At 42.6% G+C, this 144,179-nt stretch overlaps 1 protein-coding gene and 1 long non-coding RNA gene across 2 annotated transcripts; one reads left to right on the top strand and one right to left on the bottom strand.

Annotated features, from left to right (window-relative positions):
• Positions 1-30,198: 30,198 nt before the first annotated feature.
• On the top strand, positions 30,199-142,953 carry CAPN6 (calpain 6). The gene is made up of 13 exons (XM_075835827.1): positions 30,199-30,342; positions 53,606-53,780; positions 101,488-101,619; positions 101,865-102,073; positions 102,363-102,555; positions 114,794-114,987; positions 116,319-116,396; positions 116,872-117,067; positions 123,053-123,175; positions 125,511-125,713; positions 127,582-127,703; positions 136,531-136,667; positions 138,859-142,953. Exons 2-13 carry the CDS (start codon positions 53,616-53,618, stop codon positions 139,039-139,041), a joined length of 1,935 nt encoding a protein of 644 aa, XP_075691942.1. The 5' UTR covers positions 30,199-30,342; positions 53,606-53,615; the 3' UTR covers positions 139,042-142,953.
• Positions 101,554-117,824, bottom strand: LOC142659567 (uncharacterized). Its single transcript, XR_012850344.1, has 3 exons — positions 117,658-117,824; positions 113,924-114,046; positions 101,554-101,607 (listed from the first exon to the last, which is right to left on the bottom strand). It is a non-coding gene; the product is annotated as an uncharacterized LOC142659567 (long non-coding RNA).
• Positions 142,954-144,179: the final 1,226 nt, after the last annotated feature.

Raw genomic sequence — 144,179 nt, 5'->3', positions numbered from 1 at the left:
AAACGTGGTTTTATTTAGTAAAAATTTAAAAAACAAACAAACACCTACACAGCTGGGTGAACTGCGTAAAAAAAAAGACAAAATTCCTTTCCCCCCCATTCCCATTATAAAAAATAACATAAAAGTTAATCAATAAGTCCCATGTACCCCAATGAAAACGAAACCTTGTCCCGCAAAAAACCCACATATGGCTACATCGACGGAAAAATAAAGAAGTTGCGATGCAAAAACAAGTAATTATTATTATTTTTATTTTTTTAAAAAGGGCTTTTATTTTGTATACATAGGAAAAGATAAAACCTTTTATATACTTGGTATCCCCGTAATCGTGCCGACCCATAGAATAAAGGTAACATGTTATTTATGCCGCATCGTAAACGGTGTAAATTTATGACGTGAAAATCTATGCTGGAATAGGTGCTTAGTTTAAATTATTTTCTAAAATAAAGTTAATCAATATAGTATATGCACCCAAAAATGGTGCAATTGAAAAATAAAACTCGTCCCACAAAAAACAAGCCCTTATACGGCTATGTCGATGGAATAAAAAAAAACGTTACGACTCTTGGAATGCGACAGTGACAAAGCAAAAATCCTTGGCTATTAACGCGCAAAACGGCGTGGTCATTATTAAGGCGTTAAAGGAACACTGCAGGCAAAACTAATATACTGTTATGTCTTGTGCGTGGTCGGAGGGGGAGATCCATGATACACAAATCCCTATGTTATGTACTAACTCTTCAGGCCATGCACTTGAAGAAAATGAGTTTGGTTTAAAGTGCGCCTTTAACTCTATTTCTGTGTGAAGGAAAGCAGAGGATTTGGAGCTCTTTAATTAAAAAAAGGAGGTCCGACCGCTATAAAGCTATTAACTAATTCTTATACTTTCAATTTATTTTTTATTTTTAAATCTTTCTCCAGGAGACCTCTTATTTGTCATTTCGCAATCCCATGCACTGTTGCCCAGGTTTACACAATATCCTATATTGGGTAGGACTATGTAAGTATTTATCCATATCTTCTGGTTTATGCAGAAATTAAATGTTAGTGTCTATTCACTCTACCTTTTGTAGTGTACGTTGAAGGTATAGGTATACAGTAGCATCCGTTCCCCAAAGGCTCCCCTGTTTTATTAATCATATACTACACGTCATACTTTTCTTGCGGGATGCCTCTAGAGTAGCACAGCAAACTGGGCTATTCCATACAGTTGATAAACTCTTTTGGCCTCCATCAGGTGAATGGGGGCTTATGGATACATTTAGGTGCCAGAAGATATCGCCGGTGCATACGCCAAGTGGATACTGTGAATTCAGACTTATGTAATAATGTTTATAAATGTAATATTATGCATCTAGATCAATGTATTGGCATGGTTGTATATACATAGAATGGAATATAGCTTGATCAGGGGACTGTAGAGTGCGTACACTCCTACCGGGGGCATGTGACTTCATCCCAGGGCCGCCATCAGGAATTTCAGGGCCCCCTACAGCTAAATTTTCTGGGCCCCCCTACCGTGGCGCCGCCTGTTAACGGTACTCCGTCCAGCACCATATCATGGTACCCAGGGCCGCCATCAGGGGGGGGTATTATGGGTACTGATGTGAGAGGCCCGGCCAAACCTAATTGAAAGGGGGGCCCGGCAACTGCCGCGACTTGCCTTTGGTAGAAAAAAAAAACAGGCCCCTGCAATGGGGCTTGTTTTTTTCACCAAAAGAATGTCGTGAGCTGCGGGCCCCCCTTTCAATTAGGTTTGGCCGGGCCTCTCACATCAGTACCCATAATACCCCCCCTGATGGCGGCCCTGGGTAGCATGGGGGTCGTCATGGGGGCCGTCAAACACTGCCGCCCGTGCAACCGATCGCGCGCACCCGCAAACTCCCGCGCATGCGCACCCGCGAACTGCGCACCGAATTTTGAGGCAGATTTTGACCTGCCCAAACTATCTTGCCGCGTTTTTTGCCCGCGGCGATTGAGGACAGCAGACAAAAAACGCAGGGAAAAATGCATTTTCTGCCTCCCATTGATTTCGATGGCAGGTCAGAGGCGGAACCGCGGCAAGAAAGGACGTGCTGCTTTTTCTTTTTTCCGCGACTGGCTCCCATTGATTTCAGATTAAATCAATGGGAGGCGGTTTTGGAAGTTCTTTGGTGCTGATTCTGACGCAGCGTCCGAGTCAATATCAAGGCCCAAAAACTCTGTGAACTTGGCCTTATTGTTAGGGCTTATTCAGACGAACGTGTAATACATCCGTGCAACGTGCGTGATTTTCACGCGCCTCGCACGGACCTATGTTACTCTATGGGGCCGTGCCGACTGTCAGTGATTTTCATGCAGCGTGTGTCCGTGTGTCCGCTGCGTAAAACTCACGACATGTCCTATATTTGTGCATTGTTCACGAATCACGCACCCATTGAAGTCAATGGGTGCGTGAAAATCACGCCCAGCACTTCCGCAGCCGTATAAACTATGAATGAAAACAGAAAAGCACCGCGTGCTACAAACATACAGAGTGTCATAATGATGGCGGCTGCGCGAAAATCACGCAGCCGCGCATCATACGCTGCTGACACACGGAGCTGTTATGGACCTTTTGCATGCGCAAAACGCCACGTTTTTGCGCACGCAAAAAGCACACGCTCGTGTAAATCCGGCCTTAGGGTAGGAACACACTAGGCATGAACACTGCGGATTTTATGCAACACATTTTATTGTGGAAAATCCGCAGCGTATTACAGTCGCAGCAGAGTGAAAATCACTGACAGTCTGCACGGCCCCATAGAGTAACATATCACGCGCGTTGCACGGATGTATTACACGTTCGTCTGAATAAGCCCTAACAATAAGGCCCAGTTCACAGAGTTTTTGGGCCTTGATATTGACTCGGACACTGCGTCAGAATCAGCACCAAAAAACTTCCAAAACCGCCTCCCATTGATTTAATCTGAAATCAATGGGAGCCAGTCGCGGAAAAAAGGAAAAGCAGCACGTCCTTTCTTGCCGCGGTTCCGCCTCTGACCTCCCATCGAAATCAATGGGAGGCAGAAAATGCATTTTTCGCTGCGTTTTTTGTCTGCTGTCCTCAATCGCAGCGGGCAAAAAACGCGGCAAGATAGTGTGGGCAGGTCAAAATCTGCCTCAAAATTCTTTAAGGAATTTTGAGGCAGATTTTTTCGGCCTGCAAAATACTCTGCGTGAACAGGGCCATACATAAACAGCACTTTGAGACACTTTACTCACCGTGTCAGAAGAGCTGCTCCCACTCCAGTCCTCTTCAGGCGATGTCTTCGGTCCAGATGTCGTCCTTGACCTCCAGGCTCCAGAAAATGGCGGGGATCGTAGAACTCCTGCCGCCGCGCAACAACTAGACTCCCCCCCCCCTCTCCTTACGCAGCTACGCTCTGGAGAAGGAGGACGAGGCGGAGTCGGACGAGGAGGCGGAGTCGGGCCAGCAGGTAAGTAAACTGTGCGCCGCTGTCCCTGTGTGGCTGTCCTTCCCCGTAGATCGGACTTGTGTTGCGGGCGCACCGCCTCCCTCTCGGCGGCGCGCCTGGTCGTTCGCGCATGGGCACGGTCATGCGAGCGCGTGCGCGAGCTTGCGGTCGTTCGCGCGCGCAAGCGGTGTTTCGCGGCGGTGATGAGAGGGGTGCCCGCAGCTCACGGCGGTGTTTGACGAGAGGGGGGCCCGCAGCTCACGACATTGTTTTGGTGAAAAGAACAGGCCCCATTGCAGGGGCCTGTTTTTTTCTACCAAAGGCAAGTCGCGGCAGTTGCCGGGCCCCCCTTTCAATTAAGTTTGGCCGTGCCCCCTACACTAGTACCCCTAATACCCCCCTGATGACGGCCCTGTGTAGCGGGAATCACGCGCGTCACCCGAAAGTGCTTCCGTGTGCCGTGCACGATTTGCACGCACCCAATGACTTCAATGGGTGTGTGCTGCGTGAAACACGGGCAAGTATAGGACATGTCGTGAGTTTTACACAGCGCACACACGCTGCGTGAAATTCACTGACAGTCTGAACGGCCCCATTCACTAACATAAGTCAGTGCGACGTAATAAGTATCACGGACGTATAACCCGTTCGTGTGAATAAGGCCTTATATTGTCATTTGTAGTGAATTTTCAGTGCACAATCCGCACCAAAAATAGGAGGCAAGTAAGTGGCTTATTCAGATGTCCATGTTCGGTCTGTGATATAAGGAGCGTGTATCGGCTATATTTCCCGGACCGACCACAGTTCAGGGAGCCGGGTTTCTAGCATCACAGTTATCTATGATCATAGTCCCTCCCTTCCCGTGGGAATACTGTCCCCGGTCCCGTACTGAAAGCATCATTACAGTATGGGACAGTATTCCCGCAGAGAGGCAGGGACTCCTAGCAACACTGATAACTATGATGCTAGGAGTCCGGCTCCATGAATTGTGGTCAGCCTGTGAGATACAGCCGATACACGCTCCGTATGTCACGGACCGAATGCGGCCGTCTGAATAAGGCCTTAGTCTAGTTACACAGTGCGGTGAAATCCCATTTTTTTGCCACAATTTTTGCAAAAAAACGTGACTTGACCGCACTGTGAGAATATAGCCTAACAGCACTTTTCATGTTTTGTATCTTTTTTTTTATGCAATTTTCGTAATTGCGGCACAAATCACGCGGTTTTGCCGCGATTTTTATATAATTTTATAAAAAGCGCTAGGAAAACGAAAAAATACCAAAAAACTTTTTAACCAACTTTATACAATCTACAAATGGGGTCAGGGGGATGGGAATCAGAATGGATAGGGGAAGATACTCACCAGCCTGCAGGTCCGGTCGGCAGTGTAGAGGAGCTGGGGGGCGGGATCTCCACACACAGCTTCAGCACATGCTGCATCTTCCCCCTCCAGTGAAGCTACAACAGGTATGCAGGGGCTGCCGCGAGTGTCGCTAGGGGAGTGTCGCTAGGGGGGTGTCGCTAGGGGGGTGCCACGGGCGTTGCGAGGGGGGCCCGTGAGCGTTGCGAGGGGGGGCCCGTGAGCGTTGCGAGGGGGGGGGCAACAGTCTGAGGGGGGGGGGCGACGGCAGCTCGGCGGGCCCCTTTTACTTCATCCATGTGGCCGGGCCCCTGACGGGAGTACCAGTAATACCCCCCTGATGGCGGCCCTGCTTCACCCACTCCCCTTCCCCATTATTGGCCATACCCTTTACCAAACCCCCGTCCCTATAATAAAACTCGGACACTTGGGTTGGATAAATTTCGCCACAGCAGCCATTTTATTTACAAACAAACATAATGAACAACAATTTACAAATAATAATAACAATGGAAGGGGAGTGCTTGGAGCTACAAAAGTCTGTCACCAAACAGCCCACCTGCATCATATTTTACTCCCAGCCGTCACCCTACTGGCTCAGGGGCACCGTTATACCTGCAGTTGGCTGACCTAAACCGCAACCACTCCCCGGGACACCACCCAGCAGGAGTCCAAATTGACCAGACTACCAACCATAATAAATTGGGGAGGCACCATACCCCCGATGAATCCCCCCCCCCCCCACAGTAATTTACCACCAACTCCAAGGACCCCCAATCCGCCATACAACTGCTGCGACATTGCAAAACTGTTCCACAGCATCCTCCGGCACCTGCGGAAAAACAAAAACAACGAGCAACAAAGCGAAATACCAAAATTGCCAACACAGACGAACAAAACATTTAGGGAGGGAGGGCGGGACAAGCTTTCCTGTGCTGCTAGGTGTAATGGCGGCGTCCTTCCTCTCTGCCACACTTAAGTATCCTAGCCTCGCCCCACTAACCTCCACCCCCTAACCACCCCTCCTAACTCCTTAACTCCTTCCCTGCCTACATCCCTGATCATGGTGGCCTCCCCCTAGGGCATTCTACCGGGTCCAGCCTGTACTAGATAAGGATGGCTATAGACATGAGATAGGTTAAAGTTTATCAGGCAACTATCTCCCCCGATCCCATATAAGCGTATGTTCACACGACCTATTTTCAGACGTAATTCGAACGTTTTACGCCTCGAATTACGCCTGAAAAGACGTCTCCATTACGCCTGCAAACATCAGCCTATTGCTTTCAATGGGTTTTACGATGCTCTGTTCAGACGAGGTGTAATTTTACGCGTCGCTGTCAAAAGACGGCACGTAAAAAGACGCCCGCGTCAAAGAAGTGCATGTCACTTCTTTGGACGTTTTTGGAGCCGTTTTTCATTGACTCCATTGAAAAACAGTCCAATTACGTCCGTAATGGACGCCGTGAAAAACGTGAGTACTTACAAAAACGTCTGAAAATCAGGAGCTGTTTTTGCGTTTGCGTGTGAACATACCCTAAATGTCAAAGGTCGGCCATTAAAATTATTCAGCTGTCCTTGGAGGGGGGTCAGGAAGGAAAACTCTTTTCCCTGCCTGAAAGTCAGTATTGTCACCAGGCACCAAGAAGGTTTTGTCATGTTTGATATAGCTAGTACTTAGAGCGGGGGAATGTGATAGATGGTTGAATTTTAGCAATCTACAGCATGTAACAATATTCTAACAAGAAAGCTAAAAATGACAGCACGCGTTTTAATCCAATTTCTATCAATGCTATAATGGCTACCATACAGTGTTGCCGCCAACTATCTGTTACGTGTAGTGACATAAAAGGAATACAAGACCACCATGTCTTAGTAAAATCTTGTAGAGAAGAGGGGGTTTGAGGGGAGTTAATGCCGACAACCCTCTATCCTAGACCAAATCTTCTCTTAAACTGGTTCAACCCCGTATACCTCCTCCTTACGTTTCTTATCATTTGTAGGATTGAATGGGATGGGTGATCCTTGAGTTCGTTTCTTCATCCTTTGCTAACAATGAGGCTTACACTACTTATGGGCCCAAGACGTAGCTATAAGGAGTGCAGAGGTAGCAATCAGACCTGTCACTGGTGCTTCAGGGGGCCCAAAGGCCCCTCCGCTACGTAAGAAGACACTAGTATTATAAATAGCCCATTAAAGGTAAGCGGGAATTTTACAGACATTGCATTGGGGCAAAGGAGGTTCAATTTACCAGGAATAGAATGTTGAAACAGACAGAAGGATTTCTATATGTGGGCTTCATATTGAATACTAGTAATGGTCCTACACATTGAGGATTTAGATTGGTCACTAGCAGTGGGGGATTTATTGCGCCTTTCAGAGCTGCGAGAATGAACTGATGAGAATCAATACAACAATTATCTAAGCTAACAGCATTTTCACTGTTTCTGTGCTGTGGGCGTCTGATGATTTGAAGCATGGTAAGGGCACAAGACACATTTCCTTCCACTTAGTCTCATCATAGAGTTAAGGGCATCCTCTTACCAGGTGATATTACGTTGAGTGTGACGTTTATTATAACTCTGCTGCAGAACAAGACCCTTAAGTGTATACAGATCATGAACGATGATTATGGAAATTCTCATGTGTAGTCATTAAAATGCATTTAAAAATAGATTCCTCATCTAATACAGTAAAACAATACATTTCAATAGAAAATCTTACATCCTCTTCATATTTTATAGTAAAATGGCTGGCACAAACCCATCCTATAAAATCCCTACTCCTATCCTGATATTTCATAGTCTGCTCGCATGCTCTGATAGAATATATCCAGTCCTCTAAGGGCACATTCACACGTGGTGGAATTGCTGTGGAATTCTGCAGCGGACGTTTTTTTCATTTCTTTCTATACATTTTTAGGAAACTTAGTTCAGATGTTGCAGAAAATAACTATGCGGAAATCAGGCTGCGGTGCAGAATATTCCCTCCGCAGCATGCTCATTACATTGCGGAGAAGAAGCAGAATTTCACTGCGGATTTCAGCATTTGCAATGCAAAAACTGAAATCTGTGGCAAGTCCGCTGTGATATCTGCAACGTTTGAATTACCTATGAAATATGCAAATGTGGTGCATATTCATTGCGTAATTGCCCAGAATCAGCACCAACATTTGCAGCGGAAAAATTCCGCCATGTCTGAACATGGCCTAAAGGTATGATCACACGCAGTGCTTTCAGACGTTTTTCAGGCCATAAACGTCCCGAAAAACGGCTGAAAAATCGGAAGGAGAACGCCTCCAAACATCTGCCCATTGATTTCTATGGGAAAAACGGCGTTCTGTTCTGATGGGCTGATTTTTTTTCGCAACCGTTTTTCAAAACAGCCACGTAAAAAAACGGCAGTGAAAAAGAAGTGCATGTCACTTCTTCAGCCGTTTTTGGAGCCGTTTTTCATAGATTCTATAGAAAAACAGCTCCAAAAATGGCCACGAAAAACGCGAGTGGCTTTAAAAACTTCTGAAAATCAGGAGCTGTTTTCCCTTGAAAACAGGTCCATATTTTCAGACGTTTTTGATTTTCTGTGTGCACATACCCTAAAAATCAAAAGCTCGTAGCCCAGAATTACAGAGTGGGCACTGATTTTATTGCCGCAGTTGATATAACCTACTGGCAGATTTGTTTTGTCACACATATTACATCACCGTCAAGTTGCAATTTAAGTGGGGTGTCCCATTATATCAACCCCTTTTTTATTCGGCAGCTCCACCAACTGAGCACATCGACAGGAGTCTGGCTACCTGTTCTTGCCATGGAAAGCGATGTATATGCCTTCAGAAACGTGGTGTTACATCGTGCCCCAGGAATATTTCGTTGTAATGAGTCCTCTAATGCAAGAGGGTTTTTCCAATGGCTCCCCGTTCTAGCTACTAGAGAAGGGACCAAAGTGGAAAACTCCCCTCTATGAGGTACATATGCACAAATCGGCATATGGACAAGGATTGTTCGGAGAGGACAACCTTTTTAAATGTACCTTTGCCACATCAGTGGGTCATAGTCACATTAAGCCGCACACATTGTGCAATCCCATGAAGGCAACTGCTCGACCTGTGTGTATATCCTACATTATCATAGATCCCTTGAAGTTTTAGGGCTCGTCCACACGTAGCGGAATTGCTGCGTATTTTCGGTCAGGAATTGCAGACGGAAAATACGCAGTGAAATACAGTAGCAGCAAAGTGGGTGAGATTTAACAAATTTCATCCACATGCTGCAGAAAATTTCCGACCAGAAATTGACCTACGGTGCGTATTTTTCTTACCGCAGCAGGTTAATTCCTGCTGCGGAAAGTGGACTGAATTGCTGCGTTTTACAGAGGCATCTCCCAGCATTGAGGAAAACGCAGCAAAATCCGCACCATTTTCTGCAGTAAAAAACGCAGAATTCTGTTATGTGTGCACAAGCCCTTAAAAGTGATGGTGGAAGACGTAGCCAGGAGGTCAGGTGGTCCTTTCTGCAAAAAGGCTAAATAAATGTGTACAAATAAAAAATTAAAGAGATAAATTAAATAAATAACACACTAAATATAATACATGACCTCACTCTTATCATTATTATTATTTACTAAAGGGTCCATCCTTTCCACACAACACAGTGGAAATCAAAGTGGACAATGCTGCCATCTACTGGTTAAATCTAAAATTACGCAATTATTTTGTACTAACAAAGCCGCAAACTTTAGCTGTTTATCAAATTCCTATACAAATCGTTTTATCAACTGCACAAATCTGTATAGGGGTAGGTTCACACGTAGGGTAAACACTGCAGATTTTCCGCAACGGATTTCATTGCGGAAAGTCTGCAGGGTATTACAGTAGCAGCAGAGTGGATGAGAGTTGAAGAAATCTCATCCACATGCTGCAGAAAAAGTCCACCGAAAAAACGCTCAGAAATTGACCCGGGAAACCTGCCACAGATTCAGTTATTATGGTAAAGATGACTTGTCGCCTCTGGAGATTGAACTTTTTTTTTTTATTCAGACGGAGTGTGTGCCCTGTGTTTTTTAAGGTGATTTTATATTTTTGGGCCATTTATATATTTATATAAGTCAATCATGTCCCCCCTTAGTCGTCCCTTTTCTCTTTATTTATCTACATTAAGCCTCAATTGCCAAGTGGATGCCCAATCAGTGTGTCCAAATGGGCTTGTAATTTATGATCTTCCATAGACTGAACAATACTACATAGCTTGGTGTCATCTGCAAAAATAGATATAATTCTATTAATCCCATCCTCTATATCATTAATGAATAACTTGGATAATCATATTTGCTTTTGCAGCTAATAAACTTTCTGCAATAAAGCTCATTTTATGTCCAGAAACATTGCTTACTCTCATTGACACGGACTGTAGTAGCACAGACTCCATAAACCTTAAAGGGCATGTAAATCTTTGAAAGGCAATTATTTATTTTTTAATAAAAAGGTGTATAAGTGTGTTTGGTGCAACTTTATAAAGACTTTTTTTCTTTCTTTTTTTTAAATTTACTTTTTGAGATACAGCTGCTCTGTATTCTCTATACAGAGCAGCTGTATCTAGCGCTATTCACTGAATTAGGCCGGATTTACACGAGTGTGTGCGTTTTGCGTGCGCAAAAGGCACTTAACAGCGCCATGTGTCATCACATAGGATGTGCGGCTGCGTGATTTTCGCGCAGCCGCCATCATTATGACACTCCGTTTGGATGTTTGTAAACAGAAAAGCACGTGGCGCTTTGCTGTTTCCAAACATACTTTTGACTGCTGTTGCGCGAATAACGCGCATCCCACGGAAGTGCTTCCGTGTGCTGCGCGTGATCTTCACGCACCCATTGACTTCAATGGGTGCGTGATGCGCGAAAAACTCACAAATATAGGACATGTCGTGACTTTTTCGCAGCGGACTCACGCTGCGCAAAAATCACGGACTGTCTACACGGCCCCATAGACTAACATAGGTCCGTACGACACGCGTGAAAATCACGCGCGTTGCACGGATGTATATCACGTTCGTGTAAATCCGCCCTTAGTCAGTCCGGCGGACCTGACGGGTTCAGTGACAGCGGGTCCTGCGTGTTATGAACTTAGATGTGATAGTTTATAGGTGGATCCTGCGTGTCAGAGACACACAGGACCTGCCGACACTGGACCCGTCAGGTCCGCCGGACTGACGGATTCAGTGAATAGCGCTAGATGCAGCTGCTCTTTATAAAGCATACAGAACGGCAGTATCTAAAAAAAGTTAAACTAATTTTTAATAAAAAGTATTTATAAAATGGCACTAAACACACTAATACACCTTTTTATTAAAAAATAATAATAATTGCCTTTCAAAGGTTTACATAGCCTTTAACATCCCCACGCTGCCCAGATAATGATTTAGCTGTGTTATTACGCCACCCATCTGTCTTTTATATGCGATACTCTCTGGAGGTCTTGTCAAAGCCGATGGGATTTTATCTAAAGACTTGAATTTCTCTGAGGCAGAATAAAAACCCTGGACAGGATATGAGGTTATTACAAATGATTATGGGATTTATTATTGTATAATAGGGAACTTTCTCCTTTGATGAAATGCACGCAGGATTTCTCAGTCACTCTACTGTCAGCCAGTATCTGATTTACATCTCAGGAGCCTGTGAAAACAAAATGCTCTTTAGTTACATTCTGATCAGGCAGTGAAAGGCCAGGTTCCCACGTAGCGTAAACGCTGCAGAATTTCTGCAACGTAATTCTGTGCGGAAATTCCGCAACATTTACAGTAGCAGAAAAGTCAATGAGCTTTTGAAAATCTCATACCCACGCTTTTCAACATTGAATTAAATGGGGATGTAAAATCTGCAACAAATAGCCAAGTGTTGCGACTTTTGCAAAGGAAACGCTGCGATTCTGCTGCAAAAAATGCAAAATTTTTTGGTTTCAAATGAATAAAAGAAAGCTTATACTTACCACCCAGGCGCTGTCATACCGAAACTTTCTTCTGTTCTTCTTCCAAGCCGGCCTCCTGGGATGACGTTTCATCCCATGTGACTGCTGCAGCCAATCACAGTCTACAGTGGTCACATGGTCTTCAGTGTCATCCCAGAAGGCCGGACTTCAACATACAAAGGAGGGACGCATTGCCATGACTACGCTCCAGGGTAAGTATAAAAGTTTTGTTTTTTTTCAAGTGCTGCTTTCCACAGCGGAAATTCTGCCTGAGAAACTGCACCGCAATGTGGTGCATTTTTTTTCTTCGGCCAGGATATGCTGCAGGTTCTAGGTCGGAAACACTGTGTAGTTTTATGCAGCTTATCCGACCCGTGGGAACCTGGCCTAAATGTAATGGCAACAGGATATACCCATGGATAAGGATGAGTGCTGTACCACTAAATGCTCTTCTATCACCACCTACAGAGACTTTTATGGTGGGGCACTATAGCTGGGACTTTTAGGGATTCACTCTTGCTGGGATTTATATGGGAACACTGTGGCTGAGATATAGGAGCTTTTTGTCTGGGTCTTTAAAGGGGCACTCTGGCTGGGCCATTTTATGGGGGCAATCGGGCTGGGATTTTTATCAGAGCACTCTGGATTGGACTTTTATAGGTGCATTGTGGCTGGGACTTTTAAAGGAACTCTCTGGCTTTTTTATAGGGGCATTTAAAAAATCGTATTCACTACAATATAAGATCATGTCACTGCAGCGTGTATGTAATAGCCGGCAGAGTATGAACAGGACCTATGATCATTATATTTCCCCCTGTCAGTTATTATGTTTATAGGTTTTTTATCGTAAAGTGAACTTTGTCTGAACTTCTGTGTAATGTCAGGTGAATGAATTGCCCTTCATGTTAATAGTCGAAATCTACAGTAGCTTTGTATAAATCTTTGTAAGAGAAGCCATTATAATGGGAGCAGTTAATGTGCTGTGACAGCATCCCCATCCCTGCCTGGGAACTTGTTATATTGAAACAGGAGTATTTGCACACAAGGTGAAAGAATAAAATTGTCACGCAGAATTAGCTTTACTAGAAAGGATACAACTTGAAATAAATCATAAACGTTGCAGCAGAGCAAGCTGTGAAAGGCTGGAGGACGGGAGAACTGGCTTTCCTATTGTCTGCTGTTACTGAGTAGCGGTGATGTGCAGGCATACACGCTAACTTTGGACATGACATAGGTCATGCGTGGTCAAGCACCAATGTTCAATAAAGCAAAGCATCTTCTGGTAGAAAAAAGTATCTGCAAATGATCCTCAACTGTTGTGTGGTTATTGATCCTGCTCCCCAGATCCACAGGGGTAGCTACACAGAGAGTAAATTCCTACAGGGAAATAAAATGTTTTTGAATATACCAAGTGAATACACAAGTACTAAAACTCAAGGCTCAAGGTGCTGGGTTTCCGTGGATGTCTTTTCTGACAGAGAATTAGTGACTTTTTAGCAGAGATCTATGAGAGATCTATGCAGGGCCAGACTGGCCGTCTGGCAGTTCTGGCAAATGTCAGATGGGCCGGAGAAAAGTGGGCCACCCAAACAATCAGTGTCGGACAGTCAGGGAAGCACCGTCCATGAGGCGAGATGAGCTTCCCCCTCCTGCACTAATTGTACCTGCGTCCATATATGCCCGACCACTTAGTGCCTTACAATGACGCTGATTGGCAGGACAGAACTTGCCCCACCAATCAGCACCTTTTAACGATGCGAGCGGCACGATGATGTCATCGCGCCGCTTCCGTTGCTGAAAGGCGCCGATTGGCGGGGTAAGTCATTCTGCCCCACCAATCAGCGCCATCGTTCAGCCCCAGTAGACCTGATCAGAAGTGAGCAGGCCTGCATTGACACAGCACGGCGTGGGAATAGGATCATGGTGAGTATGTAAATTTATTTTTTTTCTACCTAAAAGTGTGAGTGGCATTCTCTACAGGGGGGGAGCTATATGTGGGACACTATCTACAGGGGAGGCTATATGTGGGACACTATATACAGGGGCGCTATATGTGTGGCACAATCTTTAGGGGAGTCTATATGTGGGTCACTATCTACAGGAGGGCTATATGTGAGACACCATATACAGGGGGCGCTAAATGTGGTGATCTTTCTACAGGGGGGCTATATATGGGGCACCATCTACAGGGAGCTCAATAGGGGCACTATCTATAGGGAGCACTGTGCATGTGTGGAACAAAATCTATGGTGCTATTATAATCAGGGACACAGTGTATGGTGCTATTATAATCGTGGACACAGTGTATAGCTCTATTGTAATTAGAGGTGCACTGTATGGAACGATTATATTTAGGGGCATAGTGTGTGGCACCATGAGAATTTTATCTTCGTTTATAGGTGCAGAAATGTTTGAATAGTAAGTAGCTGAAGACATCTGAGTGGCATACTGCAGAAATGGGCTGTGGCCAGGAGAAGTCGTCATAGAGGCCTGGACCGAATGGAGAAGAAGAGAGAAAAAGAACAACTAGAATCTGAGATAGTCACCGGTGAGCCACTTAATATTAATGTTTATTCTGCCTCTAATCAGTACTGTAGTCACTGTATGATCGGCAGAGAGATGATGGGTGGTATGATTTTTTTTTGTGAAACAGCAACTCCCAGCATATCCTTACCATGCTGGGAGCTGTAGTTTTACACAGTACAAACCTATACGACAGGGGTTGCACAAAATTGAGCTGTATGTGTGCTGGTGCTGTATTTATGTATTGAGCTTGGCTCTGGTGTTGTATATATGTGCTGAGCTTGGTTCTGGAGCTGTATATATTGATTGAGCTTTGTTCTGGTGCTGTATATATGTACTGAGCTTGGTTCTGGTGTTGTATTTATGTGCTCAGCTTGCTTCTAGGTGTGAGTGGTGTGCGTGCACATGTGCCCCATGTGTGAGTGGTGTGCGTGCTCATGTGTCCTTGGTGTGAGTGGCACGAATGCAGCATGTGTCCAGCTTGTGGGTTGCATCTGTGCGTCTCGTGTCCAGCATGTGAGTGTGTGTGTGTATATAGCTGAATATAAAATTGAAATCATACTATTTAGTTACAGTATGGTCATATTTTAGCATTGTATAATGGTATAATTTGCAATCTTTATACGTCAGTATTAGGCCATGATCACGCAATCAGGATTTGTTTAGGACTAAGTCCCTGATTCCACACCTAAATCCCTTTCAAATCCACTAACATTTTGCATCCATTACACGTGAATGGGCTATTTTATACCCTATTCACATGCAGCGGAAATAAATCTGCTTGAATTTTTTTCCGCTCCGCAAAAAAAAAATCCTCTAGAATAATGAGTATGTTCATTATTCTCGTGGAAAAGCAGGGGATTCGTTGGAGTTGGAGCTATCAGGAACTATTCCTCTTTTCATTTACACCTGTTTAAATAAATCTCCCCATGTCTTGTGTAGCTGAATGGTGGTCCCATGTACTCCAGCCCAACACTGGCGGCTGTGTAAATGGCCTGCAGTGGGCCTGTGTGCTTAAAAATGCCAGGGCTGATTTTAAGTCCCAGTCCGGCCCTGGCACTATGCATACAATAGGTAAATTGTTTTGCATGACCTTTGGATACAAAATGGTCCCCCGAACTCAAGCAATCCAGCCACATAACTTCACATGAATAAGACAATTGTAATTGGTGTCATGATCTAGGCTAGTATTCATTGAGCTACAATACTAGACTTGCCTGATCAACAGTGACTGGTTAGACAGAAACAAGACTATTAACTCCTTCCCACACCACAAATGTACAGCACAGGCAAAAAGCACTTCCTATAAAGTGTCGTACATGTACAGCACAGTGATGGTAGAGGCCATGATCCACAGGAGTAAGGCCTCATGCACACTACCGTAGCCAAGGGCATGGTCTGTGATTAAAGCACGGACGGCCCAAGGAGTCTCATCCACAGGCCGTCCGCAATCATGAACCGTGCACACACAAGATGTGCATTGACTTTTAAGAATCCCAGACCGCAAATGCGGCCCGTAAAATGACTTGTCCTATTTTATTGCAGTCCTGGCTCCCGGACAATGCACAGACTATGTAAACCACGGTTGTGTGCGTTGGCCCATAGAATAGAACGTGTCCTATACTATCCGCAGTCGCGAATAGTATGCGGCTAAAAAAACTACAGTCGTGTGCATGAGGCCTAAGCTGTAACTGACATCCGACATCTCATGGTAACTTCGATCACAGCCTTTTTTTCCGATTAGATGCCACATCTTATAGCAACTGCAGTTTGTGGGAGTGCAGACAATGGGCTCTGTTTATTACTCAATTGGTGCCGATGGATTGCTATGGAACAAAGCTAATGCACATGGCCGTATTATGACTTTTTACAAATTATTTTTACTTTTTGAGATACAGCTGCTCTGTATCCTGTATACAGAGCAGCAGTATCATGTGCTAAGACCTGAATCCGTCAGTCCCGCAGACCTGACGGGTTCAGTGGCAGCAGGACCTGCGTGTCTCCACCTGTAATAAATCACATCTAAGTTATGAACTTAGATGTGATCGGTAACAGCTTGATCTCTGACACGCAGGACGCTCTGCCACTGACACAAAAATGCACCAAAAGGCATGATAATAAAAAAGCATTGTTTGTAGTGCATTTTTATATTTCATTCTAGACATTCAGTTAACATCTGACGTAGAGTTTTAGGCCAGAAAAAAATGCAGGAAAAAACACCTGGACAAACGTAACAAAAAACGTGGTGAAACCACCCATGTGGGGATAACAGGCTGAAAACGAATGTATCAAGGCTGCTTTAGGACATTGCTCCATGCCAACAAATGCCAGCGTAGTTCTATTGCTGTTCAAATGATGATATGTCTGTGCTATTAGCAGCTTTGCCAAAATAATCTTACTGCAATTCTTGAAAGCTGATTATTTTGAATATATTAGCAATGCATCCATTTTTGTAATAGAACTAAATTGTGAATCAGCTTTATATCCCCCCCAAAAAATTCATATACTGTATACACACTTTTGTAGTCCACAATATCGACACTAAGCAGAACACATGGGGAGTTGACCGTCTCTTAAAAGGGTTTTCCCATACCCAACATTTATCACCTATCCGCCATTCACTGTCAATCGGACTGATGGAGATAGTCGAGTGCTGTAATCGGCTATCTCTGTCAATTCCATAGACAGTGAAAGGTCACACATGCAAACTACCGCTCCATTCACACAGGGGTCTCAGGGACCTTCGTTCAGGGTCCCAGCGGTCGTACACCAGTGATCAGACATTTATCATATCTCCAGTTGACAGGTGATAAATGGGGTTTATGGAAAAAACACTTAAAAGTAAATCAAAGCCTCAAATGTAAAGTGTATCTGGTTAGCCTGGTATCTTCAGGAATATATTGGCTAGTCTAGCAAAAATTTTAAAGGATTTCATATTAAAATTGTCTTTTAAGCGTTTTTTTCCAGGCAAATTGTTCTATTTTCAGTCATTTGAATGCAAAATTTCTAACTTTATATCTTCATAAATTAATAAGTATGGGGATTGAATTGCAGTGGACTGGGGTAAAGTTATCTTCTCTGATGAAACCACTTTTAGACTGTTTGGGATATCTGGAAGGATGATTATATGGAGAAGAAAAGGTGAGCGCTACCTGTGTCCTGTCTCATGCCAACAGTAAAGCATCCTGAAATATTCACGTGTGGGGTTGCTTTTTATCCAAGAGAGTGGGTTCACTCATAATTTTGCCTAAGAACACTTCCATGAATAAAAAATGGTATGTCAACATCCTCCAAGAGCAACTTCTCCCAACAATCCAGGAGCAATTTAGTGTTGAACAATGCTTTTCCCAACATGATGGAGCACCATCTCACAAGGCAAAAGTGATAACTAAGGCCCCATTCACACGACAGTATTTTTCATCAGTAATTACGGACAGTAATTACTGACAGTAATTACTAACCCATTCATTTCCATTGGACACCATTCAGTATTTTTACTAATGGGTGTCTGTGCTGAAAAAATTATAGAACCTGTCCTATTCTTGTCAGTAATTACAGCAAGGACTCTCCCATAGAAGTCTATGGGAGCTTCCGTAAATACAGACGGCTACTGATGTGCATCCGTAAACCGTCTTTTACGGAAGCATTGCTAGGCAACATGTTAATGACATCATGTGCAACCTTCCTCTTTTTGTACGGGTCCGTATATACGGATGGAATACAGATGCAATACGGACCGTATTTACAGACACCCCTCCGTATATATAGATGAAATACGGATGCCTACTGAACCGGTCAGTATTTCGGGATAGATGAAAATACTGTCGTGTGCATGAGGCCTAAGTGGCTCGGTGAACAAAACATTGAAATATTAGGTCCATGGCCAGGACACTCCCCAAATCTGAATTCCATTGTGAACCTGTAGTCAATCGTCAAAAAGTGGAAATTGTGATAAACTCCAAGCACTGATTAGGTAAGAATGGGTTGCCGTCAGTCAGGATTTGGCCCAGAAGCTGATATCCAGCATGCCAGGGCGAATTGCAGGTCTTGAAAAAGAAGGGTGTACACTGTAAATATTCAGTCTTTGCATAAACTTGATGTATTTATAGATAAAAGTTAAAAAACTTATGAAATGCTTATAATTGTCCGTCAGTAACCATAGACGCATCTGACTAAAATATATAAAAACACTAAAGCAGCAAAGTCTCAAAACTTTTTAGCCAGGACTGCATATATAAACCTCAGTATTTCAAATGTACGCCCTGAAAGTTTATGGTGCTTTAGGTATAAAAATAATAACTTCTTTCACTAATATCACCTAGTCATGTGACCTAAATTTACAATAGCTGCCTCCATTCATATCTCAATTACTTTCATGACCACTCAATTCATTTTCACTACAATGCTTTTGTTCTATTTCCACATATTCAACATACCCAAACTATGTGACCAACTTCGCTATGTGCATTAAAAAATCTGCTGTAATCAATGTAGTCAATAGCCACAATGGCCAGAGAGACGTCTTTCCTCTCTCACCATCAGGGACTGCAAAAAATTAGATTCTCTACTGTTGCTGATTTCTATATTTTATTTCATGTAACATTATTTGCTGTATCTGCATACTGAAATAAAAAACTTGAAGGGGGAGTTTGGGAACATCTATATGCCAGTATAATGGCAATAAAAATTAGCATATTTTGGCACAATCATTTACGACTTTTTGCCATTTTTCTCTACATTTGCCACTTTTTAAAAACTAGGCGGGGCTTAGCGTTAGGGGCTGTCTGACAAATTTCCTGAAACGGACATAAATGATAGCGGAAATCTGATTCCCTTTCTGGCGCACACACATCAGAAAATGCAACAAATTTATTAAGACCCATGCACTTCTTAATAAATTAGTTGTATCTTTTACTTCTGCGGGCTTCAAACTAAAACTGGCGTATAAAAACACCAATCTTAGTAAATCTGCCCCTAAGAATTTGCCTTTGAGTTCTAATTATTGCAAAGCTTTACTTAGAGCAGGGGTCAGCAACCTATGGCACTGGTGCCACAGCCGACACGTGGGGCATGGTTTGCTGGCACACTTACCTCTCCCAGTGTCCAGTTCTGATGTGTGCTTGGCGGCGCTGAACACAGGAAGAGAGATCGGCGCTTCATTATGTGCTTGGCGACACTGGTCACCAGGAAAGAGAGCAGTGCTTCATTGTCTTTGTCGTATCTGAACACTTGGCAAGCACACAAATGTAGCACTGCTCTCGCTCTCACTCGCTCTCTCTCTCCTAGTGATCAGCACCACAAGGAGTTCAGTAACCACTCTGAGGGCGGGTTCACACATAGCGGAATTTCACTTAAATTCCGCTGCGGACACTCCGCAGCGTTAATCCGCAGCGGAGCCGTTTCTCCTTTGACTTTCACTTTAAATTAGCAGTGTTCGTTTACACGATGCGTACAATTCCGCTGCGGAGCATAGGCTGCGGAGCGGAATTTGGTGTCCGCAGCATGCTCTGTCTGTTGCGGAGCAGTGGCGGACTCATGGCGGAATTTCTCCATTGACTTCAATGGAGATTCAAAGTTCCGCAATGAAGTCCGCAGCTGTCATGCACATGTCATGTGTGCTGCGGATACGTCTTGCTTTTTTAACTTGACATTTCTTCATTCTGGCTGGACCTATGTATTTCTAGGTCTACAGCCAGACTGAGGAAGTCAATGGGGCTCCCGTAATGACGGGAGCGTTGCTAGGAGACGTCTGTAAATAGTCACTGTCCAGGGTGCTGAAAGAGTTAAGCGATCGGCAGTAACTGTTTCTGCACCCGGGACAGTGACTACCGATCCCAATATACATGTATCTGTAAAAAAACATATAAGTTCATACTTACCGAGAACTCCCTGCGTCTGTCTCCAGTCCGGCCTCCCAGGATGACGTTTCAGTGTAAGTGACGGCTGCAGCCAATCACAGGCAAAGCACAGGCTGCAGCGGTCACATGGACTGGCGCGTCATCCAGGGAGGTCGGGCTGGATGCCGAAAGAGGGACGCGTCACCAAGACAACGGCCGGTAAGTATGAAAATCGTTTCCTTTCACTAAGGAAAGTGCTGCCCCTTCTCTCTATCCTGCACTGATAGGGAGAAGGGAAGCACTTTTCCCGCAGTCTGCAGCAGCTAGTCCGCATCAATGTACTGCACATTTTGTGCAGATCCGCTGCAGAATCTGCAACGCAGATTCTGTGCGGCATCGATGCGGACAGTTGCGGAGGAATTCCGCCATGTGTGGTCATGCCCTGAAAAAGAAGAGTTAGCAAAAGTTGGCAGCTTTTTCTCCTGCGTGCATCCCCCAAGCTAGTGTTCATTAGCCGTGGTCTCTCCTATGTTCACCACCCCCCCCCAAGCTGGTGATCAGTAGCCATGGTTTCTCCTATGTGCCCCCCCCCCCCCAAGCTGGTGTTCAGTAGTTGCTCTTTCTCCTGTGTGCAGGACCACCAGCTGGTGTTTAGTAGCCGTTGTCTCTCCTACATACACCCCCCCAAAGGTGGTGTTCAGTAGCCTTGTATGCGCCACGGATGAATCATCTTTGCAAAGAAAGTCATGGAAAAGGGTCACACTGATATGTAAGTTTAATTAATTAACTGAATAATTGATTTATGTCTCATACGTGGTAACAGTTTGTCTTATATGAATTTCATGTTTGCATGGCACACGGAGTACTTCATCTTAGATTTATTATTTTTTATCGGCATGCCATACAAAAAATGTTGCCTACCCTTGGCGTAGAGTATAAGTATTGCTTTATAGTACTAACCTTTAATAGCTACAGGGTGGCAAAATAGTGAATAACCCCTCCTAATTACCCCCACATCACATGCGGTAGGTGCGTGCGGGACTTCACTGGCGCCAACTAATATAATACTGTTCCCTATTGGTCATAATGCAGGTCTGAAAAGGTAGGGAAGTTTTTCGATCTGACTGAAGAAGCCGTTTAATTCAGAAATTCTTAGGCCCTGTTCACACAGAGTTTTGTTCAGATTTTGATCTGGCTGCAAATTCTTGACGCGTTTTTCTAGCCATTTTTCACCAGCGGCCATTTATTTCAATAGGAGGTCAGAGGAGGAACTGTGGCAAGAAAGAGCATGCCGCTTTTTTTCTACGGCGAGCCATTGATTTCAATGAGAGGCAGTTTCGGGTGTTTTTTGCCGCTTATTCCGATGCGGTTTCCACATCATAATCAGCGTAAAAAAACTCTGTGTGAACTGGGCCTTACTGTTTCTTTTTTAGCTGCACACAAATGCTGGACTTTGTTCTCAAAATACATTATTTGTATAAGCTGTTGCCATGTCAGCTTCATTTTTCATTGAGTTTTCATGACTAGTTTCATCAAATGTTTTTTGCAGTTTACAGTAAACACTGTGAAATTGTTAAATAATACAAAGAAATTCTGCGTAAAAGCAGCCCCTGGAGAGTGCCAAGAGAAATGTTCCAAAATGTTTCTCTCTTCTCACCGTAATTAATAACATGCAAATAGTGCCTGTCGCCCTCTCAGTGGGTACAAAGTGCTTTTGTGTATACTGCAGAGGACTCTACGTTTTGCGGTATATTATTCATGCATTATACCATAATAACCAATTGTCACAACGGCCTCTGATTTTAATGATTTGTCCTAGGAAAAGGAATGTCTCAGGTTTTCATTGCATTGACAGTGTCCATATTAAGATGCCCTCATATGGACATTGTACATACTGGCACAAGGTTTTGACAAACTGGATCATCTATAATACTGTCTGTATTTTAAAATTTGGGACAACCATTGAATTATGTTTGACTCCTAAATTCTCTATGCACAGATACAACAATGTAGGTTTCCTTCATGCCACCAAAGCAGCTCTGACCCGTCGAAGCAAGATCTCCACAAGACCTCTGAAGGTGTCCTGTGGTATCTGGCACCAAGGTGTTTAACTTGTAAGTTGCGAGGTGGGGTCATCATGCTTGGACTTGATTTTCTAGCACATCCCACATATTCTTGATTGGATTTAGATATGAGGAATAAGGAGGCCAAGTCAACACCTTGAACTCCTTGTCATGTTCATCATTAAGCTGCGATGTAGTGTGTGTTCACCTTTCTATCATAGCCAGCAGCAATTGTGAGAAATATGTGCTAGAGTAGCTCTTCTGTGGGATCGGACCTGACATGCTGGTCTTTGCTCCCCATGCGCATCAATGAGCCATGGACACCTATGATCCTGTATTCCCGGTTAACTGGTTGTCCTTCCTTGAATCACATTTGGTAGGTACTAACCACAAGATCTGCCATTTTGGAGATGCTCTGACCCAGTCATCTAGCCATCACAATTTGGCCCTTGTCAAAGTTGCTACGATTCTTACATTTGCCCATTTTTCCTGCTTCCAACACATCAACTTCAAGAACTGACTGTTCACTTCCTGTCTAATATATCCCACCCCTTGACAGGTGTCATTGTAACTAGATAATCAATGATATACACTTCACCTTTCAATAGTTTTAACCCATTAGGCCTATTTTGGCATAAAGGCCTGCAGGAACTTTTTAGTTTTTGCATCGGTAAATTTTATTTTTCTATCGCCCAACCCATGTGAGGGCTTGTTTCTTGTATGTGAGGGCTCGTGGGGGAAGAGGCCACCGAGCAAGGTACAGGACTCGGCGGTGGGGATCACTGGCAGAAGGGGGACCCGCCGCCGGCATTACAGACATACTTACAAACTGACATGATGTATGGAATTTTCTATATCCTCATGAACAATGTTCTCCGAATGTGTTTGAATTTCAGTTATTATAATGAGACACAAGACACAATGGAGCAGATTTTTATTACTGTCATAGAAATCATTAATTGGAGTGATGTCTGCAAAATATTATTTTTAAAATAGCATGGCACATGATAAATGTCTACAACTAAGGCCTCATGTCCACTTCAGTTATTTTCTTCAGGGTGCTATCCGTTTTTTTTAACTGATTGCACCCAGACACATTCATTTCAATGGGGCCATGCACACTTCCGTTGTTTTAACGGAACCGTACAGCCGTTCTGTCAAAAATAGGACAGGTCCTACTCCTGCCCATTTTTGATGGAACAGTCTTGGACTTTTCATTGATTTGGTCCGTGAAACAACGGACTGCACACGGAAGCCATTAGTGTGTGGTCCGTGTTTCACAGATCCGTCATTAGAGGCCGTACAACGGCCGACGGATGTGTGCATGCAGCCCAGGGCCTCCTTACATACAGATTTTTTTCTGACAATATAAATTGCATCAAAAAAAGACTTCTAAAAATGCCTGTGTGATTAAAATGTAACGTGTTTTTTTATGGCATTTTTAGTGCCGTTTTCCATTAGTGTCATATTGTACGTGATTTTTTTCTGGTGTTTTTGAAGTCCTATAGAGAAACCTATGGGAAAAACGCCTGAAAAAACACCATACCTAGAGCATGCTGCGTTTGGAGAAAAAAAACACCGACCACAAAATTGGCCCAAAAACGGCATAAACCAAAAAGCAGTTGTATGTACTACATTTTTGAATGATTTGAATGTTTTTTGTTGTTTTTAGTGCAAAAGTGTGTTAATGTGAAAAAATATCTGCAACGTTTCAGTACATCAGCTTCTCTCTTATGACACATTGAAAAATCAAACCCAATATATTAACCACCTATAAGGCCAGAGTTGGCCAGTGGCGGTCATGAAGAGAGGGTGTCTGGTAGAGGAAATTTAGTATGTGAAAAAACAACTGAAAATTGTTCATTTATTATGTAAATAAGGTGTTTTCTTATGTTAAATAAGTTCTGACAAGGGGCAGGTAGTAACAACCCAGGTAGTGGCAAGGGGAATACTGCAAATGCTGCTGGATGATACTTAGACAAAAGTAGGCATGGACCTGGCATATTACAGTAGCTGCATCATATTCTGCAATAGTCATACACCTTATTGTGGAGCACATGGAAATCATGTAGATAGCTCACAATAAAAATGAAAGACAATGAATTATACATTGAAAATGTCATGTGACAACCTTGGCCATGGACACTGCGTATAATATTGAATGTGAGTCAATCTGATTATTGTATGATTTATTTAGGACTACACCTTGGCTTTTTATCGCTCACTACATAAATTCACTCTCCTAAAAATTGCTCCAGTCAACAGTGATTTTAGAAAGTAGTAGCTACTTTTTTTTCCCTACATAGAGTAATATCAAAATAGCTTAGAAATCTCTTGAAAATCGCTGCTTAAGATTTTGATTACTCTATATAAGGAAACTGCCGTATAACTCCTTTCAAGTAAATGAGGCTGGACTGCAGTTCCCTGTACAGTCAGGGGCGGACATACCATTGGTGCAACATGTGCAGCGGCAAAGGGGCCCAGTAGGTAAAAGGGCCCACTGTCACCTTAAAGTGGCCACCTTCTGTCTGTTAGATTGCATGTAAATGGCCGATGTAATGCATTTTATGACTAACAACTACTGATGTATTGTTAGAGCGACATAAGGTGGTGATCTATTATAAGACATTGGAAAACAAGGGGCCCATATACTGTTCTTGCACAGGGGCAAAGAGCTATCTGTGTCCGCTACTGTGCACCGTGGGTGGTCGCAAGTGTAGCTGTTGAGGGAAAAACTGTGAAGGGGCAGCAACGCTAATCCTCTGCATTTTGAGGATTGGTGGGCAATTCAAACCCCACCAATAATTCAGCTGTGTTGGGTATTGTTGCTCAACCCCATTCACTTGAATGAGTCTGAGCTGCAGTTCCAAAGACAACCGTACAGACATGGACCTTGCTGTGTCAGTTACTATAGTCAGGGTGACTTTACATGCAGCGTTTATAGAAAAAATGTCACGATTTTATGTAATTTTTTTGTTGCGTTTTTTTTTGCAGCACCTGTTAGCCAGAAGTCAATGGGGAAATAAAGAACGCACTACAATCATTGCAATTTTTAGGTAGTGTTTTTCTCTTTTGTCTTGCGTTTTTTGGCTCAGTGGCGTTTGTTCAAAAAGGCAGCCTGACTTTGGCGTTTTTTCAAGAACTTTTTCTCTCATAGACCTCCATAGGTTTTTTTTTTAGCCTCCTCGAGAAAACGCACGTGTCAATGTGTGTTGTTATTTTAATGGCGTTTTTGGTACAGTTTTTCAGAATTTATCATGTGTTGCAATGATCTTTGATTCACATGATTAACAATGTTAAAAATTCCACCTTAAAAAGACGCAGGTAGTAAAACACACTATTAACAAAAATCGCCATAAAAGACATTTGTACCATTTTTCGTACTAAAAAAACCCTGAGTTTTTACTTATGCGTTGCCCTAGATCCCGTTCATGCTGCTCCCGTTCATAGTCGGGTTATCAGAGGTTGGACTCCCACCATATACAGTATGTCTGTGCAATTTTTCCCTATTAATGTAAAAATCTCAAGGGGTTGGCATGCTTGAGTTTTGGAAAACTACCATTTTAAAGGGCCATTATAGTATTCTATTATTGTTAACAAATCAGAGGCCTAAAAACAACACTGTCAGGTCTTTTAGTAAAAATAATTCAGGCGCTATCACTAACAGATCCATGGAAATAAAAATAAAAAACTGTGTAATCCTACCCAGGAAAAGAGTATACTAAGGGCGGGTTCACACATGGCGGAATTTCACTTAAATTCCGCTGCGGACACTCCGCAGCGTTAATCCGCAGCAGAGCCGTTTCTCCATTGACTTTCACTTTAATTTAGCAGTGTTCGTTTACACGATGCGTACAATTCCGCTGCGGAGCATAGGCTGCGGAGCGGAATTTGGTGTCCGCAGCATGCTCTGTCTGTTGCGGAGCAGTGGCGGACTCATGGCGGAATTTCTCCATTGACTTCAATGGAGAATCAAAGTTCCGCAATGAAGTCCGCAGCTGTCATGCACATGTCATGTGTGCTGCGGATGCGTCTTGCTTTTTTAACTTGACATTTCTTCGTTCTGGCTGGACCTATGTATTTCTAGGTCTACAGCCAGACTGAGGAAGTCAATGGGGCTCCCGTAATGACGGGAGCGTTGCTAGGAGACGTCTGTAAATAGTCACTGTCCAGGGTGCTGAAAGAGTTAAGCGATCGGCAGTAACTGTTTCTGCACCCGGGACAGTGACTACCGATCCCAATATACATGTATCTGTAAAAAAAAATGAAGTTCGTACTTACCGAGAACTCCCTGTTTCTGTCTCCAGTCCGGCCTCCCAGGATGACGTTTCAGTGTAAGTGACGGCTGCAGCCAATCACAGGCCAAGCACAGGCTGCAGCGGTCACATGGACTGGCGCGTCATCCAGGGAGGTCGGGCTGGATGCCGAAGGAGGGACGCGTCATAAAGACAACGGGCGGTAAGTATGAATTTCTTTTACTTTCACTAGGGAAAGTGCTGTCCCTTCTCTCTATCCTGCACTGATAGGGAGAAGGGAAGCACTTTTCCCGCAGTCCGCAGCAGCTAGTCCGCATCAATTTTCTGCACATTTTGTGCACATCCGCAGCCGTAATCCGCAACCCGGATTAGGTGCGGCATTGATGCGGACAGTTGCGGAGGAATTCCGCCATGTGTGGTCATGCCCTAAGAAATACAGTAACAAGTATCTACAATCTCCATATCCTAATAAACTAAAGTTAAAATGCGCATTTACTTTATAATCATAAATATACAAAGAGTTTGAGCAAACAGTGTAAGTACAAAGGAACTTAGATAAATGGAATGTGCGTTCACCTATTGCAAAAGCTTTGCTATTGTGTAAGCATAAGATAAATGAATCTGCTAGGAAAGAATTTAAAGCATTCTCAGCCACAGCACATTACGTAGTTCTCGGAGTGACGGATTTTCAGCTTTCACCAAGAGAGAGGGTACAGCGGAAAACCTTTCAGATTCATCTTAAGGGACATACAATGTCTTTGCTGCCGAAATTATTTAGCAGGCCAGTGGTGGAGGAAGGATGGGAAGGGTTAAGCATATTAATGATTAAATAAGAAGAGGGCTCATCAATCAATGTAATGGGATCCCTTCGCGTTACACTGCGGATGAACAAAAATATGGCCTTGTGAATAAAATCAGTTGTTATCGCTGGGGGCAGCTCAGGCAGGTTGTGCAGGGAAAATGTAGTATTAAATGCCCCACAGTTCAGAAATGAATGAGACCGCCACTGCCGTCAAGCTTTAGCTTCAAGACACCTGGGACTTATATCAGCGGTGCTCTACAGATTAGCCAAGTCCAGTTCAGTACATGTGATATAGGCTCGTCTGATTGAGGCCTTAGGCCACGGCTACACCTAGACCTTTTTGTAGCGCTACTGATTGATTTGAACTCTTAAGTGACAGCTGCAGTCCACAAGATTGCATGCAACTCAATGTATTAATTTGGACTGCAGCTGTAGCTCAATAGTGAAAATCAATCAGTAACGCTACAAAATGTCTAGGTGTATCCCTGGCCTAAGAAGAAACAAACTGCGGCAATCGCCGATATCTTCAAGTCCTTTTGTTGACCCATCTGATAAAATCAGAATGGGTCGGGGGATATGAAGATAGCTAGTATAACGGTTCTCACCGGTTTGTCCGTGGATCCTCGGTGTCGCCCGGAGATGGTGCTTGGAACCCAGGCAACGCTTGGCACAGCGGGTAGAGGCGGTCGGATGGAAAGGCAGAAGTCAGGACAGGCAGCAGACGTCGTAACGGGTATGGAAGCAATAGGTCAAGGCAGGCGGCTGGCGTCATAACGGGTATGGACAGCAATGGGTCAAGGCAGGCGGCAGGCAAGGATAGTCAAGTTCAGGCAGAGGTCAGCAACGGGAAATCCAGACAAAGGCAGAAGGGAAGGAAACAGAGAACCAGGGCACAGGGAAACTCACGGGGAACTTGGTGGAACAAGCATGGATGAATGGAAGGAGGGACCTTAAATAGGAAGTCTTTAGAATTAAGGCGCGTGCTGGCCCTTTAAGACAGAACGAGTCAGCGCACCCTCTAGTGACTGCAGCCGCACATCGAGGATGACGGCCGCGGACGGAGGTAAGGGATGCACTTACCTGATGCCGCCCAGGGCCAGGAACCGGAGCAGAGGCCGTGGGAAAGGCGGGGAACGGCGAGGCAGCCGTTACAGATAGAAGGCAACAGTCATTTCATGTTCACTCTTCATCTTAGCCTTTCCTACGTGGTGACATATTAACATTTTTATATACTCACAGACCTACTCTACGTCATATACAGTAGACACATTGCATCTTCATGACATAAATTCATAAAAACAATGACAACATTTGTAACAGTTTATAAAGATGATTGAAATAGAGTGACAGATTTATAGAAAAGAGCTTAGAGGGAATCTTTTATGTTGAAGATTGTGTCCTATCTGCAGGCAGCATGTTATAGAGCAGGGGGAGCTCAGCAGATTGATATATAGTTTTGTAGAAAAGATTCAGGATAAATTGTAATCTATTTATTTAAAACCATTCTCCCTGTGGGCTAAAGAGTCCAGTAGGTGGTATCAGCCATTGATGGACATCCTCCCCTGTATGAGTGTGAATACAGAAATAGCTGGCAATCACTGTGTAGGACCGCCCATTGGACTCTTAAACCTAGAGTTAGCAAGGATTTGAATGAATAAATTACAGGTTATCTTGTATCTTTCCACACATCACTATATATTAAATTGCTCAGCTCCCCCTGTTGTTTAACATGCTGCCTGAAGATCGGACTGTATGTTAGACATGACAGGTTCCCTTTAAGTCATTATTGTCATTTAGACCAAAGGGCCCCAATGCCTCGAATTTTAATATCCACTCTGCCTCACGTTTTAAAAGTATGTTATGTCTGTCACCTCCTGATTTCAGCACATTTGTATCACTTAGATGTTTATTTCTCGAAGGATCTATAAGATGGGGACAACCTTCCCAAGTGCTTATTGATTTTATGTGTTCTCTGAACCTCTTAAACATTGGGCTTATTGTTTTCCAGATACAAAAAAAGCCAGAAGGGCAGAATACCATGTACATTACATAAGTGGTCCTGTAGGTGATTACGTTTTTGACTTTATTTGTTATGCAGGTAATATTAAATGGCCGATCATGTAATACATGGGTGGGCCGGGTCCTCCAAAACAGGATCTGCTCTTACGTAGCGTCTCTCTGCTCTGGCTCATAATGATGTCCATATGTCGTAACAGGGCATATGGACAGAGGTTAAGTCTTTTATTAAAAGCAAAGCTCTTCACTCATGAATATATTGAACTCCACTGTCCACAAACTCCACTTCACAAGATCAGCTCGTGCAAAAATAATTCATTTGAAGCTCTCTAAAGAACAATTACAATGATAAAGCTTCCCTCTAAGAGTATGTTCACACACGGCAGATTTATTGCAGAATTTCTGTGATTAAAAATCAATTCTATACATCTAAATAGGTCTGTTTCTGCAGCATGTATGTACATGGAATTCTTCAGGCCCCATTCTGATGAATAGGTCAGTCCCAGAAATTTCTGCGTCAACTCTGCAGCGTGTGCATGTACCCTTGGACTGCCATTTAATTAATTTCTAAAGTGTAAAAGGTAATGAGAAATCATCTGTACATCTGTAAGTAAATATAGTATTAACATTTCTACAGTGAAGATACAAATTTTCTATTACACCATACGGTATAGTAAATGAGTATAGGTATTAAGATTCGCATCGCCTGTGAACTTGGCTGCAGATATTCAGTAAAGGTCATTGGAACTCATCTTACTCCTATGACACGCTCCACACCCCTCCTTCCCATAATAGATCCAGAGTGTAGCTTCAAAATACACCCCCCCCCCCCCCCCATGTCCTCTATAACACATAAGAAATCCAGCCCTCTACCATGACTCACTGCCCTATAAAACAAAGCATGAATATAGTTTGAAAACTTTCTTCAGGACGCAGGACTCCCCTCTAATGTTTGCCACCTTGGTACGGCCAGTATCCGTTCACAGATTTGGCAGCTGGAATGTATAAATGGTATTGATTTTTGGGATTGCGTTTTATCAACCTGACAGCCACAGTAAATACTGTAGGACGCAGTACAGCAAAGGTAAGATAGTTCATAAACAAGTATTCAATTATTGATAAAAGAATATACAGATGTAGCAGAGCTGAGTGTCTAAGATGTAGCGGAACAGTCAGGTTGCACAACTTATTATGATATATCACAATGTGTTATTTTACATGGAACTGTAGCAAAGTCCACAAGCAAAGCAGCCCCTAAAAGTCAAATGAAGCTCTGCTACATCTGTATACAATGTATTTATATTTACACCAGATTTTAATTGTAAGTAAGCAGTTAGCCTAAACATTATTATTTGCAAAAACAATGCAATTGATTCAATGTGAGAAAAATAGAGTGCCAATGCTGCATTGATTCTGACCGTCATCATTGATTCAGACCGTCGATCGCTGACTAGAAAGCGGGGGAGCTCAATCAGTACTAAAGCTTAATCTGTAGTACTGACTCTCTGGTTTACCGGTTACCAGGGAGCCGGAAGTACTGATGCTGCCACAAAGAAACTTGGGAAGTGGGTGGTCTCCTCGGCTCTATCATCAGTGCGCCAGAAAATTAGTGCATATGACCCGGCTCCATAGAATCTATGAAAAGTCAGTGGGTAGGTGGGATGTGAGGCTGCGGTGTGGGAGGACCTCCAAATATCAATTTAAGAGACAGCTGTGGCGCCAAAATACTGTTGGCCGTTAGAGCAATTTGTGAGAAGGGGTCAGCAACTTATGGCACCGGTGGGTCAGCAACTTATGGCACCGGTGCCTCAGCCGGCACGTGGGGCATGGTTTGCTGGCACACTTCTCTCTTTTGTTATCCAGCACCGTTGTGTGCTTGGCGGTGCTAAACACAGGGAGAAAGAGTGGCGCTTTATTATGCGCTTGGTGGCGCTGATCACAGGTGAGAGCAGTGCTTCATTGTGTTTGTCACTGCTGAACACTTGGCAAGCACACAATGCAGCACTGCTCTCTCCTGGTGATCAGCAAGGATGGAGTTCAGTAACCACTCTGTAAATAAATAAGTTAGCAGAAGTTGGCAGCTCTCTCTCCTATGTGCACCCCCCAAGCTGGTGTTCAGTAGCATGATCTATCCTATGTGCACCCCTACACAAGCTGGAGTTCAGTATCTTTGGTCTCTCCTATGTGCACCCCCCAAATCTGGTGTCCAGTAGACCTGGTTTTTCCTATGCGCACTCCCCAAGCTGGCATTCATTAGTCGCTCTCTTTTCTGTGTGCAGCACCCCCAAGCCCGTGTTTAGTAGCCTCAGTCTTTCCTTCATGCAGTTCCCCCTAGCTGGTGTTCAGTAGCAACGGTCTCTTCTATGTGCACCACCCCACCCAGCTGTTGTTCAGTGGCCACGGTCTATCCTGTGTTTACCCTCCTCCCTCAGGCTGGTGTTGAGTAGCCGCGCTCTCTCCTATACACCATAGATGGATCATCTTTGCAAAGAAAGTCAGGGACAAGAGTTACACTGAAATGTAAAATGAATTAACTGATTCATTGGTTTATGTCACGTATCTTATATGATTTTCATGACTTTCATGTTTGTGTGGCATAACTTCATAATTTTTTTATTTTTTATCAGCACGCTTTAAAAAAAAAAAGTGCCTACCCCTCTACTACAGTGTAAGGAATTTTAAAGTAAAAAAATGTAAAGTCAATTTAAATTTAAGTTATAAGCTGGAATAGCAGTTATATGGAGTGGAGAGGTGCTTCTACTATGAGGCTAGATTCACACGAAAGAGTGCAAACTCAGGCGTGAAAAGCTGCCATTTTTCACGTACAAGTTTGCACCCATGCGGGTCCCGTCTTAACGGATCCCCACAGACTTGAGTCTATCGAGAGATCCATGAAAGCGGAAGAAAATAGGACATGTTCTATTCTTCAACGGACCCTTCACACGGTCCGTTGAAACAACCCCATTGAAATACACACGTCCATGCGACGGCCGTTGTTTTATGTATTGTATTCTATGTTCGTGTGAATAAGCCCTTACAGTAGTGTTTTTTTTCAGTGCTCTACTTTCTGGTTATGTTGATTTTTTTTCTTTTATTCCAAGCTTTTTCACTTTTCAATAAATCCATATTTTTGGCTGGCATAGTCATTATATTATAAAACGTTTTTCATCAACATTCCAAAAAAAGATCCAAAAGCTGTCGCTTTGTTTTATATAAAAGGTTCCTTAAAAAACTGCTCAATTAAAAAATGTGTTACCTGTTAGTGAGCACATTTCAATAAAACACGTTTGAGATCATTAGTCGTCGTCCCCCCCCCCCCCCCCCCCATGGTCCCGTTGCATCCTGGCACTTAGTAACTTTTTAACACCCTACTAAGTTACAACAGTAGATCTCCACCTCACTAAAGTTGCCTACCAGTACTTTAAACACCAGTAGCTGTCACATTTTTGGCAAGCATAAACGAATAGGATGTATTGATTTACATCCCCCAAAGCTGCTGGAAATCATGTTTTTATTTTATTGAAATCACTGTTTATTGAGGTTCCGCCAGTACTAATACGAGGAGGGATTTGTGCACCAAAATAAAAAAAAAGTTAAAAATGACAACAGAAATTATTTACTGCTATCACATAAACCACAAGTCTTACTCTCCAGCAAATTGTGACTGTTAATACATAAGAGGGGCACTTTCCATTGAATCAGGGCATATCGGCAGATCAAACTTGTCTCTTTTTATTCATAAGGAATAAATGGTGCATTCTTTCATAGCTGTTAATTTATATTCTAAAATAAAATTTCTATCTAATATGCAGAAAATGAATGGTGCTGTATATATAGCATACAATAATAGTTAACCAATAGCAGTCACACAGTACGGTTATAGAAAATTATTCTGAAAGAAGAATTGAGTTTAATAAACTTTTATTAACTCAGAACACAGATGCAGGCAAACTATATGACCCAATATGGTGTAAAACAATCTATACAAAGTGGATGGGTTGCAGGTAATATGCAGAGAATTATATTTTACATTGACTATCTACAGATTAATTCTGCATAAAATAACGAGACTAGGGCATCTTTTCTTAGATCTCTGTGTTCTACCGTTCCTCTGCTATTCCTCCTACAAATTTATACATAAATGGACGACTGGGTGTTACTAGCTGGGGGTGTGTCACAAACTGACAATGTCCAATCTGTGGTGACAATCTCATACTGTGTAGGGAGACCCCCCTTTGACAAGCGGAATGGTATTGTTATATTATAGGGAATATTTACTAAAACAGACATGTCAGGAAAGTTGACAGATTCCTTTTAAGTACAACATTCTGTGTTGATTAATTCCTTATTATAAATCTATATAATGATCCATTTTTTTTAATACAAAGGAGCTTACTGTATATTGTTTTATTATCAATTTCAATGTAGACATTGTGCGCATTAAGCTCCCTCTAGTGGTGGGTGCAGTAACAAAGAATTTAACACTGTGTCTATGCAAAGATTTATATTTTTATAAGAAGAATTGGAGATCCAACTGCTATACAGATATTTTATGAAAATTACTCAGCACAGAACTTTGGACCTATTTAAAATAGTGGACATTCATTTTAAGGAAAAAGGGAATTATATGAGTCCTTCATGGGTGTCCTTCAAATGTCACCTCTAGAACCTCTTAAAAATAGATTTTATTCACTTTTGTACATTATGGCTTACTTCATTTATCTTCTCTTTTGGAAGATATAAAGATGCCTTTCTATCTCTAAATTGAAGCATCTAGATTTATAAATGAGTAAGATGAAGATAAAATAATCAATTTTGGTGTGAAAATAAATCATCGCCTCAAATCCAACTAGTTAGAGACTGTGTCCAATTTTATGCACATTAAGATGCCTGTGATGTGGATTAGTTACAGAGCACTTGTGTTTATCACAGCAGTATCTTTTACAGCAGGATGAAGGTAAAGTAGTCCTCCGGGTGATGCTGCTTTATGAATGAACACAATCTTGTTTTATTTGTAATGATTATGGAATTGTAACGCTTTATTATTATGAATTGAGTTGGGATTAAATTTTATATCTCAAGTTGCAATTCTCATAGGATGAACAATAAGCATAAATAGCTTTAATGTAATCACTATATCCCTGTAGGAACAGAGGAGGATCGTTGTGAATGAAAATCTTCTCTGGAGGGATATTTGCAGTGAAAGAAATACATTTACAAGAAAAACCAGAGATACTATTTATGATAACATTTCTGGCTTTAAAGGAATCAGATGGGTTCTAGATTATTGGGTGGTCATAGAAAGTATATAAAACGCTCCTCTATCCATGATACCTATGATAAATTCCATAAAATTTAGGAATGTCAACAGAATACGGACTATCTGGACTTTCTGTGAGATTCAATCCAATGAGCGATACATACTGTGCCTATCACACTGGACTCGCTCCCCCCTGAAGTATCACGCCCTTCAGTTCCTTAACCTATCTCCACCCCTCCCCACACATTTTCTTCTTGTCCCTCATTAGTTCTTTATGCTTCTTCATCCATCGTTTCTACCTCTTCTGTTTTCAATTATAATAGTACTTTGGAGGCGACCAAAGCCCCACCTCACATATGCAACACTTCTGCATGCTTTTGTTGTTGGTACATTTGTTCCTTCTCATTGTATGTTCTGTTACCCTGCTCATTACAGGGGCTAGACCCATTCTATAGAATTTATAAGTAAGAAAGTATATAAAATTCACTTGTGAAGGTAAAAAATAAATCACAAAATAAGAGGATAACACAATCTGCTACTTACATAATGGGGCAGATTTACTAAGATATCTAATATTTAGACAGTATAAACTTAGACCAGGCAGTCAAATTTTATCACAGTGGCGCACGCTGTATGATAAACTTCTTGCTAGACATCTTAGACACTCTTCCTTATGGCACCTCTTGGTTGGCTTAGTATATGCCAGTTTTTTGTACCAAAATATGGGTGCAATTTTGGCGCACAGTGGCGCATTCAAGCCATGCCCTCTTCCGCTAGTTAACATCACCTTTTCATCTAAGCCACTTGTCAAAGAAGGTGCAAAAAGTGTCTAAAGGAGTTAATAAATGTTGAGCACGGCAAGCACGCCGGCGTTCTGGCTCAAATTGTATTAAATCTGCAGCATTGTGTTTCAATCAGAGGAATTTCCAGATCCGTTCTCTTTGAATAGTTTTACTCTCTTGGTCTTGTGAAATTCCAGATTAGGCCACGTTCAGACATGGCAAAATTGCCGTGTATTTTCGGTGCACATTCTGCACTGTAAAGCCGCAACAATTTTGCAGTACCATGGGCGTAACTAGGAAAGATTGGGCCCCATAGCAAACGTTTGACTGGGGCCACCACTTCCCTGGGTATTACACAACCCTGCCTTGTAAATAGTGCCTCCCTATAGATTCTGCCACACAGCGCCCCACCTATAGATAGCACCATACACAGCCTCCTGTAGATAATGTCTTACAGCCCCTCCCTGTAGATAACACCATACAGCCACCCTGTAGATAACGCCATACAGCCCCCCTGTAGATAACGCCATACAGCCTCCCTGTAGATAACGCCATACAGGCCCCCTGTAGATAACGCCATACAGCCCCCCTGTAGATAACGCCATACAGCCCCCCTGTAGATAACGCCATACAGCCCCCCTGTAGATAACGCCATACAGCCCCCCTGTAGATAACGCCATACAGCCCCCCTGTAGATAACGCCATACAGCCTCCCTGTAGATAACGCCATACAGGCCCCCTGTAGATAACGCCATACAGCCCCCCTGTAGATAACGCCATACAGCCCCCCTGTAGATAACGCCATACAGCCCCCCTGTAGATAACGCCATACAGCCCCCCTGTAGATAACGCCATACAGCCCCCCTGTAGATAACGCCATACAGCCCCCAAAACCACCCCAAAAAAACGGCCTATATTTTGTCCTACAAAAGAGATGTATCCCTTATCCACAGGATAGGGGATACATGTGTGATCGCTGGCAGTGATAAGGAGAAAGGGGGACGGAAAGTTCCCCCGAAGTTCTCCATGAGAAACCTCAGACTTCCGGGGTCTGCGCAGTTCAATAAAAATGAAAGGAGCGCTGGTCACACATGCGCACAAGCGCGACCAGTGCACAATTCATTTCTATGTAGCTGCCGACAGACCCAGGAAGTCAGAGGATTGTCATGTAGAACTTCAGGGGACCGTTCTCCTTATCACTGGGCATCCCAGCGATCCCACATGTATCCCCTATCATGTGGATAGGGGATGCATGTCTTTTGTAGGAACAACCCCTTCAGTGGAGCCTCGGGTCATGAGGGGGGCCCAAAGCAGGCGCTACGGCTGCTACAGCGGTAGTTACGCCACTGTGCAGTACAATACATGTGGATAGGGTTGTGTGGGAGGGAGTTTTATTATACTGTATTTTTCGTATATGTGTTCCCAGGAAAATCAATTTAATCATGGATTGGGCAGATACTTCGGCGGTTTTTGGTACTCAGATTGGCAAATACAGAAAGTAGTTCTCATTGTTAAAGGGGAAATGCACTTTTGATATCAATGCTCATGGTACATTGTGTTTACAGTGTAATTATAGTTATTCAGCTATTTTCTATTACATAACAAACTGACGACAAGGTGCTTTATTATGTAATAAAAAATAGCTGAATAACTATATGTACACTGTACCTGATTACTCAAGTAGCCATTACTTCTCATTCATTTTAATACATCAGTTATTAATACCATATTAGGATCATTTCCCTTTAGACATTTTGTTTAAATAATAATAATAATAATAGTAAGTAATAATTACTTACAACAGGCTCCCAAACCATAACATGATCAGCACCTTCATGGGTGGAATCATACTCTGCTTGGTAGAAAACAAGTAACCCCTCTGAAGCAACAGCTCCAGGCACAAAACTGAATTTTATTCTTTTTTTACTTAATTCTTTTAAAATTCTATATTTTAAAACATTTCACAAAAAAATATATACTTTCACTCTACTCAAATCTGAATTAAAAAATACCCCCAAAAAAACACAGCCAAAAAGATTACTTCTCTGAGACGTTTTGTTCCTGTGTACACTGCTTGCCACTGTTTTCCTGGTATTGTGGGCATACAGTGTGTCTGCATAATACAAAAGGCATGGCAAGGAGCACTGTGTTCAGACATTGCAGAATTGATTATTTCTGACAGGTATGTCAGACGCCCCCAAGGCCCCTTGCTACAGCGTAGCAATGATAACCACTGAGTTTCTAACCAGTAAATCTATTCCGTGTTCTCCTTCCTCCATATTGGATATTATGATCAGGGTCTTAAATCTACCTGGAAACACCAAGAAACGTGAGTGTGAGTACAGCAGGGAAGTGTCGATCAAAGATTGCACAACTGGTTTGAGTCTGGCAGTGCGGCAGGCATGCTGTGCTAATGAATACAGTCACATTTGGTCATACTGTCTGCAGTGTTCTGGAAGCACTTACTAAACTACAGAAGACATTGCACAGTCTTAGCGCAGTAACATAAAACAGACAGTGGGAATGTGTGCATTGAAGGACTTTAAATAAAAACAACATCATTGTAATGTACTTGCTGTATCAATTTCAACACTGAGCAGAGATCTCTGGGACAGACATTATATTTGCATGGTGAGTTTGTTTAGATTTGTATGTAATACTTCTGTATTACAGTGAATTATTTACTGACAGTGTTACACTGATAGGTATCCTATTAAGCCCTGCTTTTTTTAGGCTCCCGGCTGCAATCACGTCAAGAGGGCGTCAAGGGGCTTACAGAGGTAGCCTCCTACTTCAGTAAAACGATTTAGGTGCAACAGTCGCTATTGACTGCATTTTTCCTCAATACTGGCTGTTGCAGGTTACAGCTAACAACCACTTCTAAACGCAAGCTCAGTTCTTGAGCCAGTGTCACGGTAGGTGTGTGGACCCACTGGGCCGTACCGCCATATCGGAATAGCAGCTGGCCAACAGGATACCAAGTCAATGTCTATAGTTCGAATAAGGGTACCTGTGGTAACTCAGACAGTAGCGATGATTAGGCTGGGATGGGACCTTGGCAGCAGGCAGACACCGGGTGCGATGTAACACAGCAGGTGTAGTATACGGCACAACACCACTCCAACTCTCTATGACACAGGAACAAGGTAGCACAGGATACAGGTAGCAGGTACGGGAACACTGGGAACTAAAAAACACTAAGGGACCATTTGCAAAGACTAACACAGGTAAACACAACAATGTTCAGGCAATAAAGGAAGGGACAGGGCCCTTCTTAAAGTCCAGGGTGATCATAGGCTAATTTGATTTACTTTTCAGGTGCACGCACTGGCCCTACGGGACACAGCAGATTGAAGCGGAAGTGTGCGCTGGCATCTCCTGAGGATGAGATGCGGGCCAGTGCTCACAGATCCATGGCTGCGGCCTGTCACGAAGGGTCTGTGAGCGGTAAGGCAGCTGGCCAACAGGGCGCAGGTGAATTTCTATAGTTCGTATAGGTACCTGTGGAAGCTCAGACAGCAGCAAGGCAGGCTTGGCTAGGACTAGGCAGCAGGTAGACGTCAGTCGAGGTGAAGCAGGTGAGACGTGGATACAGCACAACACGACTTTGGCACAGCACAATGCTCGACCACGATGGTATGGAATACTAGGGACAGGAACAGGAACAGGTACAGGTACAGGAACTGGAACATGTACAGGAACAGGTAACACACTAGGAGGCCATCACATAGATTAACTAGGAAACAACAACAACGCTCAGGCATCGAAGCAGGGGGCTGGACCCCTCTTACAGTCCAGGGAACTCACGTGTCAAAGTTCGGCTCCGGCTGAGGTGAGTGGACGCGAGCGCTGGCGTCTCCTGAGGAGGAGGCTGGGGACAGTGGTTGCCGACTCGTGACTGCGGCTGTCAGGAGGGGACCGGAGCTGACAGCCCGCAGCCACGGACATTACACGGCCATCGGGAGGTGAGTAATCCTGACGGTCCGTGGCCATGGGCATTACAGCCAGTACCATCGGCACACTGTACATTTATGTCTATGTGCGGGAAGTACATCCAGCTAGGGGCGTAAATGTACAGCACGCTGCGGGAAGGGCCAGGGGTTAAAAAACCGTGCAATGGAAACATAAACTCAAGGCCCGGATTATAGGGAGAGCACATGGCGCACTTTCCCTGGAGCATACACCACCTTGGTAACCTAGGGGTTAATCCTATCACGCAGGGCCGGTTTTAGACAAAGTGTGGCCCTTGGCAAAGTTAAAAGTGGGGCCCCAACTGCTGAATTATTGTATCAATAATGCAGTGAATTCAGAAGGCGGTGTGTAGAGAACTGCATCACTTATTTCTAGCGCATCTAAAAGTTTTGCAAGCCCCAAAGCCTATGTCCCCGCTAACACCAAAAAAATATCTGTGTACATATACAGTTATTAAATCATATTACTATACCAGATTAAATATTACCTGCATACTGTTACTGAACACAACTCACTATTATATGACCGATATTACCAATAATAACATTATATAAGTTCCAAATAATACCGCCACATCATAACCCAATAGTGACTAAATAATACCACCATACTGTTACTGAATAACACCTCGACACCATAACGACTGCATAATACCCCCATTCTGTTACTGAGTAATCCCGCCACACCATAACCACATAGTGTCTGGATAAACCACTGTACAAAGACCAATATTACCACCATATAGTGACCATATAGTGGTAAATGCCAGTTATACTCAGTAGCTCCGTAGACAATATAAGTAATTACAACACATTTATATCTAGTGACTCACAGGTGATGTCTTCTCTGACTTTCCATTTTTTTTCTCCATCCGACAACGACCACTTTGACGACTTATTCCAGATACGACTTGTGTCTGCAGAAATTGACACACAGACATGTTGGTTTCTCGTTTTTCCAGCATCCTCCCCAACTATACACCATCCCTTAAACAAACTCGTAATCTACAGTGCCCCAGATGGTAATAATGATCCCTTAGTTACATAGTTACATAGTTACATAGTTAGTACGGCTGAAAAAAGACACATGTCCATCAAGTTCAACCAAGGGAAGGGAAAAGGGAAGGAAAAATTTCTACACATAGGAGCTAATATTTTTTTGTTCTAGGAAATTATCTAACCCTTTTTTAAAGCCATCTACTGTCCCTGCTGTGACCAGCTCCTGCGGTAGACTATTCCATAAATTCACAGTTCTCACTGTAAAGAAGCCTTGTCGCCTCTGCAGCTTGAACCTTTTTTTCTCCAGACGGAGGGAGTGCCCCCTTGTTTTTTGAGGGGGTTTTACAAGGAACAGGATTTCACCATATTTTTTGTATGTGCCATTAATATATTTATATAAGTTAATCATGTCCCCCCTTAGTCTTCTTTTTTCAAGGCTAAATAGGTTTAATTCTTTCAATCTTTCCTCATAACTTAAATTCTCCATGCCCCTTATTAGCTTCGTTGCTCTTCTTTGTATTTTTTCCAACTCCAGGGCATCCTTTCTATGAACTGGAGCCCAGAACTGAACTGCATATTCTAGATGAGGCCTCACTAATGCTTTGTAAAGTGGCATTATTACATCCCTGTCCCGCGAGTCCATGCCTCTTTTAATACACGACAATATCCTGCTGGCCTTTGAAGCAGCTGATTGACACTGCATGCTGTTATTGAGTTTATGATTTACAAGAACACCCAGATCCTTCTCAACAAGTGAATCCGCCAGTGTAGCTCCCCCTAGGACATATGATGCATGCAGGTTGTTGGTACCAAGATGCATAACTTTACATTTATCTACATTAAACTTCATTTGCCAAGTGGACGCCCAAACACTTAGTTTGTTTAAATCTGCCTGTAATTCATGAACATCTTCCATAGTCTGAACTATATTACATAGCTTGGTGTCATCTGCAAAAATAGAAATAGTGCTATTAATCCCTTCCTCTATATCATTAATAAATAAGTTGAATAATAGTGGTCCCAGCACTGAACCCTGGGGTACACCACTTATAACCGGGGACCATTCAGAGAAGGAATCATTGACCACAACCCTCTGGATACGGTCCTTGAGCCAATTCTCAATCCAATTACAAACTATATTTTCTAAACCTATAGTCCTTAATTTACCCATTAGGCGTCTATGGGGGACAGTGTCAAATGCCTTTGCAAAGTCCAAAAACACTAAATCCACAGCGGCCCCTCTGTCTAGACTTCTGCTCACCTCTTCATAAAAACAGATTAGGTTAGTTTGACAACTTCTGTCCTTAGTAAAACCGTGCTGGCTGTCACTTATAATGCTATTTATTGTCACATAATCCTGTATATAGTCCCTCAATAGCCCCTCAAACATTTTCCCCACGATGGATGTTAAGCTTACTGGTCTATAATTACCCGGGGAAGACCTAGAGCCCTTTTTGAAAATAGGCACCACATTTGCCCTGCGCCAGTCCCTTGGCACTATACCAGTCACTAGAGATTCTCTGAATATTATGAAAAGGGGGACAGAAATAACTGAACTAAGCTCTTTAAGAACTCTAGGGTGTAACCCATCTGGTCCCGGAGCCTTGTGCACATTTATTTTATTTAATTTAGCTTGGACCATCTCTACATTCATCCAATTCAGTATATCAACTGATATATTAACAGCACCGGCACCGGCTACATCAGCTGCTCTTTCTTCTGTTGTATACACAGAGCTAAAGAACCCATTTAGTAACTCTGCCTTCTCTTGATCCCCTGTGATCAACTCCCCATTACCATTATTTAGGGGTCCTACATGTTCAGACCTTGGCTTTTTTGCATTTATATGCTTGAAGAATTTTTTAGGATTTGTTTTACTATCCTTGGCCACCTGCCTTTCATTTTGTATTTTTGCTAATTTTATTACATTTTTACAGATTTTATTAAGCTCTTTATATTTTACAAAGGCTACAGCTGTACCCTCAGATTTGTATTTTTTAAATGCCCTTTTTTTGTCATGTATTGCCCCTTTCACAGAAGGTGTAAGCCATGTGGGGTTTAATTTGAGTTGTTTATACTTATTACCTGTAGGAATAAATTTTGCACTATAATAACTCAAAGTAGATTTGAAAATCTCCCATTTATCATTTGTTCCATTATTTGACATTAGTTCTTCCCAGTCTATATCCTGAATTGCAGCCCTCATCCTGGGGAAATTGGCTTTCTTAAAATTAAATGTTTTTGCCCTCCCAGCCTGCGTTTGTTTTTTACAGTATAGGTAAAATGTAACTATATTGTGATCACTGTTACCGAGGTTTTCACGAACATTGACATTCCCAACAAGATCTGCATTATTAGAAATGACCAGATCCAACAGAGCTTCACCTCTAGTCGGGTCTTCCACAAACTGGCCCATAAAATTTTCCTGCAACAGGTTGAGGAAATGTCTCCCCTTTGCAGTTGAAGCCGAACCATGACACCAATTAATATCCCGGAAATTAAAATCTCCCATTATCACTACAGTACCCGCCTGTGCAGCCCGGTCCATCTGTTTATATATCTGACCTTCCATCTCCTCAGTTATATTGGGGGGTCTATAGATTAGACCAAAAGTAATTTTTTCAGTGTTTACCTCCCTTTCTAGTTCCACCCACAAGGTTTCAACCTCCTCACAGTCTTCACCCACTATTGTCTCTTTCACACTCGCCTTCATATCACTTCTCACATACAGACATACACCACCACCTTTCCTATTTGTCCTGTCTTTACGAAAAAGTGTAAAACCCTGTAGATTTACAGCCCAGTCATGTGAAGAGTCCAGCCATGTTTCAGCAACACCAACTATATCTATATCTTCTTCCAGTATTAAGGCCTCCAGCTCCCCCATTTTGCTTGCTAGACTTCTGGCATTTGTGAACATACACTTTAACTTGCCTGTCAGTTTTTCACTTTTATTATCAGAAATGTGATTTGACATTAATCGGTCCTTTTTATTTACACTGATGTTTTGTAACGAAAGGATCTCCTTATCTTGTTGTCTAGTCCTCTCCCCACATTCTGTTTCTCCCCCCACCAATATAGTCTGACCCCTCTCTAACCTGGCTACCCCTTTTTTTTCTACATTGACCTCCCTCCTCAGCCCTAGTTTAAATACTCCGCCACCCCAGCTAGAATTCTCTCCCCCAGCACAGCGGACCCCCTTCCATTTAGGTGCAAATCATCTGCAGAATACAGTTTGTACCCCAATGAAAAGTCAGCCCAGTGCTCTAGGATCCCAAAGCATTCTCTACACCAGGACTTAAGCCATGCATTTAACTCCATAAGCTCCAGCTGTCTTTCCTGTGATGCGCATGGCACAGGCAGTATTCCTGAGAATACAACCTTGGAGGTCCTTCCCTTCAGCTTGTAGCCTAGTTCTTTAAAATTATTCTTAAGGCTCCTCCACCTACCATTTATTCTGTCGTTGGTACCGACATGGACCACGACAGCTGGATCATCACCAGCCCCTCCCAGCAATTTGTCCACCCGTTCCACCACATGCCGAACCCTGGCACCAGGGAGACAGCAAACCATTCGGTTGAGGCGGTCATGGCGACAAATTATTCTATCCGTCTTCCTGATTATAGAATCCCCAACAACTATCAATTGTCTTGGCTTGCCTGCATTACCATCCCACCGACTACTAGCTGGGCTGTTCTCCCGGCTGTTAGGGAGATCAGTATCCACTAGGGCTGCCTTTTCTGAGACTGACACCCTTGCATCATCACCCAACCTGGCAATTTTGCTTGGAATGCCAGAAACCGGATCGGCCTTCCTTGTCTTTGACCCCTTTCTACTGCCCCTAACTACATTAACCCAGCTACTTACCTGATCCTGCTCACCCATGTCTTCACCCTCCAGTTCTAACCCACTAACTGCATGCTCCGTGAGCAGCAAGCTCAGCTCAAGATTGTCTATCCTCCTCAGTGTTGCATTCTGCTCCTCCAGATCTCTAATACGAGCTTCCAGGTGAACAACATGCTCACATCTGCCACAGAGATATTCACCCTGGAACTCCGGCTCCAGTCGTGTATACATATGACAAACTGTGCACTGAAGAAAACCTCCAATCTTGCTATCCATTATCCAAGTTACACCAAAACAGCGAACAATTGTCAAAGAAAAAGAAGAGTACTTACTGGGGCTTCAACTCCTCTTTTCAACTCCGGTTTTAGAACTCCACTTAGTTCACAAGCCACTTAAACCACCAAGCTCAGAAAGAGCAAGCTCAAAATGAGGTCTGCTGACTAATTTATACCACCTGTGTCCAGTTAACCCCTTCCCCCTCGTCAGCTGTTCAGCTGGAACGAATCTGCAAGGGAAAAAAAAAAAAAATTTACAAATTTTTTTTTTTTTAAATTGTGTGAGTTTCTGCTATCTTCTATTTGCTAGCAATCAAAACAGATTCACAAACACAGAAATACAGCAACACAATACAGAAGTACAGCAACACAATCCGGTTTTAGAACTCCACTTAGTTCACAAGCCACTTAAACCACCAAGCTCAGAAAGAGCAAGCTCAAAATGAGGTCTGCTGACTAATTTATACCACCTGTGTCCAGTTAACCCCTTCCCCCTCGTCAGCTGTTCAGCTGGAACGAATCTGCAAGGGGAAAAAAAAAAAAAAATTTACAAATTTTTTTTTTTAAATTGTGTGAGTTTCTGCTATCTTCTATTTGCTAGCAATCAAAACAGATTCACAAACACAGAAATACAGCAACACAATACAGAAGTACAGCAACACAATCCGGTTTTAGAACTCCACTTAGTTCACAAGCCACTTAAACCACCAAGCTCAGAAAGAGCAAGCTCAAAATGAGGTCTGCTGACTAATTTATACCACCTGTGTCCAGTTAACCCCTTCCCCCTCGTCAGCTGTTCAGCTGGAACGAATCTGCAAGGGAAAAAAAAAAAAAAATTTACAAATTTTTTTTTTTAAATTGTGTGAGTTTCTGCTATCTTCTATTTGCTAGCAATCAAAACAGATTCACAAACACAGAAATACAGCAACACAATACAGAAGTACAGCAACACAATCCGGTTTTAGAACTCCACTTAGTTCACAAGCCACTTAAACCACCAAGCTCAGAAAGAGCAAGCTCAAAATGAGGTCTGCTGACTAATTTATACCACCTGTGTCCAGTTAACCCCTTCCCCCTCGTCAGCTGTTCAGCTGGAACGAATCTGCAAGGGAAAAAAAAAAAAAATTTACAAATTTTTTTTTTAAAATTGTGTGAGTTTCTGCTATCTTCTATTTGCTAGCAATCAAAACAGATTCACAAACACAGAAATACAGCAACACAATACAGAAGTACAGCAACACAATCCGGTTTTAGAACTCCACTTAGTTCACAAGCCACTTAAACCACCAAGCTCAGAAAGAGCAAGCTCAAAATGAGGTCTGCTGACTAATTTATACCACCTGTGTCCAGTTAACCCCTTCCCCCTCGTCAGCTGTTCAGCTGGAACGAATCTGCAAGGGAAAAAAAAAAAAAAATTTACAAATTTTTTTTTTTAAATTGTGTGAGTTTCTGCTATCTTCTATTTGCTAGCAATCAAAACAGATTCACAAACACAGAAATACAGCAACACAATACAGAAGTACAGCAACACAATCCGGTTTTAGAACTCCACTTAGTTCACAAGCCACTTAAACCACCAAGCTCAGAAAGAGCAAGCTCAAAATGAGGTCTGCTGACTAATTTATACCACCTGTGTCCAGTTAACCCCTTCCCCCTCGTCAGCTGTTCAGCTGGAACGAATCTGCAAGGGAAAAAAAAAAAAAAATTTACAAATTTTTTTTTTTAAATTGTGTGAGTTTCTGCTATCTTCTATTTGCTAGCAATCAAAACAGATTCACAAACACAGAAATACAGCAACACAATACAGAAGTACAGCAACACAATCCGGTTTTAGAACTCCACTTAGTTCACAAGCCACTTAAACCACCAAGCTCAGAAAGAGCAAGCTCAAAATGAGGTCTGCTGACTAATTTATACCACCTGTGTCCAGTTAACCCCTTCCCCCTCGTCAGCTGTTCAGCTGGAACGAATCTGCAAGGGAAAAAAAAAAAAAAATTTACAAATTTTTTTTTTTAAATTGTGTGAGTTTCTGCTATCTTCTATTTGCTAGCAATCAAAACAGATTCACAAACACAGAAATACAGCAACACAATACAGAAGTACAGCAACACAATCCGGTTTTAGAACTCCACTTAGTTCACAAGCCACTTAAACCACCAAGCTCAGACACAATAAAAGTGCCCCCTCAGTAACCGTGCCCCCTTTGTGCCACCAACCAGTAATAATGCCCTGTTGTAATAGCACCACACACAGCCCCCTGTATATAGCTCCACACACAGCCCCCTGTAGATAGCGCCACATATAGTCCCCATGTAGATAGCACCACACACAGCACCCCTCTTGTAGATAGCTCCACACAGCCCCCCTCTTGTAGATAGCCCCACAGAGCTCCCCTCTTGTAGACAGCAGTACACAGCCCCCTCTTGTAGACAGTGACCCACAGCCCCCCCATCTTGTAGGCAGTGCCACACAGCCCCTCCCTCTTGTAGGTAGTGCCACACAACCCCCCTCTTGTAGAAAGTTCCACACAGTCCCTCCCTCTTGTGGATAGTGCCATACCGCCCCCTCTTGTGCATAGCGCTACACAGCCCCCCTCTTGTAGATAGCCCCACAGAGCCCCCCTCTTGTAGACAGCAGTACACAGCCCCCTCTTGTAGACAGTGCCACACAGCCCCCCCCCCCCCCAACTTGTAGGCAGTGCCACACAGCCCCTCCCTCTTGACCATGAGCATGTCACTTCTTCTATATTTAGCTACAATAGAAGGTCAATAGGGTCTGAGTCCCATAGTTAGGATGGAGCCACAAACTAAATATTTTGCTCAAGAGCCCCAGCCAGCCTTGGGCTCTTTTGACACGACAGGGTCTGAGTGTCGGCCGATAACCCCTCATGCACATGACCGTTGTGCCACTCGGGCAATTTTTTACAGTATCCGAGTGGCCCCCGACAGTCTTTACGGACACATTCACTTTAGCGGGTGAATGGGGTCCGTGAAAAATGATCCAAGTCTCCGATCTGAGGAAAGATAGGACATGTTCTATCTTTCCTCGAATCACTGACGGGACTTGGCCAACACACACGGTCATGTGCATAAGGTGTAAAAACTGCAGTTTTGGTATGTTTTTCTCGGGCGTTTTGCATCCGTTTTGCATCCGTTCCATTTCTGTTCCGGGCCATGTTTTCGTTTTTATCGAACGATTTTGACCCATTCTGCATCAGTTTTTTTCCCTGTCCGTTTCAAAAACGGATGAATTTCAGTAGTCGATTTTTTTGCCACACACTTCCCTCTGTAAATAATGCCACACAGCCCCTGTAGATACTGCCACAGCCCCCTGTAGATAATGCCACACACTGCCTCTGTAGATAATGCCACACAGCCACCCTGTAGATAATGCCATACACTGCCCTCTGCAGATAATGCCACACACTGCCCACTGTAGATAATGGCACATAGCCCCTGTAGATACTGCCATAGCCCCCCTGTAGATAATGCTACACACAGCCCCCTGTAGATACTGTCACAGCCCCCCTGTAGTTAGTGCCACACAGCCCCGCTCTAGGTAGCACCACACACCCCCCCTGTATGTACCACAAAGCACCCTTGTACATAGCACCCCTGTAGATGCCTGCCCCCATAGATGGCACCTCCTTCCTGTAGATAGCGCCTCTGTAGGGGACCACTCCAGGAGAAGTCCATATATGGACAGTGACATCATGGACTTCTCCTGGAGCAGTCTCCTGCTCCTGATGCGGAATCCCCGGCCACTGTGGCCCGTCGGCCAGTGATTCCGCTCCAGGAGAAGTCCCAGACTTCACTATCCATATATGGACAGTGACTTCTCCTGGAGCGGAATCACCGGCCACAGCTGTGTCAGGGACGGCTGTGACGGGGATTCAGTTTCAGGAGAAGTCCCTGACGTCACTGTCCATATATGGACAGTGACGTCAGAGGCTTCTAAGGGAGCAGAATCACCGGCCACAGCCTTGGCCGCTGTGGCCAGGGATTCCGCTTCATGTCCCTGATGTCACTGTCCATATAAGGACAGTGAAGTCAGGAACTTCTCCTGGAGCGGAATCACCGGCCGTTGTGTCCGTGGATCCGCTTCAGAATTAGGGGACCGCTCCAGGAGAAGTCCCTGATGTCACTGTCCATATATGGACAGTGAAGTTAGGGACTTCTCCTGGAGCGGAATACCTGGCCACAGCTTCGGCAACCCTGTGTCCGGGGATTAGCATTCCACTCCCGCAGGGAGCAAAAAAATATCCTCCTCCTCATATTCACTTCGCACTGTGAGAAGAAGAGAACTAGCGTCAGAAAGCACGGCCGCCACTCAGATCACATCCAAGTGGCAGCCGTGCTTTACTCGGCCCCATAGATTTCTATGGGGGCCGGGAGAACGGCCCAAAATTGGGCATGTCCCGTTTTTTGACCCCCGGTTTATGGGCCGTCGTGTGAATAGCCCCATTTTGGGTCTATTGTTCCTACTGCAGCCGTGTGACGGACGTTTTTTGAACGGCCGTCACACCTCCAGGAATCCCTGTCATGTGAATAGGGCCTAAATCCAGCTTGGATACATTTTTATAAACTTTCTAATACGCTAAGATTTCCAATTTCACTTCACTCCCTCTACCCCGGTCTCCGAGGTCTTGCTCTACTCTTTGCTTGCAATCCTGCGTTATAATGTAACTTTACTTTGCTGAGACTTCCTGCACACTATCAAGAATTTTGTCATATGCTCCTTATCAACAGACTTCAAAATGACTCTTTGACATTAGCTGTTATGTGTACACTAAGACTATACAAACACCAATTTAACCAATAATACCAACATACAGTGACCATAGAGTGGTCAGATACAAGGTTTGCACTTGTGCTCTACAAAGTGTTATGTTACAGGCCATACTGTGCCCAAATAGTGGTCAGATTCCAGTACTACAAAGGAGGTCTGCAGAATATTAAGACAAAAGATCATACAAGAGAATACAGCACTGATCAGACGCAGATACAGGCAGAATACATAACAATTAAACAAGACCTATCAGCTCTTCTAACATGTCTGTTTTAGTAAATGGTTGTATTACCCATTAAATAACAATTCTGGTGCACCTTTTCCTAGACCTTTGCATTGTGCAATTCCTCTGTTATTCCTCTTAGAAATGTATAAATAATTTGACAACTGGGTGTTACAATTTCGCTTGTTAAAGGGCTGTGTACCTACACACAGTATGTCTATCATCGCTGACAGTATCAGACTGTGTAGGGATACAATCTGTTGTCAAGGTGAATGGTAACACCCAGTTTGAATTATTTTTTCAGAAATAGCACCACTCTTGTCCATAGACTAAGTCTGGTATTGCAGCTTAGACCCAGTTACTTGAATGAGGCTGTAAATATTTTTTCTAATCAAATAAAACCCCTTTAAACACTGATATAAGCCTTTTATGTGGAATTGTTATCTGTTCTTGGAATTGGACCTGTAATGTTTTGGTTGGGTGTAGGCAAATTCGATTTCATAGAAAATATTTTTGTTGGACTTCAGTTACATGTTAGCATAATGACTATTTCAGATACCAGATGCCTCGGGTCCACACGATATAAGAGGTGCGGTAACAGTAACTCTATGTTTGGTTGTTTTAATTACAAGACTGATTTCCAGTTTGCTTCCGAGCGGTCGCATCAATATATAGGAGAAGTAAGCAGCTCATTGTCATATACCCCATTCACAAATCTGATGATAAATATCTGTTGCTGTTTTTCCCTTAGTATTATTATTAACAGTCAATCATAGTCCTGCTCAATTCCAGTTGTCTCTTTTGAGCTGGAGATTAAAAATGTCTGCTTTGTATAAGACTGAATATCCTATGCACCTTCCTTAGTATACATGTCTTCATTGCAGTCAGATTTTTGACTAAATTTACATAGCGAATTAATCAAATCCCATTAATATTTTTTCTAGTGCAAGTTAAAAAAAAGGAAGCACCTAAGGGCAGAGACGTTTTCAAAGAGCCTGTACATGGAGGTCCTATAGCTTCGTCCCGGGCTTATGCAGGATTTCTTAAAAAAAAAAAAAAATCATTATAAAGTTTTGGCCAGATTCAGAATGTTGTCCTCACTGCACTTGCCCCCATTCTCATTTTTCCTACTACAGAAGGCTGAACAGCAGATGTGGCTGTCAGTTATCAGGGAAAAATGTTCCTAGTCTCTTGTTTTGGAGAGGATACTGGATTAGGGTCCTTTTACACCAGCCGTAAAAATGAGCACGGATCAATGAGACAGCTCGTTGTTCGGCGCCCATTTGCCCCTTTCACAAGGAGCTATTATCAGTAATGTATGAAGACGAGCGATCGTTACTATGATCGCTCATCCCCATGCATTTCTATCATGTCGGCAGCACATCTCCCTGTTTACATAGGGAGATTTGCTGCCGACAACGATAATATTTTGTTCTGCATAAACTATATGGTCAGCCGATGAACGAGCGTTTGCTCGTTTATCAGCTGATCGTTTCCCTGTTTACACAGACATAATCGGGAACAAGCGTTTATATGATCGCTCGTTTACCCGATCTGGCCTGTGTAAAAGGACCTTTACCTTCTCCCCAAACATCAGTAGCCACGGCCTCTGCTCAGTAGTCTGCTGTACTGTACAGCCTGTCTGCCTATCCTTGTGCTGCTATGCTTGGAGAGAACACTTGCTAACAATAATAGTAGTCAGCAAGTGTTCTCTCCCAGTGCTAGGATAGACAGGGCAGGCTATGTACAGTACAACAGACTTGGTTGAGCAGAAAATGTGTCTGCCGGTGTTCAGGGAGAAAGCTGCCATATTCTCTGCTTAGCAGGCTGCTGAACTGTACACAGCCTCTAAATAATACAATCATACAGTCACCATGTAAGACAAGGACCAAATAATACCTCCACCCTATGACCACTTTTTAACTTCACATAGTGACTGAACAATGTTACCATGTTGCTACTAAATGAAAACCACTAGACAAAGACCAATATTACCACCATACAGTAACCATGTAGTAGTAGATGCCAGATTTACACAGGTGCTCAGCAGACTATGTAAGTGAACACAGTACAGTTATATCGAGTGACTTACAAGTGACATCTCTTCTAAAGAAGTCGTTTGCTTTCTTGTTTCTTCCCTATCCGTTACCGATCTCTGTGACGTCTTGCAGAGTTTGATGCCCAGACATCTTTTGGTCCTCACTTTTCCACCACACTCCACACCTTTTTCCCACCCTCTATACATACAAACCTGTTATCATGCAGCCCCTCATACAGCAATATCCTGCTGTTTCCCCAATACTACCTGCTGGTGCCCCAGGTGCCCTCTTAACTATAGTTACTAACAAAAAAATTGTGCTAAACAGAGACAATGATAGTATTCCCCTTTCTGCTTTACAAAGTAATACCACCTCCCTTTGTGACCAACTCAGTAGTAGTGTCCACCTTTGTAAAGAAAAATAGTGCTCCCTTAGTGGCATCAACACAGTAATATTGCCCCCTTAATGCCTCAACACTGTCCCAATTTGTGTCTAATAGTGCCCCCACACAGAAATAGGGCCCTCTTATTTCCCCACACAGTAAAAGTGCCCCCTTGGTGCCGTCCTTAAAGTAATAGTGCCTCCTTACTGCCCCTACACAGCAATGGTGCTTCCTTAGTGCTCCAACACAGTTAAAGTCCCCCTTAGTGCCCCTATACACTGTTAAAGTGCTCCCAAAAATAACAAAATGAATACCCACCTAATTCCGTTCCCACGATGAATAGAGCAGCAGTTTTAACTGTGTAACCACCTTCATGCATACATCCCTGAGCTCTATACTATGATGATAATATAATTGATATGTCATAACAATGTATTGTGGGATGACCCCTTGAACAGTATACAATTTCTTACAAGTTTTGCCAATATATTATCATATATTTATTATAAAGTGTTTAACAAGTTATTATAAAGTGTATAGTAGTATTATTAACTACAACAAATAAAAGAGACTCTAAGATTTATAAAGTATATATTCCAATAGACTCTAAAATTAGTTTTTTGGGTTTTACTAATCAGATATACAGTAAAATACTCATATTCCAACAAAAAAAAGAATGGGAAAATGAGACGTGTCTTTGTATTCAAATGGAAAAAATGGAATGCCTCTTTTATATATATATTCCATTTTATATATATCTGGGGTCTCTGGCCTAATACTAGTCCTTCTCAATGCATTAGAATATCATCAAAAAGTTAATTTATTTCAGTAATTCAATTAAAGAAGTGAAACTCCTAAATTATATAGATTCATTACACACAGAGTGATCTATTTCCAGCATTTTTTTCTTTTTATGTTGATGAAAACCCAAGTTAATGAAAACCCAAAATTTAGTCTCTCCGAAAATTAGAATATTATATAAGCCCAATATCATAAATGATTTTTAATACTGAATTGTTGGCTTACTGAAAAGTATGTACAGTATATGCCCTCGATACTTGGTCGGGACTCCTTTTGCATGAATTACTGCATCAATGCGGCGTGGCATGGAGGCGATCAGCCTGTGGCACTGCTCAGGTGTTATGGAAGCCCAGGTTGCTTTCATAGCGGCCTTCAGCTCGTCTGCATTTTTGGGTCTGGCGTCTCATTTTCCTCTTGACAATACCCCATAGATTCTCTATGGGGTTTAGGTCAGGCGAGTTTGCTGGCCAATCAAGCGCAGTGATACTGTGGTTATTACACCAGGTATTTGTACTTTTGGCAGTGTGGGCAGGTGCCAAGTCCTGCTGGAAAATGAAATCCGCATCTCCATAAAGCTTGTCAGTAGGGGAAAGCATGAAGCGCTCTAAAATTTCCTGGTAGACGAGTGCGCTGACTCCGGACTTGATATAACACACTGGACCAACACCAGCAGATGACATGGCCCCCAAACCAACACTGACTGTGGAAATTTAACACTGGACGCAAGCAATTTGGATTGATATATGATACTCTATATTTTTTTCCTCTCGGTGGGCATAGGGAGGAGGGAGGATGGGGTGCTAATTGTATAAATATACAACTTCAACAACTACATAGAGTTTTGGTGTACTATACATTAGTAGCACTTTAGGAACAATTAGTATAAACTTGCCTATACCTAAGAACATCATTGAGATGCTGCTAGAAATTGCTAAAGATGGTCCAATTAAAAAGCTATTTTTAATTTTCTTTAACTTTCAGCGGACAAAACATGGCAACTCCAGTCAGACACCTGAAAAATCAGGATTACTGGCAGCTAAAAAATGAATGCAGAAAAGCTGGAAGATTGTTTGAAGATCCAGAGTTTATAGCAGCAGACGAATCCTTATTCTACAGCAAAGCTCCCCCACATAGAATAGAGTGGAAACGCCCAGGGGTGAGTAACTTCTACACTGTTACATATATATTTACCTATAATCTTAAGTGAAAACTGGGGACACATTCAGATACTAACACAATCTGACCAGATCGCCTCCCAAAACAGCTGAAAAATAGATAGTGAGTATGGTTGAAATAATGGGAGAGATTTATTATGACCTAAAGTTAAACAGAATAAAACAACTGTAGATCAGACAGGGAGAAACTGAATTTTGTAATTTATCATCAGAATGTCCCATTTTTTTAAATTGGCTTTTTACTATAAACATATTTTTAAACAGATTTTGGTGCTCTTTTGTTGCTTAATTTTTTTATGTAACTATTAACTCAAAACGAAATCTCGAAATATTCCAGTTTCCAAACAGGCCAATAGAAAAGTAACAATAAGCTGATATTTTCTGTATTCTGTACCTTGTCTGCTTTCTTGTATAGACTGGGACCTGGTCAGCACAGGGCATGGAACAGTTAATGACAGCTCTTCTTAAGACCTAGATAAGGCAGGATAGTAACACTATACACTATATACACAGATAAGGTTCTGTAGGCATCTTTCATATCCCTTCTTGGTTTCTGGGGAGGGGGCAATACTCCATAACATCCTGGAGACTATGTTAGGGTGCCTTTACACAAAGTGGTTGTGTGGCGGCAGTGTGCCACACTACTGAACCACGTGGCAAAACCGAATGTTGCACGGCTTGAACAGGTTAAGGACATGGTTCTTTAAGGACTGGATGAATTTTAGTTTTTAGGCCATGCCATTTAAGCAGTGATAACGTTTTTACTTTTACATCAAGGATGCTGTAGGAGGCCTGTTTTGTCTAGATTTTTTTCAGGTGCCATTTTGCTCAATTTCATTAGGATTTGATTTATGTTATGTAATTTGTAACGAAAAATTAATTGTTCTTTTTTTCCACATTCACTGATTACTATAAAAAATATTCAAATTTTTGCATAGATGATGTGGCTTGTATTTGCTGGTCAATTTTTTTACCTATACCTATTAAACAGTCTGGTCACATTATTATAACCACCTCCTACTTCGACAGTGCGCAGCCTACAAAGGAAGTGATGCGTCGTGGGCTGGCTTGGATGGGTATATAAGGTGTGCGATTAAGGTGTCTGAATGCATATCACTCGTTGTTGCCATGGGTAAAAGGGACGATTTATCAGAGTTGAAAAATGGGGTGATTATTGGTTTTCAGGCCTAAAGTGGCAGTATTTCTCAAACAGCGCAGTTTGTGAACTGTTTGCATGCTGCTGTGGTGAAAGTGTATCGTGAGTGGACAAATGGCAACATTAGGAATGACCGACGTGGAAACTGCGGAGCACCACGTGCCATTGATGTGAGAGGTGAACGTCGGCTACGAAGGTGCACGAGGGCCGAACAACACGCCACAGTGGAGCAGCTCGCCGTGAAAATTAGCCATGGGGCTACCAGGCGAGTATTTCTAAAACAAAAGTTCTGCGAACCCTACTGCGTATGGGGCACCGAAGTATATGGATGGTCACTGCTCCTATGCTAACAAAGGTGCATCGGAAAAAAAGGCTTTAATTTGCACAGCAGTATCGGAATTGGACCACCGATGATTGGCAAAGGGTTGCCTTCTCCAACGAGTCACGTTTTCTGCTTCATCGAACGAATGGACGTTGGCATGTCAGGCGAGAAACATCAGAGAACAAACACCCTGCAACCATTGCTGGAAGAACACAAGCTGGTAGCGGCAGCGTTATGCCCTGGGGAATTTTTTCATGGCATTCTCTGGGCCCACTCGTCCATGTGGAAGGCACTCTGAACCGATGTGGGTATGAATGCATCGTTGCAGATCACGTCCCCCCCCCATATATGCTGTTTGTCTTCCCTGGGTCAAATGAAATCTTCCAGCAAGACAATGCGAGAAGTCACATGGCTAGAAACATCCGGCAGTTGTTGGAAGAGCACGACCAAGACTTCCAAGTACTTCTCTGGCCTCATAATTCGCCAGGCTTGAACCCAATTGAGCATCTGTGGGACCACCTTAATCTATGGATCCTCCCCCACGCACCCTCCAGCAAATGTGGGATGCACTGCAGTCAGCATGGCTACAGATACCTGAGACAACCGACCAGCATCTTATTGAGTCACTCCCAGCCCGTCTAGCTGCTGTCTGTGCTGCATTCGCAGTTACTCAGGATACTAGCTGGTGGTCATAATAATTTGTGTGTGTGTGTGTGTGTGTGTGTGTGTGTGTGCTTGTGTGCGTGTGTGTGTGTGTGTGTGTGTGTGTGTCTGTATATGTATATACACTCACACTGTATACACCATTCAGCCATAATTAAAACCACTGACAGGTGAAGTGAATAGCATTGATTATCTCGTTACAATGGCGCACGTCAAGGTCTAGGATATATTAGTGTAAGGTTCTGAGCAACTTTGACAAAGGCCACATTGTAATGGCTAGACGATTGTGTCAGAGCATCTCCGAAACGGCAGGTTTTGTGGGGTTTTCCTGGTATGCAGTGGTTAGTACTTACCAAAAGTGGTCCAAAGCAAAACAATTGGTGAACTAGTGACAGGGTCATGGGCGCTCAAGGCTAATTGATACAGGTGGGGAGTAAATACTAGCGTATCTGGTGCGATCCCACAGAACAACTAATGTAGCCCAAATTGCTGAAAAAGTTACAGTGGTCTATGAAAGAAAGGTGTCAGAACACATATTGCAACACAGCAGTCCAGTCAGAGTGCACATACTGACCAGTGTCCAGTGCTAAAAGTGCCTACATGGGCACGTGAGCATCAGCGCAGGACCAAGGAGCACTGGAAGAAACTGGCCTGGTTACATAGTTGCTAACATTTGAAATTGCTTTCCATGGACACTTAGGATGTGGCTTAACTTGTTGGTATGTAATATGGGCATGGTTTATGTGGTAGTTGTGGCTAATAGGGCGTGGCTTTCTTCACAGAATTTCTACATACAAATAAACAAACAAAAATTTATGAACTCGTTTGGCTAACAACTACTATGGTGGCCATTATGTCTCTCTGGTTATCTGGTTGTATACAGGCAGGTGATGTCCCACTTTATCACTGGGGCTAGGCGATATGTGATGACCACTAATGGTAGCGTAAAAACTAGCGTAGAGTGCCACACTCAGTGCCCCTTGTAGATGGTGCCCCACACTGCCCCTAGTAGATAGTGCCACTCACTGCTCCCTGTAGATATTGCCACATACTGCTTCCTGTACGGATGTAGCCATCTTTAACTTGACTCTGATAACTTGCTGCAGCGTGATATCATACAACAAAAGGCATTGAAAAGTCTTTGAAAAAGTCAAGATAAGGGATCTAGCAACTGTTTATTTAATGCGTTAAAAGTCATGATAAAGACGGCTGCATCTACATAGATAATGCCACATGCTCTCCTGTAGAGAATGCCACACAGTCCCCTGTAGAAAGTTCCACACAGCCCCCTGTGCCACGGTGCCCTCTGTAGATAGTACCACACCCCGCTCTAGATAGTGCCACACAGCCACCTTGTCTTTTTTCTTCTCTCCGCAATAGAAACTAGAGGTCAATGAAAAATAATTCCCCTTCATGTAACGTTGCTACCTGTCAAACTGAAAAGTCATCCACCAGAGGGAAAAATGTTTCCCCATTGCAGAGTACAAGAAAGTCTAATTCCCATCTGACGCTTTCTTTTCCTTTACAGATTTCCCTCTGGCGGATGATTTTGACATTGAAAGGTAGCAGTTCTATCGGGGCGGTGTTGGGGGGCAAACTTGGCAATTGACCAGTGCCCCCAGAATGGGCATCTACTCTTGGGCCAGTGCTGTGTGTTTTCCCCCCAGGCTAAACATTTTCCAGACAGCCCCGGGCAATTGGCTCCCTGCTCCGTCGTTTGAACTCGTAGTCCACAGCCTAATTTAGTACTGCAGCCTACAAGATTCCGGGAGCACACCTATGGCATCATGCCGTCCGCGCTAGGTCCCTGAACTAAGCAGAAAGCCAAAACACCTGGCGGGGGTTACAAGTCCCAAAAAAAATGCATATATTGCGTGTTTGTTGTGTGAAGCAAATAATTATTTAACACGGATAGATTACGACAAGGGTGCCTTTCTATCGTTCGCCTCAGTCAGCATGGGGGCCACGGGGTGTGGCTAGCATATTCTGGTTGTGAAGCTTATTGAAAAATTGCTATGTCATGGCACTCTGAGAATGCGGCATGTCTTTGCCGTCCTTTCTCCATCTGCACTGTAGGACATAGGGGCATTTAACTTTTTCTGTTCAGCAGGAAAAAGATAAACATGGATATTCAAATATTGGGTAGAGAAAGTTAGATATAAGATTAGATTTTTCAATTAACTTTTAGACTGTTTTTTTCATGTTTTAACACATCTGTAAAAAAAATTAAAAAAAATCTGGATAGAAAGTTTATACCATCTGGTAAAATAATCAATAATCATGAATAGAAGATACAAATGTAATTCCCATAATCCCCTAGATAGCTTGTCAGGTCCCTGACTTTTATAATCCTTTTGCTTCCCACAGCTTTTTCCAACTTTTTAGGACAATAAACGTCTTACATGTCAATATTAATAAACAGTCTTAAATTATTGTGGTTCGACTGATTTCCCTCTTCTGACATCCAGTCAGGGCCGGGGAGGTGTGTGTGGGTGGTAGGGAAATGGGCTATATAAAAAGAGACAGGGAATCCTTTAGTGTAGTGACAGCAGGCGTCAGGACCAGACGCCGATACTCTGCCTCCGAACTGAGAGGCCATTCTCTTGCCACTGCAAGCATGCCTTGCTGACAGCAAACTACATTTTTTTCAAGACAGCTATATCTAAATTTTCATGCAGCTTCCCAAGGAACAGGACGAAGCAGCATTCATGACCTATCTCCCCTGATGAATCAATGGGTCAGAGGAAACGCGTTGGGAGAGAAATTGGGAGAAGAATTACCTTATTTCAGAGGTCCAACTAAATCTAGGATTTCACAGAAGACGACTGAAAGGAACGCCATCATCCCATAAATAAAGGGGTAGGAGGGCAACTGCCCGAAATAATTCTCATATATCTTCTGTATATCCTACATGATTTACAAAGCATCTGAGTGCTTATGAGAAAACCTCTGATACTTACGAATTATTTGAACCACAAGTACTAGGAAACCATTAAAGGTGGACTATTTTTGCTGTCTCCAATACTGCTGTATATGCATACTGATGAAAACAGAATAATTGTACACGACTGTGAAATATGATTTGAATATATGCGCTCATATCGCAAACGCTTATGTTTTAAGAAATTTAAGTAAAAGTTATTTTTTAATACACTCCGGATCAATCTTGTTTATTTGTTATAATTTACGGAGAATACTTGACAAACCAACATTGTCTAGGTGGTAGACGATACACAAGACCACGAATATATAATCCAGTCAGGGCCGGCCTTAGGATGGATGGTGCCCTGTGCAAAATTTTCTTTCAGCGCCCCATCCCATAATAAAAAAGTGCCCCATAAAAAAGTATAATGCTCCCACACTGTATAATGCCCTTTTTAGTGCCCCCACACAGTATAATGCACTTTATAGTGCCCCCATACAGTATAATGTCCCCTTTGGTGCTCCCCGCACATTATAAAGTCCTCTAAGTGCCCCCCACACAGTATAATGCCTCTTTAGTGCCCCCATACAGTATAATGCCCCCATAGCAACCCCATACAGTATAATAATAATATTTAAAAATATATTATAACTCCTTTAAGGACACAGTATTTTGTCCTCTAAGTGTGCCCACACAGTATATTGCTCCCTGTACTGCCCCTACACAGTATAATGTTCCCTTAGTGGCCCACACACAGTATAATGTCCCCCTTTAGTGCCCACCCACAGTATAATATCTCCCAATTGCCACCACAGTATAATGCCCCCTTTTGTGCCCACCCACAGTATAATGCCCCCAGGTGCCCCCACACAGTATAATGTCCCTTTTAGTGCCCACGCACAGTATGTCCCTCAAGTGCCCCACACAGTATAATGCCACCTTTAGTGCAGACACACACACACACACACACACAGTATAATGCCCCCTCTAGTGCCCACATACAGTATAATGTCCCCCAAGTGCTCCCACACAGTATAATGTCCTCCTTTAGTGCCCACACACAGTATAATGTCCCCCAATTCCCTACACACAGTATAATGTCCCCCTTTAGTGCCCCCACACAGTATAATGCCCCTTTATTGCCCACACACAGTATAATGTCCTCTTTAGTTCCCACACACAGTATAATGTCCCCCAAGTGCCCCACACAGTGTAATGCCCCCTTTAGTACCCCTATAATATATAATACCCCTTTCTGCCACCCCACACACAATATAATAAGGGCCACCTTATGCCTCCACTCTCACACAGTATAGTATATATTTATGCCCTGACCAACCCACACAGAATACTGCCCCCCTATTGTTATATAACGGCCCCTTATGCCCCCACTGTGCCAATGTTAATATATATATATGTATATATATATATATATATATATATATATATATATATATACACACACACTACCGTTCAAAAGTTTGCGGTCACCCAGACAATTTTGTGTTTTCCATGAAAACTCACACTTATATTTATCAAATGAGTTGCAAAATGACTAGAAAATATAGTCAAGACATTGACAAGGTTAGAAATAATGATTTTTATTTTAAATAATAATTCTCTCCTTCAAACTTTGCTTTCGTCAAAGAATACTCCATTTGCAGCAATTACAGCATTGCAAACCTTTGGCATTCTAGCTGTTAATTTGCTGAGGTGATCGGGAGAAATTTCACCCCATGCTTCCAGAAGCCCCTCCCACAAGTTGGATTGGCTTGATGGGCACTTCTTGCGTAGCATACGGTCAAGCTGCTCCCACAACAGCTCTATGGGGTTGAGATCTGGTGACTGCGCGGGCCACTCCATTACAGATAGAATACCAGCTGCCTGCTTCTTCCCTAAATAGTTCTTGCATCATTTGGAGGTGTGCTTTGGGTCATGTTGTAGGATGAAATTGGCTCCAATCAAGCGCTGTCCACAGGGTATGGCATGGCGTTGCAAAATGGAGTGATAGCCTTCCTTATTCAAAATCCCTTTTACCTTGTACAAATCTCCCACTTTACCAGCACCAAAGCAACCCCAGACCATCACATTACCTCCACCATGCTTGACAGATGGCGTCAGGCACTCTTCCAGCATCTTTTCAGTTGTTCTGCGTCTCACAAATGTTCTTCTGTGTGATCCAAACACCTCAAACTTCGATTCGTCTGTCCATAACACTTTTTTCCAATCTTCCTCTGTCCAATGTCTGTGTGCTTTTGCCCATATTAATCTTTTCCTTTTATTAGACAGTCTCAGATATGGCTTTTTCTTTGCCACTCTGCCCTGAAGGCCAGCATCCCGGAGTCGCCTCTTCACTATAGACGTTGACACTGGCGTTTTGCGGGTACTATTTAATGAAGCTGCCAGTTGAGAACCTGTGAGGCGTCTATTTCTCAAACTAGAGACTCTAATGTACTTGTCTTGTTGCTCAGTTGTGCAGCGAGGCCTCCCACTTCTCTTTCTACTCTGGTTAGAGCCTGTGTGTGCTGTCCTCTGAAGGGAGTAGTACACACTGTTGTAGGAAATCTTCAGTTTCTTGGCAATTTCTCGCATGGAATAGCCTTTATTTCTAAAAACAAGAATAGACTGTCGCGTTTCACATGAAAGCTCTCTTTTTCTAGCCATTTTGAGAGTTTAATCGAACCCACAAATGAAATGCTCCAGATTCTCAACTAGCTCAAAGGAAGGTCAGTTTTATAGCTCCTCTAAACAGCAAAACTGTTTACAGCGGTGCTAACATAATTGCTCAAGGGTTTTCAAGGGTTTTCTAATCATCCATTAGCCTTCTAACACAGTTAGCAAACACAATGTACCATTAGAACACTGGAGTGATGGTTGCTGGAAATGGGCCTCTATACACCTATGTAGATATTGCATTAAAAACCAGACGTTTGCAGCTAGAATAGTCATTTAGCACATTAACAATGTATAGAGTGTATTTCTGATTAATTTAATGTTATCGTCATTGAAAAAAACTGTGCTTTTTTTTCAAAAATAAGGAAATTTCTAAGTGACCCTAAACTTTTTAACGGTAGTGTGTGTATATATATATATATATATATATATATATATATATATATATATTTATATATAGGTAATAGATGCCTTATGCCTTGCAGGCAGCCTACAGACCAGACTCACTCGTCTGGGTCCTTCTACGTACTTGTCCGGCGATGCACAATTGTCACGTGACACGTCATCGCTGGGCGCTGGCGTCATAACAGAGAAGGAGCATCCGGGCGCTTTTAAAATACAAGCAGGAGAGCCAGCGCAGGGCCCACTTCCACCTGCGGGAGTGATGGCACATGTCCCACACCCCAAAGGCCGGCCCTGAATCCAATAGTAGTAGTCAGCAATTTGTGATAACATTTTTGACGCTTAAATAACTTGCTTACAATTATTCACTACTTTCTGCCTATATTTTTTTTTATAGTTCTTTATAATAAAATGGACACACCATTATGAAAACTAAAACACATACATTTACATTTGGTTTTACTTAGGCGAGATGCATTGTACAGGTTGAGTGATGTGTTAGTCCTTCAGTGATGTCATCACTGGAATTAGCCCTAATGGAGACTGGTTGAACATTGGTATTTAACCGGAAACTTATTTTCTCAAATGTGGTGTCATTGTCAGAAAATATATGTGATAATATGTGTAATTCTACTAGAAAGTATATAAACCCACTGTATAGGTACTGTATATACCATATATATAGTTGGTGAGTTTTTAATACATGTATACAATATAAACACTCTTAACACATACATAGTACAGCATGTACCTGAACTCTGGACTTCTGCCACAGCGTCCCCAGTAAAGGGAAGAACCTGTGGGTGGGTTAAAACAGCATGTCTGGTCCATAGTACTGCAGCCAACTCACAATATTGCTGTCAGTGAATAACTATGTTGTTTTTTTTACATGTACAGGAGTTCAGCAGCCACAAAAATTTATCCTTCAAGTCAGCTACATATGCAAACTTTGTTACTTCTGCTTGTTAATGTGAAAATACAAACATACGAACCATCCTGAAGCCTTTGGCCTCACTGGCTGCACTGTTGCACATATGCCCATTTATAAACCAACTATGCCCAGAATGTAGTGTTGTACAGCTGAGTAGTAAGGATTGTCTTTTTGCCTTCAGCAGAAGTCCACAGAGCCCTCCTCTATAATTGTGAGTAGTCTGGCGTATGCTCAGCATAAACAGTATTGGGATTACTGAGTTTTGCTTATGCTGGATACGCTAAGATCTAAATAAATATATGAGTAGGCACGTTTTACCAGAGTTCTTGCTCTATCAAGGATCAACCATCAGTCGGTCTATAATGGTTCTCACCTTGGACGAACAACATAAGTTAAAACGACAAATAGCCAATCAATCTTTGAATTTTTCTGAGCTTCTGTTAATAGGATGCAGATCTGTCATTTGGCATAAACGACTGCACCCAATGACTGGCCTTCCAAAATCTCTAGTGTATGACCAGTTTAAGATGTCATCTGCGAAAAAAAACACTTTGCAGGCTGTAAAACTGAATTCTAAAACAAAATTACCCCTAATATTCTCAGATTGTACATTTTCCCACAAGTTGTGTTGATTATAACTGGATATAAGCAAATTTCCCGAAATTAATTTTGCGTCCGATTCGGTCGAATTGGCCATCCGTCTTGATTTGGTCCAAATAAATTTGCCACAAATCTAAAGTGTCCCGATTGTTCTGAAAACCTGTTTCTGACTCTTTGATGTCTTCTAGGACTATATCCAAACTAAACCTAACCCCTTTCAAGCTCTTTAACTACAAGCCATCATGTAATGTCAAAGTGACAGCAACATATATGGGTAGAGGGAGGAAAACCTGCAGTGTGTTTTAGGATGGATGCTTGCAGGGCATTATGGGGAAGTCCACCAAAGGTCATGGGATCATTTTTCTAGTTTGAAAAATGGCCACCAATGCTCACCGATGGCTGCTGTTTTGCCGTGATTCGTGCACCACGAACCCAAATAGTTTCAACACTTTCGGAAATTCGGACCTGATTCGATCTGCGTAGAATAGATTCGCTTGTCTCTAATTATAACCTATTATTGCTTCTTAGATGTTCCAATGGGATGTGGTCACCGGGAGAGCTGACCTAACAAAATAGCTTACAGATAAGAAAAAACAATATGTGCCAGTAAGTTTTCAGAAATATGATTCATTGAAGACATTCAGTCTGGCAGGCTCCTCTATGTTGAAGGATTTGAGCTTTAACTAACACGCTCGCATTAAAATGTCTGCTGGCAAAGTGGACAAAACAAACCTCATTACTTCCCATTGTCTCTTACTGCGATGGAACTGATTTATTTCTCAGATTACTGGCTGGCTTGCTGATTTACATGAAAAGACAGCTGGGATATGTTTCTGTTGTGCAAATACAACCAATAATCCTATACCTTCCCACTCTAAGGGACCTTTTACACCGGCCAATTATCGGCAAAGGTTCGTTCATTGGCTGATTGTATAGTATGGATGCCGAAACTATTATTGTATTCGGCAGCACATCTCCCTGTGTAAACAGGGAGATGTGCTACCGACATTATAGAAATATATGAGGACGAGCGATCGTAGAAACAATCGCTCGTCCCCATGGCCGGCCTTAGGTTGGATAGCGCCCTTTGCAGGATTCTCTATTGCTGCCCTCCACAAACCAAAAATTAACCACATACATAGACACGCACATACTGGAGCATATGTACTGTACATACATAGATGGACATATGTAGACAAACAGGAAAATATATATACACACACATTCCGGAATATATATACATACATAAAGGTAAATATATACCCACACATGCACATAAATACACTGACAGGAACATGTACAAATACATAAACAAGCACAAAGACACATTGACATACATACCCTTATATACACAGTACAGATAATGTAGTAGATGTCACTTGCAGTCCTATTAACACCACAGATAGCACACAGTGATAACTCTGATCTGAATACAGATATTGTAGTGGATGTTAGGCTTCGTTCACATCTGCACTAGGGTCCCGTTCCGACGTTCCGTGCCTGCAATCGTGGGCTGTGATTACGGGCACGGCTGTGTGCATGGGGCCTTAATGATAACATACACATTACTACTCAGGCCCCATGCACACAACCGTATTTTCATCTATCCAGAAATACTCTCCGTAAATATGGATCCGTAGGCATCCGTATTTCATCCGTATATACGGAAGGGTGTCCTTAAATACGGTCTGTATTGCATCCGTATTCCATCCGTATATATACGGATGCGTAAAAAAAAGAGGTAGGATGCAAATGATGTCATCAACATGTTGCATAGCAACGCTTCCATAAATACGGACGGTATACGGATGCACATCGATAGACATCCGTATTTATGGAAGCTCCCATAGGCTTCTATGGGAGAGTCCTTGCCGTAATTACGGACAAGAATTGGACAGGTTCTATATTTTTTTTAGCATGGACACCCATCTGTAAAAATACTGAAAGGTGTCCGTGGCCAATAGAAATTAATGGGTTCGTAATTACTGTCAGTAATTGCTGTGCGTAATTACAGATGAAAAATACGTTCATGTGCATGGAGCCTCATACAATAATAACAGAATATATGCATAATATGCACTTAACATGCTGCCAAACGAATAACTTGTACAATAGAATTTTTAACATACAGTTTGCTGTATAGCCCTGGCCTTACAGTCATGATGCCCTCTATATCTATAACAAAGAACCTTAAGGTCCTCCTAAACGGCTCGTTACATTACCATCATGACGCCAGCACGTCTCCCTGCTTGCACAGGGAGATGTGCTGCCGACAACGATAATATTTTTCATTTTTTAAAACCGTACGCTCATCAGATGAACGAGCATTTGCTCGTTCATCTGCTGATCGCTGCCTTGTTTACACAGAGCATTTGCCCGATAATTTGCTTGTGTAAAAGGGCCTTTACACCATGGTATTTGACCCGTTATGTCAGCATATAGACCAGCAATGCCACATATTTACCTTTTATGGTAAAATATCTAATAATATTACTAATGCAGCCTATTTTGTCAGTGTATAGATATATCGCAACACTTTTTCCCTTACAATAACTTACAATGACAAATCATTGCATTGTGGCTCTATAGCAATGTCACCCAAATAGCTTAAAATACGATGACATAAGTGCCAAACAATGAATTGATAAACCCAGTAATAGTAACACATACTCATAATCATAATGCCATCTTATATCACTATAAACATCTTATATCACCGTAAACATGTTGGTTCCACCATTACCTATTCACAGATAACACACATTATTATTAGAGACAAGTGAATTTCCCAAAATTCCTTTTGGGCCCGAATCTATTAAACCAGCTGTCGGATTCGATTTGGTCAGAATAATTTTATGACAAATCGAAAGTGCCCTAATTACCCTGAAAAGTCGTGTCTGACTCTCTGAGGTCTTCTAGGTCTGTATCCTACCCCTCTCAAGCTCTTATTAGAAATTAGATATATGCAAAACAATGAGTGACGTCACCAGGATTTAAATGTAATATCTATTTTTTTTTTTTTTTATTGACACTTGAACACACATTGATGTATAACGGCACTGTATAACTGAAGCAGAATAATACACCAATTTTTGATGGAACTATTATTAGCAATTTCCTATATGCAAAACAATGAGTGAAGTCATATCTGTGACGTCTGTATCAGCAGGCAGCGTCACACTATCAGCACCAGGATTTAAATTTCAATTAAAATATACTGATTTAAAAAAATATATTTGCTTGGACACAGACTGAACTATAACGGCACTGTATAAATGCTTCATGCACAACAATGCGACAATTTTTGGTGGTTCTATGATATTCATGCATAACAATGGGTGACGTCTGTTTTAGAAGGCAGCGGCACGATATCAGCAACAGGATTAATATTATTGAGGAAGATTTGTGAATGATGAGATGAAGATTGGTGATTCACAAACTAATGTAAGAAATGAATTGTGTCGTGGAAATCCATCGCTCAAAATATATTAGACTGAAATTTATACGAGTCCAAACAGACTCTCAAGGCCAGACCCCATTAGTCAGTATCCTAATTAGGATATTTCACCGATATATATTGAGAGAGGAGAAGAAAACACACAGACACTCTGATATGCTCAAAATGCTCCTCTGAAGGATTTATTATCAGACTCAAACTGTTAAACTGAAATTCAGAAGGGGTGTAGGCTTGAGGTTAACCAATCAGAGACAATGTAACAATATTTGTTATTCAGTAAAAAGCATACAATAAAATACATCCCAGATACATCCTTATAATTCTTCACACATTAGGTTTTGCAGGTGTCTTATCTCTTTTGGACACAATATTCTCGTGGAGATGGGGGAGACCTTCCTTCACGCATACTTGCCACCCTCCCATCTCCCTCCCTGTCCATTCTCTACCAACTTCGCATGGGAACCAAGGTCAAAGATAAAACATACGAAATCAACATTACTTGTATTAAAGGAACAATGACTTTTCTATTCACTACAATAAAACCAAGATGGGAACTCCAGACAAGATGGCTGCTGCACAGAACTAAATCATTTAAACATTATCATCACTTTCACATAATACATATCTTAGTAATTCGGCATCCTGCTTGATAATTCACAATGTAATTTCATACAGAGAATATAAGCAAATAAATCATCCTTCACAATTGTATAGCTGCAGCAGCACTCACTCACAGCAATGGCAGCCTGACCGTGCCTCCCTAATAACTAACACACTGAAGTTGACTTTTATCTTTCTAAAATTTATCTCTCTAACAAATTATTGTAAATCTATTCTATCTATTCTACACTAATCCACTATCTATCTGTATTTTACTACCTCTCACTCTCTGTCTGACATCCTCTCTCTCCTATTTTTATTCCCAGCCACAAAGCAGCAGCATTTTCTGGTTGGGCTTTTTATAGTGGCTATGACTCATATGTGCTAGAGGAAGGGCTGCCTGAAAGGCATTATGGGAAAGCCCAACAGGACGCCACTGGAGGTAATGTGAGCCCTCTTCTTGTCCTTTTCTGATCTGTAAAATGGGAAGCACCATTTTTAGCGTTTCATGTGGGATAAATCACAAAAGTTTCAGATTCGCTAAAATCCAAAACTTGTGTAGCATCGATTCGCTTACCTCTAATTATTATACAACTTAACATTGAATCCCATTTGAGGTCTAAAAAAATATATTTAAGCCAATGCCCCATCAGTGATGTTTACCTGAAAAATACTTTATTTAGTGTCTACTATTTGACAGCTTTTGATTAGTGATTGCATGTTATCTGCAGAGTAGTCATAAGCTTCAAAGCTGAGGTAGTCTGATACACACCTCCTGCCTCATCGGTGACTCAGGCTGCAGCTCTATTCCTGCTACATGCTTTTAGAATGCAGCTCTGTGTGCTCTGATTGGCTGCTGTGAATAAGCATAAGCCCAACACAAGCTCTTTAGGAAGTCGGAGCAGAAAGTGTGGATTTTCCCTTACAGTAGAGGTCCCTAACCTTTTCTTGCTTGTGAGACACTTTTAAATATGGCAAGTGTTGCCACACTGACTGGATACTAAAAGGGAAAAAGTCTTAGGGCTCTTACCCTAGTGTTACTTTACAGTCCAGTTAATTTCAGTAACACTTTAAGTCCCAACACTCCACTAGGACACAGTATTAATTAGAGTTGTACCAGCTGTGGTGCCACATGCCAGGGGGTCTGAGAACCACATGATTATGTACTGCAAGCAACTGAACATAAGGAATTTATTACATATTTTACTTTAAAGAGGCTCTGTCACCACATTATAAGTGCCATAGCACAGTTATTGATCAGTGTAAGGCTCTGTTCACATCAGAATGGGACCCTGAGCAGACACAAACTGACACCGACGGAAACCAGCGTAGTCGACTACGCTATTGCTTCCGGCAAAACGACGGGTCCGGTGCACAACAGAGACAAACGGAAACCACGGGCACCGGATCCGTCACCATTGAAATCAATGGTGATGGAAACGGAAACCTCTGGTTTCCGTCTGTGTCAGTATGTGTCTGCTCAGGGTCCCGTTCTGACGGAAAGCTCAGACAGAACATCAGAACGGGACCCTAACGCAGATGTGAACCGAGACTCACAGATCTACTTTCTGTGGAATAATGGAAAAAATCCAGCACAGTAGTAGTACTCCTTTAATGGACTTCACACACATATTTAGGAAATGCTCACACGTGGCAGATTTCATTAATCTTAATTGGGCTTGTAGAAATACAAGCAAATGCTTAAAAAACAACCCAATCCATGTATTGAATGGATTTCTGCAATAAATCTGCATGTGGACATGCCTATATATTCGCAACAGTGAAGCACATCATTATTATATAGCTATGCTTCTTCTTGTATATATATATATATATATATATATATATATATATATATATATATATATATATATATATATACATATATATATATATACACACACATATATAAGTATATATATATATATATATATATATATATATATATATATATATATATATATATATATGTAGAATGGAACTTGACATGAGTTTAATATATCACATAATGATCAAATAATAGACACTTTTTGTAGGTGGGAATGTGAAAAACTTCCAGCACCTCAATTTTCTTTCGATTGAATCAGACTCCAGCACATCCATTCTCTCTGCTATTGACAAGGTGGCAATGCATTGGGTGATCATATTATTTGTGATACATATATATCTTTGACAGTAGAATAGATGTCGCAGCACTCACAAGTTTTGCAAAATTGCTTTTTTATTTAACGATCGTGGTCAGTAAGATGTGGAAAAGACTGCGAAACTACCGTTTCACCTGTTTCACCTGTTCCCACGCTTTGCCTAGACCTGTGAAAGATATCTGTATCGGGTGATCGTGCTGCATAACCCATTGAACCAATGACATTTCGACAAATTATAACTCAGAGGCTTTCATACCATACAGTATAATAGTAATAATAAAATGACAAGAGGATGGATATGACTGCCTGGAAATAGTTGTGTGCAGTGTAACATATTATATATTTGCTATTATATACCATTTATGGAGAAAGACAAGGAGGGTGATGATATATTCATCTGTCTGTGTTATTTGTCATAATTAAATTACTTGTTACGTTTATTTCGCAATGTGTTATTATTAAAACATGCAGCTCTAAAGTTTGGCTTAAGAGAGTTTGTTCAATCAATTGAAACAAAACATGTGTCTTGTGCTGTTCATGCTTTGTCTTAAGACAAGTCTCCAGTGTATGTCTAGTTGCTTCCAGACTCCATAAATCTACACGACTTGGTTAATATATTGTAGAAAATGTCTGTGACAAGTCAAGCTCTCTAGCAGACAGAATCACGACTCTGTGCTATGTGTCCACAATTCACAACCTACTGCAGCCGCCAAAGGATTAAAGTGCCATAGACCATAATAAGAATTTACAGAACTAAAGAGGTCGTATAAGACTTATTCAATTGAAATTACACCATAAAAGTAACTCTCAATGTTTATGTGGATTTTATTATATTAATGGGTCCTAAACACACACAGGTTAGCATCTAACCATTAGATTATATGATGAAAATTGCAAAGTTGTCTAAACTTTATGTTCTATTAGAGCTTATGGAAGTTACAAAAATAGCCAAGAAAACACTCCTAAAGACTTTAATAGAAATAGCTGAAGGTTCCAGAATATGTAAGTGGTCATCTCTGGCCAGAACGAGACCTTTGGCATCTCATGACCACATCCCACTTTGAAGCGGAATAATGCCTCAGCTAGTTGTGTTTGGCCGCTTCTCCACCTTGTCTCCTAATTGCAGCTACCGCTCCGGTTTGTGGAATGGAGTCCCCTGAACCCCCTTTTTCCAATGGGTAGGGTCACATTGGTCGGACCACCACCAGTCAGATATTTATGTCTGAAGTGATATTACCTGTTTAATGTTTAACCTGTCTGATACTGGATCCTCATTGTGCTATATTGTTTTCTGTGTTTCCGCACTATTTCAGGAGTAAAGGAGCTGACCGCGGGGGTTGGGCAGCCCCTATATTTTGCTTTTTGTATTAGTTAGGTCACAGAATGCGTCATTTCTACCCACCATTTCCACCATACAACAAACACCTGTGTAAAAAAAGTAGTTGACATACGGATGACGCCTTTTTTTTTTATTATAAAAAATATTTGAATTTGTTATAGAGATGACAGCCAATAGCTCCTGTAGTGTCTAAACCATACTGTAACAGTAATTTCAGGGGGCAAAAAACGTTGTCAAAGTATAGTTAAGAGGACACTAATTCCTGTAGTGGGACCTATAAGGGGACATGAATATATTGTGTGTAAAATGACAGATAATGGTCGTTGTGGATAAATGTTAAGTTATACATTTTGGGTTAAATTAATTATGCATTCCATACTGCATGTAACTCATCATAGCTAGCATAGCTTTTTCTTCTCTATATTCTCTTCTCTGTTCAACCCCATTCCACCCCTTGACAAAAATAGTAGGTTGTGTTTAGTTATCAGATTCCAGGGACTATGACATGCATTTTCATCATGAAGATCAGTAAAACACAGCCCCGCTCTTGCGCAACTGCTGAGAGAGAAGAGAACTCAGATCCCAGCAGTAGGCCAGTAGCACCTAAATGGCCGGCGTCATCATAGAGGCAGCTCGAAAACCTGACAATGGTCCCCAGGACCATTCTATGCAGAGGCACAATATACTGGCATAGAGAAGTATGCCAGCATATGATTAATAAAAAATAATTAAAGTGTAAAGTTGAAATCCCTATATAAGACTACAATAACTTTAATAAAATAGACACAAATCACAATTTATTGCTTCTTCGTGCTGTTCGTTCGCCGGATTATTGGCCCATGTGAAAGGGTCTTAAAGGAGTTGTCCCAAGTTAAAATATTATCCCCTAACCACAGGATAGGTGATAACATTCTGGTTAGTGGGAATCTGACCACTGTAACCATGCAACGATCACGAGAACGGGGGTTCCCATTCCTTCAAATAAATGGAGCGACAGGTCGCCAATTGAGCGGCAGGAGTGTAATCTGCTGTACACCTACTGTTGACAAGCATTGGCTTTCCCTGGTAACAGACGGGTTGCAGAATGTGGAGGTGTGTCACTTTATTGCTTCTGCAGATTATATATATATATATATATATATATATATATATATATATATATATATATATATATATATATATATATATATATATATATATGTGATGGATAGAGATAGGAGAGCAGGATTCTCCCCTTCTATATGTGCAGTGTATAGAAGACATGATAGCCGTTAGGCACCACCCGCTAGCTTTGAGACAACTGAGAATTAGAAAGAGCCTGCAGAGGGGAAAACTGCTAAATAATGCCACATACAAGTCATACAATGGGCAGAAATAGTGTGATTCCTCATGTACACACATATGACAGATTATTCTGAAAATCTCCTTAAAAATTAGGTACGCTTTAAGTCCACCAGGTCAGTTGAAGCATTTGTCTTATCTTTACAATCCCTTTTTTTAAATGAAGCAACCCTGCTGATTTGGATATTCAGGTCTGGTTCCTGTAACCCCCTAGTTTGTGGCCAGCCATACATTTCCCCTGCAGCAGTCACTGCAGGGAAAATGTAACATAAAAGATCGGCCATTCAAATGTAAACCCGTCCATGAAATACATAGGCAGGCCGGGGCTGACCGAGCACAAACCACCAATACAAAGCAGCTCTCACCTCTGGCACAAGGAGAATTCTCCTGGGCAGGGAACCCCCTCTACGATGTCTCAATGCCCTTGTAGTTCAAATGGGAAGGGTTGTTAAAGTAAGACAACCTCTTTAAGTGGTAATCCAAAATATGTCATATTAGGAATTTCATACTTTAACACCTTAAAAAACGAACCATCATTACACATGTGTATTTCTGAACTGGAAAAGGATGACAAACGTTTTGGGTTTTTTCAGAGAACAGAATGCGTATAATTTCATATATTTAACGGAACTTGTAAAACACAAACATATAAAAAAAATAATGCAACTTCTCAACATACAGGAGAGTAAATGCACATAAATACATTTGAACATATACACACTATAGAATGGTAGAAACGCAGACTTGCAGACAAATGTAAAGAAGCTCTTCTGGACTATGAAATTGGAAATTCAGGCCTTTGTCTGAAGATCCAAGTGTCTGAGAAAATAATGGGCTAGGTTTACATTTGTTTAATGAGATACTTAGAATATATTTATGCTTTAAACAGTTTCATATTGCAAACTATGACCCTGGAAATCACGCACATTAGTCCAGATTGCAGAACTCCAGAATTTGGGAGTCTGTAATAATATTTCCAAGTCTTTACTCTGAGGAGGGAATTCAATTATATAACAGTGCCAATTGCAGTATGCATTTTTTATTGCGTCCGCCATAGTTACACCACTAACCCACCACCAAGGCTTAGCGTTCAGCAGACTCTTGCATGTCCATCTGTGAGGGGGAGTCTTGTCCCAGATTCAATTGTATTTTATGTACCAGATCCATGTGTAATCTGTTAGACAAACCAACAGATAACCAGTCTAGACCTGCCCCCACCTAATTAAAAGCATGACTTTGGCTTGACTAGTAAAAATTTTGGGTGTAACCATATTTTCCAATCACATTTTCAGCCACAGGAGATATCACTTGGATATTCTGCTACAGATTTAACGAGCACATTGTCCATATTCTGCAAAACAACTGAAAATCACATACCTATGTAGAGCGCATCGTTACACAGAGAAATATAATAATATAGTTGCTAGATGAAATGTAAACTCCCTCTGTTACTAGTAAAAAAACAAAAACGTCCCTTGAGCCCACGAATCTAGCGTTTACTGGTGTCTCAGTCAAGGAGTCATAGGTTTGGAGCGGAGAAAACATAAGCAGAACCAAAGTGAAGGCATAGCTTAGAAAAAATATGAGACAGACTTTAGAGAAGAAGAACAATGGCTGACAATAGTAAATTGATTAGATGTCTAAGTCGTAGACCAGTAAAAGGATTTATGCTGCTCACATAGCCATTTTCTGATATTTACGTCATTATACTGGAGGTGTAAGTCTCATAGGTGTTTCTTCAGCTTTGAAGATGATAGGTCAGATCATGATACTTCAAAATTTCCCAGTCCCAACTTTCCAAGAGTTTCACAACCACAAGCAAAATGTAGCCGGCTTTGTCGGGATATGCGACGAAGGCTCCAACGGAGATGTGGACACAGCCATCAGTACATTAATGACAGCATTTTCACACGTAACATCAGGACATTATACTGTTTACCTTTAGTGACCAGCCTATTTTGGGTTTTAATGACTAAGCGATTTTTTTTCAGTTTTTTCATCATCACCATATAAAAAAACGTAACCTTTTTTTTTTTTTGAACCGTAGACATAGCCGTGTGAGGGTTTGTTTTTTGTGAAATGATTCGGATCTTTTAATGGCATCATTTTGCGGTACTTATATTTTAAGAATTAACTTTCATTAACTTTTTTGGGTGGGTAATAGAATAAAACACGAATACTGCCATTCTTTTTTGCATTATAAATTGACGCAGTTTACCGTGTGGTATAAATAACATAATAATTTTATTCTGTCGGTCATTACAATTACGTCGATACAAAATATATATATAATTTTTTTGTGTCGCCATATTCTAAGAGCCATAACATTTGTATCTTTCTGCCGATGTAACTGTATGAGGGCCTATTGTTAACTCTTTCCCGCTGCAGCCATTTTTCAGATATTCACTTTTTTTTTTTTCCTCCCCCACCTTCCAAAATCTATAACTTTATTATTTTTCCATCAATATTGCCATATGAGGGCTTGTATTTTGCGGGACAAGTTGTAGATTTTCACAGCACCATTTATTTTACTATATAATGTAGTGGGAAACTGGAAAAAAAATATATTTGTGGGGTAGAATAGGAATGAAACAGCAATTCCTCAATATTTTGGGGTTTTTTGTTTTTACACCATTCACCATGTGATAAAAAAAAGGCATGTTAACTTTATTCTGCAGGTCAATACAATTATGGCAATACCGAATTTATATCTTAGTTTTTTTTTATGTTTTACTACTTTTACAAGGAAAAAACAGATTGTCAAAAATAAAATGTGAGTTTTGGCACCATATTCTGAGATCCATAACTTTTTTATTTTTCCCTTGATTGAGCCATATGAGGGCCTATTTTTTTGTGAGGCGACCTGTAGTTTCTATTGGGGAATATGAGACTTTTTATTCTATTTTTTGTGGGAGATGAAGTGACCAAAAAAACTACGATTCTGGCGTTTTAACTGTTAATTTATTAAAAATTTTGATATTTGTAAGTTTTTTTACATTGTGATGGGGGGAAATGTAAAAAATTTTTTTTTCGACTTTAATATTTTTTTTATATATTAAAAAAACTTTATTTTACTGTATTTAACTTTTTTAATTGTCCCCCTAGAGGACTAGAACCAGCGGCCGTTGGATTATTTGCATGATATAATGCAATACTAATGTATTGGAGTATATCGTTATTCTGACACTTTCCCATGAAGCCCTGCCAGAGGCAGTGCTTCATAGTAGTACAAAGATGGCAGACCTGGGGGCCTTTATCAGGCCCCCAGGCTGCCATGCCAACCAACGACATCCCTCGCTCGCGTCACAGGGGGGCCGCTGCAACATTGCAGGGGGCCGCCCCCCTGTTTCTAGCCATTTAAATGCTGCGGTCGCTATTAACCTTGGTATTTACCGGTTTATCAATGAATCCCAGAGATAACAGTCGCACTCAAATCTTGTTGTCACATAAAAACACAGCAGTATATTAAATGGCACATGGTAGGTGTTACGGATTTTCCATTGCAGTCCAGAAGTTTCAAGTTAGCCTTCGCATCTGAGTGCCGTTATCACAGGGACTATTGGTGCTGACAGCCAATATAACAGCCCCTTTGAGAAAGTCGGTTACAGAATATATATATATATATATATATATATATATATGTGTGTGTGTGTGTGTGTGTGTGTGTGTGAATATATATATATATCCATATCTATATACACTGTGTATATATATATATATATATATATATATATATATATATTTATATATATATATATATACATTTATTTTTTTACCATATATTAATGGTTAAATTAATTAGTTTTAGAGGTCTATTTATCAAAGTGACTTAGCGAATAGAATTAATCAGTAGAAAGAGAAGCTAGAGACGATGAGATATTTTTTTCTCTACATATATCCCATTAGTCTACCTTAATATTGTAGGCAGCATGACAAATGATTTCCAATTGAACATTAAGAATGAATTGTTATTTTAACTAGGAAAAAGAACATAAAATGGAACATGGTACAGATGGGACAGATTCTTCTTACCCTTTGGGAGAACCGTTAAACATGAACAGCTGCGTTCTCCATAAGACCCGTGCTTAATAATAAAAGCTACCGTTACTTCCACTTAAAGAAGAGAAGGTTAGATTGTATTCTAGTGTACTCACCGCTTGTTTGTTCGCTTACATTTTTTATAAACGCATAAAGATGTGTCCTCCCTTAACTTAACTCTCAACCCGACCTATCCCGATATGTATGGCGAAAGATGTTGAACAAACATGTAAAAAAACTTAGACCTCCGACATGTACATCTCAGAAATGCCACCTGTCAGCCATCTGTCGCCTATAGACTGTGATTTTGCAAAAACAAAAAACAAACATATACTGTACGTTAAAGTGCTCCAGATCATTCAGAGTATTTGTGGTCCACACTCCCTATCATTTTTTTTTTTAAACAGGATTAGATCACAGCAGGAGGACACTTTGTTGGGATGTATATTCTTTCTTTGCACTCCTTGGATATTCTTTTTTCTTAAAGAGTTATTTCGCCCAAATTCTAAAAATTTTCCTAAATGCTGATTTATTATTCTGGTTTGAGTCCTGATTCATTTGCATTACAATTTTAAAAGGGTTGTATGTTTTTTGTTAGAATGGCCCCTTAAGGATAAGCTGATCACAGGGTGTCCCTCTGTTGGGATCCCCAGCAATAAGCTGCTATCTATAGGGGAATCTGGTATAAATATGAACTATTACATGATGTCCATGGGTTCTCTAGAGAGACATACCTGCTTTCCACTCCCGCTAAGTGATGGAGGTACCGAATGTGGAATGCCCATTTATTTATAAAAAAAATTCCCTAGTTGCGTATTTGAAAATCTGTTTTCAAAATCACACAATCCCTTTAACAACAAAGTTAGGGAGATTTCCTTTCACAACTCCTCTGTATGATGATAGAAAAAGACACAATTTTGTCAAAAAGGAAGCTTACAACCATTGAGAAGATCACAACAATAGAGAAAATATTTCACGCTAACATTTTGCTAACATTTGGAACTCTGTAATATACCTCCTGCTCCTATTACTCTCCTCTATACCTAACATCTGGATTTCATCACAAGGCCTTGGGAGATTTGTGACGCATGAAGAACGATCGTTGATGTAGACAGAATTACGACCAATTCTTAAGGAACAGGAGCACAATCTGTTTACTGGACACAGGGATGCCTAGCTATAACTTTACACCTTACTTTGGCTCTCATTAACATACATGATAGGATTCCTTATTAGACATTATACCGAAAAGTCTGACATATATAAAAGAATATTTTAAATAATGTTACCAAATAATATTTAAAGTATGAGCAGTGTTTGACAACCCGCTGAGCTTCATAGGATGAGAGGCAACAGCTGGCAATATTTTTAGGGAAAAACAATCTGTAACTTCAGACTCCCACACTGCTATTCCAAGAAACCGCTGCAATGAAAGGAAGTATGTAAAATATTAACCGTTTCCTAAAATGCTGGAAATGTATGTTTATACATTATTTTTGTTTTCTTATTTACTTTAACCAGTCTGATATCGGATTGGGATATATAAAATCTCTTAGAATCATATGGTATTGACAGTGGAAGCATAAGCAAGGCAAAGAAAATTAGGATATGGTTCAGTGCTGTCTAAGGTATCATGGAAGTCAGCATCAACTACAAATTGTTCTTACATATGGCCTATAGGTATATGGATGTCTAGACTACCTTCACGATCTTCAGACATAGGCAGTTCAGAGAAGTAGGAAACTTCCTGCTTTAGGCTGGGTTCACACGACCTATTTTCAGGCGTAAACGAGGCGTATTAGGCCTCGTTTTACGCCTGAAAATAGGGCTACAATACGTCGGCAAACATCTGCCCATTCATTTGAATGGGTTTGCCGACGTATTGTGCAGACGACCTGTAATTTACGCGTCATCGTTTGACAGTGGTCAAACGACGACGCGTAAATGGACTGCCTCACCAAAGAAGTGCAGGACACTTCTTTGCAATGTAATTTGAGCTGTTCTTCATTGAACTCAATGAAGAGCAGCTCAAGATATACGAGTGTCACAGACGCCTCGTATATTACGAGGAGGAGCATTTACGGCTGAAACGAGGCAGCTGTTTTCTTCTGAAAACAGTCTGTCATTTCAGCCGTAAATGCCTGCTATCGTGTGAACATACCCTTATACTAAAAGAGGCTCTGTGACCACATTATAAATGCCCTATCTTCTACATATTGTGATCGGCGCTGTAATGTAGATCACATCAGTGTTTTTTATTTAGAAAAACGATCAATAGTTATGACCTATTTTAGATTTATGCTAATGACATTCATGTACAGCGTGATCTCGCTAGATTACGCTTGCTGTGCTGTAAGTCCCACACAAACGTTACCGAAGTGTCGGGATTGTGAATAGACATCGCGTTCTGGCTGGAAGCAATGTCTATTATCTCTCAAGACACTTCAGTAACGTTAATGTGTGAGTAAGTGACAGCACAGCGTGATCTTGCAAGATCACTATGTGCTGAGTAAATGAATGGAGAGAAGTGTATGACGCTGGTTGGTCACTGATTTGTCAGCATCATACACTTCTCTCCACAACGCCCACTCGGTCAAAAAGTAAAAACACGCCCAGTTGGGCATTAAGAAAGTAATTTGCATAAATCTCAAATAGGTCATAACTCCGTCAAGATTGATAGTTTTTCTAAAAAAAAACACTGCTGTAATCTACATTACAGCGCCGATCACATTATGTAGAAGATAGGCCACTTATAATGTGGTGACAGAGCCTTTTTAAAGGGTAACTAAACTTTCAAAAAACTTTTGACATGTCATAGTGACGTCAGAAGTTTTGATTGGTGGGAGTTCGAGCACTGAGACTCCCAGCGATTGCTACAATTAAGCGGCAGAACCGCTCAGGTGAGCGCTGTGCGCTTCGTTTCTGATGGACTTTCCTCATCAAGCCGAGGGAGCAGTGTGCGGGCTCATAGATTTTGCCTGTACACCACTGAGCCTGTACACCACTTGCTTGGCTCTCTTAGAAAAGCTGATCAGAAACAGAGCGGCACAGCGCTCACCCTTACTATTATTGCTACCAATACCACAGCTGCTTTATTTCTACACTTAAGAAATCTTATTTCCAGTAGTCAGAGATAACTCCCTGTGCCCCCTTTACCCTATGTCCATGTTTAGAGTTCATCTCAATCATATAGTGGACAGGGAAGGGAACGCACATCCCTGGTTTTTTAATACACGTGGTGCCCCTGGATGATCCTCAGTACTGCCAGGATATGGCAAGTTATATATAGAACACCCAACTCTGATGTTGTCTGGTTTATCTCTCATTGCTTGTTAAGGGGACATGTGATTTTATTTATGTTTTAGGGGAAAGGGTTAGGAACTACTTACTTCCCTATCACATCCCTAATTCACTACTAAGCTCCCTCTATTCTTGCTCTTCATCCATCGTCCCGACTCCCTACTATACCTCGGAGCCCTCCTTTACTGATAGACCTTTTATACTTTTTATGTACATAAGACTGTGCAATTTCTACAATTATGTGTCAGTAAAATGCAAGTGTGTTATCCCATTTTTATTTTTTATTTATTTTATTTTTTTACTTATTTCCTCTATTAATGATGAACATATAAAAGTTAGATTTTTCTTAACACATTTTATTGACAGCCAACAGAACAGATCACTAAAAGATATGTTTATTGCACTTTGCACTCCCTGTACTTTTAATGGAGCAGAAAGTAAGGTCTCTTTCACACGGCAGTATTTTTGAATCAGTATTTGTAAGCCAAAACCAGTTGTGGAACCTACATAGAGATAAAGTGTAATGGAAAACTTTTCACCTCTTCCATGTATTGGACCCACTCGTGGTTTTGGCTTCCACATACTGATGCAAAATACTGACAAATACTACTATGTGAAAGAGACCTAAGGCCCCATGCACACGAACGTGCTTTTGCGGCTGCAATTCCCCCGAAAATCCACGGGAGAATTGCGGCCCCATTAATTCCAATGGGGCCATGCACACGGCCGTGGTTTTCATGGTACGTGCATGGCCCCGGAGCCTGGATCGCAGAAAGAACGGGCAAGCCTTAATACGGCTGTGTTCTGCAGTCCGGGCTCATTGAAAATAATGGCCGCGGCCATGTGCACAGCCCGCGATTTGCGGGCGGCTGGCGGCTGTCACTCCGTGGCCGACCGACCCGGAAATCACGGCCGTGCACATGGCTACGGTCGTGTGCATGAGGCCTTAAGGTTGACAGGGGATGCCTTGAGAGGAAGCGAATAGAGGTAAAGCTACATTGTTAATAAATGTAGTCTTATCAGTACTGAACAGAGAATGCAAGAGGGGAGCCTTTATGGGTTTGTATTAAACAGGCCCTCTGGTATTTATTTACTTTTTTGCATATATCATGTTAACTCACTAGCAATATTCTAGCAGTGTCATTTGGTTATTCCCAGCTCAGTTGCATCCATGTATTTTATTTTTTAACTCTTTCATTATGGACAGATGTGTGATATGATCTCAGTCTGACCACCAGGGGCATTGCTAGGGTCTTAAAAGATCAGGGGCACAAGCCCCGAGACATATATTTACCCCCCCCCACCCAAAAAAAAAAATACATATCAAATATATATCTGAGATAGCATATATATAAGACTTAGGGGGAGTTCACACAGAGTTTTTTTGACGTGGAAACCACGCCACAAAAGGCGCCAAGAAACGGCCGAAAATGCCTCCCATTGATTTCAATGGGAGGCGGAGGCGTTTTTTTCCGGCTCGTGGGAAAAAGAAGGGACATGCCCTATCTTTGGGCGCTTACGCCTCTGACCTCCCTTTGACATCAATGGGAGGCAGAGAAAGCGTATTTCGCTGTGTTTTATGCGAAAATCGGCGTGCAGGCAGAAGAAAATCTGCCTCAAAATTCTAAGGGTATGTGCACACGTAGTGACCAAAAACGTCTGAAAATACGGAGCTGTTTTCAAGGGAAAACAGCCCCTGATTTTCAGACGTTTTTTGAGCAACTCGCGTTTTTCGCGCCGTTTTCGCGGCGTTTTTTACGTCCGTTTTTGGAGCTGTTTTCATTGGAGTCTATGAGAAAACGGCTCCAAAAACGTCCAAAGAAGTGTCCTGCACTTCTTTTGACGAGGCTGTAATTTTACGCGTCGTCGTTTGACAGCTGTCAAACGACGACGCCCATTAGACCGTATCATAGACGACGGGCCCATTAGACCGTATCATACATGGTCATGTATCTAAGCTCACCATATAGTAGGCTTAGATATAGGGTCCATGTGTGATACTGTCTGTTATACCCTGTATAAGGCAGGCATAGATACAGGACCCCAGCAGGCAGTACTGTTACACTTACCATACTCTTCGGCTCCTGGTGCAGCGGATGTCCCGACACCATCCAGCATCGTGACGTCATGCGCGGTGCACAGCGTCGTGATGCGAGAAGACGTCAGGACTTCCAATGCACACAGGAAAGAGGGTAAGTATTGTGTTATTACTATAGAAACAGGGACCCGTGTATTATATAACATAGGCCCCAGTTACTATTTTTGTAAACGCAGTGTGGGGGGGGGGCGCAGTCCGGTCACAATTGCGACCGTTGCCCGGTCGCATATGCGCCCGCTGTAGCGGCAGTCGAGCCACAGATGCTAGCGACGCCCCTGCAGACCACCAAAATAGACTATGCTCTCATGTTTAGACAGTAGGTCAGTCTCTCCTGTGTAGCTGGCTCTCTGTGAACCACATGATTACATCATCACCTATCAAACTCCTCCTGGCAGCTCTAAAAGACCTCCCACCCCCATAGTGCTACTGAAGAGATAATTTATTACCTATCTAAGGGAGCAGGAGTGCTGTGATATAATAGGTAAGTCCATACAATGATTAGCTGCAGAATTATAAAACTTCCCTGACTCACACTGACTTGTCTATACTATCTGTGAGTGCTATCTGCAGAAAGTCCAGTGTATTTCTATGGGATGCTGCTTCTCACTGTGTAAAAACAGTGAAACTTAAAGAGGCTCTGTCACCAGATTTTGCAACCCCTATCTGCTATTGCAGCAGATAGGCGCTGCAATGTAGATTACAGTAACGTTTTTATTTTTAAAAAACAAGCATTTTTGGCCAAGTTATGACCATTTTTGTAGTTATGCAAATGAGGCTTGCAAAAGTCCAAGTGGGGGTGTTTAAAAGTAAAAGTCCAAGTGGGCGTGTATTAGGTGCGTACATCGGGGCGTTTTTAATACTTTTACTAGCTGGGCGCTCTGATGAGAAGTATCATCCACTTCTCTTCAGAACGCCCAGCTTCTGGCAGTGCAGACACAGCGTGTTCTCGAGAGATCACGCTGTGACGTCACTCACAGGTCCTGCATCGTGTCAGACGAGCGAGGACGCCGGCACCAGAGGCTTCAGTTGATTCTGCAGCAGCATCGGCGTTAGCAGGTAAGTCGATGTAGCTACTTACCTGCAAACGCAGATGCTGCTGCAGAATCAACTGTAGCCTCTGGTGCCGATGTGTCCTCGCTCGTCTGACGCGATGCAGGACCTGTGAGTGACGACACAGCGTGATCTCTCGAGAACACGCTGTGTCTGCACTGCCAGAAGCTGGGCGTTCTGAAGAGAAGTGGATGATACTTCTCATCAGAGCGCCCAGCTAGTAAAAGTATTAAAAACGCCCCGATGTACGCACCTAATACACGCCCACTTGGACTTTTACTTTTAAACACGCCCAGTTGGACTTTTGCAAGCCTCATTTGCATAACTACAAAAATGGTCATAACTTGGCCAAAAATGCTCGTTTTTTAAAAATAAAAACGTTACTGTAATCTACATTGCAGCGCCTATCTGCTGCAATAGCAGATAGGGGTTGCAAAATCTGGTGACAGAGCCTCTTTAACATAAGAAGGGAACAGGGAGAGCAGTGTCAAGCTGCATCACATAGGAATACACTGGAGACTATCCAGTGTGAGGGTAGATGTTCTATGTCACTAATTTATCACATGCTGCACTTAAATAGGACTCAGAGCACAGCAAGTGCCGTGTGATAAGTCTCTGCCTCTGCAAAGCCAGAGGCATGATAGGAAACGTGAGCTGCATTAGGGAAACCATATCAGACTGAAAGAAGGAACCAAGACGGAAGACCGCCCATAAAGGGCCCACCAACTAAAATAGGAATACACAAGAGCCTCTACTTTATTCTTCTTTAATAGCCTATGCTGCACTATATAGATAAAACAAAACAAAAATTGCTTGAGTGTTTCTTTAAGTTACAGTAAGTAGCAGAAAGGGGTTATTTCACAGATATGAAGTAAAAATAGACAGCAACATCAAATGATTGTCACAAAATAACTGAGCGACCACAGCCATAAAGATCCAGACTTTGCTAACAGATCTCTTGTCAAAATGACAAACAGGCAGAGTGACTTGGCAGAGAAATAAAGATAAAATTGTTATGTGTGAGGTTAAGGTGGAGAAATGAAATGTCTATGAACTGTCTAGCTGCTGCTGAAAATATAATATAGAAAAGCATATAGATCAACTTTGTGATTTACTTGCTGTTAAAATTTAGTTGTTTTATTCATGAAAATTCTGTTGCTGCTACTAGGTGTCTCCCTTCCTGTAATCTTCTGTCCACTCCCTGTTGTCAAGAAAATTCAGTCCCTAGTTACAGAGCAGAGGAAACTAACTGTAGGAAGTGGGGGTGCGTCATTGCCTGTCCATACAAGTGTATGGAAAGGGGAGGGGGAGCAGGAGGAGGGAGTAGGGAGAAATAAGCACAGAGAAGCTGCCAATACAAGTCTATGGAGAGAGGAGCGGGAGGAGAAAGCAGAGAGAAGAAGAATCACGCAGACAAACTATCCATATAAATCTATAGAGAAGGGAGGGGAAGCAGGAAGAGGGAGGGAAGAGATAGGGACACATACAAGTCTATGGACAATAGAGGGGGAGCAGGCGGAGAAAGCAGGAGCCGAGTGAGAAAAACACAGGCTTCTGTGTAATGGCAGGAAGGAGGTGAAGGGAAAGTGAGCACTAATCTACCCACCGCCCTGTCCCTGCCTACTTGCAACGACCCGCCCTAGGCGACGGGGTACAACTGGGCGGCGGTCCCTACGCTGTCTAAGTGCACGGGAGAACAAACAGGGAACACGCAAGGGAAGGGGCAGTAGCCACGGAACGCCGCGAGGAAACGGAGCGGTGAATGAGTAGTCAGGACCAGGATGAAGTGGAGTATACCAAAGTGAGCACGGAGAAGGAAGCAAGCCAGGGGCAAAGCAAAGCAGGTTAAGCGGAACTGCAGCAAGGCAGAAGCACGGCAGAAGCAGGCTGGAGCAAGCAGCAGTGAGGCCAGGAATCCAGAAGAATTACAAGCACTGAGGAAGAGAACACGGCAGGTAATTAAGGACAGGGGGCGGAGCTAACTCCGACTGACCAGGCCGCGATAGGCTCTCCCACTCCTGAGCCTGCCACCCTGGTTGGTGGGAGATGGTGTCAGTCGAACAGGTCTGGCCTCAGGTGTGGATTGATTAATCCCAGGAGTATACCTAGACGTAGTACCATGTCCTATATTAGTGCTTTTTCACTCATCCGGGTGAAGTTTCCCGCATCAATTACACTGGAAAAAAAAAGGGCTTGCGAGTGCGTGAAAAACACATGCATGGCAAAACACACTGATACAAAAACGCAACGCACACGGACAGATTTACATGCATCTTTTAAACACGTAAATCTGACACACTTGTGTGAATGTAGCCTTAGATACAGGGCCCCAGTAGTAAGTATCCTTGTACTAACCCTCAAGGGCGAATTTGGCATTTCTTGGGCCCCAAGCAAAGTTATGTCTTGGGGCTCGAATCAAATACTCCAGTAGAGTGTTCCCCAGACAATGCCCCCTGTATGGTTCCACACACAGTCCCCCTGACATACCCCTTGTAGACAGTGCCATGCAGTCCCCTGTAGGTAGTCCCACATATCCTCCTTGTCTCAGCAGACAGTATAATACATGATAGGCTTAGATACATGGCCCCAGCAGACAGTATCACACACGATAGCCTAAGATACATGGCCCAGCAGACAATATCACACATGATATGGTTAGATACATGGCCCCAGCAGGCAATATCAAACATGATAGGCGTAGATACATGGTCCAGCAGACAGTATCACACATGATAGACTTAGATACAGGGCCCCAGCAGTAAGTATCCTTGTACTAACATATGTTCACCCCCCCCCCCCAAAAAAATATGTGTGTGCGTGTATGTATACACTTGATTCTGATAACTTGCTGCAGCGTGATATCACACAAAAAAATCTATTGAAAAGTCATTGAAAAAGTCAATATAAGGGATCTAGCCATTATTTATTTAATGCGTTAAAAGTCAAGGTAAAGACGGCTACATCTATATATATATATATATATATATATATATATATATATATACATATATATACACATATATATGAGACAACATATCTATAGCACTACGACCCCATAGCTATGGATAGGATTAGATACAGTAGCTCAGCAGACAGTATCACACATGATAGGATCAGATATAAGGTCCAGCAGACAGTATCACACATGATGGGATAAGATACATTGGCTCAGCAGACAGTATCACACATGATAGGATTAGATATAGGGCCCAGCTCGCTGACATTGCGGCTCCAGCGCTGGACCCAGGAAAGGTAAGTATAGGAATTCTTTGGCTTTTTTATGTGTTACTAATTTTTTGGGTGTGTTTGTGTTTTTTTACAGGTTCGGTAGTTGGACTACATCGGATTCAAGAACGACTTGATTTACGGCTTTTTTATTCTCAGTAAAATGGTTAATGAGGGTTGCGTGTGGGTTTTTTATTTCAATAAAATATTTTTTTATTTCCTTGTATTTTTTTAAACTTTATTACTACCGCCTTAGTAATGGCCGCTGGCTGATTGGCAGCGTCCATTACTAAGGCGGGGCTTAATGTTAGCCGGTGAACAGACTAACCATAACCCCCATTATTACCCCGATACCTGCCGCCGCCAGGGGTACCGGGAGGAGCTGAGTATGATCCAGTACCCGACCATCTATAGTAATGGTCGGGTACTGGGGCGACTGCAGGCTTGGAAAGGCCGGAATCCTTGGTCCTTCCCACCCAAGTAATGCTAGGCTGCTGCTGCTGTGTTGTATCTGGCTGGTTATGAAAAAGGGGTGGGGGGGCCCGCACGTTTTTTTCCATTAAAAAAAAAAATTACTTTGGAATCCCCCCATTTTTGATAACCAGCCAGATACAACACAGCAGCAGCCTTGCATTACCAGGCTGGGAAGGGCTACTGTTTTTGGGCTTTCCCAGCCTCATAATACTAGCCTGCGGCCACCCTGGAGGTGGCCGTCTCTACAGATGGTCAGGTATTGGATCGTACCCAACTCTTTACAGTACCCCAGGTGGCAGTGGGTACCAGGTAAACAATGGGGGTTAGTGTTAGCCTCTGCGCCTTAGCAATGGACGATGTCAATCAGCCAGCGGCCATAGGTAGTAATAAAGTTTAAAAGAAATTACAAAGCCATAGATAAAATATTTTATTGAAATAAAAGCCCCCACACAACCCTCATTAACCACTTTATTGAAAATAAAAAAGCCATTATCGAAGTAGTCCTCGAATTCGACGTAGTCCATCAACTGAACCTGTAAAAAAACACAAATACAAAAAAACACAATAGTAACACAGGTGGTAGGCTAATATACAGGGCCCCACCAGACAGTAATCTTATACTGTATAAAAGTATGGTCTGCTAGGGCCCTGCATCTAAGCCTACTATGTGGAAAACTTAGATACAGACCCCACCAGACTGGATCAAACATGGGCCATGTATTTAAGAATACCATGTGGTAGGCTTAGATACGGGGCCCAGCAGATAGTATCATACATGACCATGTATCTAAACCTACTATGTGGTAGGCTTAGATACAGGGCCCATGTATGATACTGTCAGTTGGACACTGCATCTAAGCTTACCATATGTTAAGCTTAGATACAGGGCCCCAGCAGACAGTAATCTTATGCAGTGTAAGATTACTGTCTGCTGGGGCCCTGTATCTAAGCCTTCAATGTGGTAGGCTTAGATACAGGGCCCATTAGACCGTATCATACATGGTCATGTATCTAAGCTCACCATATAGTAGGCTTAGATATAGGGTCCATGTGTGATACTGTCTGTTATACCCTGTATAAGGCAGGCATAGATACAGGACCCCAGCAGGCAGTACTGTTACACTTACCATACTCTTCGGCTCCAGGTGCAGCGGATGTCCCGACACCATCCAGCATCGTGACGTCATGCGCGGTGCACAGCGTCGTGATGCGAGAAGACGTCAGGACTTCCAATGCACACAGGAAAGAGGGTAAGTATTGTGTTATTACTATAGAAACAGGGACCCGTGTATTATATAACATAGGCCCCAGTTACTATTTTTGTAAACGCAGTGTGGGGGGGGGCGCAGTCCGGTCACAATTGCGACCGTTGCCCGGTCGCATATGCGCCCGCTGTAGCGGCAGTCGAGCCACAGATGCTAGCGACGCCCCTGCAGACCACCAAAATAGACTATGCTCTCATGTTTAGACAGTAGGTCAGTCTCTCCTGTGTAGCTGGCTCTCTGTGAACCACATGATTACATCATCACCTATCAAACTCCTCCTGGCAGCTCTAAAAGACCTCCCACCCCCATAGTGCTACTGAAGAGATAATTTATTACCTATCTAAGGGAGCAGGAGTGCTGTGATATAATAGGTAAGTCCATACAATGATTAGCTGCAGAATTATAAAACTTCCCTGACTCACACTGACTTGTCTATACTATCTGTGAGTGCTATCTGCAGAAAGTCCAGTGTATTTCTATGGGATGCTGCTTCTCACTGTGTAAAAACAGTGAAACTTAAAGAGGCTCTGTCACCAGATTTTGCAACCCCTATCTGCTATTGCAGCAGATAGGCGCTGCAATGTAGATTACAGTAACGTTTTTATTTTTAAAAAACAAGCATTTTTGGCCAAGTTATGACCATTTTTGTAGTTATGCAAATGAGGCTTGCAAAAGTCCAAGTGGGTGTGTTTAAAAGTAAAAGTCCAAGTGGGCGTCTATTAGGTGCGTACATCGGGGCGTTTTTAATACTTTTACTAGCTGGGCGCTCTGATGAGAAGTATCATCCACTTCTCTTCAGAACGCCCAGCTTCTGGCAGTGCAGACACAGCGTGTTCTCGAGAGATCACGCTGTGACGTCACTCACAGGTCCTGCATCGTGTCAGACGAGCGAGGACGCCGGCACCAGAGGCTTCAGTTGATTCTGCAGCAGCATCGGCGTTAGCAGGTAAGTCGATGTAGCTACTTACCTGCAAACGCCGATGCTGCTGCAGAATCAACTGTAGCCTCTGGTGCCGATGTGTCCTCGCTCGTCTGACGCGATGCAGGACCTGTGAGTGACGACACAGCGTGATCTCTCGAGAACACGCTGTGTCTGCACTGCCAGAAGCTGGGCGTTCTGAAGAGAAGTGGATGATACTTCTCATCAGAGCGCCCAGCTAGTAAAAGTATTAAAAACGCCCCGATGTACGCACCTAATACACGCCCACTTGGACTTTTACTTTTAAACACGCCCAGTTGGACTTTTGCAAGCCTCATTTGCATAACTACAAAAATGGTCATAACTTGGCCAAAAATGCTCGTTTTTTAAAAATAAAAACGTTACTGTAATCTACATTGCAGCGCCTATCTGCTGCAATAGCAGATAGGGGTTGCAAAATCTGGTGACAGAGCCTCTTTAACATAAGAAGGGAACAGGGAGAGCAGTGTCAAGCTGCATCACATAGGAATACACTGGAGACTATCCAGTGTGAGGGTAGATGTTCTATGTCACTAATTTATCACATGCTGCACTTAAATAGGACTCAGAGCACAGCAAGTGCCGTGTGATAAGTCTCTGCCTCTGCAAAGCCAGAGGCATGATAGGAAACGTGAGCTGCATTAGGGAAACCATATCAGACTGAAAGAAGGAACCAAGATGGAAGACCGCCCATAAAGGGCCCACCAACTAAAATAGGAATACACAAGAGCCTCTACTTTATTCTTCTTTAATAGCCTATGCTGCACTATATAGATAAAACAAAACAAAAATTGCTTGAGTGTTTCTTTAAGTTACAGTAAGTAGCAGAAAGGGGTTATTTCACAGATATGAAGTAAAAATAGACAGCAACATCAAATGATTGTCACAAAATAACTGAGCGACCACAGCCATAAAGATCCAGACTTTGCTAACAGATCTCTTGTCAAAATGACAAACAGGCAGAGTGACTTGGCAGAGAAATAAAGATAAAATTGTTATGTGTGAGGTTAAGGTGGAGAAATGAAATGTCTATGAACTGTCTAGCTGCTGCTGAAAATATAATATAGAAAAGCATATAGATCAACTTTGTGATTTACTTGCTGTTAAAATTTAGTTGTTTTATTCATGAAAATTCTGTTGCTGCTACTAGGTGTCTCCCTTCCTGTAATCTTCTGTCCACTCCCTGTTGTCAAGAAAATTCAGTCCCTAGTTACAGAGCAGAGGAAACTAACTGTAGGAAGTGGGGGTGCGTCATTGCCTGTCCATACAAGTGTATGGAAAGGGGAGGGGGAGCAGGAGGAGGGAGTAGGGAGAAATAAGCACAGAGAAGCTGCCAATACAAGTCTATGGAGAGAGGAGGGGGAGGAGAAAGCAGAGAGAAGAAGAATCACGCAGACAAACTATCCATATAAATCTATAGAGAAGGGAGGGGAAGCAGGAAGAGGGAGGGAAGAGATAGGGACACATACAAGTCTATGGACAATAGAGGGGGAGCAGGCGGAGAAAGCAGGAGCCGAGTGAGAAAAACACAGGCTTCTGTGTAATGGCAGGAAGGAGGTGAAGGGAAAGTGAGCACTAATCTACCCACCGCCCTGTCCCTGCCTACTTGCAACGACCCGCCCTAGGCGACGGGGTACAACTGGGCGGCGGTCCCTACGCTGTCTAAGTGCACGGGAGAACAAACAGGGAACACGCAAGGGAAGGGGCAGTAGCCACGGAACGCCGCGAGGAAACGGAGCGGTGAATGAGTAGTCAGGACCAGGATGAAGTGGAGTATACCAAAGTGAGCACGGAGAAGGAAGCAAGACAGGGGCAAAGCAAAGCAGGTTAAGCGGAACTGCAGCAAGGCAGAAGCACGGCAGAAGCAGGCTGGAGCAAGCAGCAGTGAGGCCAGGAATCCAGAAGAATTACAAGCACTGAGGAAGAGAACACGGCAGGTAATTAAGGACAGGGGGCGGAGCTAACTCCGACTGACCAGGCCGCGATAGGCTCTCCCACTCCTGAGCCTGCCACCCTGGTTGGTGGGAGATGGTGTCAGTCGAACAGGTCTGGCCTCAGGTGTGGATTGATTAATCCCAGGAGTATACCTAGACGTAGTACCTGGCAGATCCCTAACATTCTGGTAAGATTTCTATGTCACCCCAGTGCTGGATTCTCAGCTACACTGCTCATTACTGCTGTATAATCTCCTTCATGCTGCTGTATGTAATATATAGAGATAGAAGAGCAGGATTCTTCTCTTCTATGTGTGAAGTGTATAGAAGACAAGATACTATTTTCACAGTAATACTACCCCGACACAGTAACAATGCCCCTTAAGTGCGTTACACGATAATAGTGCTCCTTAAGTGCCCCCATCACAGTAATCGTGTCCCATGAGTAATCACCAAAATAGTAAAAGTACCTAGTTAGTAATCCTCAATATAGTAAAAGTGCCTCCTTAGTGCCCCACTCAACACAGTAATAGTGCCCTCCAACACAGTAAAATTGCCCTGTAGTGCTTGCAACAGGCTCCCTGCTCCACCATAGTATTCAATAGGAGCCATAAATTTCCACCTGCAATTACTATTGCTGGTGAAAATTTAATACTGGCACCGGCCTCCTGGTATCAATTACATGTACAGTTCTGTACATACCATAGAGGCAGCCAAGGTGACTTGGAGGAAGGGAACCCAAATTGGGTTTCTCCAACCCTCTTGTTCATGGGTAGTAAGAACCTGCACAAGGCTACCTCTCCACAGGGACCTCTACATTAGTAAATAAGGGAGTCCAGTGGCCACAAGTCCCTATTGTTCTGCAACAGATAGGTAGGATGATCAATAAGCACTTGATTGTCATGTTACAAGGATGGCATGGTGACATAAACCAGCACCAGGAAGGAGCCCCATTTTTCTCTTGCTATGAGACCCATTCTCCTTCCTTTTTTTCCCCTGTCTACATAAATTATACTATTTCAGGACTAGTCCTTCAAAGGAGCTGTCCCCCTATGCACCTGATTGTCATGTTACAAGGATGGCATGGTGACATAAACCAGCACAAGGAGGGAGCCCCATTTTGCTCTTGCTATGGGACCCATTCTCCTTTTTTTTTTTCCCCTGTCTACATAAATGATACTATTTCAGGAATAGTAATTCAAAGGGGCTGTCCCCCTATTAAATTTTACATTTCTCTGTTAGAGTAGATCACACAACCTACAATCTTTCAATAAGAATCATTTCAAAATAATGTCCCTGTCTTTAGATATTGCTTCATACTTGTTATGGCGCCCCCTGGTGTTCTTTTGATTCCCTCTCAGAACATCCACATGATGGATGGACAGACATGCCAAGTAGCTCGGTCCCACCGCTCTGATCCCCTTGTACACGGGCAGTGGAGGGATTTCTGTGCAGGATACAATGTGGTTCTATGGCTGTATTCTCATGGCTGTTATTTTAACAGACAGTGAATACTGGTCGTCAACAAATAAGACATGTCCTTTTTTGTCCGTTTTCACGGCCCCATAGAACTCAATGGATCAGCTTTTAAGTGCCGTTTTTTTAGGAATCAATCCTTGTGAGGGCCGCTAAAAACTGATCCAGATCCTCACAAGAGAACTCCCTGGGCACAGCGCTACTTTAAGTGCTGAGCTAGGGGAAGCCCATGACGTCACTGTCCATATATGGCCAGTGATGTCAGGGCTTTCAACTATGGAGTCCCCTGCCAGAGCATCACAAGCTGCATTGGGAAAGCCCTTGGCAGATAGTGCCCTTGGCGTCACTGTCCATATATGGACAGCAACGTCAGGGGCTCCTCCTGGCGCGGAATCCCCGGCCATGGCATTGATGATGCTTTGGCCAGGGATTCCGCTCCTGGAGAAGCCCCTGGCGTCACTATCCATATATGGACAGTGACAAGGTCTCCTCCTGGTACGGAATCCCCTGCCAGAGCATTGCCGACACTCTGGCCGGGGATTCCACTCCTGGAGAAGTCCCTGGCATCTCTATCCATATATGGACAGTGACATCAGTACCTCCTCCTGGAGCGGAATCCTCGGCCAGAGCATTGCCATTCATATGTAGGGTGTGGCCGCTGACATGGCTGATGCGTGGTCGATACTCTGGCCAGGGATTCCGCTCCTAGAGGGAGCCCCTGACGTCACTGTCTATATATGGACAGTGACACCAGGGGCTCCTCCAGGAGCGGAAACTCCAGCCAGAACGTTGCCGATGCTCTGTTTGGGGATTCCGCCCCTGGAGGAGCACCTGACGTCACTGTCCATATATGGACAGTGAAGTCAGGTGGTTTTTCTGAAGCAGATTCCCTGGCCAGATCGTGGCCGACATGCTGGCCGGGGATTCTGTTCCTAGAGGGAGTCTCAATGGGGGTGTGGCCCTATCTACAGGGGGTGAGTCTCAATGGGGGTGTGGCCCTATCTACAGGGGGTGGCACTATCTTCAAAAGGGGGTGTGACACTATCTACATGGGCACTATCTACAGGGGACACTGTGGCACTATCTACATGGGCACTGTGTGTGGCAGTATCTACCTGGGCACTGTGGCACTATCTATGTGAGCACTGGCACTTTATATGTGGGCACTATGGCACTTTATATGTGGACACTGTGGCACTGTCAACAGTGGGCTCTGTGGCCCTATGTGGGCACTGGGACTATTTATGTGGGCACTATCTACAGTGGGCACTGTGGCACAATCTACAGGGGCATTGTGGCACTATCTACTTGGGCACTGTAGTGTTTTCAGAGGGTTGGGACAAAAACAAATCCCTGACCTGAAATCCAGCAGTTTTTTAACCGCCATGAAAAATGGATCGCAAACGGATGACAAATGGCCATGAAAAACCGACAGACAGACTGGAAATGGATGAAAATTTGGAGACACACTGATGCTAAACAGTCATGAAAAACTTACAGTTGATCAGTTTTTAATGGTATTTTTTTTGGTTGTGTGAATAATAATAATAATAATAATCTTTATTTATATAGCGCCAACATATTACGCAGCACTTTACAATTTAGAGGGAACATGAAACAAACAATATCAGACATTACATAGTGACAAAGTTCATTTACAATTCAAACCTGGGGAGTGAGGACCCTGCTCGCAAGAGCTTACAATCTATGAGGACATAAGGGAGACACAAAGTGTAATAGTGTTTGTTCTGTACAATGGTCTGGCCATTTTTATACACATGCGGTGGTAACATAAAGCTGCATGAGCCGGTCACCAGCCAGTATCCGTGTATGACGGACATGAAGAGAAGGAGTGTGAGGGAATCTTATTCTGATGACTAATCTAAATGGAGGGCCATGGAAAGGAGTCAGATTAGGGAATGTTATAGGCCTGTCTAAATAGATGTGTTTTCAGGGCACGTTTAAAACTGTGGATATTGGGAATTAATCTGATTGTCTGGGGTAGCATATTCCAGAGGACGGGTGCAGCACGAGAGAAATCCTGGAGACGGTAGTGGGAGGTTCGGATTATGGAGGATTTTAATCTAAGGTCGTTGGCAGAACGTAGAGCCCGAGTAGGGTGGTAGACAGAGATGAGGGAGGAGATGTAAGGAGGTGCAGCACTGTGGAGAGCTTTGTGGGTGAGAGTAATAAGTTTGAATTTTATTCGGAAGGGGATGGGCAACCAGTGCAGTGACTGGCACAGATTAGAGGCGTTGGTGTAGCGGTTGGTCATAAAGATGAGCCTGGCTGCTGCATTGAGGATAGATTGGAGAGGGGAGAGTTTAGTGAGGGGAAGACCGACTAGTAATGAGTTACAGTAGTCAAGACGAGAGTGAATCAGAGCAACAATGAGAGTTTTGGCAGTTTCCTCCGTAAGAAAAGAGCGGATTCTGGAGATGTTTTTGAGGTGAAAATGACAGGAGCGTGAAAGTGATTGTATGTGAGGAGTAAAGGAAAGATCTGAGTCAAAAATAACCCCGAGACAGCGGGCGTGCTGCTTAGGAGTTATGATAGTGCCACACACAGAGATGGAGACATCAGGTTTAGGGAGGTTAGTAGATGGTGGGAACACAAGGAGCTCAGTTTTAGAAAGATTCAGTTTCAGATAGAGAGAGGACATGATGTTAGAGACAGCGGACAGACAATCACTGGTGTTCTGTATTAGAGCAGGGGTGATGTCACGGAAAGAGGTATATAATTGGGTGTCATCAGCGTAGAGATGGTACTGGAAGCCAAATCTGCTGATGGTTTGTCCAATAGGAGCTGTGTAGAGAGAAAAGAGGAGCGGACCTAGGACTGATCCCTGAGGAACCCCGATATCAAGGGGAAGAGGAGAAGAAGTGGAACCAGCAAATGACACACTGAATGAGCGGTCAGAGAGATAGGAGGAAAACCAAGAGAGAGCCGCGTCCTTGAGGCCAATAGAGTGGAGCATGTTAAGTAGGAGTTTGTGGTCTACAGTGTCAAAGGCTGCAGAGAGATCCAAAAGAATCAGGAGAGAGGATTTACCGTCCGATTTAGCCGCCAAGAGATCATTTGAGACTTTAGTAAGGGCAGTTTCTGTGGAGTGTAGAGTGCGGAAACCAGATTGTAAGGGGTCAAGAATGGAGTTAGCAGAGAGATAGCGGATAAGGCGAGAATAGACCAAGCGTTCCAGGAGTTTGGAGATGAAGGGCAGATTAGAGACTGGTCGGTAGTTGGCAGCGCTGGATGGGTCAAGTGTTGGTTTTTTCAATAATGGGTTTATAATGGCATGTTTAAAAGTGGAGGGAAAGATACCAGAGGAAAGAGAGAGGTTAAATATTTTAGTCAGGTGACTAGTGACAGCTGGGGAGAGGGACTGGAGGAGGTGTGAGGGGACAGGATCACTAGGGCAGGTAGTAGGACGAGAAGAAGAGAGGAGCCTCGAGACTTCTTCTTCAGTTATTGGGTCAAATGCTGAGAGTGAAGAAGAGCGAGTGCGGGGGGGAAGGGGATCGATGTTACTAGGGGACTGGGAGAGAATATCATGCCGGATGTTGTCAATTTTAACTTTAAAATAATTGGCCAGGTCTTCAGCACTGAGATCTGTGATTGGCGTCTGCACTTTAGGACTAAGGAGGGAGTGAAAAGTATCAAAGAGGCGTTTTGGATTATTAGATAGTGTGGAGATGAGAGAAGTGAAGTAGACTTGTTTGGCGCGGTGAAGGGCAGAGTTGTAAGTTTTGAGCATAAATTTGTAATGGAGGAAATCTGCATCCAAATGCGATTTTCTCCACAGTCGTTCGGCACATCTCAAGCACCGCTGAAGAAAGCGGGATTGAGGCGTGTGCCAGGGTTGTCGTCGTCGTCTTTGTCGGGTGGTTCGGAGTGTAGGTGGGGCTGCTTCATCCAATGCATTTTTGAGAGTGTTATTATAAAGTTTGGCAGCCAGATTGGGACAGGAGAGGGAAGAGATAGGGGACAATGAGGACTGTAGACTGTCTATGAGTTTCACAGTGTTAATGGCATGTAGATTTCTGTATGTCTGATACGTAGGGATGACCTGAGGAGGCAGAGAATATTTGATAGTAAAGGAGAGAAGATTGTGGTCAGAAAGCGGGAGAGGAGAGTTAATAAAGTCAGAAACTGAGCAGAGCCGGAAGAAGACCAGGTCAAGTGAATGCCCGTCTTCATGTGTAGGAGAGTTAGTAAGTTGTGACAGACCGAGGGACGAGGTTAAAGATAGAAACTGGGAGGCAGATGAGGAGATTGGGTTATCAATGGGGATGTTGAAGTCACCCATGATGAGAGTGGGTGTTTCAGAGGATAGAAACTGTGGAAGCCAGGCAGCAAAATGATCCAGGAATTGGCGGGGTGAGCCCGGTGGGCGGTAGACAACTGCCACTCGGAGGGGAAAAGGGTGAAAGAGTCTGAGGGTGTGGACTTCAAAAGAGGGAAATGTGAGTGAGGGGACCGGGGGAATGACCTGGAAAGTGCAGTGTGGGGAAAGAAGTATACCTACTCCTCCACCCTGCCTGTTCTCAGTTCTGGGGGCATGAGAGAACTGGAGACCACCATAAGATAGAGCAGCAGGGGAAGCAGTGTCAGACAGGTGTAGCCATGTTTCTGTAAGAGCCAGAAGGTTGAGAGAGTTAGAAAGGAATAAGTCATGAATAAAGGTGAGTTTGTTGCACACGGACCGAGAGTTCCAGAGAGCACAGTTAAAAGAGACAGGAGAAGACATACAAGGAATGGCAAGAAGATTTGCAGGGTTTCGATGTGTGGCAGGTAAGTGGTTGAGCTTGGCAGAAGAAAAGGGAGGCCCAGGGTTGGGAGAGATGTCCCCTGCAGCTAATAGCAGGAGAATGGAGAGAGACAGCAGATGGTTCTGTGATTTATGAGAGCGTTTTTTATGTTGGGCAGTGGGATGAGATGGGTTAAGTTGACTGAGGAAAGTGAATAGTGAATGGGAGCTGTACATGGGTGAGGCCAGGAGAGAAGGACTGATGCGGACTGTTTTTGGGCAAGTCTTAAATGGGCGATAGGATTGAAAACCAAGAGCAGCTATAATGATGAGAGCGGTGGCAAACATGTTTGTTTACAGATAGTTAGAAATCTAATATTGAGAGCGTGAGCTAGTTTGTCTGGTTTGGTAATGCAGCTTACCTGTCACTGACCCTGTGCAACTGCCATGTATAACTGCCAGGACACTTTGACAGTATGACACTTAGAGAACCGATAAAAACACAGGGACATATACAAAAACACCGACAAAGGCCATACTTGCAAATGGACACAGCCAGGCCAGAAATGCTGATGAAAGGGCGAGCAGGTGCTTTAAATAATAATAGCCACTCCCACTAGTCTTGAGGGGAGTGGTGTGTGGTGCATGGGATGTGTAGTAAGAAATAATAAATGAATAGTGTGTGTGCAAGTGTAATACTATAAGTGAAATATAGGGGGCAGTAATAAATGAAGTGCCTCAATAGAAATAAATGGATAATGGGGTGCAAGTGAGTGAAACATGGAGGGATAGTGTGTACGTCATGAGGCACAACGTGTATAGCCAGGTAGAAGCCTATTTGTGACGCCTTGATAATTCATAGAGCGGGCTACCCTGCTTGCTATGCCAAACAACAACACACCATGCTCTCCCAGCATCAAAGACCCGGCTGTGTCCAAGAGAAGCGAATATACATAATAATGAAAAATACCTGGGGTATTGGTAATCATTTTGGCCAAAAGGACGCAAGCTCGCAATCCACGACAAGGATCCCCAGACTTGCGAGTCCCTAACTCCTAAACTGGAACAGAACGTTCCTGATGCACAAACAGAACCGATAAAAACACAGGGACATATACAAAAACACCGACAAAGGCCATACTTGCAAATGGACACAGCCAGGCCAGAAATGCTGATGAAAGGGCGAGCAGGTGCTTTAAATAATAATAGCCACTCCCACTAGTCTTGAGGGGAGTGGTGTGTGGTGCATGGGATGTGTAGTAAGAAATAATAAATGAATAGTGTGTGTGCAAGTGTAATACTATAAGTGAAATATAGGGGGCAGTAATAAATGAAGTGCCTCAATAGAAATAAATGGATAATGGGGTGCAAGTGAGTGAAACATGGAGGGATAGTGTGTACGTCATGAGGCACAACGTGTATAGCCAGGTAGAAGCCTATTTGTGACGCCTTGATAATTCATAGAGCGGGCTACCCTGCTTGCTATGCCAAACAACAACACACCATGCTCTCCCAGCATCAAAGACCCGGCTGTGTCCAAGAGAAGCGAATATACATAATAATGAAAAATACCTGGGGTATTGGTAATCATTTTGGCCAAAAGGACGCAAGCTCGCAATCCACGACAAGGATCCCCAGACTTGCGAGTCCCTAACTCCTAAACTGGAACAGAACGTTCCTGATGCACAAACAGAACCGATAAAAACACAGGGACATATACAAAAACACCGACAAAGGCCATACTTGCAAATGGACACAGCCAGGCCAGAAATGCTGATGAAAGGGCGAGCAGGTGCTTTAAATAATAATAGCCACTCCCACTAGTCTTGAGGGGAGTGGTGTGTGGTGCATGGGATGTGTAGTAAGAAATAATAAATGAATAGTGTGTGTGCAAGTGTAATACTATAAGTGAAATATAGGGGGCAGTAATAAATGAAGTGCCTCAATAGAAATAAATGGATAATGGGGTGCAAGTGAGTGAAACATGGAGGGATAGTGTGTACGTCATGAGGCACAACGTGTATAGCCAGGTAGAAGCCTATTTGTGACGCCTTGATAATTCATAGAGCGGGCTACCCTGCTTGCTATGCCAAACAACAACACACCATGCTCTCCCAGCATCAAAGACCCGGCTGTGTCCAAGAGAAGCGAATATACATAATAATGAAAAATACCTGGGGTATTGGTAATCATTTTGGCCAAAAGGACGCAAGCTCGCAATCCACGACAAGGATCCCCAGACTTGCGAGTCCCTAACTCCTAAACTGGAACAGAACGTTCCTGATGCACAAACAGAACCGATAAAAACACAGGGACATATACAAAAACACCGACAAAGGCCATACTTGCAAATGGACACAGCCAGGCCAGAAATGCTGATGAAAGGGCGAGCAGGTGCTTTAAATAATAATAGCCACTCCCACTAGTCTTGAGGGGAGTGGTGTGTGGTGCATGGGATGTGTAGTAAGAAATAATAAATGAATAGTGTGTGTGCAAGTGTAATACTATAAGTGAAATATAGGGGGCAGTAATAAATGAAGTGCCTCAATAGAAATAAATGGATAATGGGGTGCAAGTGAGTGAAACATGGAGGGATAGTGTGTACGTCATGAGGCACAACGTGTATAGCCAGGTAGAAGCCTATTTGTGACGCCTTGATAATTCATAGAGCGGGCTACCCTGCGGGCTACTTAGACAGAGATGACTTCTGCCGTCGTGCCCCCCTGCACGAGTGCCTTCCCCATATGCTTCATCTAAATTTATAGGGGAGTAGATGCTCAGATCTAGGCCTAATTAAGCTCGTTCAGCTATTAATCAAATCAACTAGACACATGAGGTGAAAAGCTCTGCAGAGATAAACAAATAAACTAGCTGGTCTGGATGATCATAAAACTTAACGACGATCAAACACTTTGAAAGCCGTTTTGATCAGCCTTTGTGAGCAGAGAGGTCTGGATGGGACTGACAAAACAAAAGAAATGCTGATCCGGGCGTTGGTAGAGGATGATGCCAAGCACCAACGCCATGTGGTACCTGAGCCAGGGACCTATACAGCACATGGGGATCAAGCAATGGATATGGCTCCGGAACTGGCAGACCCAGAGGGTACCAGCAGCAGCAGTTCTCGGAGTGGAATGGACTCTTGTTTGCCCCTAATTCTTCAACAGATGAGTGAATGTGACCCCCAAATGCGTATGCAGCTTATTTTACAAGAACGCCAAGCAGAGCGAGAGTTTGCGGAGCGCCAGGCAGAGCGAGAGGCGGCAGAGCGCCAGGCAGAGCGCCAGGCGGAGCGAGAGTACCAGCTGGAGTTAGCACGACTCCAATTGCACACTTCTATCCCACCGCTGCCACCACTCTGTCACGAACACCACTCCCGGCACACGTGACTTGGATGCTACTGTAAAGGGGAACTCCGCTTGTCCACTCTCACTAGTACACACACCTATCGCAACAGGCTGATAACGAGTTAAAGCGCACCCCAAAACCAGTTCACACATCCACACAAAACGCTGCCACCACTTGCCGTATTAGGCCGACAAGAGCCTCCTCCTGGTAACGCACACGTTCACCCAGGCACACACTGAATCTAAATAGCATTCAACAGATTATGCTTTTCCTCTTCGAAGTTGTGGGTAGGTTTAGAGCAGCAAGGAACAAACTTATTAATTTTAAGGTTTAATATACGAAAGTACAGTGCTTACAAAAAAGGTTACAAAAATGATGTAAATAAAATGACATACGTATAAGCAAAACAGTTACAAAATAAAAGTGTAGCCTTTGGTGAATGTTTTGAGAGAGAATCAGAAGAACACCAGGGGGTGCCATAGGAAGTATTTAACAGCAATATTTAGACACAGTAGCATTTTTTTTTTTTAATGATTCAAATTGTAAATAAAATATTGAATGTTTTGAGTGATTGAATATTTAGGACAACCCGTTTAAGATATTAGATTTACAAAACAATTATTATTAATTAGTTGCAGCTGTATTCTATGGATTATAAAAACATTAACATGATTGTGACAGCTCTTCAATGTCTGACATAGTCTATAATGCTATTAGGCAAAAATCTACCAAATGCTACTAATAAGTGATGTTATTAAAGAGGATCTGTTACAAGGTCATATAAGTTAAACTGGTTAACTTACCTGAATAGAGCTGTCTCCCTGATTCCAGCGCTGTTATTTTTTTTTCCTGGACCCCCGTTCTAAAGATATGGCCCCCTGTTGTGTTGGCTCCCTATATTCAAATTTTCTGTAGTTCGCCAAAACAGAGTGAAGCTAGCTTACCTGCCTCTGATGCTGACCAATCAGTGCGAGGCAGCTTGAGAGTAGTTCACGCCCTGTCGGCAAGTTACAGCAAATTAGTATATAGGGAACCAACAAAACAGTGGGCCATATCTCGGGGGTTCAGAAAAAAAGAAAAAAAACAGCGCAGGAATCTGGGAGACAGTGCTATTCAGGTCAGTTAACTAGTTCAACTTATATGACCTAATGACAGATCCTCGTTGAGTAAAGACCTTGTGAAGTCCTACACGAGGCATCAAATTATATTTTCTTTATTTTTAAGGAACTCTGTGATGACCCCCACCTGTTTGTAGATGGAATCAGCCATCATGATTTACACCAAGGCAAGCTGGGAAACTGTTGGTTCGTGGCCGCTTGCTCCTGTCTTGCTCTCAGAAAGACTCTTTGGAAAAAGGTACAAAAAAAGACACATTTTCTTAGTATCAACAGAGTTTCTAGACATATCAGACATCGCACTAAATAAAAGATAACATGCTCTGACCATGACAAGACTAATGTAACTTCAATAAGAACGAGGATGTTTTACACGGTATATACTAGATTAATTTTTTTATAACTGTTCAATATTTCCGTTAAACTTACTGTGTATTTCGTTATTTGACTGTTACTTAGCTGTTTCTCTTCTTTCTTGCACTGTAGGTTATTCCAGAGTCGAAGAAACAGGAATGGAACCCAAAGAGACCACACAGCTATACAGGAATTTTCCATTTTCAGTTCTGGTGTTTGGGAGACTGGGTTGATGTTGTCATTGATGATCGTTTGCCAAGCATAGACGGGGATTTGATCTACTGCCATTCTAATGTGAAGAACGAATTTTGGAGTGCACTACTGGAGAAGGCTTATGCCAAGTGAGAATGTCTTCTATATCTTGAGATGTAAAAGATTTAGTGATTTTCTAAAAAGTAAAATTATTTTTCTGGTTCAATACAATATATTGTTCCAAATTCACATAGGTCTTTGCACCATTGATGTGTATTTGGCTCAAGTCTAGAAAAGCTTTTCACATGATGCTTTTTTATCAATGTGGATCAGTATAGAAGCCAGTTTTTATGTACTGTAGTAAACACACAACTATACCTTTTACTCCTAGCAGCTACTTGTGAAATGTTGATCCATGACGTATATGCTTCTCTACAGGTTGGCTGGATCATATGAAGCCCTTGATGGCGGCAGTACAGCTGATGCCATTGTGGATTTCACAGGGGCAGTTGCAGAAAGCATTGACTTGTCAGATGGCAAATTCAAAATTAATATAACTGAACAAACAAAGTTGTTTGAAGAGTTTTTGAAAGTTTATAAAAGAGGTGGACTGATCTGCTGTCATCTTAAGGTACTGTAATATTTAAATGGTCACAGTGCATGTCTATATCCTCTTACGAGCAGCAGGTCCGTTACTGTCATCTCCTAACTATTAATCAGCAGCCAGGGAAGTGGCTAAGCCACCACACTAATGGGAGCCACTGGGGCTCGTATGGAAAGAGCGGCCTGATTGGTCTGCCATCCCTAAAGGGGTTGTCTGATGAAAAGAAAAGCTAGTTATTATTTTGTATTTGTAAAGTAATAAAAACTTGTTAATATACATTGGCAAATCAGCCCTTCTGTAAGTCCTGGGGATAACTGATTACTGGGACACACTGTTAGTCCCTGGACAAGGGGATTGCTATAGGTGTGTCTAGTACTGCTGTATTGTGGTCAGCCGGCATCGTTACATATCCTTATGACTTTTTAAACATAATTTCAATTGTAGTAGGTTGTGTAGAACTTGAAGAGAACAGGATTTTTCTAAGTGCTCTTTATTGCAGTTTGTATCCAGTGGCTGCATAAGGAATATGAGAAATTACAGGCCATAATGCATCAGGTGCTCTGGGGAATGTTATCAACAGTCTAGTCCATCATCATGTTCATGTAGAATACACATGATCACTTGACACAAACAGATGGACAGCCTTCAGTTCTTTTTATCAGCAAGGCTGTGCAGGCCTAGCTATTCATGATCTCCGACAAAGCCGGCAGCCCAGCGATCTGCATGGGGTCCTTTGATCCTCATGGAGTTGTACCATAAATCACCACTCTCTTTGCTGGTGGCATACTGTTGCATATTAGTATGTAGATTGAAAACTTTCTATATTTTTCATGTTATAGTTGTTTTCTTGCATTGCTGTGAGTTGATATGCTTGTAGTCACAGGGGAAAAAGCCCTGGTCTTCCTTTCCTATTGACTTATAGATTATTTAGTTCGATAATATTTCTATGTGAGTGATTGTCCTGTGGTCTGACCAGGGGCCAGGACTTGTTTGTGCATTTTTAAAGGTTTTAAAGATTTTTCTGTTTCTTTTGTATTTTGTAATGCTGTAATAAAGTGATTTTGTCCATATTAGAGGTGCAGTCTGATTAACGTGTTTCCTTGCCTTGTACATTTTTGTTATGTTCCTCTGTACACATTGACTGGGACTGTTACCAATTATTCGTGGTGCCCACTCTGTAGCCTAGCTATTCACATCTAGGCCTAAATGATCACTGGGAATCCTACCAGTGTTAAGAATGGTTATGGCTACTCTACATTATATTCTATTGGATACATGCTCACTGCTGTTTCAATATCTCCCATATAAATTTTTGAAGATTGACATGAGCAGCTACTTCCTTGCTTGGAACAGTGGACTGGGCACCTCCTTTCTCAGGATTTTAGGGGTTTCCTCCGTAGATCAGACATTTATTGCATGGACAAGGAATATGACATTTCATGGGAAACCAATTTAATCCCTTCCCGCCCATTACCTAATAGTATGTCGTGGTAAGCAGGTTGTTCCCGTGCACCACCGTACTTTTTTATCATAATGATGGCACAGTAGCTAGCTTTACTTAACATTAGACTTTTAACTACCTCTGCCACCCAATCGGTGCTCTGCGACGTGATCGCGGGGTGCCGATGAGTTGCCCTGGCCCTAAGAAAGGACCCAAAGTCTGCAAAGTGTATATGCCTAAAACACTGACAGGTAACAATATGATAAAATATAACACAATTCAGGTAAAAATAATAATTAAATCAAGTTGTTTTTTTTTGTTTTTTTTTAAATGTTTAAAGCAAAAAAAATTTGTAAAGAAAATTATTTTTACCATTAAAACCAGTATAAAATGTTATTTATACTGCATGGTGAACAACTTAAACAAATAATGGCAGAAAGATAATCAATGAGTTATATGTATGCCAAAATGGAACAATTGGAAAAAATATAACATGGCCTGCAAAAAACAAGCCCCATATAAAAGATACGTCAACAGGGGGAAAAAGTTATGGCTCTCAGAATGGGACTGTAACGTCTATGGCCGAGGGCCGTCGTTCAGACTTACCCTCTGACGGCCCCGGCCATGGACATCTGTGTTCTCGTCGACATCTCCCTCCAGGGAGACGCCGTCACTCACTTCCGGGTTCTGGGACTGTTCCCCGCAGGGCGCGCGCGCCCACGCGTGCACAGCCTTAAAGGGCCAGTATGGGTCCAGCTGTCATTAGTCAATAATTAGCCCAGAATGCTGCTGGACTATAAAAAGGGCTCTGCCCACTTGATCCTTGCCTGAGCGTTGTTGTATACCTAAAGTTTGTCTTGCAAATGGTCTCCCAGTGTTTTCCAGTTCCCAGTGTTACCCGTTCCTGCTGCCTGTACCCTGTATCCCGTGCTATCGTATCTACTGTGCCATCTACAGTGAAAGTCAAGTCATGTCTTCCGCTGCATCTACTGTGCCATCTACGGTGAAAGCCAACTTGTGTCTCCGCTACTGTCTACATTGCCTCATGTACCCTTTCTGGACTATAGACATTATTTTGTACCTAATTGGCAAGCTGCTGTCCCGCTACGTGGTACGGACCAGTGGGTTCACACCCCACAGCGTGAAAGTACGCTCAGGCCATGGACCCCGCTGTCCAATTCAAAGGCATGTCACCCTCCCAAGCCATGCAGGTGGACCTGCAGGATCTGCGAGCACGTCAGGATCAACTTCTTGTGGCAGTAGGCTCCATGGCACAGCAGCTAGGGGCTATGGCTACTTCCTTCTCTGCACCTATTCAAGCTCCTCCGATCTACCCTCCTGTTACACCTCCTGGCAGCTCCGGTTTGGATCCTCGGTTCTCGCTGCCATTGTCACCTAGGTTCCATGGAGACGCAAGTTCGTGCAGGGGTTATCTGAACTAATGCCATATCCACTTCACTCTGCACGCCGAGCATTTTCTTCGAACGGAGCCAGGATCGCCTTCATTATGTCTTTACTTGTCGGCAAGGCCCTGGCGTGGGCGAATCCTATCTGGGAACGACAGGGACCCGAGACCCAAGACTTCCAGGGGTTAGTGCGGTTGTTCTGTACCGTATTCGAAGAGCCTGGATGAGTCTCGTCGGCAGCCACTGCTATCTTTAACCTTCGCCAGGAGGACACCTCCGTGGGCGAATACACCATCCAGTTCCGGACCCTGGCAGGAGAATTGTCCTAGAACAATGAGGCCTTGGTAGCATCCTTCTGGCATGGCCTATCTCCCGAGATAAAGGACAAACTTGCTGCTCGAGATCTACCAGCCTGCTTGGACGACCTGATTCTACTTGCTACTTGAGTGGACATAAGGCTCAGAGAGAGATTTCAAGAGGTTCGACAGGAGAGACGGCTTCCTAGACTGGCGCCCAACTTCCAGCAACCCCTCTTGCCTTCTTCTTCTGCTCCGCCCGAGGTTCCGATGTAGGTGGATCGGCTAAAACTGTCCGTTAAAGAGAAACAGTGCAGGTGCACCTCTGGACTCTGTTTATATTGTGGCCTCGCTGGCCATGTCGTGCGTCTGTGTCCTCAGAAGCCAAAAAACCCCAACGCCTAGGATTGGTTGGAGAGACAACCCTGGGCGTTACTCCATTTAATAGAGAACTCTCCTCCAATCTGTTCATTCCTGTGACCATCGTCGCTGGCGAGAAACCTCATCCAGTCTCTGCCTACTGTACTCTGGCTCTGCAGCCAATTTCATCTGCCAAGACCTTGTGGATCTTCTTCAGTTGCACACTGTTCTGCTGGAAAGGCCGTTGATCGTTGCCTCGGTAGATGGACTGCCTTTGCCTGAGACAGTTTTGTCTGTGACCAAGCCGTTAAGACTCCAAGTGGTAGTTCTTCACTCTGAACTCATCTCCTTGTTTGTCCTGCCCAGGGCCGTCAATCCCGTGCTGTTAGGTTTGCCTTGGCTCCGTCTTCACGCCCCAGTCCTGGATTGGAACTCTGGAGAGGTTCTCCAGTGGGGTCCCAAGTGTCTCGACCGCTGTCTGGTGCATGTCCATCCGCCTCAGTCTCCTCCGCATCAGTCACTGGCATGGTTGCCTCCTTGTTATTCTCTGTTCTCAGATGTCTTCAACAAGAAGGAAGTAGAGACATTGCCTCCACATCGAGCGTATGATTGCCCTATCGACTTGGTTCCTGATTCGTCCCCTCCTCGCGGTAGAGTATACCCTCTCTCCTTGCCTGAGACCCAGTCTATGTCAGCCCACATTAAGGAGAATCTGGAGAACCCTCCTACCTTGCATTGACTACCGAGGCTTCAACCAGATCATGGTGAAGAACAGGTACCCATTGCCTTTGATTTCAGAACTGTTTGATCGCATACGGGGGAAAAAACAATTTCTAAGCTAGATCTGCGGAGGGCTTACAATCTAATCCGGATTCGTCAGGGTGATGAGTGGAAGACTGCATTTAATACTCGTGATGGACACCACGAATATCTGGTCATGCCATTCGGCCTGTGTAACGCCCCCGCAGTGTTTTAAGTATTTGTCAATGACATTTTTCGTGATCTCCCCTATGTGTGTGTTGTGGTGTATCTTGATGACATTTTGATTTTTTCCCCAGATCTTGTGACTCATCAGGGTCATGTCCGCCAGGTGTTGCTTCGATTAAGGGAGAATCATCTTTATGCCAAGCTGGAGAAGTGCGTGTTTGAAAAGAAGTCTCTACCCTTCCTGGGCTATATCATCTCTGATCAGGGTCTCAAAATGGACCCTGAGAAGGTAAAGGCTGTCCTGCAATGGCCACACCCCCCAAAGCTTAAGTGCCATACAACGCTTCCTGGGATTCGCCAAATTCTAACTGCTGTTCATTCAACTTCTCTTCTTTGACTGCTCCCATCTCCACCCTCACTAAAACGGGTATGAATGCCAAGGTGTGGACTCCAGAAGCTGAAGTCGCATTTAAAACCTTAAAAAAGGCCTTCACGTCAGCCTCTATTCTTCATCACCCTGATGTATCCCTACAGTTTTCATTAGAGGGGGACGCTTCCTCTGTTGGTGCCGGTGCACTTTTGTTCCAGAGAGGTTCAAAAGGCAAGATTGTGGTATGTGGCTACTATTCTAAGCTGTTTTTTCCTGCAGAGCGCAACTACTCGATGGCGATCGGGAGTTACTGGCCATCAGGCCCTGCAGGAGTGGAGACACCTACTGGAAGGCGCAGCTCATCCTATCCTGGTCTTCACAGACCACAAGAACCTGACCTATCTACAGACGGCTCAACGGCTGAATCCTCGTCAAGCCAGGTGGTCGTTGTTCTTTGTTCAGTTCCGGTTCGAACTCCACTACCGACCTGCCGACAAGAATGTGAGGGTCGATGCCTTGTCTAGGTCGTTTGGGACAGAAGACACTGTGGAGTCCCCACAAAATATTATCGACCCTTCCTGTATCCATTCTGTCAACCCTCTGCAAGTTAGAGACATTCCTCCGGGAAGGACTTTTGTACGTCTGGCAGACAGAGGAAGAATCCTTCGCTGGGGTCGCAGTTCCAAGCTGGCAGGTCACGCGGGTGCCCGTAAGACCCGAAACCTAATTGCCTGTCAGTTCTGGTGGCCCACTCTGTCCAAAGACGTCATGGACTTTGTCTCCTCCTGTACGGTGTGCGCCGCAAATAAAGTTGCCCACTCCAGACCAGCCGGTGCCCGATGCCCCCTGGCAGCATGTTGCTATGGACTTTGTCAAAGATCTGCCTCTCTCTGCGAGATGCAGGTTGATCTGGGTGGTGGTGGATCGATTTTCTAAAATGACTAATTTTGTTCCCCTGACTGGTCTGCCTTCTGCTGCTCGACTGGCCGACCTCTTCGTTCAACACATCTTCCATCTACACGGCTTGTCTCTGCATATTGTCTCGGATCGAGGGGTCCAGTTCACCTCGAAGTTCTGGGAAGCACTCTGCGGCCTCCTCAGTGTAAAGTTGGACTTCTCCTCGGCTTATCATCCTCAGTCCAATGGACAAGTCGAAAGGGTTAACCAGATTATGGAGCACTATCTGCGGCACTTTGTCTCCAGACAGCATGATGACTGGGTGCAGTTGCTCCCGTGGGCTGAGTTCTCCTATAATAACCATACTAGTGAGTCCACCACCTCCAGTCCATTCCTCATCGTCTACGGCCAACATCCTCGTATACCTCTTCCCCTCTCTACTATGTCCCAGGTGCCTGCAGCTGACTCTACCTTCAGGGACTTTCTGCAGGTATGTCAACAGACACGATCTTCTATTCTGTTGGCGGTGGACCGCATGAAGAGAAAGGCAGACACTGGAAGATGAGAACCTCCCCAGTTTCTTCCAGGTACAAAGGTCTGTCTGTCTTCCAGGAATATCCGGCTGAGAGTGCCGTCTTGCAAGTTTGCTCCCAGGTTCCTCGGACCCTTCGAGATTCTGCTACAAATCAATCCTGTGTCTTACAAGCTTCGGCTGCCCTCCTACCCTCAAGATCCCTAACTCCTTCCATGTCTTCTTGCTGAAGCCCGTGGTCCTGAACTGCTACACCAGGACTCCTAGTTCCGCAGTAGCTCCTGGCGGTTAATCAGGGACTTTCGAAGTGAGGGAGATCCTGGCCACCAAGAAAGTGGGAGGAAGGATGTTTTATATGGTGGATTGGAGGGGATTTGGTCCTGAGGAGAGGTCTTGGGAGCCAGAGGAGAACATCGATGCCCTTGTCATCGTGAAGAGATTTCTCTCCCACTCTTGTCCCAAGAAGAGGGGGCTTAAGAGGGGGGATACTGTAACGTCTGTGGCCGCGGGCTGTCGTTCAGACTTACCCTCTGACGGCCCAGGCCATGGACATCTGTGTTCTTGGTGACATCTCCCTCCAGGGAGACGCTGTCACTCACTTCCGGGTTCTGGGACTATTTCCCGCAGGGCCCGTTACTGTGCAAAAAATGCTTCTATTGTGCAATAGTAGTAAAATATTAAAAAACATTATGCATTTCTGGTATCGCCGAATTTGAATCAACTCGTAGAATACAGCTAAAAAATGCGTAAAAGAAAAAAATAATAAACCAATAGCTGAATTGCTTTTTTTTCTATTATTCCCCCTTAAAAGATATTGAAGTTATTCAATGAGTTAATGGTACCATTATAAAATACAGCATGTACATGGAAATATAAAAAAGTTATGGCTTTTGGAATTCGGTGATGAAAAAATGTAAATATTTACGGTGTCCTAAAGGCCAAAATAGTCTGCATCCTTAAGGGGTTAAATACAGTGTAAAGGTAATACAACTCCACCATATTTGCACATATGATTTAGTGTATCAGACAAATGTGCTCAAAACGCATAAAACCACACAGCAATAAATACTAATTTCTTGCTGGGAATGTGAATTCAGATAGCTCATAGTCTGTTAGTAGCTTACACCCGGGTATGAAATTCACTCCATACATTCTTGTGTAAAGGACTGTCGGTAAAATTATAACTTTAGCCCCCCTATTAATCTAACCTACTTATAAGCATGATAGACTTATTCATTGTTAGAAATTTTCACTATAAGGGCATGACCACACGTGGCGGATTTCCTCCGCAACTGTCCGCATCAATGCCGCACAGAATCTGCGTCGCAGATTCTGCTGCGGATCTGCACAAAATGTGCAGAAAATTGATGCGGACTAGCTGCTGCGGACTGCGGGAAAAGTGCTTCCCTTCTCCCTATCAGTGCAGGATAGAGAGAAGGGACAGCACTTTCCCTAGTGAAAGTAAAAGAATTTCATACTTACCGGCCGTTGTCTTGGTGACGCGTCCCTCTTTCGGCATCCAGCCCGACCTCCCTGGATGACGCGCCAGTCCATGTGACCGCTGCAGCCTGTGCTTGGCCTGTGATTGGCTGCAGCCGTCACTTACACTGAAACGTAATCCTGGGAGGCCGGACTGGAGACAGACGCAGGGAGTTCTCGGTAAGTATGAACTTATATGTTTTTTTACAGATACACGTATATTGAGATCGGTAGTCACTGTCCCGGGTGCAGAAACAGTTACTGCCGATCGCTTAACTCTTTCAGCACCCTGGACAGTGACTATTTACAGATGTCTCCTAGCAACGCTCCCGTCATTACGGGAGCCCCATTGACTTCCTCAGTCTGGCTGTAGACCTAGAAATACATAGGTCCAGCCAGAATGAAGAAATGTCATGGTAGTAAAACCAATACGCTCCGCAGCACACATAAGATCTGCGGACTTCATTGCGGAATTTTGACTCTCCATTGAAGTCAATGGAGAAATTCCGCCATGAGTCCGCCACTGCTCCGCAACAGACAGAGCATGCTGCGGACACCAAATTCCACTCCGCAGCCTATGCTCCGCAGCGGAATTTTACGCCTCGTCTAAACGAACACTGCTAAATTAAAGTGTAAGTCAATGGACAAACGGCACCGCTGCGGATTAACGCTGCGGAGTGTCCGCAGCGGAATTTAAGTGAAATTCCGCCACGTGTGAACCCGCCCTTACTAACATAATTCATAAGTGTCTGGGTAACAAATGACACACAGTTTGATCACACCAATATTTTTATAGCAAACCAGTGGGCTCTAACCCAAAATGTATTATTTGTCTTCAAATTTTAAAATGAAATTAAAAACTGTTTACACACATTTACACAAATGAAAGATATTGTGGCATATTTACTATTCAAAATGCCCCAGAATTCTGGCTCAAATTGCCATACATGCTGTGAGCCACATTTATTAACTGTTTGACACACTTTTTTCTACACACTCGACAAGGGGGCATGGCTTAGTGGGAAATGGTGGTCTAGCAATTTTACATTTGCACTAAAATTATGCCAAGATTTAGGCGCAAAAAAACTGGCGTAAACTAAGCCAACCAAGAGGTGGTATAAGGAAGAGAAAAGTGTTTTATCATATTTCAATTTATCATACATCATGCACCACTTTGATGAATTTGGTGCATTTTCTGACTGCCTGGTCTATGTTTACACTGTCTAAAACTTACACAGTATTATTAAATTTGTCCCATTGTCTTGACAATTGGCTTCTTTTTGTAAATCATTAAAAAGCTCAGCTTCACTTGGAGTAAATGCAGAACACAAAGCCCCCTTTGACAAATTTCCCCTCCCTCCTGTGTATACCCCTGTCTATATTTGTTATAGATTATCTATATGCTTAGTCCCATGTGCGCTCAACTGTTGTGCCCCTTCTACCTTGTCGATACCTGTATGTAAAAATGATCATAAGTGACGGTGAATGGGAAAAGAATGAGTATACAAGACGCAAGATCCGGCTTGTTAATTCCTTTCTCATCATGAAATCGTAGTTCAGGAGCGGAGTATGCTATTGTTTCATAATAAAACGAAATGAGAGCTTTATCAATTCCCTCACTTATTGTGTGCCCTTCTGTTAATCTGTGTAACAAATGTGAAATAAAATAAATCACAATTTTAAACATTGCAACCTGTTTAGATGACATTATTTTTGTTGTATGAAGGTGCATAACTGTAAACTATTAGTTTTATTTCCTTCTGTAAAAGCAGGGAATGTTCAGCCAGTGTCCATTATAAAAATAAATAAATTAGCTGTGATATTTTTTTGAAGGTAGAGAAGCTTGTGCAAATTAGGCTGGATTCACACAAGCACATTACGTAACGTTACAGAACGTATTTCGGCCGCTAATCCCGGACCCAACACACTGCAGGGAGCCGTGTTCCTAGCATCATACTTATGTACAACGCTAGGAGTCCCTGCCTCGCTGCAGGACAACTGTCCCGTACTGTAATCATGTTTTCAGTACGGGACAGTGGTTCCACGGAGAGGCAGGGACTCCTAGCATCGTACATAAGTATGATGCTAGGAGCCCGGCTCCCTGCAGTGTGTTCGGTCCGGGATTAGCGGCCGAAATACGTTCTGTCCATTACGGACGTAATGTGCTCATGTGAATCCAGCCTTATTGTGATTGCGATAATTGTCAGAATTTTATAGTTCACAGTAATTGCTGCTTTTGTGATTTATATTAGTGTTCCGAGCTATAGACATTCTGTAAAAACGTGTCATTTTTAGGATACATTTTTGGTTTTTCAATTTGTCAGCACAAATTTGTGCTGTGCATGATTTTGTACATGTAGGTTTGTGTTTCGGGGAGGGGAGATAGGTGCCTTGTGGTGTGTAATCCATTTTTTTCCACTTTTGCACATATGGCAGCTGAAGAAAAATTTTTCCCTTTCTGCAGTTTTGTACATAGATACATCTATACTGTACATATGTGTATGTGGTAAAAGTCCACATTTACATTTCTAGGAGGTATGTCGTATATAAATCTCTGGTTTGAAAATTCACGCAAATTTTGTAGTAAACCATTGTTTGGGAATTTTAGGAGTAGTTTTGTACATAAATATTTGATTGTTACGTTTGCACACCAACATGTATATTTGTGTAGCTCCTGCAGAAAATCATTGTTGATGTAAAGTTGCATGAAGGTAGTATCATGACATTATCCATCATAAAATGTATGGGATTAAGGAGAGTTTTCATTGTTTGGGGGTTGTAATCCATGTTTCAGTTGTGTTAGCTATTTTAGTAATTTTGCTGCTGAAAAACAGATCTTGCTGCAATGCAGTTCCTAAAGTTTCTGGGTGCATGTGCTCATGTCCTACATATATATATATATATATATATATATATATATATATATATATATATATATATATATATACACATGTCGAGCATGACCGGATCATCACTGTTTGACAGGTTCATTGAGCATTATTTATAATCCCATGATATTTGCAGTCAACCGTACTAGCCTTCATTCTTTACCAATTGGGCTATACTACTAAACTACAAGGGTGTCTACAACTTGGTATATATGGAGTTTATGTGGCCGGTCAACTCAGTAGAGCCTTTCTTCCTTTTATCTCATTATATGTAGTTTTTTGCAAAATTTGTCTACAATAATTTGTATGTGAATGTACATCACCAGATTGTCGTCATGGGGTATATGTTAATACTATATAGAGAAAGAGTGCTAAAAACAACAAAAATGTTGATTGAATGCATAAAAACTAGAGAAAAATTTCCAAGAATTTCCATTGAAATCTGGAACGGTTATAATTTATGATAAGCAGATTTCCCTTATAATCGCTAATGAAATGCAATACATTATGTGTTTGTTTAGTTAACACCACCCACAATCAATTCTCATTACTTCTTACAGGTCAGTGGTTTTTTCATTCCAGAAATGTAATATAAACTGTCCCTGTATAAAGAACTAATAAAAGTTTGGCTGAAATCTGTTGTATGACATTCCAGCATAGGTCCCTGAACACATTCATTTATCATGCCGGCTGTGCTTGCGGTATACAGTTTGCTTGATGTAAACCATAGCATCATCCTCATTATAATTGTAATTATTATATGTTTCATCTATCGTAATTGATTCTGAATTCTACTGACCATATATATAATAGTTCTAAAGAATTTCTTCTGTTTGGGTCCCCAACCTTTTCCAAGCATAATCATCTTTTTCATTGAGCTGGGTCTTCTGACAACATGACCACAGTAGGAGAGCGCCAGTCTCTGAAGAGGAACAAATGGATAATATCTAATCAGCTGTTAAATATAATTATTTCCGTTATTCTAAGGCCCTGTTCACAGTGAGATTTTTATCGTTGCTTTTCATGCGGAAAGAGCGCCAAAAAAGTCTAAAACCGTCTCCCATTGATTTCAATGGGCGGCAGATGCGTGTTTTTCCCATGAGTGGAAAAAAAACGCTCACAGGAAAAAGAATCGTCATGCCCTTTCTTCAAGCATATCCATCTCTGACCTCCCATTGACATCAATGGGAGGCAGAGAAAGAATTTTTCGCTGCGTTTTATGCCTGTGGCGCTCAATGGCCATGGTCGAAATAGTCACAAAAAAATACAGCAAAAAGTGCGGCAAAGAGAGTGCAGGCAGGTCAAAATCTGCCTTCAAATTCCTGAAGGAATTTTGGGGCAGATTTTTCTGCCTGCAAAAAAACTCTGTGTGAACAGGGCTTTACACAGCAAATTGAACAGTTATGTAAAAATAATACATTAACATTGATCCCTTATTTCATGGGGCTCCGATCAGACACACACGCACAAACTAGGGCCGAATACATACGAAACCCATTGAATAAGTTTTACATAACTGCACAAGCCAACCACTGCATGAAATAATGCTATTATGTAGTACTATCTATGTCGAGCTGGTGTAAAATGTATCTAATTACACTGTATATGTGCTGATCTGTTATATATCTGTTATATCTGTTCAATAGTAAGTCTTCCTCTCTCTTTCAAGGCTCCCTCCTCCAGGGATATGGAGGCGGTGAATCCAATGGGACTTATCAAAGGACATGCGTACTCTGTGACTGACATAAAGAAAGTGTCTCTGGGAGAGAAGACCCTTTGCTTTGGAAAGACCACAAAAGTGTTCATGATCAGAATGAGAAATCCATGGGGAAAGAGGGAGTGGAGAGGCGCATGGAATGATGAGTATGTAAAATGCAATGAGCATTATTTACTTATACGGTACAATGTATACAATACTCCATAAGCCAAAGTAAACTGTTATAATTTGCTCAGCTAGGATGATGAATGAATAAGTCATTTTATAGTATGATGTCAAAATCTATGGGGGGAATCTATTAACTTTTTTACGCCATAGAAAATTAACCTTTTCTGGCATCGAAAAATTTGTGACAGGCCCAAAAGTTGCAATTTTGAGCATTTTACACTGCCCATTTGGCAAATGGGGACGTGGCTTAACACAGGAGGCATGGCCACCACAGCCCAACTAATTTATGTTAGAAAACTGGCATAAATTATAGCAACTAGCTGGCATAGATTTCACTCAGTTGGGCGTAGCAAGGTAGAGACCCGTACCTGGCTCCGTACCTTTCCCTTCCCGATCAGGCTACCCCCCTTCCCCATCATTTACAATTTAAAACAAATGTGTATACCTCACCGCTCCGCTTCTCCCCTTCCGGTTCACTCAGGCTACTCCAGCAGGCCGCGGCTCATACACGGTACTGATTCCGGGCAGCATCCGGACGCTGTATGTGACGCAGCACTCAGGATGTTGAGCAGCATACTGAGGAAGCCTGAGGGAACCTGGTGGCGAGAAGCAAAGAGGAGCGGTGAGGTGAGTAAATGTTTTTTTTCACTTTATGTCCGATGAGGGGGATAAATGGATGATGCATGGCTGCAGTAGTGAAGCCCCAACTGTGGTGCATGGCCAGCCGAAAGATGAGCACATTTATAAAGAGGCGTTTGTATGGAGCACCTGTCCTAATAAATCTCTCCAAAAGAGTCCTTTCAAGTGAAACAGCGAACTTCATGCCTTGCTAAGCTACCTGCATTTTCTTTAGCATAGCTAATATGTCACAAACCACTGTATATTTCGTTCTTTATAATGCATGCCTTAGGGCTTGTCCACACATAACGGAATTGCTGCAGAAAATTTCTGCAGCAATTCCACAGAAACTAGCAGGATTTCCGCTGCGGATTTTGCTACGTTTTTCTCAATGTTGGGAGATGGTGACATCTCCTCTGAAAAACACAGCAATTCAGTCCACTTTCGGCAGCAGGAACTAACCTGCTGCCGTACAAAAAATATGCACCGCAGGTGAATTTCTGGTCGGAAATTTTACACAGCGTGTGAATGAGATTTGTTAAATCTCACCCACTTTGCTGCTGTGTATTATGCTCCGTCCACAACTCCGGATGGAAAATACGCAGCAATTCCGCTACATGTGGACAAGCCCTTATAGTTCTCCTTAGGAAGAGCGCAGATACAAAGAATGTTATTATGTTTTGTCTTGAAGATCTGAAGAGTGGAAAAAAGTAAGCAAATCGGAGAAAGGGAAGCTCGGACTGACTGTGCAGAATGATGGCGAGTTTTGGTGAGATTGCGATGTATTCTGAAATCACATCAGCTGTAGCTCCTATACACAACACATTCAAGATTTCTTTTATGTCTTATTTTTTTTTTTTGGGGGGGGGGGGGCGGGGGTTCGTAGGATGGTACAGTATGATTTTTTTTTATTTTTTTTAGTAATTGACTGACGTTCTGTATGGCAGGATACATTCCAAGCCATATGAGGCCACAGAGGGTTTTAGTACACATCCCTAGCATCCAAATGCTAGGCATGGGTGTAACTATCAGGGTAGCAGGCAAAGTGCAGCTAAAATGGGGGCCAACACTTAAGTGATAGATCTAGAAAAATAATACGCCTTTCAAGTCTTGATGAAGTAGGGCCATATGCCAAGATTTTTGTGAACCTCCACCAAAACAAGACGTGGTAATTCTGCAGTGTAGTATGCGTGCTTTATTCAGTGATTTCATTATGAGTTTGTGCTGTGTTCTCTTTCCTGTAGGATGACTTTCGAGGACTGGTGTAATAACTTCACTCATGTTGATGTCTGCCGCATGATAAACACTTCATATCTTAGCCAACACAAAACATGGGAGAAGGGGGAGGCTCAAGGAAAATGGACAAATAATGCTGATGCTCTGCTGAATCGCTCCGGAGGATGCTTCAATTATAAAAGTACATTTTTTCAGAATCCGCAGGTGACTGCCAACCTGTTTGTTGGTGACAGTTTATGACATGATGGCAAGGGTGCGCCTAGTGGTTCTTCACTAGACAAACAATAAATAAATAAGGCATTTTTGCATTTCACACATTTGAGAATAAGTGGCAAACAGTGGATGCCCTGAACAGCTGCAAAGACTGTATATGTGGCATATTCACCCATGCACTTGTAAGATCGGCGACTGGGTGGTACACGGCCCTGACAAGGGTGTCATGGAAACATAGAAAGGATAAATGGAAATTTTGCGGCAATTGAACTTTACTTGGCCGGTGTTAGCATCACACCTGGTCACAGCAGAAAAACAAACACTTCCCAATTTGTGAGGCACATCTCTTATAAATGGCAGTTCAGGCTGGTGGTTGATGGCTGGATGGCTCACACTTTCTTTAGACAGTCAAGGGCACTCCTCCCTCATGCAGGGGATGTCTGTTATATTTAGTCCTACTAGGCCGCAACTTTCTTGCTGACTTGCTGCACTGCTCCAATAACACACGTGGGGAGGCTCCTGCCTGTCACCCACCACAGCTCACAAGACACTGCACACGATGATAGGCTTATGTCTGTTACCTGCAACTGGTTCCAGGACCCGCAGACTCAGGCCCAACACTTGTCCCACCACATCGATTTAGCAGCTCTCTATGTAGCCGTGTTTCTCCTCTTTGACCTGACCAGAGAACACTGTTGGCAGGAATAGGGGACGTCTTATAGAAGAGGCGCCACCCCCAGCATCAGGTTGCAGCATAGCCATGCAGTGACGTCCTGATTCTGTTATGGCACATTAGAAATGTAGCCAAGATGGCAGCCGGGCCGTACATTTTGGCGCCAACACAATTAGATCAATCAGCAAGCCAACCATCCTCCACCGCACTGGCAAATCAACAGTAAATTTACAGTGCAGTAAACACAACAGCAGCAAAACATAGAACAAATACAAAAGCCGCTTCTCCTCTGGACTGCCACCTAAGGGACTGAAAGGTGGAAGCAGCACAAAAATCACAGCCCTTAAAAGAACAGTGCATAAACTAGATAAACTACATTCTGGCATAAATACAAATATTCAATATAGGCGCTATAGTCCCCCTTAACAGTTGCGAATTCTCTCCCACATTCTTACACACTTATACTCCATCAAGATGACTTTTATTTGCCCCTTAGACACCAGCCTTGGGTTATAAATATGCATAGAATTATTCTAATAAACTGAAGTAAATAATGGCATAAGTAAATAAGGGAAAATATATGAAATTAACAAAAATTCACCTGGTAAAATATGTATAGCTTGTGTACTGTATGTAAAATTATCACTTTTGCTTCCATGACATATTGGATAAGTATGGGACACATCAAGTTGGTGAGGAATACATCAAGTTGAGTCCAGATAACTATATGAATAGTGTTTCTCCTGAATTTCTTGTCCTCCTGTTTTGATCTTCAGACTTCTCCGGAGTGTTCAGTGAGAGATTCTGAATAGTTATAGACGGTGTACTAGCCAGGTATAAGGAGAAAGAGTTGTCTGATAGGTGGAGATAGAATCATAGAGACATTTGTTTTGAACAAGATTTACTGTATTAGAAAGAGTATTACTGGGCCTAGGTAGTGCACGGCCCCCTATGTAGGGTGGTACCAGCAAAGATGGTATGAAGCAGGAGATTGGTTGCCAACTTAAGTTCACCATGCCAGAGTTCTTAGTACAGCTCAATATGAGAGGTACAGTCTCTTCGACACGATTCCGGCTGGCGGATGATTCCTGGCTGACTTTCATGCTTGTCGTGGACAGGGCCCAGAACATACCCCTCCCTGATATAGGGGTGGGAACGGCGATACTAGGCCACAACTAGCTTACTTGCTCCTCACGTGGGAAAGCTCCCACCTGTAACTACCACTGCTCACATGACTATTGCAAACAACCACAAGGAGGCTCCTGCCGTAACCGGCGACTCACTACAGGACTGCAGACTCCCAGGCCCATTGGTAATGTCGTTGTCACCATGCAGATTGGCACAGCTTTCCAACACTCCACTACTCTGCAGCAGCTCTCTTTCTCTCAGTATCACAGGCCAGGTTCACTCCCAATCTGCCATCCAAACACAGCTTGGTGGTAACACCGCCGTTATATAGAAAAAGCGCCACCCACCCTCCTCCCAGTATCAGGATGCAGTGCAGCCATGATGCGTGGGCTTGTTTTTTGTATGGTGTGGCAGTGCAGTCAAAATAGCGTCCGGCCGTACATCCCGTGTCAAATAATTTAGGTTCTAGCAAGCCAACCATCACCTAACCTGTAAAAAATGACATAACATTACAGTGCAACAATATTACGCAGCAACACAACATAATATTCATAGACTGAACTGGCCACACAAGTACAATAGGCTGGAAAGACCTCTCCTTCAGAATGCCCTATCCCCTAGGGGGATAAAACAACATAGCAGACAGCAAATGCTGAAGAGACACTCCAGCGATTCTTTTTTTAATTATTGCTACCGTTTGTACAGTACACTTGGTAAAAGCATGTGAAGGCCATTCTCTTACCGGGTGCTGTATGAATCGGCCTGTCACAATGCAATCCTGTAACCGCATTGCGGCCGAGATGTTTCTAAAACAAAGCGCGTGGTAAAAGAATGGCCTTCCCATCCTTTAAAATAATAACAATAATATTAATAAATATATTATTAAAAATAGTAATAATAATAATAATAAATTGCTGGAGTGTCTCTTTAAAGGCACAGTGCATAGGCAGATGCAATATCAGACATATAAATATACAATCGCCATTATTGGCCAATATAAATATCACAAATCTCCTAGGAATTCTTTCCTACATCCTTAGGCTATATGTTAACACGCAAACGTTTTTTACGGCCGTTTTTGGAGCTGTTTTCAATAGCGTCTATGAAAAACGGCTCCAAAAACGTCCTAAGAAGTGACCTGCACTTCTTTTTCACGGCTGTTTTTTACGCAACCGTTTTTCAAAACGGCCGCGTAAAAAAACGGCTCCTCGGAACAGAACGCCGTTTTTCCCATTGGAATCAATGGGCAGATGTTTGGAGGCGTTCTGCTTCCGATTTTTCAGCCGATTTTCGGGCGTTTATGGCCTGAAAAATGGCCGAAAATAGGCCATGTGAACATACCCTTACAATTGTCACAGTTTGGAGACGAGCATTAACCCACTATGCCAATATTACATTTTGGTTAGTGCTAAACCTGGGGGCTGAGTCTAAGGTTGGGTTCCCACAGTGAAGATTTTTTGTAGATTTTGTATGTTTTGAACTAAAACCAGGAACAGAACCGTAACAGTAGAAATATGTAAGGAAAGGCTTTATAGGTCTGCTCTCCGGGATTAAATTCTGGTTTTGGCTTAAAAAATGCAGACAAAACATACAGCAAATTTGCACTGTAGGAACCCAGCCGTAGGGATCTTTACATTAAACCCTACCTCACGGGGGCATGGACTTTGTGCAGGAAATCCTCAGGTCACATCCACTGAGAAGTCTCCAATAGCAACTGCTGATGGTTTGCTGGTGGTTATTACAAAAGCGAAGTACCAGAATCGATAAACAGAAGCATGGTCGTGCAAATCAACACCATAAGACAGATACCAGTTAGGACAGGCCGTGATTCAAAGGCATAGTCAGGAAAATTCCAGCGTCACATTTAAAATAGCAAATGACAAACACCTTCACAAACGGACAGGATGCAAAGAACCTTATTGCTCAGGCAAGGTGTGGCAGTTCTGAGCAGGTTTAAATAATCAAAAGTAATCAGACACAGGCTGAGAATTTAGCACGCTGCTATAGAGACTGGCGGCGGTGAGCCAAGGAAAGGGTGGTTTGCCAAACAGGTAGGCACATGGCCAGCATCCCGTTATCTGGGTATACACTATTGATTTGTGGAAAAATGTCTACTCATTTGTGCTTTGGTCAAGGATCAACATTTTTATCTTCCTTGCTGTTCATGGTATTGTCAGAAATCTTGATTATTGGTGATTTATTTGTAAACAAATGAGAAGTGCTTAAAAGGGGTTATTCACTTTAAACAACTCTTTCCATATGCCCTATTAGAGTGTATGTACTTCATAGAGAAAGTCTTCCCTTTGGGACCTTCACTGTCAGTCGCAGCGAAGAGGTACTCCAAAAATTGTCTCTCCCCCCGGTGGTCCAGTGATCTGAATGGGCAGTACTAGCTGATTGCGAGGTGGCCCCCACAGTGGGTGACTTCGGTTCCAGGAGAGATCTCAAGAAAAAGAACGTTCTTGACGATTCCCTCGTCCAGCTCCGACCTTGAATAGCTCCAAACGAGCCTATGAAAGTGGGTTGTGGTGCTGTCGGCAGTGGAACGAAGAAGCTGTCTGACTTTAGGCCTATTTCTCTATTGTGGGCAAAAAAGTTAATATGTGTGTCAATTTTGCTGTTTGTCCTTTGCAGCCGGAAAACTCTTAGGTCTAGGTGAGAGAGGGGAGACCACCTGGGCTTGATAGTTCTTTTCGCCGATGATAAAATTCTGGTTCCTTTTACCGTGAATTTCCAAGCTCTTCAAGAAGGCAGTATGGCCCTTCTGGACTCAGGCACAGCAAATATTCTCTTGTCCAGAGACTTTAGTTTCCTCTGCTAAACCTTCAGAGGCTCCAACATTTAACTTAGGTCAATGGATGTTTTATTTCCGAGGAACACGACTTGAAGTACGGCTTCATGTCGAATAAATCACTTTCCTGATTTTTCCATGCTCTTCCAGTCCCGTGCTCCTAGGATAACCCTGGCTGAGACTACACTCTCCTACCATTGACTGAACATCTGGCCAAATTTCTCGCTGGGAATCCACCTGTTTCCAGCATTGCTCTAGATCACAAATCCCGGAATTGCCGCTCAGGTCTGCTGCTCTTTTATCTGAGCCCCCCCCCCCCAAATACCAAGACTTTGCAGATGTGTTTTCTAAAAAGGCAGCAGAGATTCCGCACATCATACCTACGATTGTGATATTCTGTTCCTTCCTGGCCATAATCCTTTCAGGGGGAGAGTATAACTGCTTTCCTTACTGAGGCGATGGCAGCCTATATAAAAGAGAATTTGGAAAAAGGGTTTATTAATCTACTTCCCCAGCCAGAACTGCATTTTTCTTTGTCAAGAAGAGTGATGGAACGTTGAGGCCGTGTATTGATTATCGTGGTCTGAACAAGATCACTGTGAAGAATAGATACCAGCTACCATTGATGTCAGAATTGTTTGATCCCATCGAGCACCTTATTTTACCAAGTTGAATCCGCGTGGGGCCTACAATTTTATTTGGTCTCTGCAATGCCCCTTCTCTTTCCCAGCAATTTGTAAATGACATCCCTAAACATTTTCTCAGACAGGACGTCCTAGTCTACTTAGACAACATCTTAAACTACTGCCAAGATCCGAAAACTCTGGCTCCAAAAGAATTCCCTATACGACAAGCTGAAGAAATGCATGTTTGAAAAATCGGAACTACTTGCGCTCTTGTTTTGCCCTTGGTTTTGTCGCCTGGTTCCTGTGGTTCTACTCCTTGGATCGACTCCCGGCTTGACTACGCTTTTGTCACATTTTCCGGCTTGTTACTTTCTGACTACTAATCCGTTGATGACCCCTGGCTGCGTTCCCGACAATGCTACACCTAACCCACTGTTAATCGGTGACTTTTCTGGGTACTGCGACCTGGAAATCCAACCAGGAAAGTCCATGTCTTTTTAAAGAGGTAATGGGCGAAGAACAGGGAGATTCCTTAGACTCCGCACCCCAGTCCAGCCAGCACCAAACCGATTGCAACTTATTAAAGGATCTACGTCTCTGGTGAGAATCGTAACAATTAATACTGCAAAGTATTTGGTATTTGTTGATGAAAAAACTCCCACTCCCCTTTTTATGTAGACACTGCACTCATTATTTAATTTGATGAAAGAGGAACCATTACATGTTCTATAGCCAAAACGTTCCTATTTTTCTTTCAGTACATGTTTGAAGTGACAAAAGAAGACGATGAGGTACTGTTTTCTCTGCAACAAGAGGATCAGCGCATATACAAGAAGTTTGGAAAAGGAGATAGCTTCATTATTGGCTTTGAAATTCTCAAGGTAGAAAACATAAGAGCCTTTACTGTATTTATATGTGTGACATAATTTCTGAAGTGAATTTCCCAAATGATTTAAAAAGGCAACAAAATATCAGATAACAAGAGAGAATAACAGCGATTGTGTGATATAAACCAGAAAAGTGTTATAGCCAGTTTTTCCACTCTGTAAGCCCATGCTATAGAACCGTGTTCACATCTAAGATGTGTAAATAGTGTGTGACTAAAAGAGTAACAGATCTAAAATATTGTATAGCATGCTACAATGTGAACATGTTAATGATTACACATTACCTGTCCCCAATAGGGCTCCATATTTAATTTGCTTCTTTCACACTCTTATTAGGGTCAATGATAAGAAGGTACTTAGTAGTCTATCTACCTAGATGTTTTTGGAGGAAAACCATAGTCTTGGAGGACACCAGTAGAAACTGCATAAGGACAAGTACACACAATGCATTTTAATGATGGGTTTTAATGCATTTTCTTTAGCCAATGACTTAAAGGAAGGAAAAGTATAATTAGAATTCCTGTTCCTGCTATATCCACTTCACTGCGTGAAATAAACTAAATTGCTGTATGGATGTATGTATTAGATAATCAGATCGATAACATACAAATACACTGTCTGGCCAAAAGTATCTGGACACATGACCATCACACCTACAGTATCTGAGTTTGTTGAACATCCAATTTCTATACCATAGGCATTACTATCGAATTGGCCCACCTTTTGCATTTCTAACAGCCTCTACTCTTATAACAGCTATTATTATTCCGGAAGGGTTTTCCACAAGTTGTTGGCGTGTATGGGAGTTTGTGTCAATTCATCCAGAAGAGCATTTGTGAGGTCAAACAATGATTTTGGACGAGAGGGCCTGGCTCGCAATCTCCATTGTAGTTCATCCCAATGGTGTTCAATGAGGTTGAGGTCAGGGCTCTGTGCAGATAAACCTAAAAAAGAAAAAAGTACAGCGCCACATTGTGCAGGTCACCTAGTGTAGAATGCTGAACGATACAGTTGAAATTGTGATCACCTGAGCTAGTTGTGCAAACGGCAGACACAACCCCAGTGTAAGCAAACAAAATGCGTCAGCTGCAGCTGGATTCCAACCGGTGGGCACAGCGCACCACTGGTCATAAACATATCAAGAAATGGCAGAAATTAGAACCTCTATCAAAGTGCTGCTGACCATAAATTATGCAATGGTAGTGATCCAGCGTCTTCCTCAGGCCATATCACAAACAAGTAAAAGACATGACTTATATAATCTCCAAAAACACCCACATGACATCACATTAGGTCAAAGGTGGTGGTTGATGGACAGGACTGAAGACCAATAAAAACAAAGGAAGAAATCCAGGGTTCATGAAGCTGAAATAAATAGTAGTGCTCAGTTGTGAATGACATGTATGTATACATAAATCTAATATACAAATAAAAAGATATTCATACATAAAATAATGACAGATATACTGTATATATATATATATATATATATATATATATATATATATATATATATATAATATACAATCGTCTAAAATGTCTTGGTATGCTGTAGCCTTAATATGACCCTTCACTTAAAATAAAGGGTCCAGCCTAAACCCTGAAAAATAGCCACAGACCATTATCCCTCCTCCACCAAATTTTACAGTAGGCACTATGGGGGGAATTGATTAGCGTTTTTATGCTAGTTTTCTAACTTAGAAAAGTCTCAAACGCATCAAAAGTTGCAATTTGCACAAAAAAAAACATGGGGCTTTGGATGCATTTATGCCGCCCACAGTATCTTTGTGAAAAGTGTAAGGGGCTTAGTGAAACAAGTTGTGGCCCGCCACAGACCAACAAATTGACTTTAATTTAAGCCAGAAACTAGAGTGAAATATTGTGTAAATGTAGCTTGTAGCTGGTATAGATTTCCCTTTCAGATGTACGAACAGACCGAGATGTGCCAAATTTAATTTAAAAAAAATTCCAGCTATCTTTATATTAAACTGGCGTATGAAACGTCTTCATAAATCCCCCCTATGTATTTCGGTAGGTAGCATTCTCTTGGCATTTGCCAATCCTATATTTGTCCATCACATTGCCAGATAATGAAACATGATTCCTCACTCCAGAGAACACGTAGCGCACTGTACATCACTCCAGCATTACACATGGTGATCTTAGGCTTTTGTGCAGCCACTCGACCATGGAAACCGATTTTATGAAGTTCTCGACGCAAAGTTTTTGTGCTGATGTCATTTCCAGAGGAAGTTGGGAACTCTCCGGTAAGTGATGCAACAGAGGATAGACAAAATTAGGAGTGAATCTATTGCATTTCTTTTCTTAGGTGGAACAGAATAGACAGTATAGAATCCACAAGATGCAAGGACAGGAAAGAGCTGCATCCTCACCGTACATCAATCTGAGATCTATTTTCCTGAGAAAGGCGTTAAAGAAAGGTAGATACGTAGTAATTCCAACAACTTTTCACCCTGGAGTTACATATGAATTCAACCTCAGACTCTTTACAGATGTGCCATCCAATTTCAGGTACAGTATTCCTCAATTACAAACGTAAAATATTATCATAAAGTATAATGCTAATAACCTAAAGTATAATTATTGTGTATTATCCTCATCAATGCAAGCAAAGTTTTGGATTCTAAATTAACTTTTTTATATAAAAAAAATTATTTGATCAATTATGATTGCTCTTTTCATTATTGTTTGTGGAGACCCCATGTAGATCTGGAATGAGTATGATATATTTTATACAGATGCTGCTATAGTGAAATCTATAAATATCAATAGCCACAATATTAGTCCATGGTTGCTGCATCACCTTGTGGTGACAAACAGTACTGCAGAATAGTTTTGTCAACCAAAAACGTCTGAAAATCCAGAGCTGTTTTCAAGGGAAAACAGACCCTGCTTTTCAGACGTTTTTTACCAACTCGCATTTTTCGCAGCGTTTTCACGACGTTTTCGCGACGTTTTTTTACGTCCGTTTTTGGAGCTGTTTTCATTGGAGTCTATGAGAAAACAGCTCCAAAAACGTCCAAAGAAGTGTCCTGCACTTCTTTTGACGAGGCTGTATTTTTACGCGTCGTCGTTTGACAGCTGTCAAACGACGACGCGTAAATAACAGGTCGTCTGCACAGTACGTCGGCAAACCCATTCAAATGAATGGGCAGATGTTTGCCGACGTATTGGAGCCGTATTTTCAGACGTAAAACGAGGCATAATACGCCTCGTATACGTCTGAAATTTGGCCGTGTGAACATACCCTAAGGGGGAAAAAACACAGCAAAAACATGGGACCCATTGAATGATTTTTGGCAAATGCTGTGCAACACTAATGAACTAAACTAAAGAACAAAGTAATATTTATAGGGTAGCTACTACTATGAATTTAAAGAGGCTCTGTCACCAGATTATAAGTGCTCTATCTTCTACATAAAGTGATCGGCGATGTAATGTAGATAACAGTGGGTTTTATTTTGAAAAACGATCATTTTTGAGCAAGTTATGAGACATTTTAGATTTATGCTAATTAGTTTCTTAATGGACAACTGGGCGTGTTTTTACTTTTTACCAACTGGGCGTTGTACAGAGGAGTGTATGACCCTGACCAATCAGTGACCAATCAGCGTCATACACTTCTCATTGTTCCAGCCCAGCTTCATTCACTGCACAATCACACTGTGCACAATCATTCTGTCGCATGTACACCAAAATGGTATTATTAAAATATAAAGTTTATCCCGCAAAAAATAAGCCCTCATGCCACTTAAATCGACGGAAAAATAAAAAAGTTATGGCTCTGGGAATTTGGCGACACAAAATAAATTTTATTTTTTACCTGTAAAAGTAGTATATAGAAAAAATTATATATATTTGGAATCGCCGTAATCATATTGACCCACACATTAAAAATTAACATGTTGTTTTAATTGCCCAGTGAATTCCGTAAAAATGGTGCACAAAAAAACATAGAGGAATCACTGTTTTTTTTTCATTTTCTACCCCACAAATAATTTGCCCGTTTCCTAGTACATTATATGGCAAAATAAATGGTGCTACGAAAAGCTACGAAAAAAGCTACGAAAAGCTACAGCTCGTCGTGCAAAAATCAAGCCTTCATAGTACTATATCGACGGAAAAATAAAGACGTTATGACTTTTGGAAGGTGGGGAGGAAAAAACAAAAATGAAAATCTGAAAAAGGGCTGCGGCGGGAAGGGGTTAAGGATATATAATGGATTTAATAGATTTAGCATTTTTCCATGTTGCCTTACAGTTTAACACAGGTGTAAATGACATGTATTGACACCAATAAAATAGGTAATCACAGCTAATGTATTAGGTATTGCCTAGCTTAGGAATTGCCTCTTATAATTTATCTGATGACCTTTGCAGGGAGCTGGTGCAGGATAAGCCCAGTGCAACCTGTTGGAACTTTCTATTTGGATATCCTAAAAGAGTCAGTCAAGTGTTGGTGCGCAGCATAGAAGGATTGTACCCACAGGGGAAAACAGAAGGTAATCCGAGAAATCAAAAGAAACATTAAATTCAATCTGAAAATACAAATAACTAAGGGTGTGTTCACATCAGCATGGGACTTCCGTTCAACCTTTCCGTCGGAGGAACCGATGAACGGAATGCCAAACGGAAACCATAGCTTCCGTTTTCATTACCATTGATTTCAATGGTAATGCTTCTGTTGCAGTTGGTTTCCGTTCCGTAAGGTTTTTGTTTTTTTCACAGAAACAATAGCGTATATTGTTTCTGCGAAAAAAAGCAGGCCCTAACTCAAAGTGTGTGTACGTTATTCTAACATAATCAAGTCCAAAATACTCTGTTGAGATTATATATATATATATATATATATATATACACATACTAGTCCTTCTCAATGACCTAGAATATCATTAAAATTTTAATTTATTTCAATAATTCGATTCAAACAGTGAAACTCATATATTCTATAGATTCATTACACACAGAGTGATCTATTTCCAGAATTTTTTTCTTTTAATGTTGATTATTTTGGCTAACAGTTAATGAAAACCCAAAATTTAGTGTCTCAGAAAATTAGAATATTATATAAGCCCAATTTCAAAAATGATTTTTAATACAGAAATGTTGGCCTACTGAAAAGTATGTACAGTATATGCCCTCAATACTTGGTCGGGGCTCCTTTTGCATGAATTACTGCATCAATGCGGCGTGGCATGGAGGTGATCAGCCTGTGGCACTGCTGAGTTGTTATCAATGCGGTGTGGCATGGAGGTGATCAGCCTGTGGCACTGCTCAGGTGTTATGGAAGCCCAGGTTGCTTTGATAGCGGCCTTCAGCTCGTCTGCATTGTTGGGTCTGGTGTCTCTCATCTTCCTCTTGACAATACCCCATAGATTCTCTACGGTGTTTAGGTCAGGTGAGTTTGCTGGCCAATCAAGCGCAGCGATATTGTGGTTATTGCACCAGGTATTGGTACATTTGGCAGTGCGTGCAGGTGCCAAGTCCTGCTGGAAGATGAAATCAGCATCTCCATAAAGCTTGTCAGCAGAGGGAAGCATGAAGTGCTCTAAAATTTCCTGGTAGACGCTGCGCTGACTCTGGACTTGATATAACACAGTGGACCAACACCAGCAGATGACATGGCTGACTGTGGAAACTTCACACTGGACCGCAAGCAACTTGGATTGATGCCTCTCCACTCTTCCTCCAGACTCTGGGACCTTGATTTCCAAATAAAATGCAAAATTTATTTGGACCACTGAGCAACAGACCAGTCCTTTTAAAGACTTACGCCCTATTCACATGACAGGTATTCTCGGCCGTATAACATCGGGACTTCTGAAGCTGAATCCCCGACGCTGTGGCTGGTGATTCCGCTCAAGGAGAAGTCCATATGTGGACAGTGAAGTCAGGGACTTCTCCTGGAGTGGTCCCCTACAGGAAGGTAGGGGGGGTGCCATCTGTGGGGGGTGGCTATGTACAAGGGTGTTGTGTAGCACTACCTACAGGGGGGCTGTGTGGCATTACCCACAGGGGGCTGTGTGGCACTATCTACAAGGGCATCTGTGTGGCACTACCTACAAGGGGGTCTGTGTGGCATTACCTACAGGGGGCTGTGGCAGTATCTACAGAGGGCAGTGTGTGGCATTATCTACAGAGGAAAGTGTGTGGCAGAAAATTTACAAATGAAATTGAACCATTTTTAAAATGGACAGGGAAAAAAAACGGATGCAAAACGGGTCAGAATCGGCCATTAAAAACGGAAACACGGCCCGGAACAGAAACGGAACGGATGCAAAACTGCCAAAAATAGACGGACTAAGGCCTTATTCACACGACAGTGAAAAAAAATGTCCATTTAAAACTGATTAACTGTCAGTATTTCATGGCCATTTTGCATCAGTTTGTCTCTAAATTTTCATCCATTTCAAGTCCGTCTGTCCGTTTTTAATGGCCGTTTGACATCCATTTTGCATCAGTTTTTCATGGCCGTTAAAAAAACGGATGAATTTCATTGGTCAGGCTTTTTTTGTCCCAACCCCCTGAAAACAACCAAAGGAAGGTCACATGTTCACCTAGACACTATTTACAGCCTCCCTGTATATGATGCCACACACCTCCCTGTATATGATGCCACACACCTCCCTGTATATGATGCCACGCACCTCCCTGTATATGATGCCACACGCCTCCATGTATATGATGTCACACGCCTCCCTGTAGATGATGCCACACACCTCCCTGTATATGATGCCACACGCCTCCCTGTATATGATGCCACACGCCTCCCTGTATATGATGCCACACGCCTCCCTGTAGATGATGCCACACGCCTCCCTATAGATGATGCCACACGCCTCCTTGTATATGCCACACACCTCCCTGTAGATGATGCCACACCAGCCTCCATGTAGATCGTGCCACACCAGCCTCCCTGTAGATCGTGCCACACCAGCCTCCCTGTAGATCGTGCCACACCAGCCTCCCTGTAGATCGTGCCACACCAGCCTCCCTGTAGATCGTGCCACACCAGCCTCCCTGTAGATCGTGCCACACCAGCCTCCCTGTAGATCGTGCCACACCAGCCTCCCTGTAGATCGTGCCACACCAGCCTCCCTGTAGATGCCACACCAGCCTCCTTGTAGATGCCACACCAGCCTCCCTGTAGATGCCACACCAGCCTCCTTGTAGATGCCACACCAGCCTCCCTGTAGATGCCACACCAGCCTCCCTGTAGATGCCACACCAGCCTCCCTGTAGATGCCACACCAGCCTCCCTGTAGATGCCACACCAGCCTCCCTGTAGATGCCACACCAACCTGCCTGTAGATGCCACACCAGCCAGCCTGTAGATGCCACACCAGCCTCCCTGTAGATGCCACACCAGCCTCCCTGTAGATGCCACACCAGCCTCCCTGTAGATGCCACACCAGCCTCCCTGTAGATGCCACACCAGCCTCCCTGTAGATGCCACACCAGCCTCCCTGTAGATGCCACACCAGCCTCCCTGTAGATGCCACACCAACCTGCCTGTAGATGCCACACCAGCCTCCCTGTAGATGCAACACCAGCCTCCCTGTAGATGCCACACCAGCCTCCCTGTAGATGCCACACCAGCCTCCCTGTAGATGCCACACCAGCCTCCCTGTAGATGCCACACCAACCTGCCTGTAGATGCCACACCAGCCTCCCTGTAGATGCCACACCAGCCTCCCTGTAGATGCCACACCAGCCTCCCTGTAGATGCCACACCAGCCTCCCTGTAGATGCCACACCAGCCTCCCTGTAGATGCCACACCAGCCTCCCTGTAGATGCCACACCAGCCTCCCTGTAGATGCCACACCAGCCTGCCTATAGATCATGCAACATCATCACGAGAGCAGCGCCGTCTCTCCTCTTCTTCAGGTATGGTCACTCGTCTGCATGGGATCTGGCAAGGCAGCGCGACGGGGCGATGACGTCATCGAGGCGCCTTCAAACCCGAGTGTCCACAGACGAGTGACCACACCTGAAGAAGCGCCGCAAACGTGAGTATGCCAACGATAGCCAGCAAGGGAACTAGTAGTTCCCTTGCCAATCCCCATGTAACAGATCCGTTTTTAACGGTTGTTACAGGTATTGACAGCCGTTAAAAACGGATCCATTGACTTCTATGGGGGCCGTCAGGCCGTTAAAACGGCCAAAAATAGGACATGTCCTATTTTTTGACGGCCATTATTCACGGGCCGTTAAAAAAACGGCCGTGTGAATGCACCCATAGAATATCATTGTTCTGAAAACGGCCATGTGAAAGCCGTTAAAAGGACGGTCATCACATGGCCGTTTTTCACTGTCGTGTGAAAGAGGCCTTAAACAGACATTTTTATCGGCCTAAACTCGGGCCCTGTCGTGTGAATTAGGAAACCTTTTGCAGGTGTTTTGTGTTGATTAGCTGATTAGAGTGTGACATTATGAGTCTACAATCTTCAATTTTTACCCAATATTTTTTTTTCGGAAAGACTAAATTTTGGGTCTTCATTAACTGTTAGCCATAATCATCAACATTAAAAAAAAAAATGCTGGAAATAGATCGCTCTGTGTGTACTGAATCAATATAATATAGGAGTTTTAGTTTTTTAATTGAATTATTGAAATAAATTAACTTTTTGATAATATTCTAATCACAGAGAAGGACTAGTGTGTGTGTATGTATGTACGTATATATATATATATATATATATATATATATATATACACTGTACACACGATCAAACATAACATCAAAACGACCTGCCTAAGGCTATGTTCACACGGAGTATTTTGGGGGAGGAATATCTGCCTCAAAATTCCGTTTGGAACTTTGAGGCAGATATTCCTCTCCCTGCACGCCGATTTTCGCGGCAATTATCGCGCCGTTTTTCGCCCGCGGCCATTGAGCGCCGCGGGCAGAAAACAGCGAGATATACGCTTTCTCCTGCCTCCCATTGAAGTCAATGGGAGGTCGGAGGCGGAAGCGCCCGAAGATAGGGCATGTCGCTTCTTTTTCCCGCGAGGCAGTTTTACTGCTCGCGGGAAAAAGACGCCGACGCCTCCCATTGAAATCAATGGGAGGCGTTCTCGGGCCGTTTCTGCCGAGTTTTGCGACGCGGTTTCCGCGTCAAAAAACTCGGCAAAATACCCCGTGTGAACATAGCCTTATATTGTATAGATCTCCCTCATGCTGTCAAGACAGCTCTGACCCGTTGAGGCGTGGACACTACAAGACCTCTGAAGGTTTCCTGCGGTATCTAGTACCAAGACGTTTGCAGCAGATCCTTTCAGTCATGTAATTTGAGAGGTGGGGTCTTCATGGATCGAACTTCTTTTTCCAGCACATCACACAGATCCTCAATCAGATCAAGATCTGGGGAATTGGCTGCCAAGTCAACATTTTTTCTCAGACCATTCCTGAACAATTTTTGCAGTGTGACAGGGCGCATTATCCTGCTGAAAGAGGCGTACTAGGTCTGCAACGATAGTTTGGTAGGTGGCATATGTCAAATTAACATCCACATAAATTCAAGGACCCAAGTTTTCCCAGCAGAACATTGCCGAGAGCATCACACTGCTCCGCCATCTTGCCTTTTTCCCATAGTGCATCCTGGTGCCATCTCCTCCTCAGGTAAATGACGCACACGCACCCGGCCGTCCACATGATGTAAAAGAAAACATGATTCATCAGACCTGGCCACCTTCTATGCTCCATGGTACAGCTCTGATGCTCACATGCACTTTCGGTGGCAGAGAGGGGTTTGCATAGGCACCGTGACGAGTCTGCAGCTATTCACCCCATATACAGCAAGCTGTGATGCACTGTGTGTTCTGACATCTTTCTTTCATGGCCAGTATTAACTTTTTCAGCAGTTTGTGCTACAATTTTTCTGTGGGATTGGAACAGACAGACTAGCCTTCACTCCCCACGCAGATCAATGAGCATTGTGCGCCCATGATCATGTCGCCAGTTCAGCGGTTGTCCTTCCTTGGACACCTTTTGGTACATATTAACCTCTGCATAGTGAGAAAACACCATAAGACCTGCAGTTTTGGAGATGCCCTAATACAGTCATCTAGCTATCACACTTGTCCATTTTTCCTGCTTCCACCACATGAACCTTAAGAACTGACTGGTTACTTGCTGCCTAATATATCCCACACTTGACAGGTGCCATTGTAAATAGATAATCAGTGCTATTCACTTCACTTGTCAGTGGCTTTAATGTTATGGCTGATTGGTGTATATGTATGTATAATATATAATTTATAGGGATCAAAGCTTTTTTTTTTTTCGAAGGCTCATGCAATGGAAGCTGTATAAATCAGTCTTCAGTAAGCTCCCTAAGCTAATGTTGATGGAGTGCTCATTAATGGAACTGTTATGCACATGCAGAGATCTCAAACTACAACTGGAAGGGACCTCTTCATTCTAGTGATCTGTGGGGGTCCCAGTTCACAGACCCCAATTATGAAAATCTCTGGCATGTCTAGGTTTTTTCATTGGAGGTACTCATTCATTTATGAATAATACATAAAAGACTTAATAAAACATTTAGTCCAGCTTTCTGATCTCATATTCAATATCTAATAAGGTTATGAAATTGTAACTGCAATATCTTCTTCCCCTCTTAATAAATCATCTACTTTTTTTGGGAACAGTTTATAAAATTTCTTGGCTTGGTCTGTAACTTGTATATATCGTTAAGCATTGCCTTCAGAGGCCAAATCCACGTTTAATTTACAGAACTGATTAAATGTAAATAACAAGGAATGCTTGAAATGTATACGAATTTGTAGGTTGTCATACTGGTTAGTACACATGGTTTACTCAGAAGTCTGAAGCTTAAAGGGTTTTTCATATCTTTAAAAATTTTGTGCAGAGGTTTTAACTGCAGTAAGATGAGTTTCTTGCTAATGTGCTGTCTGTAGCTGAAATGCCTCTGTAAGCCAGTCTTACATGAAGTCAAATGACCAGGCTCCTGGTGTTTTTCTCCTACTTGACGTTCTGTAGTTTGAACACGTGGCTATTTCCCACTCCCTGAAGTACAGGTCATCACACATCACATGCCTCTTATCTTGTGTCTAGATTCAGATCAGAAGAGCTGTCTTAGTAGCATACATTAATTACAGCACCACCTTACACCTCGTAATAGAGGGGCATTCAGGCAGCTGTAAATATAGATGTCTGTGAGGGCGGAGAGGAACCATGGAAACTGTAGTCCTTTATAGCGTAATCCTGCCCACTGCAAGTCATAACAAAATTAAATCAGCAGTGCTGCACAGAGCTGGTGTAATGGCCGCTGCCCACTCCTACCGCCATGTACTTACCAGTCCGTTACATCTTCTGGCTCCTGGATTGCGCTGCAACTCTCCTTCACTCTATGCTGTTGGCAGCCTTCCCTGACGATGCTCTCCCCTGCTGCTGCCTCAATTTCTACCCAGCTTTCCTAAGTATAAAAAGTAACCTCCTACTGTGCTCCATGGTGAGCAATTAGGTTTGTTTGTCTAGCTTGCTAGTTCTGCTCTCCTGTGTTTTCTATTGGATTTACTATTACTGACCCTGCTTGAATTTGACTATCCCTGTCTGCAAATTGCCCTGACCTTTTGGCTGTTTACTGTGATGATCGTTTGCCCTGATCTATGGCTTTGCTGAACGTCTCTGGCCCTGACCTACGCTAATCCTGAACCTCACTACACACATTGCGCTTCAAGAATCACATACTTTATTAGTTAAAACATACAATAAACACCAAAAGGAGGTCGCACACACTAATTGTGGTACATAGCATCAAGGATAAATAGATGCCTAAATGTAGAGTAAATACAATAAGGTGCAAAGTGCAAAGCATATTAAGTCAAATGTAAAAACCCAAGTGTAACATGCCCACACAGTTATCACATATATTAATATGCATAGTCATTGGTACAAAGACATAAACACATATTGTAACAAATAAAGTAAGGTATACAGACCAAGCTAGCTACCACTTGCCACACGCACGTTTCGCCATTGGTACTTCTGAGGCATAAGACTATGTTGGAACTTTATAGTATCTTTGTGGATTTTTGAGTGAGACCCTTTTTTAACACCGGACCCTGAATCTTATCTGCTGTAATTCGATTTTGCCTGTCCATGTTGACCACTGCCAACAGAGACTACTGTGGGGGTAGTGACCTGGGCATACTAGCAGCCAAGTCCACATCTCTGTACGGTGGTTAAAGACCTTGCTATCTTTTAAACTCTGCTTTCCAGTTTAGCCCTACGCCAAATCTGTTGGAAACACAGTAGGTCCACACCATCTACTATAGACCCTGTGACGGTCACTACTTCTACGGACCCCGTGACAGCTGGGTAACATTATAAAAATACCTACTTCTGAGCTATGGTGGCGTCATCTGGTGATCATTCTGACACATATAGGTAATTTTCTGTGTATTTCATAAACTTGGAAAAGCCCTTTAATAGAGGCAAACTTACAGAAAATATATGTCTGTCAGCTGCTGCAAAGCATGTGCTTATTTTTCTCTCTGGTTATATGGATTTATCTGTAATGTATGCCTTGAAGCCCTTTCTTCCCTACTATATACCACTTAACACTATAATTATTGAAGCTCTATTGCTTTCAACTACATAGTCGGAGAAAGACTTTTCTCACACTGGGTCATAGATTCAGTTGCCTGCTTTAGCCCTGCATCTCAATACCATGACTGAGGCAGATTGACTTGTTGGTACCCCTCCAATGCCCATAGTTTGGCCCATCAGCTATATACAGTCACAATCACAGATTTAGAGCACGCCATTCACGTGCTGCAGAAGTCTGAATACCATAAAAGCTGCTGACATCTGGTTCCCATGTAGGAGTCCTAGATAAATCATAAATGGCTGAATACAATATTAGGACTTCAGAAGCCTATGTTTCCAGGAATTTATTTATTTTTTTAGGGAAAAATGCAACAAGCACATTAAACTGGTTCTGCATATTCCCTGCCGATCAGTTCCTGTGCTTCACTTGAATGGAACGTGCTGAAGTACCAGACACAGCCGCTTGTACGAACACGCCACTGTCAGTATGCAAACAATGCAAGCGCGGCTGCCCCTTCATTGCACTGATCGTGGGGGTCCTGGTGGTAGATCCCCCACCGATCAAACATTGATGACCTATCCTGAGAATAGGCCTTCAATGTTCCAGTCCAAGAAAACCCCTTTCAGATTTATTATAACAAGTGATCTGATAGAACACAGACTTCTTTGTCATTGGAAGGACTCTTCTCACTAATGTTACTGGTATATTATTGTGTATCACATGTGGTAAATGTCTTGTACTTGATTCCAGGGGCTGATCTGTACATTATTATCAAATGTGAAAATGAGAGTGTTCGATCTGAAGTCCACAAAATTACAACCAACGCTGTCATTGATATGAAAGTGCTTTTCTACCGTAGGAAAATGAGTCTTCCAATTTCCATTCAGGTAATGCGTCATATTACCAAATTCAATTTTGTTCTATAACAACGTGGAAAAGATGAGACAGTGGGGGAATTTCTCTATCTTTGGCAAAGAAAATTTGCAAAAGGGCCCAAGCATTTTCTTATGCATTTCAAAAAGGATAAAAGTGCTCTCTCAACATTTTGCACGTTGTACCCCCCGGACGCGCTCTATTTCCAATAGAGAAGATGGTAAACCTGGGTGATCCCGTAGCTTGACGAACCTTTTCCCATATGGGATTTTGTATTGTCAAGACCTGCTGTCACCCCAAGAACCTTTAAAATCTGATTAAATAGAAACTTCTAGTGTGGGTCATTCTCTATATTTGTATTATATATATATATATATATATATATATATATATATATATATATATATATATATATATATATATAATTTACAATATTTTGTCGCTGAAACATCAAAGGGGCTTTAAATTCTTTTGTGGCTTGACCTCCAGGCCTGTCACCCCTCCCCCCATCAAAAAATAAAATTAAAATAAATGTAATTTGCGCCTTTCCAATTGTTTTCCTACCATCAGGGATCTAGGCATTGTTGGAGCTAAGATTATAGCTACACAGTTAGAGCTAAACTGTATGGAAAAAAAATCTGCAGTCTGATCCAAGGGCAAATAGTCGAATTCTAAAATTAACAGTGTAAATGAATGGAATAAAATTTGTATTATGCTGTTGTACAGTAAGTGAAATTAAATGGACAATAACTTTTCAAACAACTTATGCGGATCTAATAGTATACCTAATAAAGATCAACTTTGTAATCTAATTACTGTTAAAATATAGTCTTTTTATCCATGCAAATTCTGTGTGAAGATACTGCCGCTAGGTGTCTCCCTTCCTGTAATCTGCTGTCCACCCCCTGTTGTCAAGCAATGGCCGACCCTGGTGACAGAGCAGAATTGACTTCTGCAGAAGGTGGGGATGTGTCCCTTTACTGCCCGTCCATACAAGTCAATGGAAAGAGGAGGGGGGCAGGAAAAGGGAGCAGAGAGAGAGTGAGTCAGCAAACACACACGCTGCATGAAAATCTATGGAGAGGGGAGAGTGCAAAGGGGAGGAAGCAGGAGCAGAGTGAAACACACAGCGATGCCGCTGGTAAAATGTAAATCTCACACCAGTGCTGGATTGTCAGCTACTCATTACTGCTGTGTAATGTCCTCCATGCTGCTGCAGCATATATATATATATATATATATATATATATATATATATATATATATATATTTATTAGACAGATTCAGTAAGGAAAATACGCAGCAATTCCACTACGTGTGGGCGAGCCCTAAGGGTTTGAACACATGTAACTAATTTCCCCCTCTTAATGGCCCCTTGGAGGGATTGTGAGACTTTGATTTACAGGTGAGCAAATACTTCCTCTGATTCGCAAAATCGTTCACGATTTGCCAGCCATAAGGATTCATTAGGTGAATTAATGTGCCATTCTTGAGATTCACTTTTGAGAATAATAGGAAGATCTTTTTTCCCATTGTATACTACGGCCGGCAAACCATTTTGCAATTCGATTAAACCTGAGTAGGGCGAACAATTCACTCACATCTACCTGGAATGAATAACAAAGCATTACATTTGATTTCCCGAGATTCACATGGTGAACGATTTGGCTTATGTACATATCCCGTTCATTACTATCTGGTACTTGCAAGAAATTTGTCAACCTATTGTACAATTACTACGAAAAAATACCAAGACTATGACATAATGATAGAAACTTTATTTAGGCACTGGTAGACAATTTTTAAAAGATGGAGGAACAACCACCGGGACCCCCACCAATCAGCACGGTGAAGGGGCCACAATGCTTGGCCCCCCGCTGATCAGTTATTGGTAGCCTATAGTGAATATAATTAATCAATGTTACAGTCCTGTATAACACGGGTACAATTCTCCCGTCGTAATGAGACCTTTGTTAGTGTTTTTGCTGCTAGTCATTGATTTTAATAGCCATTCTGTCATTCGTTTCATTTAGAATATTTTTAAATATAGATTTTCCTGTGCTCATGCTTGCTCCATTGTTTGCAGCGCCCTAGAATTATTTTACTGAATCACAGCATGGTATGTGAATCCCAAAGGCAATAACTAAGACAGTATTTGCTGCATTCATTTAACATAAAGACAGTTTCTTCTACTTTGAATCTCAGGTCTGGGGGAGGAAGATCATGTGTGACCAGTTCTTGGGCCAAGTGCTCCTGGCTGCATTGCCTGATGACCCAGTAGAAGAGCAGAGTCTCCAGCTGCACAACAAGGATGGGCGAGCAGCGCAGGAGATGCCAGGCCGGATAAATGTCAAGGTTGTCTCCTCTGATGACCTGCTTGAACTGTGAATGTGAGAGTCTCCCGGGCACAGACAGAGCTGCGAGCTAGAGACGGTCTGACATGCCTGAGTAGATGACGTCCTCTCGGCTCGCATGCACCGGGACTAGTGATTGTGTTGGTGCTGCTGAGCACAGCTGGTATTTTTAAGTCATCTGAGAAGACCATAAAAATATGCCAAGTTCCCTATTCTAGTTTATCAAGGCTTATGGGTTTAGCAAGAGGAACGTAAAGAAATACTGAAATATTGGTTACAACATGCCAGGAGCCTAAAAGTGTCAAATATTCATCATGTCTATTTTGTGCTCATAGAGGGCGAATATTCAATATCTACTTATGTAGCTTATTTTCTAGTTTCAACCCACTTCATGAAGGTAACCTAACATAAGGGAAGGTGATACAAGCCCTCAGGGGTTGTACTACTCTCATTTCCAAGCTTTCCATTATCAGATCCCGAAACTGAACCAGAAAATTTAAAGAGCAAAAGCAAACGGCAAGCTTTATCAGTCATCTTCCAAGAGAGTGTTAATAACTATGGCATTGGGCCAGAACTATATATTTATGAAACCCCTGCACCATTTTTTTCCTACATATACTAAACTGCATAGGACATAATGGATGTAGCTCCACAGTTGCACGCCGACAGATTTACCTTGTTTTACCAACACTTTTTTTTATTGAAACGTGGAGTTGTTTTGAAGTGTGCCTCATATTCCTTAAAAGGTGTCTTCCATGCACTGTGATGGACGACGCATCTGTTTTTGTAAGTTCCCTCCATTGGGGAGATAAGAACTATTTAAACGTAAAAAGATAGTTGCCATGGGCAGTTCTTCTATTTTTTAATGTTCTTTGGAAATGGAATGCTATTTAGCGCAATTCCACCAATTTTTCCTTTGCATTTCTTGTGATACCCCCATCCCAGTGTTACAATACACCAAAAGCTGATGGAATAGGTTACCTGTTTTGGACAGTTCTGGAATAGCGAATGTTTACTGCACCTAATTTTATTGCCAAATATGCTGAAGACATTAGTGCAGATTTCCGGATACGACCTTAAATTTAGATAGCTTAGAATTAGACTAGAAGCGCCAAATTTATCACAAGCGCTCATGCTGGATGATTACATTCGCGCAGCTTTAGATACTTTGTCTAGTTATACCACCTCTTGGTTAGCTTACTTTAGACCGCTTTTTAATGTGCCAAAACTTTGGCACATCTTAAGCCACACTTCACTTTACAGTAGCAAAGCCCCCTTTTCGGGTAGTTGCAAAGTGTATAAAACACATCATGTGTGCCAGAATTTTTGCGCATTTTAATTAGTAAATCTGTCCAATTTGCTTCAGGATGATTGGATACATCTTATTCTCGGTTACGTCTTGGCAGGATGTACCATTATGGCTGTTTACAATCATATGATGTCTTCTGAAGAAGCAGTGATTGAAAACAAGAAAAGAAAGAAAAATATATATATATATCTTGACATATATACTTTATATGAACAAACAAGGTAATTACAGAGGAGTTGCACTTTCACTCTGTGGGATCTGCATTGTCATTAAAGGGGTTTTCCCAAAATCATAAATTATCACCAAACCCCACCGATCATGAGAATCTGGGTCCCGAACCCCCATTCCTCACTGTTCAACCACAATGAGGAGGGCATTGAATGGAGTGGTGGTAGAGCATGTACGCTGCTGCTACATTCAATGTCTATGGGAATGAGGGGGAAACCGCCGAGTTTATTGCTTGGCTGTTTCCGTTTTTCTCATAGACAGTGAGTGTAGCAGTGGACACATGCTTGACCGTCGCTCCATTCAAGCTCCTCCCCCCTGCGCAGGGTGCAGTAAGGAGAAGCTTGAATGGAACTGTACACACTCACTGAAACACACGAAAAATTGAACGTTTTGTCAAACGCCTTTATTTTTATCCCGCTCTGGGCATTTTTTAAAAGTTGGTTGAAGATTCCAATGTTTGTAGGTTGTCTTTAGAACAATGATACCCTTTAGTACACGGTTTAGGTTATGGACCCACTTAAGAGGTTGCCCTGTGGTGGCAAGTAGGCTCACACAATTTGATCAAAATGTGAACATTGAACCTCACATTTGTAAGTATAGTAAATATAGCAGTAATGCAATTTAAAATAAACTACTGTATATATTCAATGTGTCTGTACATCTTCGCGCTTGCATACTGCTGTCGCATTGTTTTTTATTTGTACTATTTGCACTCACACAACGTACGTGCTCTTGCACATTTATTTAATTTTGTTAGGATGTTCTGACCAAACTTGTTATTTTTTGTGTTGTACATTTGGTATTGACGGCCTCCATTTTGGTTGTGCACTCCTCTGATCTGCCCAAGGCTGGTTTTATTTAGAATTGAGCTGGTTTCTAACTAGCCAGAGTTTGTTTTGTAGGTTTAAGCCCAAGCGAGAGGTGTCCGTTTAGATTAGGGAACCACTCAAAAGAGGTCGCCTTGTTGTGGCAGGTGGGCTCACACAATTGGATCAAAATCTGCTCTAAGAACTTACATTTTAATTTTAGTAAATATAGAATGCAATGTAAAATAATCTATATATTCAATGTTTGCATGTGTTGCATTGTTTACTTTTTTCTTTAGTACACTGTTCTCCACACTTTTTATAAACCACTTGTAACACTAAAATATGGACACCAGTATAATAATAGATCAATTAAACTATTGGTAAGTGCAGCATCGATATACAGTGGATATAAAATGTCTACACACCCTTGTTAAAATGCACATCTTGACTTGGCAATTGTTGCCCACTCCTCCTTGCAAAAGCGCTCCAAATCTGTCAGATTGCGAGGGCATCTCCTGTGCACAGCCCTCTTCAGGTCACCCCACAGATTTTCAATAGGATTCGGGTCTGGGCTCAGGCTGGGCCATTCCAAAATGTTGATCTTCTGGTGAAGCCATTCTTTTATTGATTTGGATGCATGCTTTGGGTCGTTGTTGTGCTGAAAGGTAAAATTTTTCTTCATCTTTTAGCAGAGGCCTGCAGGTTTTGTGCCCATATTGACTGATATTTGGAACTGTTCATAAATCCCTCCACCTTGACTCAAGCCCCAGTTCCAGCTGCAGAAAAAGCCCCAAAGCATAATGCTGCCTCCACCATGCTTCACTGTGGGTATGGTGTTCTTTTGGCAATGTGCAGTGTTGGCTTTGCGCCAAACATACCTTTTGGAATTATGGCCAAAAAGTTCAACCTTGGTCTCATCAGGCCATAACACGTTTTCCCACATGCTTTTGGCAGACTTGATGTAGGTCTTTGCAAAACATAGCCGGGCTTGGATGTTTTTCATGGTTAGAAAAGGCTTCCGTCTTGCCACCCTCCCCCCACAGCCCAGACATATGAAGAATACGGGAGATTGTTGTCACATGCACTACACAAGCAGTACCTGCCAGAAAGTCCTGCAGCTCCTTTAATGTTGCTTTAGGCCTCTTGGTAGCCTCCCGGACCAATTTTCATCTGGTCTTTTCATCAAGCTTTGAGGGACGTCCAGTTCTTGATAACGTCACTGTTGTGCCAAATGTAATCTGTCTTCACTGTGTTCCATGTTATATATAATGCCTTGGAAATTCTTTGGTACCCTTCTCCTGACTGACGCCTTTCAACAATCAGATCCCTTTGTGATATGTGTTGTAAGCTCTTTACGGACCATGGCTTTTGTGGTCACATGCAACAAAGAAAATGTCAGGAAAATCTTTTTATATTTCCCCTCTAAATTAAATCAGTTTGTTTTTCAATAGAATGGTACAGATTATGGGTCAAGTTAAAGGTGGGAAAAGTTCTGAAGCTATTCATGTTTTACTGGTCTTTTGGCATGACAAAAACCTATTTTAACAGGGGTGTGTAGACTTTTTATATCCACTGTATACTCAATATAATGATAATAGTAAGAACATTTCTGTAATATATTCAAACTATTTCTACATTTATTTATATAATTATATTCATTTTCCTCCTTCATATTGGTTATATGGTACTTGGAGTTAGATTTTATTGTTAAAAAATATTTTACAAAATAGGATTATTTTAAAGTCAGTAGTAAATTACAATACATATTTTGTTTTTGAATTATTGAATGATAGCAGTGTATAAGTGTAATATGTGTTTTAGCGAGGTGTATTATTGTTTATTGCATTCAGAGCATCCTAGAGTTGTTTACACACACAGCATATTATATATGTAGGAGACTTCTGAGCTGCATACGTCACATGCAATTCCCACAAATAGGTATGTCAGAGAAAGTAGATCATTTAAAATAAAATAAGCAATACAGAACTCAGCCAACAACATTGTGCAAAATCAACCTCCCAGTTACATAGATACATGACCAAAGGTGCACATACCTTTAGACTACACAGACATACACATTTCTTCTGCTGCCCACACCCACCAATCTGTCACTCAAAGCATTACCTGAGACCCCCATGCACACAACCTTAGATTTCGTCCGTAATTACGAACCCATTAATCTCTATGGCCAACTGACACCTTGCCATATGTTTACGGGAAGATGTCCGTGCCGTAGAAACCTTTCGTAAAAAATAGGACATGTCCTATTTTTTTTATTTTATGGACCTCTCTCCCATACTTTCTAATGGCAGCATGGTCAGCAAATGCGGACGGCTGTCCGCGGCCTTCCGTGCCCATGGGACCTGAATATGCACTTGTGCATTACAATTAGGTCTATTCATAAAGTAAATATTGAATTGCGCTGCGGCATAAGACCACTATTCACACTAAATGGTTTTGGAAGTACCAGTGTTTGCTAGCAACACACTTAGGGTAGACTGTAATAAACCCTTTCAAGCTGCTCTAAAATGTATGAATTTATCATACTCCATTATATACATTTCATTGCTTTATCCAACAACAATCAATACTGTGATATAGTGTAACCATTGCCTCTAGAACAAAAATAATTATTTTTATATGAAAGTATCAGAGTTGTTCTGCATACATCCACCAGAATATGTAAAAAACTGATGGAAAAAAAATCACCTCACAGAATTCTGGTGTTCCAGTGCCACTCTCCGATCATCCCTTGTTTATTGACATGGCTGCAGCGATGGCGTGCTTGTATACCCACGTGATCGCTGCAGTCAATCACTGGTCTTA

The sequence above is a fragment of the Rhinoderma darwinii genome, chromosome 8 (assembly GCF_050947455.1).
Source record: "Rhinoderma darwinii isolate aRhiDar2 chromosome 8, aRhiDar2.hap1, whole genome shotgun sequence".
Lineage (NCBI taxonomy): Eukaryota > Metazoa > Chordata > Amphibia > Anura > Rhinodermatidae > Rhinoderma > Rhinoderma darwinii.
Note: the sequence above shows the minus strand (reverse complement) of the source record. Positions and strands in the feature narration are given on the sequence as shown.

What these genes read in the sequence shown, in the direction of transcription:
- CAPN6 (XM_075835827.1), top strand. Translation starts at nt 53,616, where the DNA reads ATGGCAACTCCAGTCAGACACCTGAAAAATCAGGATTACTGGCAGCTA. An exon ending in GATGTGCCATCCAATTTCAG is followed by an intron (nt 125,714 to 127,581) that starts GTACAGTATTCC and finishes TGACCTTTGCAG; the next exon opens with GGAGCTGGTGCAGGATAAGC. An exon ending in GTCTTCCAATTTCCATTCAG is followed by an intron (nt 136,668 to 138,858) that starts GTAATGCGTCAT and finishes TTTGAATCTCAG; the next exon opens with GTCTGGGGGAGGAAGATCAT.